We start from the raw sequence: 142,615 nt of genomic DNA, 5'->3' as shown, positions 1-142,615 counted from the left end.
AGCTTGCTATTCTGTCAGAAGTTGTTTTGTGCACATTGTGAAAGCTTCTAGACATCTGATCCCTCAAGAAAACAGTCCCTGTCTATAAGCAAGAAGGTAGGGAGCTTTCTCCATTTCTGAGGCTTCATTTAAAGTTCATTTTTTGAAGGTGAGTGAGAGAATCAAATAATCCTTTGCTCAAAGATGCCTCAAAAGGTACCTTTTTAAAGACACAACTAATAAAGGAGGGTTGAATGCTTTCCACCCAAAGGCCACACAAACACATGTGTTTAACGTTCTGTGGCCATTCACATCCCTGAGCACCCCAGGCTGCGATCACCGGGCAGTGCTGCACTGCAGAACAAACCCACAATGCTAAAAGGCTGCACAGCTTTTCTGCCCCAGTCCTTCTAGATCCTCAGCTGTCCAAATTCCCACCAGCTGCAAGGAAGAATGGGAAAGCCAGCCGAGTCTAGCAGTTCTAAGACAGCTGATGATCTGTGGCAGTAAAAGCCCTTATGATCACTGCCATGCTTTAGAGACTTTCTTGTGTTTATGTCTTTTTGCCCATGGAGTATCTGCTATTTCCTTTTGTCATTTAGGCATGACAGTGGGTCACACCTTCAACAAAAGGCACAGGTTTATGTGACTCTCCAAAAGTTTGGAAATGAATAATCGGAATTCAGCAACTGACTAAAAGCTTACACAACTTGTCTGAACATCTTCATTTTTGCCAGTGTATCTGAGGTTCTTAGAGATTGGCTTACCTCATGAGATTTCTAGGATTCCTCATTTCTGAACTTCCTGGAGATAATCCTGTCTCTTACCATGCTGACACTGCTGAGTCTGCTCCTGGAGAGTGCCCAGACTTTTAGAGGAGCAGCCAACATTGGACATATTTTGCAATAGTTTCTTAAACATTCAGAGGGAAATCAGCAATATTTCTTGCTGTTAAGTGATGAGGGTCTTACTTTTTCTGACACGTATCATCTGGTTCTCCAGTCTGCTCTCTGCAATAAGCAAGTAAGGCAGGAGTCAAACTTCAAACACACACTGCTGTTTTCAGTAGTTTTTACCATTTCTCATTTCCCACTGACACTCTCTGCAGATCACATACGGTGTTCACACCTCTTCAATACCTTAGGAAAACCGAGGGAGCGAGATCAAGTTGAAAAGCTGGTACATAAATTTTTCTACAGAGGGAAAAATCACAGACAAAAATTTCCCGCTTGAGGGTATAAGGTAGCCTCTACATGCCTGAGGTTAGGACAGATGGGCCCTTTTGAGCATATAATAATTCCAGGATTGTCTGCTGTAGGGCTTCCTTGCAACCTTTTCATGTGGGACTGGCCACAGCCAGAGGTAAGCTATGGACTAGAGGGCCACAGCCATGACAATATAATGGTACAATTCTTGTCTTAGCATTATAAACAATTGTTAGTTTTATCTGATATGCTGTCCCCTCACATTATGATAAACTTCCAACTTTTAGCCGCTACAAGAGAAGTTTGTCTCTTCAGTCAGCAACACTGTTTGTCCAGTAAATAAAGTTGGGCATCATTTAACATCAGTTTCTCTACTACCACGGAATACAATTACAAAATGGCTGAGTCATAGCTGGGGTTTGAAGACTGAATTTCTGCTTAAATTCTTCAGAACTAGGGAACCTGAAGCAATAGTTTTGCAGATTTCTGGAAAAGTACTATGAATGTTCCAGCCTGAAATTCTAGCTACATAAAGGAATCCTGCTTTACTTTTAGTGCATCTTTCAGAGTGTTCAGACTGAAGATGCAGAGGAAGCAAGTTGAGGAGGAATGGTTCTCACAAGAAAGGACAATTGTATCACTGCAAAATTGCGTGTGACCCAGTTCAGAGCACAAAGCACCAGGAAAGGCAAAGACAGCTGAGACAGCAAATTCTCAGTCTGAACACTGCAGAGATTTTCCTGTAGGTAAAAGAAAGAATAAGACACAATGAAGGAGAAAAAGACAAAGAATAAAATTACATAAATTGTTTGTTTGAATCCTAATAATGAAGGACTGAGACGGATGTTCACTTAAACAAGGAACTCATGCTGGAGAATCCCATGTTAACTGTTCACAGAAGCTGAGTACCCCAAACTGTAAGTACAACTAAGTTTATGTAATAACATTTATCTCACATTATTTAGTCAGTCAGATATCCCAGTCTCATTCTGGGATGATACAGAATAGTACAAATCACATTTCATTACAAACACAGCTAGAATGTGGAAATCCAGTTACAACTATGTAAGTATAAATAAATATTGTGAATGGAACAATTAGAAGAGCAACAATCCCTGAGCTTCTTCTCCACATCAAAAATATAGTCAGCATCTGTTTGTATTTGAACACACACTGAAAGCAGCTCCTTAAATCCACAGATTTCACAAGTATCTGCATTACTAGCTCTATAAACTTTCAGACTGTGATGTTTGCTGTGTTTAAACCTGGTACTGATACACCTAGAAACAATAATGAGAAATCTGGGGCCCATACTGACTGCTCACCTCCTTCTGACCTCAGGGGGAGCTCGGCTGGAGGAAGGTGAAGCATTTCAAGGTATGAGCCAGTTTGAGTCTGAAGGTGCCTTCATGTCACATAGACACTCAGATAAGGTCCTTAAAGATTGTTACAGAATTTTAAAAGGCTTTGTGGAGTGAATCCATTGCCTACCTGATAGATATGACAGATGATTGCACACCATCTTAACATTTACTGCCTTTGAAGTGATGTGCAGAGCCTAAGATAATAAAGTGATCTCCAATAATGCTCCAGAATCAGAGCACAAAAGAGTCTGCCAGAGGCTCAATTCCCCTGCAATGCAGGGAGACACAGTCCAAGCAACATCAAACAGGAGAACAAGAGAGAAACTATTCCTTGCTTCCTTTGGTTTCTTAATAACCAAATCAGCCTAAGCAGAAGTAAATGGTGTTTGCTGAAAAGCATCAGTAGAAAACATATAGGAATGATAAGTTTTAGTTAGAGTTGTACTAATTCTTCAATGAATATGTTAAAAGAATGATCACGACTTAATCTGCCTTTAAAAAAACTTCAGCCAATCATTGCAGTTATACATCCCTCATAGCTGGAAAAACACTGGAATGCAAAACATATATTGATCAGTAACATTTTAGTTTTCAGAAACATTAACAGTAGTTTCAGCTTTAGAAGGGCTGTAGCCCACAGTGAATGTAAAATATTCTAGTATACATGAACTAGCAATGGCAAAGACGTGCCATGTTAACCATTAGATGAATTTTTCTTCTCATCCCTATGTCCCATTAACCTGCTCTCCCATTCCCTGTGGAATGCTGTGGGCTTACACCACAAAGGAGATCTTCCCCCATAAGGCCAGAGCTGTGTTTGTTTCTCCAAACTGCCCTGTGAAAATATGAAGTATCTCTTAGGCAAGAGTACAAACTCATCAGAATTTTGTGTTCAGACAGTTGACAGCTCTTGTTTCAGACACGGGTAGGTAGCACCTCACTGCTAGAATTCACATTCTGATTTCTGATAAAACCCTTCCGTAGTTGCTTTGCTGCTTCCAGCACTGTCAGCTTTTTCTTCTTTTGTTTTGTCTCTCAAATGTGCTGTCCTTTGCCACAGTCATCATTGTTTCATAATTTTAAGATTAATTCATGAAACTTAAAGTGATTCATAAGATCCCCTCAAGGTCAGAGCTAAAAGGAATCATGAACAGAGTATGATCCTTCAGGACAGACATGGCAGTGAGTGTCTCAGTGCTGTGAGAGGCAGGGAGTAATGGGAATTTTTATACTTCACAACAATACTGAAGGTTACTTCACAAGCTCCAAATTCAGATTTTCCAGCAAAAAGACTGCCAAGCATAAAAAAAAAAAATTTCTGCTTAGGCCTGGTATCTGGTGTGGTAAGTCAGTGTGAATGGTCCATTAGCCCCCGAGAAGTCCAGTGGAACGTGGTGGAACAAATCCCGAGGGCAGCGCACAGATGAGTAATGGTGTTACACTGATCAGGGTTACGTGAGGAGAGGTGAACAATGGCAACTGTATTTCCAAAGCCTGGAATCTCCCTCCATGATTTTTTCTCTTCTAGCAACAGGACTTTCTCAGTTTCCACTTTTCTTTGGAAAAAACACCATATTTATCATCCCAGAGACCAGACTGATCACAACCCAGATAACGACATTAAATCAGTACAGATTTTACCATGACAAAGATGTATCCAAATTACCTTGTGCATGTTTATCTATTTTGAATAAAGCAAAAACAAGCTAGGTAGCTGAAAATGAGGAAGATGTGATGGTTTCAGTTTGAAAACTGAAAAACCAAACAAAACTGAAAAACCAAACAAAACTGAAGACTGAAAAACCAAACTGAAAAACCATGACATTAAACATTATGATGAACGGATTTTCTGCATCATTTATGTAATGAATAAGTAGTAAATATTATTCTCTACTACTTTGAGAGGAAATGATAGTGGAAAGTAGAGAAGGAAAAAGGAATTTAAAATTCCAAAATAAAAATAAATTCTAATTCAACACACACTACAGCTAAATTTGATCAAGTGCTGAAGACTTCATAACAGAAGCAGCATCTTTATCCTGAAGATTATCCTCCTCTTCTTTCATATAGTTCTCTTCAAGGCACCTTTTTTCCCCCACAAAAATGCCTTGATTGATAATGAAATTCAGTGACAAACCTGTGGGTTCTCCAAAGACAGATTGCAAGTTTTGGAGAATTATTGTGTCTCTTAAAATGTGAACACAGACTGTTTTGCTCAACAATTCCAAGAGATGTCAGGAACATGGTAGGTTATGCATACTGTTTTATTTTGCATAACACAGACTTCTGTAACATACAGGAGATCTCTCATCCTAAAATTCCTTTTTAAATTAATTTTTCCACAATTCAGCACCATGTTCCAAGTAATATTAAAAAAAAAAAAAACCCAAGGCACTGAAATCCCACAAGGAACTCCAATAACATACTATGATACCTTGTAATTTATGAGATTCATATGAGACTCTTTGCACTGTGGAAACAATTTTACCAGGATACCACACAAAGTGTGATCCTTCAGTGTGACAGTGTTCTAGTGTTCTCTGTCAGAAAGCAATGTTTGTTTGGGGATTTTTCCTCAGCACTAAAATAAAATTGACAGAATACAGTGATTCAAAGAATCAAAAATTCATCCTTTTACCTTCAAAGAATCTTCAATCTAACCCCTAAGTCTAAACTTCTGACAAGGAAAGGGAAAAGGTAGAACATATCCTGGTGGTGAGAAAGAAAGGAAATGGATTTTTAATATGAAATAGGTCACCTTTATGACCAGGTGTCAGCTGTGAGTGAGTGATGGATGCCTCAGAGAGATATTTCAACCTACAGATGTATGAGTGACACATGAAAATTTTCAAGCAAAAGCTGCTTGCATAAAAGACAGAGAACATAATAAAGAAGTGTTATCTGACCTTTAGAGGGGAGAAAAATGGAGAGGGATTGTGCAGCTGACTGATACTTCTGCAAAAACAAAAGTTAAAGTTCAAGCTGTACTACAGTCATACTGGGGCTTGTTCTTTCTCTTGTACAAATTACTACTCTCCCCATGACCTGGAAGATAACATTACCTGAAGCGGGACAGAAAGAGGTACAGTATTTCCCTAGGGCTCTGCAAGTATAAACACTTAATTATTCTTCATTTTTTCATGAGTGGGTTCATCACATGCTGTTTCTATAAGCAATAGACAAAGGTAATTGTGGTTCCTTCTTACACATTGGTTATCGTACCTAATTACATCCTGTGCTTTTTCTGACATGGATTTCTCCCTAAATTTCATACACAGTGCATTCACAACAGTTCTCTCCCACAGGGTGCTGAAGGGTGGTGGATAGTGTCTGAAACTGGGAGATGCTCAAGGAAGGAAAGGCAGGGAGCACTTAGGGCAAGTTCCTCTCAACCAGGCTCTTCATTGCTCTCAGATTCAAGGATGGTCCTTTCTCCTCAGAACTCAATTTATACAATTTGTCAAGAACAAAGAATGTACAGATTAGTAGCTCAGTATTAATCAGCTGAAATCAGCCCCTGTCATTCTACTCCCACAAAATTGAAAGCCCTTTCAAAGAATCAGTGCCTTCGAGCTCTGGATAATCATCATTTAATATTTGAAACCACCACTCAGGAGGTACCTATCTATCAATATGTCACTTCACACACTAACAAAACAATTCTTCTTCCATTGTACCTGAGCTTAAGAATCTCAAGGTGTTTTGGAAGCAGTAGGCCTGAAAAGTCTTATGGAAATCTTGTGATTCCCAATGAAAAGGCTGAGTTGGGACACCTCAGTGGTTGTTGGATTTCTGGGAAGAACTCAGTTCAGACCAATGAAAATTAAATCTCTTTAAAACCATGTTTAGCTTAATGCTTAAAACTTGAAACACCAAAATGGCTGTTCACCTTTAATTTAAGCCAGAGTCTGTCAGTAGTTCCTAATGCTGCTGGATCCCCTATTAGATCGGAGCCATCATAGAACACAAAATCTATCACATGCAAACAGGATTTGTAAAATGTTTTATGCCTCTTGATCATAACCTCAGAAAAGTATTGATTAAATTTAAGGTATAAAGAAAAAAATGCTAATGACAGATAGCAAGGCTGCTGACACATCAACATTTAAAAGCACTTGGCTGAGTTATTTCTTTTTATGTATCAAGAATGCCTTTTGCATATTTTTATATTCTAAAAATACAGAATTAACTGCATCTGTTAGATCAATAGCATAAAGTATCAATGCTGTCATCCATAAACACCCAGTCAGTTTTATGAACCAGATTATTAGTAGTTAAATATTTAAAGCTGCTTGCCCTTTGGATCTCACTTTGATGCTTGTAGCCAGAACATACTATCTTCCAACACCACATCCAGGCTCCACTGTGTGGGAGGAAGATTTTGAACCAGACCAAGAGCAAAATTAATTTTCCATCCTTCTAGACATGAAAAGAAAACCAAGAATGGGTTCAAAACAATACTGCACATTTTGGCTCATTAGAGATTGTCTTCAAGGAACGATACAGAATGATCCATATGAGAAAAGGCACAACACATTTCAAGGGGCAGAGTTAGGAATAAAGGTTTGGTTGTTGCTGTGAGTCCTGCCACACACAAAGCAATAGCCCAGCAAAGGGTGAATCATCCAGCCACGCTTGCTTTGTCTCCTTTTGTTTCATGACTTTCTCTTTCCTCTGCAGTGTTTGTAACCCTCAGTCCTCCTCTGTTCAAGTCCATCTCATTCCCCATAATTTGCTCCCTCATCCCTTGCCTTGTTTGGTTTGAAAGCTTAAAAAATAAATATATGCCAGAGACCATCTATTACAAATAACTCATTGAAACAATATTTGAATTAAATCAAAACAACTAGATGTCCAAAAACCGGGAGGGCACAGGCAGCAGCAGAATTGGGGCTGTTTTTATCAAGAGTATTCCAGGAGCTGATTCAACAATGCCTGGCATGTCTATGGGGGAGAGGCAGTGAGGGGTGGGCAGGGAAATGGCAAGGCTGTGACATGGTCCTTTCATCCAAAACAGAGTCAAGGCAGCAGCAACCACAGCACAACACATTTAACCTGGGAACGAGATTGTCTCCCTGGAACTGTGCCCATTTCCCCAGGGTACTCGTCAGGCTGTGCACTGAAATATAACAGTTGGTTTCAAACAAACCCACAGTTATATGACACTGAAATTTTAAGACTGAAATCCTGCTGGTTTCCTTTCATGGTAACCAAGGAACAAACTTAGAGCTACAGAGTAAAAATCAAAGGAATCCAACAAAAAATATAGCATTTTGCTAATTCTTGGTGTCCAGTTGTATCTAAAATGATTCCTGTTTTGTCTTTTTCAGTTCTTCCAATTGCTTATTCTCTTTGTGGGCTGACCAAGATGCTCTGAGCTGTCTGTGGCAGGTGGGACAAAATTCACCTTCTATGGACACAAACAGGGTTAAACCTCAAAGGAGCCCTTCAGCATCCAAGGCAAGGGGAGTAGGCACTGAAGTGTGGAAAGGATGCTCACAGAAATAAGCTTACAGTGAAATTTGGGACACCTCTGCTAGACAACATCTGTGTACAAGCAACAAGAAAGTGTAATGTGTGATTAGCCCAGATATGCTGAATTGTCTCTTGACTCTGTAGGAGATGCTCGGCTGGGACCTGACAGAGATGGGACTGATGGAATTCAGAGAGTGAGAAAAGCACAAACATTAATTACAACCAGATCAAGGCTGACTCCCAGAGTCACCAAGCACAGACCTGAATTCCAAAAACCAGGGATATCTTTATCTAGCACACTGTCCCCACACGATTCCTACTTAGCTGCATCACACAGGAAGCAATTCAATGTGTTCAGAAATTTGTATGAACTGTACTGGTAAATGAAATAAATGTCTTCCTCATGGATTCCCATTGATTTAGAAAATACCCTGAATTATTTTAAATTAAAAAGTGGATGTTTACAGATTTCATCGTCAAAAAGGTAGTGTGGCACAACCACTTTGCTTGCTGCTGCTAATAAGTCTGTCATCATAACAAATTAGCATATCTGTGTAAAAATATACATGTATTTGCATATATTCATCTGCAGACATTTCCATTCCTGTTTTAAAAGTACTTCACAATGTCATCTCAAACCCTGTAGTCAGTATTAGTATTTATATGAAGTCAGTTAAAGTTAAAATGCCAAAATAGTGCTTTTGTTTCCAGGAGACCTCTCTGTCAATTTATTTCAATTTAAATATAGCATATTAGTTTTCTCTAAAAAAGAGGGAAGAAACAGAACTGAGCTTTTTGTCACTTGGAATCACATTATCTCCTAAGTATAATTCACATAAAACAAATTATGAGACTGATCAAATGCTCTGTTAACATAATTCTTTAATAATAATATCACTTAGATCTTAAACTGCTTAATTAGATTTCAGTCATTGCAATCAACAGCCTCATTGAAACTGTTCATCTATAATTTATACTCTTTGCATTTTACTGTTCATTTTAAAAACAGCATTAACAATAAGAGCCAGTAGTAAGTAGGAAAAAATTGTAAAAATTAAAACCCTCTAGGTTTTGGGGTGAACTTAATTCCTGATTCACTGACAATCAGTGAAGATATTTCAACTGGTTTGAATAGATTCACGATTTGCCTTTAGAAAAAATATATTTGGACTTCAACCACACATCTAGATACAGATTTTGCATCTGACCACAAATCTGAACTGAATAAAATAAGTTGTGCTTTTATTGGAAAGCTGATAAATTAAATAGAACTTTCAGACACTTGAGGCCTAAACACATTCAATTTAACTTCCAGTCATTAAGCAGATTTTTCTAGATAATGAAGGTGTAAAGAACAGGCCTAGACAATGCAACATTTGCTGAAGTCACATTCTTTACTTTAAAGAAAACATGTTTACTGAGAACAATGCAGAAGGGTTCTGTAAGGAAGTATTTGTGCATTTCTGAACATTAGAAAAGAGCCATGTCCAAAATAACTTTTTTTTTTTTTTGAGTGCAGATGGAAATAGGTCATCCAGGAGCAGATGACTTACTGTCTTGGAATAAATTACAATTATACCTTCAATGGTAAAGTACAACCCTTGGGTCTGCCCTGCAGGAAACAGAACTCCCCATCTGATACCAGCCCCCTACGCAACACAGGTGGGATATTACAGCTCCAGGAATTTGGATAAGATTTGAGGATTGTGGTTCCTCTTTGAACAGAGAATATCTTCATGTTAACAAGTAAGGAGTTTTGCTTTTATCCCTATTATTTTAATATCCAGATGTTTCTCTGTTGTTATTGCAAGATGGTATATTTACATACTTCCAGATTTATAAATATACTCCCTTTAAACACACAGTGATTGGTTAACACCTTGGTGTTTCTTCCATAACTATTTTAGCTGCTTAAACTGAACACATTTCAGTAGCTCCTTCCCAGCAGTGCCCACAACAGACCCCAGCAGGATTTTAACACCCATCCCTCTAGAGCATTCTGCTGATATGCTCAAAATATAAGTGTAAACTAGCAGGCATCTGCTAAGCTACTAGGGAAGTATCCAGTAAGTAAATAAATGCATCTGGGTTGCAGCCACTGAGATTTATAGCACTTTTCCCCGATTTCCTTTTTCACACTACAGTAAATACAGTAATGGTGCTGGCTAATAAACAGCCATAAATCTGCCTTCCTGTGTTTATGATGTTTGCTGATTGAAAAGTAATGCTGTGAAACTGATGAAGTCAGGGACTATGAATGCAGGAAGGCTTTGGGTGCTGGGGGGAACATGTTTTTAGTACATTTGAAACAGTCCATTTTGCAAGAGGTCTCCACTCCCACATCAATAAGTTGGGGTTTTCTCATAACCTTCACCCCCTCTATTTTCCACATGTTGTAAACTAGATTTTTATTCCTAATAAATTCAACAGATCCAGTGCAGATGTAGAATAGAAAGGAGGTCTGGAGTTTTGTGAACATGGCTTCTCATCAGCAACTCAATTCAGTTCCCACGAAGTCATTGGAAAAATTCCTGGAGACTTCCATGAGAGCTGAATTGGGCTTCTGTTCCTTCCTTCCTTCCACACTGCTTCTTTTATCCCCCTCTTCCATCCTTGAGGGCAGTTTGGGAACAGTGGTACAGAACACAAAGCTGTTCCTCCAACTCAGTTAATGGAGTTAATGCACCAAACTTCTCAAAGTGCAGCAAAGGTTGGCTGCAGGATCTCTGCAGGCAGAGAGCATCCTCCCAGCAGTATCCATACTGATTCTCTCAGCATCTCACATTCTGCTGACCCTGATGGGGCTTGTCCATAAAAGTCAGACATTTCTTTTCAAGTAATGACACTAATGAGAAAAGTGACAGTGGGGGGGGTTTTCTCAGACATTTGTAGGTGTTAGTTTGAGAACTAAATCAGAAGCAAACAGAAAAGGTGACTTAATTAGATGATTTTATCTTTAGAAACTCTGGAAACAACTTATTTTATCAACTGAAGATTTGGCACTTCTGTATGTTGGAAGTGCTATACACTTGTGAAAGGTAGCTCAAATATTAATTAAATCAGTTTGCAGATGTCAAATCTGTGAGATGTCAAGTGATAGCTACAGGGAATTAACTGTGGTTATATTTTAAAAGAGAGGAAATATTTTCCTTTCTATCAATGAGAAGATAGACACTGTTTGCATTGAGCAACAGAAGTGGTAACTTCTTTGCAATCTATCTCCTCTTGGCCATGTATCCCCTTCCCTCCTGGCAGATGTGCTAATTTCAGGGAAGTTTAAAGTGAATTCCTTCAAAGAAAACAGTTAAGACAGGCCTAGCTATGCTGACCTGTAAAAGGTCTCTCAAGAGGAAGCGTAATTTCATTTTAACAACCTTTATCCCCTCCAGCAGTTACAGCTACCAACGCTGCAGACTGATATAAAATCCCCAGGGCTACAGGAACCTCAATACAAAGGAGGAGGTGAGACTTTATGATTGACTGAACAAGAAATCCCATTATTTTCCTTCCACAAGAGCCCATGCAAGAGTCTTCCTCATCCCCTCACAGTGAGACCTGCACTACTGCCAAAGGGGGAAACTCTCAAATTCTCCCTTGCCACACAGGGAGAATTCCCTCAGGAATTGCAATGGACACTCTCCTTCCCAGCTATTATTGACTCCTCAGAACTGCATAAACCAGGACAGGTGAACTGTCAGGAACTCAAAGTTCACAGATCGGGGGTAACATCCATTTTTACTCCTATTTTTTATACACACAAAATGCACAGAGCAAGCAGATTTAGGATTGACACAGGTGGGGAAAAAACCTTTTTGAACAGTAGAATATTTTACTTTCTGTAACCAAACTATATTTTGCTCAATAACATTTGAAATGGGAGTTAAACTGTACACCAGGACTAGCATCATTTTAATAGATATTTTGCAGTAGAAGAATTGAAAGCTCTAAATTTCAAATGCAAAAGTAAAAAACAAACTCTGTGCAGCTCTAACACTGAAAGGTCACTGCTTATCTTGCTTTATCCCTGCCATGCCCAGTTTATAATTTTTTGCCATATATGAATCTCCGGACCCATTTTTATTAGTGCTAAAATAGACTGTTCTCCCACTGTCACACCATCTGTCTTTTCCTCCTGCCTGCCAGTATACAGAACATCTAGGAGTTGTTCTGAAAGGAGAAAAATGGGAAAGAAAGAAAACTGTATTGTTTTGGTCACACACTCTGCTGGTGACAGCCTGTTTCCAGCAGCGACTGTCTCCACAGAGGGACACATTCAGCCTTCGCCAGCCTGTGACACACACTGAGTTTAAAAAAAACCAACAAAAACGCAAAACAAAACCCTCACTGGTCTGAAATGAGAAGAAATGAGATTTGCTTTCTGCTCTCCCACTGTGCAATTCCAGAGAAGGGCAACTCCTCCCAGTATCAGCACTGCCCTGTTGACATTTCATGTTCTGTCTCGGAAATTTGTCCTGACAAATTTCTGATTCAGACTGAGCCTGAATCAGCACCAACAAGACCTGTTCACAGCACACACCAGGAATGGGATTTTCAGAAAGTGACAGCAAACACAATATGGACTGTTGCTGCCTTTTAAGAATTGACTTTGACTTCAAATGTAAAAACTTTTGGGGGGACTTTTTGATAGAGGTATCAAATTCCTTTTTTCCTCACATAACAGCTCTTTGTGTGACTGGCAATCCAGGAGACTGCAAGCTCCACTTATACTTAAGACAAGCCAGAAATGAAAAAGTACTGAGTGGCACAAGTGGGGCAAGAGGCTGTTATTACAAGGAGTGGCCTCACAGATAATTTTACACCTGCCTGACACAGCAGTCACATCTCATGAAACAAGCTGGATCACTCACGTTGCGCTATGTGTTAGAAATAGCTGCAGACATTTTCCAAGAGGAGCACATGGAATCAATGGTCTGTCAGCAGAAAAAGAAAAAGGTAGAGTGAGAATGCATCATTCAGAACAGATTATCAGGCTGACCATCACACAAGTCCTGTGAGGTTGTACCAGGAGAGTGAGAAGGACTGAGAAGCACAAGATTCCTGTCCATGTTCAGTCTCTGTCTACTGCATTTAATACATTAAACTCGTACCTCAAGAGAACAGTCAGCTCCTGGGTTGGGGAGTGAACAGTCACCTCCCTGTTTTGACCATAGGATATTTCAAAAGCAATAAAAGAGTGGGTCATGACAAAGAATGAGGGATAATATAGATTCAGAAATACAAAAGCCCAGAAAGTTCTGGAAGCCATATTTTCCACTTGCTTGCATGCATGAGCAATTAATTAATAACAAAACTTAGTTTCACAGAAATAAATCCCAGCACTGTATGAGCCTATTCCAGTATGTGACAGCACTTCAGAGCTCAGATTGAGAGGCTGATTAGACAAAATAGAGAGGGACAGCTTTGGAACTGGGGAGCTTCCATTTCCTTTCCATCCACTACCACAGCAACACAGCTTCATAGTCTAACAGTTCTTGCAGCATCCTGGCTTTTTCCTTTGGGCTAAAAATGAATTGGCATTGAAGCCATTTGATTTTTCAAGCTTTTAAGATTTTTCATGGGAAAATAGCACCATCTGTAGGAAAAAATGGACCAAATTTGATTAAAATGTGTGTCTATTTTCAAGCCATGAAGCAAAAGTTAGGACTTTCTAAGAATAAATACATTCTTTAACAAAATTGGACCACATTTTATCTTCAGAGGAAGCCAAATGGACTTTTGCTGGTCTTGTGAAGGAAGGACAATGCCAATGCCATCCCATGATAAGAAAAAAGGTGCTATGACAAAAAATTTTCTACTTTAATCCCCTCTAACACTGTTCAGAAGGACAAACATCAATAGGCAAACATAACAGCCTACAAATCCCAAGTTCTTCCCCAAATACCACCATGACAGCAAACTCAGGCTATTGTTAGAACTGTTTTGTAGTTATTGACAGGGAAAAAAGAATCAGCCTTTTCAGTAAAGTTCCCTGACTGTTGGCCAATTCTCTTTCTAACATATGCATCTTTTATCCTAAAGCACACATATGTACTAGAGAATTTGGCTGCCTGGTGTGAATGAGTAAAACATTCAACAAGAGAAGGAGCTCCATAAAGATATAACAGACTTCTGGTTGCATGTTCTTATTTAATGAGAAGATGAACATTATCTCAATTGACATGACACTAGTAGTGGTAGTAACTATCCTGTGAGCCATTTCCTCTCTAAAGAAAATGAAAAAGCTCCCATTGCTAAATACTCCCTAGAAGCAAAAAATTATTTCTCTGGACTGAGTCCTACTTCTACCCTCACCTTTCTGGGAAACACTGTGAAATAATTTTAAAACTTAGTTTAAAATACAAGGAAAGTCTACTGGCTTTGGAAACATTCACAGTTTATCTCATGGTGCTTGAAATGTTTGTATAGACTGTACCTTATTTCCTAGCATGAATGTCATTGGATTCTTTGAAAGCCTTTAAGATGTATCATGACATTTGTTGCTTTTAAAGGTAGCATTTCAATTAGCCTAACGATGGTTTCCTAGGAGAACTGAAGATCCACTTAAAAACACTGCACAGATCAGAAAAGCAAATGTGTGCAAGTAGACATGCTTATGTCTGTCTTCATCAGATAGTCAGAACAGTGCTGTTACTTGCCTGTGGACCTTTCTCTTCTTAATTTAGCCTTCACATTTCACTCCAGTTTCTATAGTGACCTTTATTTCTTAGTGACAGTTGAACTATGCCTGAATGCAAAATTTAAGAGCCATCCTTGTCCACATTGCCTACGAAAATCCTCAGGGATCTTTCATAATAGCTGCACCACAGCTGCACAAACTGATAATTCAAGAGATATTCCACTTGGCATGGCACTGATAGTTGCATCAGATAACATTACTAATGCCATTTTATTTCCCCAGCCTTGAGGTGAGATGTGGAAGAGCAGAATGTTAACAAAACCCCAGCAGCAGCTTATTCCAGAGCACAGCTGTTGCACAGGATAACAGAAAAGCGTGGCCCTGCTGATCCCAGCCCAGGATGGGCAAGGGGCTCACAGGAACAAAGCCCAGTTCTTTCCAGAACTACATCAACGTCTCCCTGGGAGGTCTCAGGGCATTTAAAATCAATCCCTCACCACTGCTGGTTTTAAAGCTACAGAACAAGAAGTGAGGAGTCAAAGAGAAACCTCTAAGTTCAGCTCCTCCCAAGAGCCAGCTGAGGGCTCATCACACATGAAATGCCATCCTACTCCTTCGGGGAGCATTGCTTTCTGCAGTTCATAAGAAAAGTTTATATGATCAGTTGAGGAGGGGGCACTCAAAAAGCACCAGCAGCTGCAAAATCAAGTCTTGAATGAACTGAAGAAAAGCTTCAAGACAGCACTGATGCCAGGTGGCATTAGCCTGCAGTGAGATCTGGGCATAAAAATAAGATACATGCTGTTCTCATCAATGAAGCACACCGAGCTTGTATTTAGTAAAAATTGCAAATTTGTCTGAACAGCCCAGGAGAGATTAATCAAAGACTGATTTGTTGCAATCTGCCATTCCCTCACTTGTCTTACATATCTGGCTTTGAAGCTGGAGAGTGACTTTGAGTCTCTGAAGTTATTTTCCATTTTCTGACATAACAGCACCAGCTGTTTCTGCCTTCTGGGATGAGCCAGCCCAGGTAAATTCACCCATATGGAGAGAGCTGGCTAAAGGGAGCCTCCCTTGCAGTTACACACTCATTCAAGTGCACACAGACACATTCTGCAGGGTATTCTACTCCAGGCTAAATTTCATTTAAGCTCTTTGTGAATCTCAAAATCTTAAACAAAACAGTGAGATTTTCTTAAGGTCTTCAGTGTATGCAGAAGTCATGATGCTTAACATGCTCAGGTTAAAATGTTTCAATAAAGCAACATTTGTTTATTTTACTCAATATGGTTTTAGGACCTGATTTGAATTTGCAAATTGAATTTGCTCCATCACCACAAAGCAAATTTCATCAAAGTGAGAAGTTTGCTCTTACTGTTTTCTATTCTTCTCATGTTTATTATTTGCAGCACCCTGAGATCTGAACAAATTGTGCTTCATCAGAAAATTTCCACTTTGCAGAGCAGCTTTTCTGCCCCCCTCAGGGAAAACTAATGTGAAAATGTGTTTTCCTCCAACTTTTCCTGTGCAGGAAAGTCAGATTTGAGCCTCCACACCAAAATGTGATGAGTAGGAATGGAATATATGGGTCAGGTTTCAAGAGATGTCTAGCTGCAGTGATATTTGAGGCTCAGGAATGTAACCTGGCAGACAAGCTGTCATGGGAAAAACGTAGAAGATCTCAGCATATTAAGTAAAAGTCTCACCACAACTCTTTCTGCAGCCTTCCCTTGCCTCACCTGCAGCTAACGAAACATAGTGAATTCTAATAACCTCTGCAGTTTCATGAGTGTAATTAAACCTCCAAATTATGTGACAAACCCAGAGTAAAAAGACTTCTAAATTCTGCAGAGCTTTGTGCAGGTATGTGACATAAGCAAATTTCAAGGCCTTAAGGGTTTGTGCTGAGTCTGGAATTCATGCACGCAAGCCTTTCGTGCAGAATCAGATGAACACTTCACTCCTCCCCTTGCACTTCACTCTGAGCCTGCGTCCACTAGAAGCTACAAAAACAAATGATAGCAAAATTTGGGGATGGGAAGTGATACAAAAGGAATGAATTTACATAACACAGGAACTGAAGGCAACATTTGCACGAGCCCCTGCAAAACCCAAATGCCAAACAGTCAGCATGTGCTGAGAAACACAAAATATTAATGACACTATGACAAAGCTCATCCATTACAGCTCAGGAACAGGACTCCTACTGCTCATGTTGTATTTGATTTTTAAAAAGTAAGAGCATGCACCACAGATGTTGGGACTTCTGCAGCTTTGATTTGACTTGGAAATGACACAAACTGATAAGTGAATTCCCCAAGAGTGACTGTCCCACAGAGACTTTTTCATCTTTCAAGACCTATCACACTTCATGGGATTACACTGTGTCATGTAACAACATGATGTGCCTGAATACAAATCACTGTCTTCCTGCTGAACATGTAAAGAAATAAAAACAGACCTTGCCTTCCTTTTTCTTTGGTACATATTCTGAGAGAAAATTTTAAGACACTGTCTGAAGTCAAAGGAGTGACAAAACTTCTCTGCCAGCATCCAAATCACCAAGGATACAAATGTTTCATTTGTCTCTCTGTTCAAACAAGGTGGGCTGTTTTCATTTATTAATGCCAGCAGAGATCTCTTTCCCTGCAACACTCTCACATGGCTCATCAGATGCATGCTCTACTTCAAAAACTCTCTTCTGATGTTTAACACTGATGTCTCTGCAGACAGCTCTCATTGCATCAATTAGGAAAGGAACAACAAAGCATCTCTCAAATTACAGTATAAGGAGTCTTAATGTATATTAAAGGTAGCCTTGTGTAATGAGCCAGTGTAAATGTAAACTGAGTCCCTGGAATAGCAGGAAACAGCAGAGCAAAAGGCGAGTGCACAGAACTGCAGACAATTACAGGAATCAGCAGCATGGTCCCATGCCAGTGGGGAAGCAGAGTTGGGAGGCTGTGCAATCAACGTGCTCTCAGCACTACAACCTCCAGTACTTCCAGCAGCACAAAAAAAGAGCTCAATCATCTCTGAAAATTGAATGCCATCTTACCTCAGATCTGTTACTCTTGAATACTTAATTCGTGGTTTACATCTTGCCCTTGATTACCATCTTCTTGACAGCAGTGGACAACTCCCTGCTCGCCTATTAAAAAAAAAACAAAAACAAAAAACTGAAAACCAACCATGTTTCACTGAATAAACCTTCCTCCAACTTCTATAGCTGCAGATGAGAGGACAAGCTTATTGGAGTCCAGATCATCTTCCAAACTAAAAATATTAACAAAATTTCAATATATCATATTCTTCTTTCAGTCCACAATACCCTTGCAAGCAATCACTTATTCCCTATAGATTACACCAAGCAACTCTACGTGGATATGAAGCCAAACCTCTAATCTCTGCTCTCCTTCCAAGCCTCTCTTTGAAAGGTCATCAGCCCAAAATTTATTATATGGCTTCATCCCAGACTCTTATGAAAGCTTAATCTCTTAACTGAGCTGCTTGGCTTTTTCCCCTCTACTCAGTTTTCCTGTGTCAAACAAGAACAAGAAAATAATTTTATTTATGCCCACAAAAAGTCACCCAAGAGGCTTCTTATTGTCATTATAGGGATAAGCAACCAGTGTGTAGGGTCTAGATGTAACTGGGCTGCAGTTCCTGACTGCTTCACAAGAAAATACAACAAAGACTACCTCTTCAAAAAGCAATGTACAGTCAAACTGACTTTATTTGCTCTGGCCCAGTTTCTAAAGGCCACAACCAGCCTTTAGGAACACCAGTAATTATGCCAGTGATTTATTTTACACAGTGGGAACAGGATTAAAGGCATTCAAACAAAATTGCAAAAACAACTGCCACAGAGAAAGTCTTTAAATTCTGATTTTTTACACGAACCACTGCTTTAAAAAACCACCACTCTTCACCATCTGATACCACATAGAACATTGAGATTCTGTTACTATTACTGCGCTGAAGTATTTTCTTCCAAGGGAAAAGATACTGGTTGCAGAGACAATTTTTGGAAAAACCCCAAATCAGGAGGAGCAGAACATGCCACTTTCATGATCATCTATGATATTTTTCCAGCCCTATAACCTTCATTAAAAAATTTCCTACCCAGCCAAGTGATTAAAGTGATGAAAGGTCATTTAGCACTTTGTAGTCCTTAAAGGCATTCAGTCACACTTTGTGCTGCAGAGTGTTTGTCTCCTCTCAGTGTTTGCCACCACAGAGATGGCAACCAGCAGTGTCATGATGATGTTCATTGCTCTTACATCAGTTCCACTTTAGTACTAAAAGCTTCTATTGGCTGACTCTACATGATCACAGTGAAAGAGAAATCTCAATCAATAACTCAGGAAAGGCTTCAAGGATTGGGGCAGTCTGACACTGATCTTCCTCTTGGCACCATGTCTCAGCTGCCTTCGGGCACTTCCATCACAGTACCTGTGCTTTGATATATTTTTTACAAATATTGATGCAAAACTAATTTTATCTTGCATTGATGTGAATTTATCAACAATAGTTTATTACTATAACTACCATGCTATTTAAAAGAAAACCTCATTTCTTATCACAAAAAAAAAAAAAATCACAAGTGTTTTCCAAATCACCTGGTTCACTCTGCCAAATTGGACAGCAAAACTGTAAATAAATAATCTTAGAACCAGAGTAAGCTGCTGAGCTTACCTGGCTGCTGGAATAGGGAACTGCCAACATTGAGAGGGCTGGAAGGTTTATTTGTTATTGATTATTACTATTTTCCATTAACATCCAAATGTCCCCTCTGTCCCCTCACAATTCCTCAAGTTTTAGATTTTAAAAAACAGAGATCAACACAGAATTCCTCTCCTGAATACCTAAGAAGGTACCAGGAAAATGACAGAAGTAAGGAAATATTGCTATACCCTCTCTCTAGAACAGAAATGAAACCTTAAATGATTTAACCAGAATAACACAGCAATTATTCTAAGCTCCAAGGAGATCTCAGCTTCCCTGAATTTCATCCACAGGATCCAGACCCACAATCTAGGTGCAAGACAACTATTCCACTCAAAACACAAATTAGTCATTATTTCCAGGTAAACTTAGATGGCAAACAGAACACTCTTCTCTCTGGACATGTCCTTCCCAGATTACAAAGAACTGCAGTTTTAGACACTAAATAAAACCTAATTCTATCGTGAATTTGAAACTGGGGGCGGGAAGAAAATTGATCTAGAATGCTTTTTTCCTTGATCCTTCATCTTTTAGGAATTTTACTACTTTTTATATTTTAATTGTTGACTCACAGATTATTTTAAAGCTTATGTAACTATTTTTTTAAAATCCTGTCACTGTAGACTACATGTGGGGCATAAACTTATTCACTTTAAACTTGGCTTGGTCAAGCCATCATTCTAATGGTTTGTGAAAAAAAAATAAATTAGGTTTATAAGATCATGGAAGCTGGTAGTTACATGGACATACTGGTAGTTACATCTTTTTCCACACAAATTGTTCTATTCCTTGGGGGAAAAAAATTAATCAACAGATTACTGGGAAAAAAAAATTCTAAATCCATGCTTGAGTACAAACAGTTTCCTAACAACAACCGCCACCGACATATGCGCACATACTCTGATACAAAATTGCGATCTCCCAAAAGTTTCTTAAAATTGGCAACACTGCTGCCTCTCCTTATCCAGGACACACTTATCAATTCCAAATCAGATAACTTAGGGCTCAGAGGCAGCACCTGTGTTCCAAGCAGTTTTCAATTTCATCTTTCTTAGACCAGACACTAAATTTATATGATTTATACTCAGCTTGCATGATGTGTTCAGTGATTTTATATAAAAACATCCTTCAATAATGGTAAAATTCTTTTGTCTGAAAGATGGAATTCATCTCAGTTACACAGTAAAAAGCTACAGCTGAATGAATCAAGTACCCTACCTATCAGTGTCCAAAATAAAACAAGGAATTAAAAGCTAATAAAAACTCCTGAACTGGCAACAGCCTTGCAATTTGGTATTTGCTGGAGAGGCAAAATGTACCTGGCATTCCAAAGATTCCTAAAATAATCACCCATGACAAGCACACAAGGAAGAAACAAACAGCCAGTAGGACACAAACAGCACCATGTCCATTCATAACAGGGTTCAATGTGTGGAGAGAAGGTTTGGGCTTGAAATGCAGGCTCATGGTGGATGTACTCTCACATACAGCAAAGCATGTACAAAAACCTCTGGAATCATCCAGTTTCTTAACTGGCTTGAATCCTGAAGAATGTAAGCAATTTCCACTGCTGCATTTAAAGGCAATTTCCCTTAACACAGACTTCACCTTATAGTTTTCTAGAAAACTATCTTAAAATTAAATGCAGAATTTTTAAAGAAAAACAGCTACCAGAAAATTTGAAAGGAAGGAAAGAGCTCATACCAAGTAGGGCATTTTCATGTTTTCAGATATTTCCATCCTTTTCTATTTGTTGGCTGATTTGAGCTGCGACATTAAACACTTTGGCAGAAGAGAACAGAGAAAACAGCACCTCTCTCATTATTGCTGCCACCCCATGGACCTCACCTCACAGGCATGAAGAATCTCACCCAGATGAAGTTCTGTCACCATAACCAATGACAAAGAAGCCACATCGCTCTCACAAATTAAAGTTGGCTGGAAGAGTAGCAAAGAAGAAGAGAGTGCCAAGCATATTTTTGTTTTGCTAAATGAAAGGACGTTCTATCATTTCAGCTAGAACCCATATGTCACTCATAGCAAGGGATATCAGTAACACATTTCCTTCTGAAGAAAGAACACAATGAACCAATTAATCAAACCTTAAAATGAGGATGAAAATTATTACAGCCATTTGTTAAAATACAAAAGGGCATTAAGAAAATAAACAGCAATATCTGCTGTGGTTAATGGAGTGATATTTTCAGTATCCCAGGCTTGCAGAAAATTGGCACCTCCTTTCTGGGACTTGAGTGCTTCTGAAAGCAGGGGTTTCTTAGCACTCTTTCTGATTCACTAAAAATCAAGAGATAAATTTTGTCTCTATTTAACGTGAATCAGGGATAAGACTATTGAAATAAATGTGTCTGATCCTGCACTGACTGAAGTCTTTTTCTAGAACTTTGTGAGGGCATTTTGAAACCCTCCTATTTATGTGCTTAGATGACAGGCAGCAGGAGCCCACCTAACTACAACCTGAAGCTATGAATTTATTTGAAGCTGGCAGCCTAAACTCTCATCAGGTGAAAGAGGCACCTCCAAGTCGTTGTGAAACCTATGATGGTTGGTAGCCCAGAGCAGGTGTCTCATTAGACACATAAAACAGGCAATGTAAGCTATACAAAATGGCAGGAAATGGAGAAGCAGTCTGTATTAATAAGTTTACCTAGTGTGTTTCACTAATTTAGTTGTCTCAAAGAGGTCCATGACATCAAGACTGGAGTACTACAGAGATGGAAGGAGATGGAAGAGAGAAGACAACACAGCTGTAGAACCACAGCTCCACCTCCTTCCCCATTTCACCCGGAAGTGCAGGTGGGGCATCTGTGAGGACTTTCAATAGATTTTCCTGAAAACCCCTAATGTGATAACATTGGCCCAGCAAATTCCACAGAGATACATCCCTCATTTGAGCAGTGAGTAAATCCTAGCGTGTGACATATGGACTCAACAATATATACACAAATAAGTGAAGCACATCACTGCAGTCATTTCTGATGTACAGCTCTATCACTAGATCTTTTTCTCCAGCAGAAACTAAAACTGAAACTCTGGAGCACTTAGAAAAGTTTTTCTGCCCTTTTTACTGTCATTTAAATTTTTTTCAATGACAGACTGAAAAGCTATGCTAGTTTCATTAACAATGAAATATGTTTCTCTTGAAATCTTTTTCCTCAGCAGTAGTAAAGTAAAACTGGAGTGAACCACAAAGCATGGTGCTGTTCAAGCAAGTCCTGGACAGTTGACAGCCCGGAGCAGATAATTTCATTTTATCACAACACTTTTGTTGACAAACAGAATGAGAATGAATGACCCTTCCACAAGTAAGAGCACTGATCCCTAGTGTTAGTGCCAGCAGCTGGGCAGCTCACAGGAGTACTGGCCCTTGGACAAGGCTTTCCTCAGAAGGGAACTTTCTCACAGACACCCTTTAGTTCTGTGAACTGGTGAGGCATTTCTGACTCACTGAATGGGTCAGGCTAGAAAGGACCACACTGGGTCATCTGCTCCTGCTTCTGTTGTCCCAGAGTTCAGGACAAATAACCAAGAGACTTCAGGATTTTAGCACAGAAAGGTGTTCCATTGCTTTCAGCAGAAAATCCAGGTGAGTGCTAAGGATTCCAGTCCAAAGAAATTCAATTAAAGCCCGCATTCCAAACAGTTAAGCATCTGTATTGCCTGCTTGAATGAACAGCACAAGTGACTAAATGAGATTGCTAAATCTAAAGTTATACATGAGCAGAACCTTTGCAAGAACTAACCCACATCAAACTAAAATTATCAAATTGGAAAAGCACCACTCAATTTCAATTACTCAGAACAAAGCACTGGTGGCTATTGGTCTCCTTATTTAAATGGTGTTTATTTAAAGCAATTAATTAATAGAAGCCTGAGATCTCACATAATGTTGCCTGGGTAGAATTTCTGTTTCCACACCATATACACATTAAATTCAAAGTGAAAGGCTTAAAAGCTTAATGCAGTAAAGACAGAAAATATGAAACTTTTCAAATCCTCATTTCTGTGGCCTTTTGCTCACCCCAGTCTCCTATCACTTTTTTTTTTTCCCTTAAAAGACATTATGTGTTAGGAGAGCAAAGCAGCCTGGGGAGGTGATATTTTACCATTGTCTGTGCCATTAATGCAGTTAAAAAATCCTCAGACTGGAAAAATCAGACAGATGCATCTTCCAGGTTCACATGTGCCAACTCCATCTGTTAAATCATTAAAACACAGGCTTGGCAGATTCTGGAGAAAAACACATTTGTTTTCACTATAAAGAGGAAGAGTAAACTTTCTTTCTGTTCTTATCACTCCCCCCTCCCCCATAATTACTTTAATGTGAAAGTCTGCATGAGTGGGTACTATTTAAGATGCCACTGAAAGAGGTTTTGATTGAATTGGGATGTGTATGTGTCAAATTATATGTCATAATCCAGGTTAGTCAAAGCACTATTAAACCAAGGTCTATAGATACATTAAGGTGCTTAATCATTTACCATTTATTGCATATATCATGTTACACCACCTATTTAAACACTGATTTTCCTTACAGCAATGAACCTGTTCAGGTTAGTTTTAAAGGTGCAGTTTACATAAGGAGCAGCAAATCTGATCAAAGAAAGCTACCAAGCCTTGAATGAAGAAATTAATAACAATAAACCTTTTCTCCAAATCTATGATGAAAAAAATATTTTCTACCTTCAGTAAAAAGAAAAGCAACAAGATCCTGAACTAAATTTAGTACTAACAGCCTATATTTTTCCAATATCAATACTACTGATACTGGGAAAAGAGATTTATGCTGTTTCCTACTACAGCACTGTACAACCATTTTCACTATGGCAACATTACCTATAGTGCATACATCACAAAACTGAGCATTTTGAGTGCAACTAAGTATAAAATAGGATGAACCTAGACACAAGTATGACAGTGTGAATAATTTAAACCCCAAGACTTCCCATAGCTGCTATTAAAACAACAGATTGCTGCTGAATGCATTTCTTCCTCTTTGTATTCTACAACAGAATGGAATTTCATTCTCCATGCTTGTTACTTTAAGTAAAAGGTATCCCATTTAAAGCAAATGCTTGGAATTTTTGTCTTTTTTGTATTTGCTTACAGTTTTGCAGCTATTTTCAACCATCATCTAAACAGAGATTCTCCCTGTGCTGTTCTTAATAACAGAGCACAGAAATTAGAAGCTATCAGAGCTACCTTTGTGAAATAAATACATTTTCATAAAGGATATTCCATTGCAGTACCCTGAAGTTTCACTGAGTCATCATCCCTGCCATTCTGTGCTGTAGGACTCATAAAATAGCCTGGAAACTGAGATCCCACTTTGTGTTATGTAACTGCAACCTTCCCTTCTGCCAAAGTACCCGCCAAGGGGCTCCAGGAGCTGCTTCTTTCCCAAGAAGAGGTTGAAGCATTTCTTTGACTGGAAATTTGTTGTGATCTTATTGCAAAGCTCCCATACCTTCTCAGTGATTTCTCATGGGCACCTCCTTGCAGCACTGACTTCTTTTTCTGCACAGCCAACAAACTCCATCTGTCCTCACAGCACAACCAGCTAACCCACTCCTTTGTAGCACTCGCCTTCTAATTGGACACAGCTGTGGCCCATTAAGGGCAGGCCTGTTCCTGATCTTTGGTGATTGGTGCAGCTGCAACTCCTCCGGTGTGAGACCACCTTCTGCACTACCTTTATTGTCTTACATTCAGTCCCCCCACAGAAATTCTCCTGCTTTTGGTCCTCACATTTCACCCTCCTCCTCTTCCAAACAACTTCTGAAAGACCTGATGGGACTTATCCCAGCCAGCTCCCTCTGCACAGAACTGATGGTGCCCTCTGTACTCCACTCTCAACTATTATGCAGTCCTGGAAGCGTTGTCAGAACCTGGGAGAATTGCAGAACCATTGCTTTGAGTCATCCAACACTTCCCCAAATGTCCTCTTTCACATTACCTACGCAGCACTCCCATATGGCTGGGGTGTCTCCAGGGACCTGGCTACAGCTTCTCCATGGGAGATCAACTTCACTTCAGATTTAGCGGAACAGAAAATTTTTCCTCCAATACTGAACAACATAATATTTACAATCTTATCATTTTTGTAGTGCCAGCATAATTTCAGAGCTGTTCTCAGGCAAGACCAAGCAAGCAGAGTACAACATGAGAGCACCAAAGAGAAGAAAGAAAACACAGGGATATCACAGAACACAAAACAGAAAGGGTGCTTAAAGTGCTTTCCAACAAAAAACTGTTATTACAAGTATCACTTTCTTTCTAGCAAGTATTTTAATTTATATGCTCAGAGAATGAAGAGGAAAATGTATCCAAAAGAGACAATAACTTCATCATGTGATGGGTACAAATGGAGAAATTTAAACTTGTAACAAATACACTCTTAAATTAGAACACAATTAGATGCTGATATCCCTCCACTGCCTGCAATCACCCTCAAGGGAAGCAAAACTGCATGAGACTAACAGAACACTCACTTGTTTTAAAATTTGCAGGCAGCTCAAGAAAGTTTCACATGCATTTTACCTCAGAAACAATGTGCTACTTATTCTTCCTAGCAATGATTTTTTACATAGCATTCTGGGATCAAAATGTAATTTTCAACAATAACATATTTTCTGACATTCTCTAAGGAAAAATTACTGGTTTCTTCCCTCTAAAAGGATTTTGAAGGAATAACATCTGTGTTGAGATTATTGTGAATATGTTAAACTGACAGCAAGTCTCTAAGGGGCACTGCTCATTAATGTTCTGTGCATAAAATTAAAACTTGAAATATATTTTCCAATCTTTTTTGAATCATTTAAGCAATTCTCATGCAAAGAAACTATTGTGCAGCAATCATATATTTGCAGAGTAGGCTATGAAAGCTATTAAAATGTCCCAGACCCCCTGCCTTTCAGGCAAAAGGAAAAAAGGAGACGCTTTCTGATTTCAAACATGAGCTGTATTGAAACAAAAAATACTTTCAAAGACCATGAAGAGTTTGATTTCAGTTTACACAATGCAACAAAATTTAAAATTGTGTCTTTCTCCTTCATCTTTAATTCATATGGTGCCTAGGTAGCTCTCATACCAGCAGGAGAGTTTTGTTGAGTGTTGCCCATTGGCATTTACAAGAAATTTCTCCAGTGGCTACAAGTGGTGGCTGTATTATTTAAAACTGCAGCAGGGCAGCATTCTGCAAACTCCCTGCAACCACAAGTGGGGAGCTGGGCTCTGAGACAATGCCTGGGACTCGGGGATTTCAATGCAAACTCCTTCTCCAGTTTGAAGGTGACAAAGGTCTCCATGTCCATAGAACAAATAATTTTGTTTGGAGGGCATGTACACTTCTTCCATCCAGTACTACAGAAATATAAGTGTATCCATCAAGTTTACTGTAAAGCAGTCTCTCATGCAAATCTTTAGTTTGAATAAAAAAGGAATGTCTCTGCTCAAAATCAAATAAAAGTCAAGGAATTATTTAAATTTTCAAGCACAGAAATTTGCATAAAGCTGTAGCTGTAAGTGCCATTTTATGGATAAAAAAAAGGAACATATTATCATTGGAAAAACAAACATGCCCTCACTGTTTCAGAAGCCACTGGATAATTACAGCCACAATAAGATGAGAGTTCTAAATTTTGCCACAATATATAATGATTCTAACCAGGCTGTTGGATTACGTTCATAAATGGAAATTCAGGAACTCCAATTAACATGTTCTTGATGTGATAGACTTTAGCAGGGCTTTTTTAAATGAAACCAGTCTGTGTCAATGGGACTTCATTACTTAAATGACAGTAATCATAACAAGGCAGTCTCAGGCTGCCTACATCTGAAATATTATGTAAAAACATTACAAAAAGACACTGAACTTATGCTCAAATACTCCTTTTTTAGACTTCCTCACCTCACATTGCAAACTGTGCATCAGCAAACACAACACTGCCAGTACTACCTAATATTTTTTGGTAAACATTTTCAATGGAAAAACCTAAGCACAGCTACACATGGATCCATAAATGAAAACATAAACACCTCAGCAGAGAGCGTCACTTTCAGAGGTTCTGACACCTGATTAGAGCAGCTGAAAGAAAATAACGAAGCTGCTCCTCAAATTTTAGATGTGAAGATGGCACCTTGTGGAACACAGGGAACACAGACTGGTGCACCCCACTGCAGGTTTCCTTAGGGACACCTTCATTCCCCCTTCTTCACTGCTATGTCCCATCAATGGAGGGCTTTTATTGCCCTTTTCCACCCCAAAAGCCCAGGCAGAGCCCTGCCAGATGCCTATAAAGAGCTGCCAGACAGAAACAGGTGGATCTACCCAGCCAAAGCACCCCAGCAATGTTTGGGACTCTGCTCACACACCGCACTGGAACATCATCACAAAGTTCTGTTTCCACAGTGTCAATATAAGAAGTTTCACCTCTCGTTTCTTCTTGACAAATGCTGGCGCACTTTAAGCCCTGACACAGTAAACTACAGATTTGATTGTTTCATTAACAAATTATCTTTCTCAAGGAAAGCATCAAAGCAATAAGAAAACTCCTGAGATAAATGTGACAAAGCAGCAGGAGTTAATTAAGTAGGACAATGAGTAAGCATTTATGGGTGTGATAGGAGACCCAGCTGATTTAATTGCGAGCCTAATTATCAATTAGGGAATCAAGAAATGGAGTGTAAGTGAAATATTCCATTTGTTGATACTTTAATGATTTTCAGAGACCCAGAAGAGCAGTAATAATTGCTATTTTAGAACTACAGAAGGCATTTTTATTCTCCTCTTACTCAGACATTCTTAGTACTTCTAAAATAACTAAGAAATGTATATAGCCTTGTACTCAAATATTTAAGTACTTTAGGTACCTTGGGTTTTTTAAAAGAAGTCTAGTAATTAAACATTAAAACACACTGCCTCTAAACCACTCAGCTGAAGACAAAACCTTTCTGCATTAATTTTCTTATAAGGATAATAAGTGCCCAGTAGTGTCAAGAGTCCCATTAAGTATTTCCAGGGTGTTTACACAAGTCAATTTCCAGACAACACGAAAGAGATCGGGGAGCCATTTAAACCTATGAGGGCAAAGAGCGACCTGGCTCCACTCATCATAGGAATGTTTTATCCAGCAAATGCAAGAAAATAAAATTACAAAAAAATTAATATATTGGAACACAATGAACCCTTTGCAAGCTGTAAATATATTCTGGGTTCTCACATACAAGCCATAAAGTATGTTAAGATCTTTCTCAGAACCTCTGACATGTAGCTTGTAAAGGAAATTTACGAGAAAAAGAGATCCAATAGACACCGTGTAACAGGACTGGTGTTGTTTCCCAATGAAATTATCAAAAAACAATTTTGGTGTGTAGCAAGAGGAACCCAGAACAGGACAGCAGATTAAAAAGAAGCTTTCAACCACCTTCACCCAAATGTGTTTTCCCTTCATTTAAAGACGCACAAAAAAAATTACCGAGCACTCGCCCTGGCCTCCTGAGGGGCCTCAAGAAAGCAGGGAGTGGGAATTTTTTACTTGTTTTTCCCCTGAGAAATGGCTGTGGTGCCACTAAGAGCTTCCAAAAGACAAAAGAAGATAATTCATCCCCTCAATGACTATATATGCACTTCCCGACATTAATTTATTACGCGTTATGACACGCCCCCTCATTACCTTATGCCCGCCCCTCCGCCATCTTGTGCCGCCCACACGAGTCCCCGCCCCTTCCGCCCACCGCTGCTCCCCCGCCGCCATCTTGTGCCCGCCTGAGGGGCTCGAGAAAGCAGCGAGCGAGAATTATTTCGCTTTTTTTCCCTGCGACATGGCTGCGGTGCCATCGAAGAAATCCCAAAAGACGATAGAAAGGGATCCTTTCCCTCGGTGGGTGTGTGGGCGCTTCCCCACATTCCATGGAGCACATTCCCGCCCCTCCCGCCATCTTGTGCCCGCCCACACGAGTTGCCGCCGTTGCCCCGCAACGCCCGGGCGGCCGCGGCGGAGCTGGGGGCGGCCCCGGCTCCGGCCCCGGTCCCATGGAGGCCGCTGACCACAGAGCCGAGAACAAAGAGTACATCAACTACGTAGCCCAGGACAAGAGCTGGTAACAGCCCGCCCCGGCAGTACCGCTGCTCTGCTGCCGCTGCCGTCCAGCTTCCCCTCCCGGCCCGCAGCTCCACGCTGGAAGAGTTCTCTTGTGTATTTAAAGAGCGTGTGCGCTGGGTGAAGCGTGCCTGTGTAAAGTCATTTAGATGTAGAGGTGGCTCCAGTGCACCCCTCATGCCCCGGCGGCTGTGGGGTGAGGGCACCTCATCAGCCAACACAGTAAATGAAAGTATATTTCAGAGCATCATTGGTGCTTACTTTCCAGCCTCCTCCGCTTCTTAACATAATCTAAAAGCAGTGCAGTGTTCCCGTGCAGTGTTCGCTGTTTGACATGCAGTGTTCGCTGTTTGACATGCAATGTTCGCTTGTTTGACATGCAGTGTTCACTGTTTCACATGCAGTGTTCACTGTTTGACATACAGCGTTTCAAACCTCTGGGAAGTATTTTCCCATTAGCTCCGAGTCAGATAATGGTATTCGTACATAAACGCGCTGTTTTGAGATGTAAGTTTAAAGATTCCAGCTGAAGTGCTGCGCTTTGTGACGTCGGTAGCTGGGGTTGGCGTGTTGGGGTTTTTTAATGAAAGTTTTCAAAGTAATTTTAAATGTTTTTTGTTGGTTTCAGGAAAATCCGTATTGAAACTGAAAGAGATGCTGCAAAAAGATGGGCTGAGAAATGGGGATTTTTGAAGACACCTCTTGAAGAGGTAAAGTTGAATGTCATGTAATATGGCTTATAAGCAACACATGAGCACACATTTATCTGGACACAAAATTATGAGAGCACAGAAGTGCTCATGTGCAGATCAGAAGTGTACTGAGTATGCTTTATTACACTGACCTCCAAGGTAGCAATTGCACTACTTTTGAAATGGTTCAAATATTCCATTTTCTTCTGAATAAAACACGTCAAGTGGTAATTTATATGCTGTGCATATTCTGATATATTTCTCCTGAGAAGCATGACTCCTAATAGTGCTAACAAGTACTAGATGCACACTGACAGGAAAATATTTCTCCTTTGTCTCTCCATATGGTATTTTAAAAATCTAGGGGAAAAGGTTCCAGCTAATTAAATTGTCAGTGGGGGAATCTACAACAAATGAAAATATTTGGAGTGATGTCTCTTCTCAGTGATGTTTAGATATTAGAATACAGTAGCACATGATGTTACATTTGCAATCACAGTATTTCATTGCTAAAGAACAGGATTGATGTAGCCCCTGTATAGTTACAAATGAAGTTTGCATGTCTTCTGAAACAAAAAAAAAGTCCAATAATTTCCAAAGCACAGAAATAAATAATCCTGCTTGAGGTGGAAAGAACAGGAAGTTCATCTGCAACAATGAGGGGAATGGTGTAGATTTCACATATTATAGTATATTTCCAAAGATAAAGAATTCCATTTTTAAATATGTTTTGGTTTTAGTTGCTTGGACCTGAAAAGAAAGAAGCTGCAAAGCCCAAGCTACAGCTTCCAGATCACCTGCAGGTTCGACCTGTGACACCTGTGGAAAAATACATTAAGGTTAGAAAATTAGATTTGAAAATTGCAATACAGCAACATCTGTTTTAAGAAACCACACAAGCTCTGAAAACCAGTTGTCTTAATAGAGGGGGGTCTTTAACTAAAGGTCAAAGTAAACTGCATTTGCAAGCCAAACTATGCTTTAAAAGCATTTGTTTAAGACAAGGAATTGCCCTTTGGTTATGGTTGTAATTTTTCTGTCTTTATTTAAGAGTCTGCTTTTTGTCAGAGACAATACCACTGTCCTCTTCAGCACCACAAATTAATAAGAAACCAGTTCTAATAAGCCAAGTCATAATTATTTTGTTTTGTATGATTTATATGTGTATTCAGGGTCTTAAAGCTGTCAAATAGCTGGAGAGTGGAATGTGAGTGATGGTTTAATTTATAAATACAGTATGTCAGGATCACCAGTGAATAGGGGGAGTCCACAGGCAGCTAAAGCAGTGACATTGGGAGAGGAACTTACAAAAGGGGAAGAAGAATATGCTAATGAAAAGGAAGGTTAGTCCACTTAGAGAAGATTAGGGAAATAAAGGAGATTGGAAGTTTTTACTTGCTGAACTAGCTGTCTTTCAAAGGATTCCAAGGGTGGGGAGATAAGGTATGGAAGTAGTGAAAGCTTTTATTGAGATTAAATTAAAATAAGAATTAAGAGCTAGTGCTGAGTGTGGTAAAGCAATGAAATGGCTTCATTTGTGCCAGTCCTGCTCCTCGTTCCTCAGCTTTGTGCCACAGCTCCAGTGTCAGTCCAGCTGCAGTTCCAGTGGAGTCCCAGCCCCGTGGGGGTTTGGTGCATTAACAAACCCTGCAGGTCTCAGCTGCTCCCCAAGCCTGCAGAGCCTGGTGGAACTGAGTTTCCATTTCACCTCAGAACTGGGAGGAAGAGAAGGGCTGGCTGTGATTTAGGTCACCTTTTACATATTCAGAGTGAAGTTTCATACATCCTTTTCAGAAGTGTCTTTCTGCACATTTACCTTGTGGTAACAGTCAAATCTGTTCTCTCTAGGTTAGACTAATAAAAGCTCTGCAGTCCCCTCCCCCAGACCAAAAGTGGGACATGATTTCCTTCATTATCCTGCTCAGTGGGTGGCACTTTTGGCCATAAAAATTATCTTTTCTGAGGAACTGCTCCACCTAAATATCATAAACATTTTCTAATCTTGGCCAAAGAACAAAGTGAAGCAACTCTGGCAAGAGAACTGAAACATTGTTCTCTTGCTGTGTATTTCTCTGCTAAGTCCCCAGATGCTGAAATGATAGAACGTGCCCAATTGAGATGATTCAGCCAAAGTAAGCACAGCAGTCACTGAACAGAGTCTGTTGGCTTTTGTTTTGTTTCCTTTTTAGCTAGATTAGTTGCAGATTAACTTGCTGCTCACCCATCTTTTGGAGTAGAAGGAAGGTAGAATGAATAAGTAGTTCTTGATGTACAATCCAGCTTGGTCAGTAATATCTTCGGCATTTGGATTTAAAATTATTATTCCATAGCTGCATTGTTACCAAATATATTATAGCAAGGAGAAAACACTATTTCTCTGTTTACTGAAGTTAATTTTTAGTTTCAAAGATGATGATGATGATGATGACGATCTTCTGCTTGAGCTTTTTCCATACATAATAATAATAATACAAAAATTCTAATAATGTTAAGCAATTAAAGCACTTAGTATTGAACCAAACTTGGAAAAAAACAATTACTTGATTGTTGATTTTAGAACACTACAGTACAAAAAGCAATGTTGCAGAAACTTCAACCAAAAACCTTTTCATCATTCAGTTTTGCATGTTACTTTGATTTTAGGTGCTTCCATCTCCTCCAGTACCTAAAACAACCCAGGGATTAATTGGCTGGAGATCAAGTGTTCCAGCACTGGCTCTTGAGCACGATTATCAAGTCCAAAGCTCCAAAGGATCTATCATTAGAATGAAGTGACCATGTGAGTCTTCTAAGTGACATTATGAAATAAAGAGGCACAAAGATTCATTCCTAAGGAAATATCCTGGAGTGGGCTGTTGGACTGTTGTGCATTTCTTGTCTTTGTAAAAATCCACAATCATTTTGGTAAAGTGTGAACATTTTCATTTTACTTCATTGAATCTATGGCATCCAGGCTAACTCTGCTTCAGAGCTCCTGCTTGTAACTTAGAAATAACAATGGATAGACTCAGGTAAAGATCACAGAGCACATACTATTTTTATTATCACTAATAAGACTATAATTTAAAAATATTCATTGGAAATTGGTGTGACAGTGCAAATTTTTACAATTGCTTCTCCATGAGAACCTCTACTCAGAAAATGCTCATAAAATACACTGGGTTTGTATTGGGTGTGCTTTGCAGGTATTTTGTGCAGTTACACACATAAGTGAGTGAGTAGTTCCTAGTACAGAAATAAAGTATACAAGGGCCACAGTGACCAAGAGTCACTTTGAAAGATCAGTTTTGGTATCAAATCAGGGCTTTTCTATTAGCTGATCAGTATGCAAATGGGTTACAAAGGATTTTTATGGCTTCAGTTGTGTGTACAGCAATATTTGCTCCAGCCAGGGAAGGATGCTCAGAGGCAGCAGGTGATTGCTCTGGAGTCATGGGGCAGCTCCCTCAGTGCCCTGGGTTCACTCCTGCTCTTCACTGTGCACCTGAAGGTTTGCCAGGATTTCTGGAGACCCAGGAGGACTCACTGAGCTGCAGCAAATGTTTGCACAATGCAATTCTAACTGGCCAAGGTGTTCACACAGAAGGTTGTTTAAGCAAAAAGAGCCTCCAGGAAATCAACCCAGGCAGCTCCCTCTAACTCCTTATCACTTAGAGGGGAAAGGTTTCCTCTTTAACCCTGCTGCAGGATCTCCTTTGTGTTCTGCAGCCATCAATAGCTACTGCTTGAGTCAGCACTAAGTCCTTGGCTTTCACAGCAGTAAGGCAGCAGCCAGTGTTTGTTCTTCCCTTCTTCCCAAGAAATGACTCACAATGATCAACATCCCACCTTTTTTTTTTTTTTTTTACATCCATTTCCAAATGCCCACAAAATAATAATATTTTACTTTTTTCCATACTCTTTACAAATAATGGAGAAGTGAGTCATATCCTTTGGAAAGATTACCCAAGAAGGAGAACTCATAGCAGAAGTAACTTCAGACACTTTATTTAAAAACCAGAATAAAGAATAACTTGGAATCAGACTCTGGAAATTGAAGTTAAATTGTAGCTTAGCTACTAACCATAACCTGTGTACACTGATCTTTGGACAACCAAGATAATTGTAAGAACAATATTTAAATTCAGTGTGCTTTCTTGTCATTGCCAGGTTTGTATCTCTTGCTTATTTTAATCATGTGGTATGTGGTTCTTCAGTTTATTCTAAGGCCAAAAGATCTCATTCTTGTCTGATTTATGTAAACAGGTATAATAATGATTGATATGGCATTTAGCAGCAATTAAATTACATTAATTCAGGCCAAATAAAAGGGGAATTCCACTGGCTTTTAAAGAGTTATATTAATAAATCAAAGCACCACATACCCATTGGATGTTTGCATGAAGTGAAATCCAAATCCAGATGAGCATGGTTTGATTTTGAAAACCAAAATAAATTCTTTGTCCAGCATCTGCAGTTGGACATTCCTGACTCTTATTCCAATGTCTGAATATTAACTCTGGCCTGACATTAAGGGTTTTGTGTTGTACATTCTATCACTTAAGAACTTCAGGAGGTACTTTGATAGACACTAATTTGGGATGTGCAAAGAATATAATCTAAAATTTGAAGTAATTTCTTTATCATAAATCTGTCAGTTGTTATTTGTCCCATGTATTCAGGGTTTTGGTGTTACGTGAAAATACAAATCTGACTATTTTTTTCCTGACACTTCTAACATTTACATGAAAAAAATTTGTAGAAGTTGCAGCTGATAAAGTATTGCCCAGTCATCTGGCCCAGGTGTGAATCCTAAAGATCATTACAGAATTATTGTATCACATTGTTATGTTTGAAACCTGGCCTTTAATTTGTGGAAATTAACCTATTTATTGGAGCCAGGCTGGGTACATAAATGCCACTGCACACTGTAAAATATCACAGCTCTCCAAGGTCAGGACAGTGTCAGTAAACTCTGCATGCAGAAAATGCTTCAAAACAAAATTAAATCACTTCAAAAGTGCAACAAAAGTCTAAATAATTTTAATTCTGTATAAAAGTGTTAAACCTGTGTTTCTGTGCACGTCAGAGCAGAACCAAAATATGGGAACAAGATGGAAGTGTATTTAGATGTCTTTGATACTCCAACCAAAATTTGATTTGGGCTTTGCAAAGCTTCTGGGGAGCACAGGGAGCTGCTGAGCAACTCCTTGCTTGACAAAACTCTCAGAAAGCTGAAGCCATCTGGCCTTTAATGTTGTTTTCAGGTAAACTTTGCTAACAGACTCATTTTACAGAGCTGTGGATGGCTCTTCAGAACTGCACACACAGAAATGTTACTGGATCTGCTACCCAGGCACCAGAGCCAGAAACAGGTCAGCCCCACATGTGCCACCAAGGATGTGTCCCTGCAGGTGCTCTCCTGGGTGTGTGATGAAATAACAGCAAAGGCTTCAATGGCAGCTGTTTTTAAGTTGAAGAACAATGAAATCAAAATTATCTTTTTCACAAGCACTCACTTAACAAACAACAAAATTGGGGGACAAAAACCTGTTGTTTTGCTTCACAATGTGTTCTTTTCCATGCTGTTAGAACTGGCACAGAACTGGCACTTGCTATTTATAATTCATTAATATAAGATACTTTACCAGGAGCTCAGAGTCAAAAGATTGCTATTTATTTAAAATGCATTTTACAGAGAAAAAGGGTTTTTATTAGATCATAGTTGCTGGTGATTCTGAGTAAGTAGCACTGCTTTGGTTGCAATCACCATACAAGGGTTGCTGTACATTTGGAAAGAGCCAAAGTGAAAAGCAGCCACAGCCTGTGCACAGACAAGTGATCCAGTGCCTAAAAGGGTGCTTTAAGAATAAACCTCAGTGCTGTGTACGAGACATCTCTGCAGTGACATCTGTGACACCCCAATGACACTCAGTGCAGCCCTAAAGCTGAACAACAAACTCCTGTTTCCAGCCCATCCCACTGGCTGCTCTCTCTGCCTGAGGTAACCTCAGTGCTGAGATTGTTTCCTTCCAAATCAGAGGATGTAGATTACATTTTTACAATTTTCAGAGACATAAAGCTCCCCATTGACACACATCATTCTCCTCCTTTAGTGAAGGATTATTTTTGGTTCCTTCCAGCCTGTACAAGGTAGCAAAGTGACAAACATTGATCTAACAGAGTCACTGGCAACCAGACCAGAAACCTCTGCTTCCCTGTGAAACCCAGCCCAGCCTCTCCTGCTTTAGGTTCCTCAGTGCTGTGTTTTGTTCCCCTTGAAGCCAAGCCCTTGTAGCAAGACAGATAAGGGCTGCTCACAGACTATTACCTTCTTCCTGACTCCTGTGGTTTTCACATCCCATCAAATTGTCATTTAGCTGAAAGCATGTCAGACCATTTCACAGGACCACACTGGAATAAATTTAACTGTACTGGAAATTGATGCTGTTGTGCTGTGAAACTGATTGGGTTGGAAGTGAACAAAACATTGTTCCTCAGTCATACGTGGAAAAGACTAATGGCATTGAGAAATAATTTTAAAACATAGTAACTCTGTTAACCTTATGTGTCCTGTTTTAGGTGAGCCACACTCTGCAGTTCCAGATAAGATCTAGCTAAAATTTGAAAGTGATGGGTCAATATAATGTGCTTTTATTAATGGAAATTATACCTTGTGGTCACAGGTTGTGTATGTGGCCCAAGTGACTCTGAATTTAGCCCCTTTCCTCATATTATCCTCCTCACTGCTTTATCTGCCTCACTAAAGTGAAATAAACTAAAAATTCACTAAGTGTTGAAATAAACCTGCGGACTTCAAAGCACAAAAACAGATGCAAGCATGAAGAAATAAACAGAACAAAGAAGCTTCACTCCCCACCAGCACCCCACTTTCAGTTTGGTGGCTCCATTGACAGCAGCTTCCCTGGGTGCAAAATCAGATTTGCCGGTACCAGATTGGAATTAAATGTGGACACAATTCTTGTTAATCTAAGCTTTTAACCTCTCTAATAACAGCATCATTTAGAGTTCCAATACAGGACTGAAGAAGTGGCCATTTTCTCTGCTTCCTTGATAAAAGAAGGGCTCCCTGATAAAGGAAGGGCTCTTTATTCAGTCCATTTTGCTTTGCTTTCCCCAAAGATCACAAACGTAGAGAGCAGCCCCGCACCCAAACGAGCCATGGCAGCCTCGCCCCCAGCCCTGCACGCACATCTCTGATTTCTGTCTGCGACTTTCCCAGCGATGCCTGCAGGCTGCCGAGTGGCACCCGGCTAATCCGCGATGCTCCAGCCCGACCCGAGCCTGACAAAGCCTTCGCACCTCCCGCAGCCCCTCCTCCTCCTCCCGAAGTGAGAGACGGGCGACGCTTTTATTCCTCACCGGGGAGCAAGACGAGCCCAGCTCTGCTCTGAATCTCCTCTGCTCGCTGACACGCGTCAGACACAACATTCTCATCCTTAAGAGCTGGAGCAAAACAAAAACAAAGCAAGAGCCCAAAAACACCCAGTGAGCTCCAGTCCCTGTCTGGAAAAAATAATCAGCCATTATGCTCCTCTCGCCAGAGCCCAGCCACATCCTTTGTTTGATGGAAGCTGGGTGATTTCTCTGCTCCATCTTGGCACTGCACAGGTTAATGAACAAACCCCACATATTTACAGTCTCTCAGGAGAAATGAGATCCGACTGACTGCCACGTGAGGAAGCACGAAGGGACAAGGTTTATGGACGTGGAGATCTTCTCCCCCAGCTCATTCCCTCCCTGGCTGCGGTCACAGGCCAAGCTGGGAGCTCTCTGTGCCAACAAACCGGCCCTTGCTGCTTAAGGCCAAGGCCTGAGAAGTCAGGCTGGCTCTGCTGCTTCTGCACAGGACAATGGAGTGCAGGGGCAGTGGTGCTGCTGGGCCAGAGAACTCTGCTCAGGAGATGGGGCCTGAATATTTAAAGTAGGAAAATTCACTTTAATCTACAACTTTTGGGGGTCTTGAGCCAGGTGCCAGGTAAAGGGAACACACTGCAGTGCAAACTGGACAACAGCCTGGTTCCCAAAGAGCACTGGTGATGCTTTTGTTCTCCCAGAAGCTGTGTCCACAATAATTCTAGTTACTAATGTGCAAATGAGAAAAGCTCTTGCCATAGATTTACCCAAACCAGGTTTCTCACAATGTTTGTTTGCCCTTCTGTTTGTTTAAAGCAGGAGTTCTGAGCAAATCTGTATTTTACTGGGATAGCCACAAGCAATGGACAGCTTGAGCCTTACTCCTTCACCTTGGGCCAGAGCTGTTTAACTTGAGAGGGAACCACCTTCCTCATACTCAACAAATCTCAATTAAAATATCCTGCAGACACAGACACAGAATTCTACACTTAAAGGACTCACAGAGGAGAAAGAATTGCCTAAATCTGCTTTCCATTTTCCTTTATTTGCACTGTTGGAGTCACTGCTAGTCCATGCTCACCTGGCAGCAGTGACAGGCAGGACCTGGCTGGTTGTGCTGGGCAGCCAGACCCTGGCACTCCCTGGTTCTCACTGCTCCTGCTGGGGTTAACCAGCTGTTGAGAGTTTCAGGAACACACAAGACACCAAATTACATAAATACTGTGATTATTTGGAATGTGTTTTACATTCATCTCATGTGTGTGTTTGGCAGTGTTGGGGGACTTGTTTTGAAGCTGAATAAAGCACATGCAGAGTGGTCATGGATGTGTAAAAGCATCCAAATATGAGAATGGCTCTTCAAACCTAGTGAGCCAAATCTTTCTCTTTTGGAGAAGGGCTCTATAATGATGATTTATACATTTTTACTGTGGAAAAGTAGATAAATACACAGCATTGCCTTGTAAGCCTCCTGAACAGTCCCCATAAGGGCAGATGGCAAAGTTTATCCTATAGCTCAGGTTCCAAAATGTTGATTTGTTCACCTGGTCTTGCCCAAACCCCGTGAGACATGAAAATACAAATTCTTACAAGACTCTAGTCCCAGTTCAGGTCTCTCACAAGACTTACAAAACAAACAAGCTTCACTTTCTCTCCTGATGACTACAGCCTTCCCTGAAAAATTACAGCTTTATTATGCATAATTCAATTTCATCAATTGCTTTTCTTTATTGTCCCTCCTAATTATGCACACATATACTTGCTATTTATTGCAATACATAAATTATGCCCCAAGCATAGCACAGAAGTACACACACATTTCTTATGCAAGAATAGAAAAATCAGCTAGGCCTATCAGGGATTTATTTACTCCCCTGTCCCATTCTGGATTTGTAGGTGTTTGTACAGATTCAGAAACCACATCTGAATTCTGTCTGAATTCTCCCCTTAGTTGAGGGGGGAGAATTCCCTACATTATGGAATTACCTGCAATTACCACACCAACTTTAAATGCTTTTTTATTTCTGAAGAACAAGGCCAGATGCACAGAAGTTTTTATGCTTCTGACAGCCCTATGATGACAACACAGTAACCCAATTTGTTGCCTGATTTTGGCTGAGAGGGGCTCAGGTCAGTGGTGTGTGATGTGCCACATGCAATACTTTTAAACTCTGGTCATGATTCAGGACTGCAGTCCAAATTCAGACTTTAAATGATGCACCACAGGATCCCTGTTCTCCACAAAGCTACAGAGGGAGCTTGGGCAATGAGATCTGAACTTTAGACTTCAAAGGTATTGTCTGAAATGAGTCCCTGTGGATAAACCCCTTCAGGGCAGAGCTTGCTCCTCCTGAGCCCACTTTGGCTGTGCTGACCACTCACCTTCCCTGCAAGAACATCTGCATACAGCAAACTAAGCCCAAAATGTCAGGTTTTTACCAGCACATATTGAACACCTATGGCACATAATTAATCTCAAGGGTACATTCCCTCTGCAGGGTGTCAGGAGAGCACAGAGTGCAGAGGCATCTGTGGCAATGAAGAATGTAATGCCTGCAGGTCTCCTTCTCCCCCAGAGGAGATTTGAGAGCCCCCTGTAATGGATGTTTATTTGTCTGTGGTATTGATTTATTAATTTGTTACACACTAATCATTAATCAGCATCTGGTGCCCAGACAGTACAAGGGGTCACACAATGCAGCATCACCCACTGCCCTGCCAGGCCTCTCCAGAACCCTCAGATGCTAAAACACCAAACTTTCATTTCATAAAGGAAATGCCAACACTGCTCTGCAGTGCCTGGCTGAGCCCAGCCGTGGGAGCTCTCCCCTCATGTCCCTGAGGTCACAGTTTGGCCAAACACGTGCAGAACATGCTTGGCTCATTACACATGTGCATATCAAATCCACACTCAGCAGCAAGGGAACACAAGACAATATATGGTAAAATACTGGGACTGCACTTCAAAGATCAGGATGCAATTCCAGGGACTCCCAGGGTGACTTTGGCCACAACAGTCCCTCCCCTGCTTCAGCTCCCATCTGTAAAAAGCAAAATAACCATCCCTCATCTTTACTTCATCCATCTTTGCAATTTAAACTCCGAGTTCTTTGTAGTGGTGTCTCTTTCTCAAAATACATCCAGCTCCCAGTACACAATGTCCTCCTCAGAACAGCCTTATGAAAATGCATCCAAAAAATAAAATAAAAAGAACCATATAAAACATCCACTGATGAGATAAGACCACCAGCATAACAATGCAGTGAACAGCTGTAATCTGTGGGAGGATTATTTCTCTTTGCCACAAATGCCATCTATTTTTCAAGACAAGCTCTTCTCTTTCATAGATCTGGGAACTCAGTATCTGCAGACAACTTCCCTTCCCACCAATATGGTTTTTAAAGGCTCACAGTAATTTGTGACATTAATTAGAAGATGTCACATTTTAATGACAAATATTAGTACTAGTCTGCTTGATTAACATAATTTATTTTTTCATTGGACATTTTATTCCAGATGAGCTGCTTTTCATCCATCCATATTTGCTGGGGGAAAAATGCATCCTGACATGCAGTGTTAATGTGCCCTCTGAGCTGACCTCTTATCTCTTAACTTTTCATTCTCACCCCCATTGTGTGCAGTGCCTGAAATGAGGTTTAGCAGCAGCTCCTGGTCAAGACTCTCATACACTGGAGCCCTGCCAAGGCTTTTGGGGTGTTTAGCACTGACTAAAGGTCTATTCCTATGACATACACATTTAAATTTAGCACTAAACTGGTGGGGAAGAAAAGAGAAAAATATGTAAAATGCCACTTTCTGACAAGCAGAAAATTAGAATTCATTCCCCTGAGAATTAAATGGACTTTTCTGCTTCCAGTCACTAACTATGACAAGGTTAACATTTTTCAGTCTAATGACTAAGGACATTAAGTGTGCATGTGAATAAGAAATAAAATTCCTGGAGGGTATTAGCTAAGTTGTGACAACAGCCCAAGCTGACAACAGAACTCTGAGGCTGCAGATTGCAGCCAACACTGATCCTCTGCTGAGAACCAATGGATACCACAACATGGAGGGCATCCTTCTGTCCTTATTCCTGCAACAACACCAAAATCACAGCAAGATCCATGCCTGGCTGGGGGCAGAGCTCATCTCAAAGGGCATCCAGAACATTCCCAGTACCCCAGGAAGGGGAACCATGTCAATCAGAGGCCACAAACCTCTGAAAATACTCCAAAAATAAAAAATCCCAAGTGCATCTCTTACTTCCCCAAGGATTCTTTCCCCACTCCTGATTTAATTCTGATATGACACGAGGATTAGGGTAGGAGATGAAGTTATTATTTGTGACTTGCCTTAGCTTCTGTCCTTCCCAGGTGTGTTTTCCCTGTAGCTCCTCACTGTCTGACTCAGCTGTGGCTTCCAGACAATAAAGGATTTCATGGGATGCAGCATGGAGAGCTCAGAGGAAGAGAGAAGTCTCTGTGTTATTGATATGCCCTTGATGATAGCATTAGGATACTGGAAATTATGGACTATTGGGAATCTGTCAGGGCATATGTAAAACTGGGGCACTAAAAGGTAAGATAGGAAATTCTATTTTCAAATATCTCATTTCTTCAGTGAAAAATAAGTGTAAGTGCAAAAATTACATTTAGAGATACAGGTCAAGTTAGAGAAAGCCCTTTTAAACAGGGACAATTAATATGGATTCTATCAGAACAAATAAAAGCTGTGAGAACATCAATAGAATTCAACACAGAGCTCTCATTTTATTGTTTCTGCCTTTGATTTGGTTTCAAAAGCTGCTTGGCCACAACTACGAAAAATCCAAACCTTACAATTTAGAGGAGAAATGAAATGTTTTAAAAAATTAAAATAGACATTAGGACTAAAAAGAAGGAAAGAAAACCAGAAGAAAACAAGTACTTTCAAAACCACAAAATCCACCTCTAGATTAGCCAACTGGAAGGATTCACCAAATTCTCTTTGCTTTCCTGTGGCTGTCAGGGCACTCATCAGTCCAAAGCAATCATTTTTTAATTTTTCTAGTCTGAAATCAGCGTGATGAACTATTAGGCAGCTCTGTAACAAACCATGTGTGCTGTAACATCAAGAGCTGGATTCTCCTCTCTCCATGTGCAAAGCAGCAGGCACATCTCAGCCTGTGGAAGGTTTGTGCTTTGCCAGAGCAGTGCGAGGATTCCTGCAGGTTTGGCACCAGTGGTGAGTGCTGCACCTGCCCTCCCCCAGCTCAGATCACACCCCACACCACTCTCATTACTTTTGGTCCCTGCTCTCATTACCTCACACTTCCCTACAATAAACTGCATGAGCCACTCACCTGCCTGTAATCCTGATAAATCCAAATCATTTAAAATGAGTTTGTTATGTTCCTCTGCCCCTCCAAATTCCCCACCTTATTTTATGTCATCAGCATATTTCAGGCACTTTTGAAATTACATCCTGCTTGAGGTCACTGCACTCATTTTAATTCCACCCCCCAGCACATCAGTGCTTTAACTCCCTCCTGATTTATTTATACTGTTTATTATCAGAGCCCAATTCAATCAATAAAAGCTGGGATCCAAACACATGCACACGTTTGAATTATGCATACAAACACTCATCAGGGGACAGAAGACAACTGCTATGGTCTAGATCATTCCTCTAACATCTGGCAGCTCATAGGTAAGGGGGCTCAGAGCCATGAATTTTTATACCTTGACTTCTGCTTGACCTCAGTGGTTGTTTGGCTACTGGAAACCAAATGAATTGAAATAGCATCAGAAACTCCATGGAAGAGGCTTGGCCAGGGGATCTCTGCATTTCTATCCCAAGCCACTATAACTGTATTTATGGCTTTCTGAGCTGACAGTTCCTTTATTAGCTCCTGTGCACACAGGAATTCCAGAAAAACACCAGCAACCCACAGCAGACAGTCATGTCCAGCAAATGCTGCAAACAGAACAGTGTACAGAGAACTGGAACCTAAAGGGAAACCAAAGCACAAACCTCAATTGCAGCCTGGCTTAGGCATCAAACCAACCCAAACAGGCTGCTGGAAGCAGAGTAGGAAATTAATAACTTCTGGCTCCCCTCTGCAAACCACCACCCTCCCCAAACCTTACTGGTCAGCAGATCCTCAGGCACAGCTCACTGCTGGCCTCTGCTTGCCTTTGAACACAGTTGGTGGTTACAACCCAACAGCACTGCAAATTCAGAAAATGAAGGCAGAGAATGTGTGGACATGCTACAGCCAGACTGCCCTTGGAATTGTGTGCCCCAGTTCATCTGCAGTTCCATTTCTCTCATTCCTTTGCCACCTCCTCACTGCTCTTCCCTCCCTACCATGGATCCTTAGCAGCCATCCCTCATAAGCAATCATCCTCCCTGCTAATCACTCTTCTGAAAAGCTGTTTCTATTTCTCACTGCTCCAAGCTCTTGTGCCACAGCAGAGCAGCACAGGGAGGCATGGCCTGAGCCCCTCCTCATCAATTTGACACTGACAAAATTCCCTCCTGAACCTTCTCTGGCCTAGAGTTACATGAATTCCTGGAGTCTCTCTGAAATCCTGTTTTAATATTTCACAATTTATGCACAGAGTATTTCAGCTTTTCTATCAATACATTTCTGCTTGGTAACTCCCAGTTTGAATGCTGACTGTGTTTTGCATAAATTAACTAAATTGCAGCCCTTCTGTTTCATTGGTACTTTTTGTCTGCTTCCATCAGGAACAATGTCAGGGAGATTGCAAGCTGACTACAATTCTCTTTCCTAAGCAAGAGGAAAACATGTAAGAGCCCAATCAGCACCAGTTTCCTGGTGCCTGTTGGGCTTTATTGTACTCTGGCATTTAACAATTTCTGTTCATTTGGTTCACTTTAAGAAGGGAATGTAACAATTGCCACAGTGTTCTGAACCTCTAGTGTGTATTGATAAATATGAAACAGGTGTAACAACAGCTTCATTTTCTTTCTCCTTAGAAACTCCCTGAGCTAAAAAGTTGTTTGTGCAATGCCAAAGCAAGAACAGAACTCTGCTGCCAAGCTCCACCACTCAGCTTCCAACGGAGATGTGCAACAGGCTGGAGTTCACAGGTGAGACAAGACCAAGCTTGGTGTGAAGCTGCCAAGAACACAAAACTCTGCTCAGGTGCTGCCTGAGGCTTCCCTACAAGTTCCATATCCCTACAGGTAGAGAAAGTTCCAGCAATTGATGGCAGATTTTAAAGATTCTTTTACTACACAGCACAAGGAATTCCACATTCAGCCCTGGTTTGGCAGACCACAGTGCTTCCACCCAGGAGAGCTTTCATTAACCAAGAAATGCACTCACATCTCACCCACAGCAAAAATCAGTTACCACAAGTTGGTTTATAAAACAGTCACAGGATTTATTGAGATAAATACAAATAGAAAGTTACATAGATTCTTTATTCTGACAAATGGGTGACACTTCCAGAGTGTCCCCACTTAACTGGGCTCTGAACACCACGGTGCAGTGACACAGCTGCCACATGCCCATCCCACCAGGGCCACAAGGAGGCTCAGACCTGAACAACATGACCAACATGCTTTGGATCACAAGTGCTGGCTCATTCCCTACAGCATCCCAGCAATATTGCACCAACTACTGTTATTGTCATGTTCCTTAGCTGGAAATGCTGAAAAGTGATATCCTTACTGCTGCTGTGCAAGTGGATGGACTACCTAACTTTGCTCCACCTGGCTTTTTAAATACATATTTTTGCATAATTTAAACAACCCAAAGAACTGCACGTGAACACACTCATTGCATACATTTGTCTAGACAAGACATAAAGTGCAGCCTTTAGTCATGCTGAAATCATTTCTAGTTTAAAACTAAACCAAAAGGACAAACTTGCAGAGGGTAAATCTGGGTCACAGACCTGCACATTGTCTACAAAAATCCCATCCCAGAGCTATGCTGGCCCCCATTAGGACATGCAACTGTGGAGTGTAACAGGAGGTTTCAAAACACCTGACTGAAATCAACTCGTTCAAAACCAACCTGAATTTGGGAGCCAGAGAGGTACCAAAATATTGTTAAAAAACAAAGAACTTTGTTCAGCCTTTTAGTGAACTTTTATAGCTGGTGGCTTACCCTTGACACACATCCTAGTTAAAAACTCCTACTGAACACCTACTGAACCAAACATGCTAAACCCTATGGAAGCTTGTGTTTCCCAGTGGATTATTGCAAGTCAAGGAATTATTGAAGGTGATCTGACAAACAGCAACCTGGCTTGGGTTAATGTTCAGGGTATTTCATTTATATACAGTTATTTCAAACATACTTACATATACACACACTTAAAAAAATCTGTTCAGTGCTGAGAAATTTAATGAACTGATAATAAAAAACAGAAGTGAAACCTTGTCAGAAAGGCTTTAGAAAATCTGAACTGTTAGAAAATATCAGTATAATGCCAGCATTAGGAAAAGATATTAGAACTAGAAAAAATTAATTTGAGGGGTCTTTTTGTTAAGAAATTGTAATCATAAAAAGTCTGTACTGAAGAAGCATTTGTTTTAAATTATAAAAAAACTGTAAAAAATTAAATGTAGAATATTGCAGAGTTTACACTGTTTGCTGCAATAGCAGTGGTGTATTTCTGCCTGCAACTTCCAAACAGCATTTTGTGATCTTTCAAGAAAACAATTTGCTACAAATACTGTACATATTATAATACATGACTGGTTAACTCACACAAAAGTGAGCCCTCCCAAAATACAGAACCCAGCTGAGGAACCTACTCACTGTATTGCCACATTCAAACAAAACCAGAACAGGTATTTCTGAAAACCTTCCCCCATGTGAACTACTTACTATGGAACATGAAATAAGGGTGAATATTTACAGGTCTGCTGAGGAGAAAGGACTCTGCTCTCAGAAAGAAAGTAACTGTTATCACATGAAAGCATTTCTTTAGTGTTTAAGCATTAGTTTTTGAGCTGGACAAAGTTTCAATCCACAATAAAAAAAACTCTTTTTTTTCCAGGACCCACATTATTGCAGATTTGGGATCCAAAAGAAGACAGGGTCCAGCAGAAGTATAGGCTTTACAATTTTTCTGAGGCCAATTTGACTAACACAATTCTGCTCTTTCTTCCAAGCCCCTGTTCCAACAGACAGGAGCCATCCCACTTCACCTCACATGTCTGACTTGGTGTTTGCCCCAGAGCTTGCCCTACAACCCACAGAGGCTGCAGAGCCAACTGTGGCACCACCTTTCCCCTGAACATTTCCCCACTGGGGTTTTGCAGAATTTAGAGCTCCTTTGTTTCTTAGGAAAAGCTGTTTGGGGTTTAAGCAGTGGGCAGGTTAAAAGGTGTTTGTTAAATGAGGTGTGCATGTAGAACACACAGACCCAGGCCTGCATCTCTCTGTGATTCCCTTGTACAGCTCCTGATGCAGAACTGAATCTCTCCGCTCAAGTGACCTTTGCTGGGGCAGAGGAGGAATTTTCCACTTAGGAGCTCTCCATTCTGCCTGCTCCTGGGAGAGGCAGCAGCAACAAAACCTGACCTGTAACACCTGCAAGGGCACTCAGAAACGTTGCTGTTATGATCTGTTAGCACTGTAAGGGTATAGCTCAGAAGGAACAAATTAATGGAAACCTCACAATATACAAAGAATCTTGAGCTCTCTGTACTTTGAAAAGTATCACACACAAAAATGACCAACCAATGCTTAATTCTAGCAGTGAACCTACTTTAAAAAATGAAATGATTTTTGAGCTATTCCCACTGATACAGAATTAAGTTCTTCATAATTTTTTGTTACAATTCAAAACTATTCACATATATACACTTTTTTTTCAAATAAATGCAGTAGGTGGAACAGTACAAAGATTATAATAAAAGTGAGGAAAGAACAGCTTCAGGAAAGTTTGCTACAATCAGGTTTTAAGATTTAGCAATCTTTTTAAGCTTATAGCAAACTTGTACTAACAGAAATATTTTGTTAAAAAATGAAATGTAAATTCCAATTATGCTTAAACACAGAGTGTGGTGTAAGACTTTACAGACAGTACTGAGGTGCAGGTGAGGTCAGAGTTATCACCTCCATTTATAAAGGGAAAACCAAAAGGAAGGAATTACTCACAGGAATCAAACACACCGCTGCAGATGAAGGTCATGAAATGGAGACTGCAACATTTCTCAACACCTCCTTTCCTGCTCAAATAGGTAACAAAACCCACCTTGTCTGTCCTCATTACTCACACTAACAGCAACTAGGTGAAAAACCATCCTGCTGTTCAGCCTTCACTGCACAACAACTCCTTATTGTTTTTCAATGGTGATATTGTCCATGTTATCCTGTTTCAGTTTTATGGTGGCAAAGAAAGACACATCTTGATCTCTGTCAGACTGCAGGGCTAGAATGGTTTCTTCTGCAGCTTCTAAATGAGGATTGCCAACACTTTTAAAATAAGCTGGAATAAGGGGAGAAAAAAGACAATTTTAATCAAATCCAAAGGAATAAACCCTAGAGCATAAGTAGTGCAGAAATACAGAGAATGCCAAAACCATCTGGGGCAGTTTATCCAGCTTACAGTCTCCTTACAGAAACCACAGGAAACTAAGGAAGCTGACAGAGAAAGAGAAATATGCTGCTTCTGATTCATCTTATTAGCTACTTAAATACTTCTAAGATAAACTTTTTTGCCAAGCCCTAAATAGAAATGTATCGATGAGCAACAGGAAACTGCTACTGTACAACACATTCCAAACATTTTCCAATCTTTATTCTGACAAAAAGATAGGAGATTTCTGTGCTTCTTCCTCTGAATAATCAGAGGGCAGGACAGAAATTAGACCTGAGATTCACCAGAAGAGCCCAGAGGGGCGTTCAGGAGGCTGGACCCGCAGGCAGAGCCGCCTCGGGCGGCTCGCGGGGCCGCAGTGCCCCCGTGTGGGGCCGCTCGGCACCTGCAGCACGGCCGAGGCCGCTCCGGCCCCCTCGGGATGAGCATCCCATCCCATCCCATCCCATCCCACCTTCCGGGGCTGCAGAGCCACTCCAGCACTCTCAAATCTGAATCTAAATCCTAGATTTCAGTGCGTGGCTCTGTTTTACAGCCTTGCACCGACTGAGCTGCAAGAGCTGTGCTCCAGAGGAGAGCCCGAGGTGCTGGATCTTTCCAAGGGAAGGGAGGACCACACCTTTCTCCAGCAGTGTCTGCCTGAGAGCCTTGGCCAGCAGCACCCTGACGTTGGGCACAGGATCTGATGCAAGGCTTAGAAGGCTGGGGAGTAAGTGTTCAACAAACTGGTCCACAGGCATGCACTCCTCTTCTACTACAGCCTGAGAGACAAACACACAACAGAAAAAGCAAGATTTATGTTAAAAATACACTATTTGCCATTCCTTCAGTTCCTTTCCACCTTGTCCTTAATTTGGCCTGTTAAAAAAGCTCTGAATGAGAACACCTCACCCTGTGTCTCACCATTTTGAATTTCAGCCAAAGATAGGCCAGAAAGAGCAGATTAATTTCTTTCAAGAATGTTTTAAGAAATGCTGCTCTCTTGCCTGTCATCACCCTTTTCCCTTTGAATGCCCAACCCTTGCTCCTCACTGCTACCCAAGTAAGCATTTTTGGTTTGGAGGGGGTGAGTGGTGGCAGTCAAGAGGGAAATGGCTCCTGGCATCCAGCACCCGTTGGTGGTGTGAGGAGCTCTTGTGATGATCCTTTAGCCTAGCATTTGTTTAATCCTTGGCCATGCATCTCTGTTTGCCTCTGGGATAGCAGATATTCCAAGGACTAGCTGTGGCAGCTGGAAGCACAGACCCAGACAGGGATCCAGCCTGGGCTGGGACAGCCAGATGCCAGCACTGAGACCACACTGACTCTGACCAAACCAAAAATAACCAAAAAAAACTGTGAGTTAAATTCTAGCTTTGCCCACATGCTGCAAAGCCCCAAATTTAATGTACACATAGAAACACAGAGAGACAACATTCCAACCTGACAAATGAAGGCAAAGGCTTGTCTCCCAACCCACTTGGAGCAGTGGCGAAACCGCACCACGAGCTCATTGATGAAATTCAGTCCCAGGGCATTGGCACTGTTGGCATAGAACTTCTGCAGTATTGCTACAACCTGTGAGCCAGAAGAATGGGAAAAGGAGGGGAACAAAAAGAACAAATGAAACTTCAGCCCTTAGACTTAAAAAGGCATAATTTCATTTGAATTCTACAAGGAACACCGTATTCAATGTAGTCAGCTCTGCTTGTAGGCTTCATAACAAATTAAATTAACTCTGAGGAAAGATCAGTAGTTGGTTGTTCTGTATTTTGTTGTGGTTTTTTTTTCCACAGAATGGAGGAAGGTTTTCCAATTCACATATACTGGCTTTCATTCACTTCAAAGGATTTCTCATTCACATACAACCACAGAGAAAAATTTCAGTATCTGTGGCAGTCAGACAACTCAAAATATTTTATAAACTTTCCACTTCACTTTTTTCCACATTGATTCCTGTGTTTATCAAAACATCCCTATTCACCCTACTGTCTGAAAACACAATGATTTCAGGTACCCTCTGCAGGACCATTTTGCTGCTCTCCTGCCAGGAAGTGAACTACATCCCCTACCAGTTTGAAGGAGATCCACCGAACTTCTGACACTTTATCGGAGCACAGAGTCAGTGCAATGTGCCTTAAGTAGTCATAGACATCATTGGGGTTGTAGAGCTCCAGGATCAGGATCAGCTGCCTGGAACACAAAGGAAACCATCACTGTACCTGGTGCAGCACCAGCCTGCTGCCATTCACCAGCTCTCACAGGTGGGGAAGGAGCACCAAAGCACCAGGGTTACTACAGAGCCCTTGGGCAGTTTGTTCTTCTCTTCACTTGTTACAGGTACAGGCTTTAATCCATCAGGGAGGCCCAGAGAAACTGTGATCCAAACTACATGTACCAGCGTATCAACATTAGCCAAAAGAATAAGGAAAAGCTACAAACAGAAGCATGAGAAGCCTTTTCCAGCTTCAAGCCAATACCCTGGACATTCTTGCAAAGCAGACACTGAATATTTACCTCAGTGCAGAAATCTACATTTCAGAAAACAATTCCTATCACAGAACCACCCAGAACTCAGTCCAGCCACAGAAGCAGCAGCCACACAGAGCCCAGGCAGTGGCAGCTCCCCACCAGGGCTCAGGGAGCTGCTGTGTAACTTCTGTGCCACAGAGTTTGTTGTGCCAAACTACAAAGGGAGAGCAAGTCCTCAACAGGCCAAACACAGCAACACAATAAACATAAAGATCAGACTTCATCTGCAAACTATGGCTACAATGGTGCTGCAAATATCTACAGGGCTTGTAGAAAAACAACTGCAGGATGTTAATCTACTTCTGTTTATATACCCAGTCTTATAGAAGTACCAAAAAAAAACGAACCTATTTTTTAAGAACTGATTTTTCTTTCCTACACATTAAAAACATTTTTACATGCATGTCACTAATTTTTGCAGGAGTCTTGAACTAATAAATTCTCACTGAATACTATCACATTGTCATATTTCATCAGCTGCAAGTGAATCAGATCTCCATTTTAGTAAATCACAGGCATTTTAGTCATACATTACAACACAACTCATGAAGAAAAAAAAAAAAAAATCAAAAATCCCAAACACCCTCAACTCCCCCCAGATAACCCTAACAGCCAGTGGCTTTTTCCTTCCTAAAGAAAGGTTGTGAACTTTTAGCTTCTAATCTAGATGTGCTAACTTCTGAATGTAATTACTTATTTCCAAGTTAGTAATACAGATTAAAAATCAGAAGTTAACAAAATTACATACTCTGCCAGCTCGTAACGAAACCTCCAGTTCCTGCTGTTATCAGTCACCACAAATTCTTGCAGCTGGTAAAGATACTCCCTCCTTTTGTCTGCATGAAGTAGCTAAAGGAAAAACATTACTGGTATCAAACTGATAAAACTTCAGACTTGCAGTTCTCTGTTGTGTCACTATTCACACCAATGTGCATTTTCCTACTTGAAAGCCAGTGACCAATCACAACGTGCTCCCTAAAAGCTGTGCACAGTCAGCTGAGTGCCTGGACACACACAAGTGACATCCAAACTACAAGAAGTCATCCCTTTAGCAACACCCAAAGCACCATCTCTGGATATGAGAGTGAGGAACCAAAAGCTGAGGATCTGTGTGCATTCCACAGCAGCCCACCAGGATCTGCTCTCTTCTCTCCCAGCCCCAAACACAAATTGCTACTGGGCCAATTCTCCCAGTTTACAACAGGCAGCAGCATTTACAACCACATTTACAAAGGGTTTTCAGCTTGGTATTTTGTTGGGATATGGAGAAAAGAGAAGCAAGGCACATTAAAAGAAGGAATAGAGGCACACACACAAAATGGTAGCGTGGTGAAAAACTAAACATTGATTAGATACTGAGACATGCACAGGTCATTCAAAAACTCTTCATAAAATGGAGTCAGAAAAAATTTCATGTTGAGAAATTTATTACATTTTCCTACCTTCAGAAAGTCATAGAGGTGTTTGAGGACACCGATTCGCACTTCATCCAGGTCTTTCAGGAAGCCATTGAAAATTGGCACCAGGTCAGCAGCTGTGAGCTGATCCCCCAGGATCACAGCCAGCTCGTGGATGGAGAAGGCCAGAGTGCGCCGCACCTTCCACTGCAAACGGGCAGCAAGGAACCGTGAGGCACCAGGACCACAACAAACAAGCTTGTCAACTACCCCTGGGTGAGGGCTGAGAGCAGGACAAACAGGGCTAGGAGAAATGTTAATCATATTTATCAAGTCTGCTTTAAATCTGGAATTTTGTATTTTTAGTGCACATTTATTCCTCTATATGAAATTATGTGATCTTATAAATACAGTACAGACTGAAGAAAAAAATCTCCTCAAAATTCTGATTTTTGTTACAAACTTTTTTTTCTTACCTGTACATCTGAAGCCAGTGTCTCATAGGTGTCCTTGAGGCAGTGCCAGTTCTGCCTGCCCAGTGTCAGGGCCACCCCAGGCAGGCTGTAGGCACAGTGCTTGGCAATCTCAGTGTCAACAGTCTGGGCCCGAGCAGGGTCAGTCATGGACAGGTACTGGTCCAGTAAAGGCTGGGGGATGATGTCCTACAGACAGACACACTTCCATTTAAGAGCAGAAAGAAAATACAGCTGCTGTGCTACAGTAGTACCCATCAGCCAGCACCAAAACACAAGAGACACAGCACCCCCTGTGTGTTACCCTCACCAAGGGTACATGCTCCAGTGGTTATTTATCCTCTCATCAGGACAGAGCAGTCAGGAAGGAACAGTCATTACAGCTTTATCAGCACCTTGCACCCACCAAGCTCAAAGTTCCTTCTATGGTGATGCCAAACAGAGAATCAGTGACAGAGCAGACAGTGCCTACCTTGCTTGCACAGGTTGCCTCTAAGGCACCAAAAAGGCAGCAGAATGTTGCTAATTTTCCCATCTAAACCAGGGCTCTCCTTGAATTCTGGAGCATTCCTTCACATTCTGCAGCTGATCCATTGCACAAGGTATCACTGCATTAAGGGTAAGATGAATTACTCCAGCACTCCACTAAATCCATTAGATGCCATTTTAATCACCTGTAATTTTGACTTGTCATCTTCAAATGGTGGATTTTCTTGCTCTTTCCTCAAAAAGACACTGGTTCCTCTGTGTTGTTCCTCTGAGTCCTGTAAAAGAAGGTACCAGGTAGTGAAATGAAGGAGATTTGGTGGTGTTTGGGCTATTTCAAAGCATCACAGTGCAGAACAACAGAGCTCAGATTCAGAACAGCCCTGCACAGGCAGAGCCTTGTTCAGTGTGTTTATGCAAGTACAAAAAGACAACAGTTGCACACTGAGGCAAACAGACTGTAGCAGCAACAAGGGCAGCAGTAGTTAAGATTTACTTCTAAAGAAAGCAATCTAACATCTCAAACCTAACATTCATACACATTTTGGATGGTTACTTTTAAATAGTTTTTATTCTTGAAATTAACTTAAATTATATTCAACAGAATTTAATCAGAAAAAAAACTTGCACAAGACTACTGCAAATCTTTACCTCCTGGGTCATTTGTGTGCAAACAGAAATGATAACCCTTAATGGCTTTTCTTTTGTTAATTAGAGTAAGTAGAATATAATAGCTTGGTCTAGTAATGTTCAAAGGCTTTGGATCAAAAGTGTATCAGTTATGCCAGGACTACATAACCCCACACAGCTCAGACATGGAGCACAATGTGTACTTACTGTGCTTTTCAGCACACTGGTGCTTGACTGGTCATTGATGTCACCCTGGGAGGCAGGGGATGAAAGAGTGTCCCCCTGCACCTGCTTGCAGGCAGCATCTGAAACCACTGTTTCATCCAAAATCATTTTGTTCTGAAGATTGTCACCACTTTCTTCCATTTTTTTGGTGTCACAGTCACCAACAGAATCAAACTGAGCAGCTCTGAGAGCAGCAGACAGCACTTGGACCTGAGCTGTAGAAAGCAAAAGCTGGTTATTTAGTCTCCTTTCTGCATTTAAAGGCATTAAACTTGTAATTAACTCATCTGAAAAGAGAAAAGGTAGCCCAGTAGGAGCTGCACACAAATGCTGTATTAGCAAACATTTGCTCTTGGAAAGAAAAGGCATTTTACTGCAGAGCACTCCAGAGACTTGGTGAAAACAAGAAACTGAGCTGGCTATGGATGACAAGAAGGATTTGGTCCATGAAGCACAGATCCCACTATCAGGCCAAAGGGCCTGTTTCAGGTGGGTAAGGAGGAAGAACTTGAAATGAGGGCCATTCTCAGTCAGCCAATATTAGATGAATTCAGCTTGTAACAGGTAGCACTGTCACTAAACCCACAGTATCTACAATACTCAACACCTGTTAAAACTGTCTTTAACAAGCTGTTTTCCCTTTTGTCTTTAAATCAATTTATTTTTATGCAAACAGAAGCCAGGAACAATTCCCCAGTTACTCTAGAAATAATTTAGGTCTTATGAAAAAAGCTGTTACATAACCTTCTACTATAATTTGCTATTCAAGGTAGGTTCATCACCCTATGAAGATCAAGCTAATTAAAATGCAGTCAAGTGTTTTGTAAAGGCCAGAAAACCTGCTCAGAGAAAACACAGTTTTACTGTCAGAGTCCCACCTTGAACATCTGGATCATCTATGTGCTCCTGTAAGCTTTCTAGAACCTTTTTTATTTCATTGCTAGCAACACAGTTATTGCACGGCCCAGAGCAGCCATCGCTGTGCTTGTCAGCCTTGAACTGCAGCAGCTCCAGGTCCTGACTGATGTCGGGCAGAGGAGGGCGCCAGTACAGGAATGTGTTAAACACGTCCTCGGCAGGCGGCAGCCCCGAGCCCAGCCCCGGAACGCTGCTCTCCTTCGTGCCTTCAGAGCCACCAGCAGCAGCTTTGTCACCCTGACACAAGCCAGACACATCTTCTCCTGGGCTGGCACAACAATCTGAACTTTGTTCCAATGAATTTTTATTTAGGTCCTCAGAGAGCTTTGTATGAACTTCTGCTGAAGTCCCCTCAGTCGATGATTCTGGTTTGATTTCCATTGGTTGTTCTGAGCTAGAAACAAAGTTATTGAAAGTAAATTTTAAGTACTCTGTAACAAGAAGTTTTCAGTTAAATACTTCATAAAAGACAGCAGCAACAACAGAAGCTTTTCTCTAAAGAAAGACAGAATTTGTTACCACTATGCTTCACTTCACTAGTTATCCCTTTGCCCTCCTGTGAAGCCAAAGTGAATTTTTCAATAATCTGGTTTACACTCCAGTGGGTGATCTCACTCTTCAGACCTTTTCTGGAACTGCATTCTCAAATTGAATTTTTAGCTTTGCCAAACAACAAAACCCCCTTTTTTAACTCCTTCCACTACATCCCACTTTTCCCAGGATTTACCTGGACAGTGCAGCATTGGCACTGGAAGACATCACAGTGATATTGTTGCTTGGCTGACAGGGATTGGAATTCACATCTTGTGCTGGTGGTCGGATACTCAGTGTCCCATCCTCTCGAATGTACAGACCAGCACTTGAAGGGTTTGCAAAGGTAGAAATAAATGGGCCAAGAGACTGAAAAGCAGCCTGACGAACCTGTGGTGGTGTGAGAGCAACAGTCAGGCTTCGTGCAAGTCTCACAGAGTTGAAAAATCTAAATTTGGTGCTATTTTCAGTAAGAACCAATTGGTTCTTAATATAACAGCTTCATTTAATACCAACTATAACCAATTACCAAGTAAGTGCCACTTAAGCAAAGGGTGATACACTATGCATGTATCTACAATCACTATACAGAAATCTTTTGGGAGTTATAAATTTGAAGGACATCTGTTTACTTCAACTCATCTATTTAACACAAGCAACCTTTTCTCAGAAGAGTATTTAAATTTATAAACTGTTGAGAGAGAGAAAACAAACTATCTCATTAGAGATTAGTTTTTAGCACATGAAGCTCTGATCTCAGCAAATGCACTTCAGAGCACTACTAAAGGTGTCCATTATTTGTTTAGGATGTGCCTGGGAGGAGGCATCCAGTCCAGAGGGAGTTACTCACCCATCTGCAGGTGTCACTGATCAGGCTGATGAACAGTGGGGACAGTTTGCTCCTGCGAACCTCTGGGGACGTGGTGTAAGACACTGCCATAAAGCATTCAGCACAAGCCTTCCTCATTCCCCACACACTATCAGAACACAGCTCAAAGAACTTGGGAATCTGCCAAAAAACACCAATCCAAAACCAATTAAAGACTAAACAAAGACTGCAGTAATATCAAAGTATGTTTGAAAACTGGAGACAATAAGTAAAGAACAGAAGAAACAGGGACAGGTTAAATGCATACACTAATTAAAGGAATTGGAAAAAACCCATCTGTCTGTCACTTACTCCATTAGGAATATGTACACAACTATTTGCAGAAAGGAAGAATAGAAAGAATTATTAATGGCAAATTTTCCCTGAAATCATAATTGAATTGATCATCACCTAGTTCAGGAAAAAATAAAAGTGGTAATTCTACAACATGTGTGCATACATAAATATGTGTGTTTATATATATATATATATCTGCTGTCAATTACATTGTTAAACATGTTTTGCAAAGGAAGAACTTTGCATTTCTCTTAATTCCCAGTTTTGCTGTGTAATTGCAACCAAGGCCTTAGCCAAATCAATTAAAAAATGCATGCACACTGATTAATTTATAGAGAAGACAATAAAGGAACTCATTATTAAACTTTCTGAACTGAGAAATACAGATCTTGCAAATTGATTTGGTTTTTACATACCAGCAGTCTTTCAGTGGCTTCTTGCCCAACTGCATTACAGATGTCACCAAAATTAGCTGCACAAATCTAAGAAATAACAAGTCATCAATAACACTGTGTCTCTTTCAAGGGCATTAGTTTGATTATCAACTCCACCATGCATTATTTATCCCATCAAACAACTGCACATGTTTTGACTCTTCCAATTTCAGGTCTGTAACTGCATCATGTAATATTAACTCATCCAAACAAAGAGTCACTGGAGCAAGTGTCCATACACCACATGCCTCTGGGATCAATAGCAATAAAGGTTTCTGCATGAGGAGCATCATCTGCTCCAGTAACCACCAGAAGGGACAATAAGCCCCCATGAAAGTTTAAATCACTTTGAGCAACAGCTGTCAAAGCCAAAGCAGGCCAGAACATGATACCAGGGTCAGGACTTAGGTGTACTGACAGCACTACCCTGGCTCAAGGTGGCTTAAGTGCTTTGCTGAAGCAAGGTTTAATCAAGGTCTCAAGTTCGTGCCATTTACAGGCCACTACAGAGCTCTCATTAAGGCAAAAGGGACATCCCCTCAGAAAAAGATGTTGGCAAAATCTGGAATCATTTAAGATAGAGCTGTGTTCAAACACATTTTAGTCACTCCCTGTGCTTATTTAGAAGGCACTAAAAGCAGCTCAAATTCCAGCAAGTGCAGCTTATATTGCAAACCAAGCTGCAGCTTGGTGTGACCCTTAAGTCTACACAAGTATTTTAATACTACTTATGCTACAAGTTTCCTTTTGTACTCAAACATGAGTTAAAGTAAGTCTTACACTTTGGGGATTTCTCCTTTCAATAATAACAAATTTCTTTTTAAAGGAAGGATTTCTCAAATGTCCATTACTTCTGAATTTTGAAATAAGATGCTAGAAATTATAAAAGTTGCTACTATCCTATAATCAAGCACAGCAGCTTACAAAAAAAACATTGTGCAAAGCTATTAAATGTGCAAGACCAGTTATCAGTTTAACTACTGGACCCGACCTACTGGCCAAAGTCTGTTCCTTACTGAGGCACAGAAACTAGAACCATGTCAATAAATCAAAACTTCTCTTCCAGGTGCTTTGAAAGTCCATCAGGTAGAGTTATAACTAAACTATGCAGGAAAGCATTTGAGCAGCAGCACAAACTCATTGTCAGGTGGTTTAGGGCTTGACACACACCAACCTTTCGGACTTGGAACAACTTCCCATCACTGCATAGCTCACAGAAACGAGGGAGCAGCATGTGCTCAACTGTTGTTCTGCTCAACATTGAAGCCATTTTACAGATTATCTGAAAATCAGGAAAGGAATATAAGTAAGGAAAAGAAAATTATTAAGCTTTTAAGCACAGCCAAATATTCCTCCTAAAAATTACCTCAGAGAGCAAGACAGTGATTACAATCAAACAGATGAAACTGCTACACATTATTTGTATTTCCATACACCTGTTTTATGTAAAGCACAAACACAGCTTTACTTTCAATCATTATATGCCAGAACATAACATTTCTGCATTTAACTCCTTGTCTTTTTTATCTGATTTAAATAGACTTTTTATTAATAGATTTGTTTTCAAGGTGTTTGCAATGTGCAAACACTGGCATTTTGTATGAAGAAAAAAGCTCCATTGCACTAAGGATCTTATAAAAACCACATTCTTGAAGCATATTAGAAACATCCCAAGCTTCAGCATGCAATAAGAGATTGGTCTTGAACAGCTCAGATACTTAAAGTGCACAGTCCCAGCTCTATAGGCTCAGATACCACAACAAAATAGAAGTTTGCCATACAGCAGGAGACAAAAAAGGGAGTGCAAGAAAAAGGAGTTATTTATGTGAGCCACTGCACACTCTGCAGGAATGATGAACGGAATTTTAGGAGTTAAGAGTGTAAAGGAAGTTAGCAACATGCTCCTTAATTCAGCTTTCTCTGAGGAACCATCAGTTTCCTCTACCAACACAGACCATGTTTCTGCTGTGAAAATCATGTGCTTTGGGTTGGGTGTTTCCTTTCAGCTGTAATTCTTGTGTTTGCAAAAGGAGAAAGTGAGGGGCTCTGATGCACCAGGGGTTTAATGCTTACACAAACATCATCAGATTACAGTCCCCATCTTTCTGGTTTTATTTTTAAAAAAATATTGAAGCTTTCTACCTTCACAAAAAAGAAGCTTTATTCCTTTCTAGAAATGCTTGTCCTTGTAATAGAATGCTCAACAACTAAGGAAGAGACCATTCAAGGACTTTCCTACAAATTTTCAAACTCCTAAAAGGCATCTGGTGCTCAGATGTCATCCTGGAAAATTGCCTAAGCAATTCCCAACTCCCAAACAAGGAAGAGGAAAATCTAGCTGGTAAAATATTTTACAGGTCAAGTGTCAGATATCCATGCTGAAATGTAATTACACACCAGCACTTTTCTGTGGAGTCAACTGGTTTCTTGAAAGTCACCAGGCAATGTTTTTTTCAGAACACTTCAGAACAGAGATCAGGTCACATTTCCACAACATTACTGTGAAACCTGGTAAAGCAAATGTAAAGAACACTCTGGGGAATGTAACAATCCTAACAAGAATTTTAAAAAAGGCTGCCAAGGACCAATTGTATTTTAAAGCTATTCAGCTACTATTTTGACATCATTTGGCATAAAGATGGTCTCTTTAAATCTGATATTTTCAAAAATGCAGAATAAAAATTAAAGACTTGCTTTGTTAAAGTAAAAATCCAAACATCTTACTGAATAAACACAGAGTTTGATGGCTTACTTTTTTAATGTCAGCACTATTCCTGGACCTCATCTTAATCACCACTATAAATTAATGTTATCAACTTACATTGACAGCTTCCACCTTGTACTCATCATCACTGTCAGGAGCAGAGAGGTCCAGCAGAATTGGACACACCTTATTTTCAATGTCACTCTGAGCCACAAGATCTTGTTCCAGCAGAATCAGCAGTGCTTCCTGGCCTGCCTTTCTGACCTATAAACAAACACACAAAACCAGTCTGTCACTATAAAAACAACATTTACAGATACAAGAACCACAAAAGCCTCTATGCTTTGAATGGACACAAAAAAAAAAAAAACCCAGAAAAAAAGTCTTAGTTTTATTATCATAAGGAATTAGTAACAAATACTAAAGTTTAATACAATCATTAGATGGCATTTCATCACATTCTGAAAATAAGATAAAAGATGAAGTAGAAGACAGAGTTTCCAAGTCATGACTCCAGTAACAGATTCTCTCTGTGTGCTGTCAGACAAATCCTGAAGTCTCCCATTATCTATCTGCTAAGGGAAGTACTAAAAACAAAAACCAAAAATACAAAAAAAAAAAAAAAAATCAGACCTCCCTAGCAGAATGTACTGAAACCAATAAATGCAGAGCACTACATAACAGCCAGATATCAACCGACATGGAATTTTCTCTTATCCTTTCTCATGCCTTAAATTCACTGAACCACACAATTTTCCAAGGATTCAACTCCTGTTGTTTGTTTTTCCTACCTGATTGTTAACATCTGTGAGGTACCTCACTACTATGGGCATAAGGTATTCAAAAAATGCTGTTGGGAATTTTGGTCGACTTTCCTGTAGAAAGATGGCAATAGGAGGAATCTGCTCCATCAGCTCTGTGCGAACAGTGGGCTCTGGAAATACAAGTCAGGTTACATTGGTAAACATGAAATGAAGATCAGGTATCTTAAAAAAAAGGTAGCATTGTTCTTTATGTTTTCACAACAGAGGAAAATTAAAATAACTGAAACATAGAAATAGCATCACTGAGATTGCCTGCTCTTGAAAGCTGAATAAAACAGAGTAGCCTTACATACATCATCACAGTTCAGAGACTTGGGAGCAGTTCCCAAATCAATCCAATAAAATGAGACAACAAGCTAGAAAATCAGTCACCATGAATGTATGCATAAGAACTATTAAAACACAAAACTGCTCTGTGCCACTTAAACCAAATTTAACAAATTTCTTGAAAAATGCTGCTTGAGGCCCTATACTAAGAATAGGCCTTTTATTTAACATTTAACATACAAAATATTTCAAAACCAAGAGATAAAAATGAATCTGTTTCCACTGACAGATCTTCCTGCTGGATGATTCAACTTCCTTAGTTCATTCATTGTCTTCTCAAAATCGGAAGTCAGCATTTCCTATGTTGCAATTTACATAAAATAACTTACACAAATTAAAAAACAAATAAAAGCAAACTTTCAAACCTGCATCTTCAGAGAGCCTGACCACTATTTCCATCACAGTCAGAAAGTCCTCCTCATTGTTACTGAAATCTCGAAAGACATCCAGAAGACCCCTGGCAATAATTTGCCTGTGGAGTGAACACAACAATTGCCTTAAAATCCAGCCAGTGCCACTTAGATAGGATGCAAGGGGAACTTATCACATGTAAATGGCACCATAACACAGATCAAGCTGTTCTCTGAACATTGCAATACCAACAAAATAAAGATGGAATCAAGAGATCTTATTTGATAATCAAGGCTGAAAACCTCTTTTCATGGAAGTGTTTTACAAGTTATTCAAATAGAAATAACATCAGGCATGTATTTGGGAGAATAATGAAAGACAGTAACATCTTAACATGCACAGTGCACTCAGACTCAGGCACCACCAGGTGTGCCAGCTGTGCCCTTACCTGTTAAATACATTATCACTGAAGGCATATTTCTCCAGACGAGCCAGTGGAGTTAAGTTATCCTGGCCAGGAATATCCAAGAATGCTGTTATCCTCATGCTATCACAGTCTGGTCCATAATCTTCAAAGCCAACTTGAAAGACATGAAAAGTAACCCAAAAAAAAAAAAAAAATCCAAGAGTCAGCAAGAGATGTTACAATGTAAAATACAAGAAACCAGTAACTATTTCTTTAAAAGAAAAGTAATTGCACATTACTGCAAACAGCTTACAAAATCATCTTAAACTGTATCTAATGAAGTTGAGTATAACACTTGCACACAGACTTGTAAATCCAAGCTTTAAAATTTAACTTCCAAAATCCTTGGCTTTAAACACTTTACTTTGCCCTTTCAGTGGAGGATCCACACGCATTGAGTTAAGAGGTCTCAGCTGACACAATTGCAGATCACAAACTTTGGGAAAAAACTTCAGCTTCACAGAACTTGTGAAGGTGCTGGGAGCTCCCTGCTGCACCTATCAACTATGGGCTTTTTTTTTTGTGTAAACCCACTCTTCTCACACTTTATATGTTAAAAATCCTTCTGTTCCAAGCCTGTTTGTTCCCAAATTTCCTATGTAAAACCCTGCTTTCCAATTATTCAGCAAAAGTCAAAACACTCTCAGAAATAGAACTCAGTAAAAAAGGAAGTCATCTGAACATACTTGGAGAAAAATGCTATATCTGGGTCTTCAGGGGGAAAAAAAAAGCAGATTGGTTTAAGGTCTCCAAGGAACCCAGGTGAGTTAAAATACTACAGAAGCTCCAAAAACTGCTTTTCTCGCAGACAACGTGCTCAACAAATCCAATAGATTTCAAACAAACAGAACTGTGGGGTTAGATTAAACATTGACATTTCAAATGTGCACACAGATACAAGTGAACCCACAGCCACACAATAGGAAACAGATGCTAGTGATTCCCAGCTTTTTAAAATGATGACATATTGCACCGGCACCCTTATTTCCCCTGCACTGGTCATTATTCTTTCTCATGCCTGCTCCTTACAGCAGGGTCTGTCTGGTTCAAAACATTTTTCTGCACAAGTTTAAACAATTTACAGAGCCCAGGTCTGTCTGGGATAAATCTGCTCCAGGACTTGTCCCCAGTCAGAGCAGCTGGAGAGGGAAGATGCAGATTTGCTGTGTCCCTGACAGCTCAGGGGAGTTACACAGCGTCTGCAGCATTGCAGATTTCCCTTCGGAGGTTGCAACAAACTCTGGCCATCCTTATGTCTGTGCAATTATTGTGTATATATTTGAAATTCACACAGACCAGACACTCAGTAGCTGATTTTTGAGCTTAGTCACCTGTTACACAAAGAAAGACTGATTAGAATCAATATACTTGTCATTAGCTTTGCCTAGTTCCCACCTGTCCCTAATTACAAACACTTTAACAATTAAAGCTATTAGTTCACTTCAAATAGTGCAGAATTCCTACCAATTCAAACAACAATGAAATAAATCCCAGTTCTAACTTTGACTACAATACCACACCTGGGACTAATCTTGTAAACATGATGTACATGTTTAATTTTACTGCATGGAGCAGCTCCATTATTCATTTAAAGTTCTTAAGCACACCCCAGTGTTTCCAAGAGCAGAGAGAAAACAGAGCACCACTACTTATGCTCAGGATTGAGAGTTAAATACCTGACATTTTTTCCATACACTCTCACTACACATAAGTAAGAAATAATCATGGCAGAATCCATTTTGTCTTCTCTCAAGAATTTTAGTTTTCTTTTTCCATAAAATAGGACACCATGGATACTCACAGGTTTCAGAATACATCAAGTCCTACAAAGTAAATCCCAAATACTGAACTAGTATTTCTTATTCTAATGTTCCTTCACAGGTACATCTATTATTCAGTATTTTCTCCTCTAACTAGATCAAAAAAGTGAGCTTGAAATCTGTTCACCCATAAACAGAAATAAATGTGACAGTATTCACAGCTGAAGTTGAGTTCACTGTGCTTAAAAGCTGCTCAGAGGTGTGAGAAACTCAGGGTCACAGGACCTAGTGGAGCAATTCAATGTCATCCCCCAGTGTCACCATTCAGATTTCACAGCACAAACCAGTAAATACCAGCACCCAGCACCATGCTTTAATCAGCTCAAGAAGGTAATTTTCCCTCCTGGTGTTTGTAGAAGGAAAAACAAATTATTTAAATACTTTCTTATTAATTACACAAAGGGCATAAATAAGCTAATTCTTTCTTCCAGATGACCCATTACCTTATGAAAAACAAGTTTTAAGCTGCACTTGATTTTAGCTAGATTTTACTACAGCTTTTTCTCATATTCAGAATAAGTCCCTAGACTTCCTGTTTCAACACAATTGATCTTCACTGTGCATGACACTATAGCACCTATTTACTCAAGGAAGTAAGAATCCAGTTCCAGTGATTTATTTCACTGAGGCTTTCCTGAAACACACCCTGAACTCTCTGATAGCCTGGTCTCTGGACAACGTCACCTTAATCATGGGACACCTGAACTCTGCTACAACAGAGCTCTTAATTCCATAATTCTAAAGGTAATGTCAAATTAATTAACATAATCAAAGGATATTTTTAAATAGTTCAATTTTCATAAATCTCTAAAAGGTACATTTATTTCCATGCTCATCCTGGAATGGGTAACTTCTTTAATGAATTACCACTTATGGCAAAACCGTCTTTATCTGGACATTTTTATTCACTCAAGTTTTGCCTTACAAGCATCAAGCCTCTTAATCAACTTAGCAGACAAATCTGTTACAGTCTAAACAGAACAGCCAAGGAGTGAACACTAATGGACAACAAACACTCCCAGGGATGGTCCAAGGCCAAAACCCATAAGGAAACAACCTTGAAGTTTGCCTTTATTTTTGCTTCTCACACTTTACACAGCGCTACCTACTAGGGAAAAGCAGAAACCTCAAAGGCTGAGAGCAACAACCAACAGAATTCCACAGAAGCAGCTCCTCCCACAGAGGCAACATCCCTGCACATCTTCCAAACGAAAGACTTTAGATCCCAGTTGTATTCCAATATTTCCCCACCTTTCTCCTAAATCAGCTTTCTCACGCTCAGCTGGGAAGGTGGGTGGGATGGGTCAACCTGTTTCACATTTCCAAGCGGTATCAAGCAATAAAAGTCTTGTGAGAAACAAAGTTTCACACAAGAAATGAATGCAACATCTTTCTTTTTAAATAGAAAAGTCAATCGAAAGCGTCCAGGAAGCCACCCCACAGAGAGAGCTGCTTTTTAAGGCATCGGGAGTTCGTATCACTGTCAGTCAAAGCTTTATCTCCTGAAGTCACAGCGCTGACCAGGCTGGCTCAGGTCTGACAGGTGTGCAGCTCCTCTGGAACACAGCCCGGGACTACCGGGTGTGTGACGGAGCCGTTCCCTGCTCTGGGACCGGGGCTCGGTACCCAACCCAGACCCGAATTTGTGCGATCCAACCGGAGCACGCACGGAGATCTTCCCTTCACCCCGAGGTGCGCTCGCAGCACATCCCCGGGATGCAGGAGCAGCGGAAAACGCGTCCTCACAGCCCCTGCAGCTTTGGAAAGTCTCCTTGCTGAGCTGAGCAATCCCTGGGCTAAGTATCCTAATTCCCACTGACAACAGGAGCGGGGCTGATCCCCTCGTCCCTCCGTGCGCCTTTCCCAGGCTGCCGGAGCTGCTGTTTACACCGAGCCCACCGGGCACTGGAAGCAGCGGGGATAGTCCCAACACCCCGGGAGCCTTCACCTGCCAGAACTGCCACAAATCCTCCCCTCGCCCTCACCGGGGTGCAAATGCGGAGGGGGAAAGAGGGCGACAGGAGGACCCCGGGGTGGGAGCGCGGGCCTGAACAGGGAGCAGAAAAATAAAAAACAGTTACTCACAATCATCTAAGTCATCCTGCAAATCCACAAAATACAAAGGGATCCCTACAAACAAAAAACAGAAGAGAGATACCAGGGGGTTGGTTTCGGAGGGACGGCGGCAGCCCCGGCTGAGCCGCCCGCCCGCCGGCCCCACTTACCGGCCATCTTGGAATGGACATGGGCGAGGAGGAGGAGCGGGAGGGCACAGGGAGGAGCCGCGGGTGCTTCCTGTCGCCGGGTCAGCCCCGAAACGCCACCGGGTGAAGGAGCAGCGGCTACCGGGGGTCGAGTGATCCCTCAGCGCCCAAGGGGGACAACAGCGAGCGGGGGGCACGGGCGGAGACTCCGGCGGCCGCCCAAGATGGCGGCGCGTCCGCGCAGCCTGAGGAGGAGCGCGGTGTGCGGGTAACCGGGGCGGGCGGGGGGCGGCCGCCGCGGGGACGGCGATGATCGTGCTGGGCCGCGTCTCAGGCGCTCGCTGAAGGCGCTGCCTGCCCGGCCATGGCTCTGAGGGAGCTGAAAGTTTGCCTTCTGGGGGTAAGTGCTGGGCGGCGGGAGAGAGGGTGGGAGGGAAATGAGGGGCTGGCTGGAGAAGCTCTGTGGTGGCGGGGAGCCTCTTGTCAGAGCTCGGGAAGCCTCTGGTGATGGCGGAGAGCCTCTGTCAGGGGCTGGAGAGGCTCTGTGGCGATGGCGGAAAGCTTCTCTCAGAGCCTGGAGAGTCTCTGCCAGAGCCCGGAGGGGTGCCGAGTGTGCTGAGCGCTCCCCGGGCGCTCTCGGGCCCTCGCCCCATCCCTCTGAGGGAACCGGGCGGACGCGCCTTCCTCTCCACGAGGGAGGTGTCTGCCAGGGGTCAATATCGCTTCTTTTCTGCCCTGTTCTCCTTTCTAAAAAATAAGAGAGGAAGCACGATTATCCAATGCGCCCTTCGCTCTTCCTCCCAGGCCTTTTCGGGCTTGGAGTGCACAAAATAAATAGAAGCACCTGAAATCTAACTGGTGGGAGAGAGGGAGGGGCCTGAACTTATATTGTAGGAACATTTGCAGGAAAGTCTTGCAGGTGGTGGAAGGAGGAGACGTGGAGTACAGCGAAGCAGAAGTTTAAAAATTTAAGAATATGAAGCTGCTTGTTGTCTTGGTTTGGTTGGAGGGCCCCACGGTGAACAGGTGGAGGTGTCACTACCAGCATTGAAACTCTCTGTTCAGAGTTGTCTTCTGCTTTAAATGGCCACCCTGCCCTTCAGAGGGGAAGATTATGTGTTTGTGTGCCCTTCGTGTTGTGCAGGTACTTGGGATAAGTACTGTTTGTGTTTGCCTGGCCTGAGAAACCTTTTAGTACAAAAGAAAAGGAGAATAAGCACCCAGGAAAACTTGTCCTTGAATTCCCTGAGCCAGGAGCCACATCTGCGTTTGTCTTTTTAAGATTTGCTCTGATTAATGAGACTGCAAACAGTGAAAAATACAGAGCTGTGATGTGCTTTTTTTCAAAAGGAAAATAGCTTGGCAAGATGAACACAATTGTACATAGTGTACCCAAATTACTGCAATATTCAGGAGGTTTGAAAAAAGCATGAATGATGTAAAACTTCATTTTCAGTTGAGCAATTCCTCAGGGGTTTATTTCTTAAAGTTTTAATGACTCGGGAAATGTAAAGCAAAAAGTTTGTCTTCACACATCTTAAATAAAATACAATTTCAAATGTCCAGCTTCTACTGAGAAGTGTTTTACCGCTAAAAGTTTAATTTCACTTCTAAATGTGACTTCTCTATATCTTTTGCTTTTTAACCATGGAGTTGATGGTGCAAAGATATACACAATCCAGAATCTTCATGGTTTGTTTCCTCTTTCACCATTTTTAGCACGTAGAGTTGCATTAGTAATGTGTTTCAGGTGTGTCACAGAAGAAATTTCAAGTCTTTCATTAAGCAGGGTGGGACAGCATTAGTCAGAGGTTGAATGCATGTGTCACACTTGTATAATTTCATGTACTCCACTGGTCCTCTATCCTGGTAAGCTGTACTCAGTTGCTGTATGTTTTACCAAAAGTGGTCTTTTCCCATTGCTATTCTATTGGAAGGTGTGCATAGCTTTGTAAAAAAGCTTAAAGTTTGAGTAATAATATGTGAATGCAGATTTTAACAATTTTGTTTAGAAAGCTGTAACTTGTTACAGACCTTTCATTTTCTACTAAATTAATGTAATACCTGAAGGATTTCACAACTTCTCTGAGATTCTCTGCAGGAATGTGTTATTCACTGCAGTTTACTGCAGGATTTGAGGACAAAAGAATCATCGGTCTGTAGTAATTAATAATGCTTTCAACTGTTTCTGTTCTTTCCTTAGGACACTGGTGTGGGCAAATCAAGTATTGTGTGGAGATTTGTTGAAGATAGCTTTGATCCCAACATCAACCCAACAATAGGGTAAGAAACTAAATGAAGTAAATGTGATTTATGCAAGAATAAAATGAAATTACCTGAATGGATCACTTGGGAGTTCTTCGTGTGTGGCAGCTGAATGTGGTAATAAACATAACTGCAGCCTTAATTAAGCTGGTGAGCTACCTCAGGACATGTGGGAGTGTTCTCAGCACTCCTGCAGCTTCCATTTTCAGGTGTAAGGTCTGGACCCATTTTTGTATTGTTAATCTAAGCTAACAATGAATAAATTACACTACAGATGCTTCTTCTAAAGGGACAGCATGCTTTTCTCATGGACAGCTCTTAAATTTCAAATTCTAATTATTATGCAACTCCATGGTTTCTAATTCATGTATTTTAAGACTCAAGTACTGTAAGTCTCAGTCTCCTAGGTTTTTGAGGATGGTTAACATACTAATTCAGGTAGGTCTCACCATTAATTAGTTAAAATGTTATACATCTGTAGGCAATGCACACACAAATCTAACTGATGAAACTGTTTTTGCAGTAAGTCTCATGGGTAAGGGGAATATTTGAAATTTGAGCCTCAGAGTAGCAACATTATTGATCTCAAATCTTTGAATGGATAGAAGGAAGAGCAAGCATCAGGAATTCTTGGAGTGGTTGGATCTTTTTCTTTCTTTTGCTGTCTTTTTTTTTGGGCTGCTTTGATCAGAATCAATTTTTGGCTTAGGGAACTTTGCTTGATGCCAAGAGGTGTGTGGGAGTGTCAGCACAACTTCCTGTCTCAGGTGTGGTGTCCCACAGGCTCTGCTGTAGCTTCTACCAAAAAAGATCCTGCTGATAAAGATCAGCTGTGTCTCATCCTGTCCTTCTGAAAAATTGGGGTCTCTGTGGTCTCTCTCTTTTCCCTTACACCCTCCTCTTTTTTTGAGCATAAATACTGATGTTGAACTGCAAAATGTTCTGTAGAAGCGTGCTTTTGTTTGAATTTCTCTGTTAACAGAGGTTTATTGGCAGTACTGAGATCATTATAGCTGCTTGAAGTGATAGACTGAAAATCTATCTTTTACCAGCCTTAGCAAAATCATTCCCTGCTCTTAGGACTGGTTATTTGCTATATTAAAGAATCAAAACTTGCCCAAATGTAGGGATTATGTAAAGCTCCAACAAGATACGCAGTCCAAAAACTTAAAGTAAATTATTTTTGCCTTTTTTTTTATGCCTTGCTTTTAATTCCCAATTGGGAATAGTAGGTGGAAAAGACAAAGTAAGGATTAGAAGAGTGTCTTGCAAAACTAAAGCTGAGAATGTTTCAACTTTATTCTCTGGGTCTTTGAGTTCATGAGATACAATCTTGTTTCCTGTCCTGTTTTCATTCCTCTTAGAATCAGCTGAGCAATCACACTTTGTTGTTGTCAATGTTCATTGCTCAATTCCTGACACGGGCAGCTGCAGAAGCCTTGTCAGAATTCTGCAGCTTTTCTCCCCTCAGGATGCAGAGGGCAGATTTAACCAGCAAATACTTTGGGTACTGCAGAATATTATTTATAGCATCAAAAAGGAATATCAAACAAGTTATAGTGCCTACTTGGCTGGGAGAAGCAGCTGGGAAATTTAATAACAAAGCAGACATCATTCCTACTAAAAGTCATCAAGGATAGCTCCTGTTTGGAGGGGTTTGTCCACTCAATTTTCAAAGGACTTTGAGAAGCCTCTTGTCAGGTACCACTGGGGATGGTTTAGTTGGGATGTGAATTACAGAAACACAACTTTACAGTTCAAATTGACTGTACAGGGATGTTCTGGTTTGTAGAACCAAGTAAGATAAATTCAGTGAGAATCTGTGATTCAGGAAACTGTTTCCCTATTGACCAGAGAATTCAGATTTGATGCATAATTTGCAGCAGTCTTGAAGGAAGTGAAAGTCTCTGCTGTGCTTTACAAGAGATATCCTCTCACTTTGGTGTTCTTCCCTCATTGCAGAAATACATCAGCTAATTAATGGTGTTGAAATGCAACTAGGCTCACTTTTATTGGAATGTGAACCTTCTTGAAAGCTCATGGTGGTAATGAATGTTCTGAAGATATATTTATATTCTCAATTATATATATATAATGTTCTGAGGATATATTTACATTCTCAAAAAGCATGAACTGTGTCTTTTTTTTTCAGAGCCTCATTTATGACCAAGACTGTACAGTATCAAAATGAGCTGCATAAATTCCTGATTTGGGATACAGCTGGACAGGAGAGGGTAAGTATAACCAATATTTGTGGAGAAAGTTTGGGCCAGTTTGGGTTGTTTTCTACTCTGCCCCTGGAAGTCACAAGTGATCTGGCATGTATTAGAACACTTTTTTTCTGTGCAGATTCCTATCAAGATGTGGGTGCTGTAGATATGTTTTTATTTTTCATTGTCATGATTTAAGTGTAAAGGTAAGGAAGATTACCTAGGAGGAGTTTATGAAACAATAGTCTGAGTTTAGATTCACTGAAAGAGAATGGTCTTTCCACAGAGAACAAGGCTGCTGTGGGGGGAAGCCAGCAGCTCTCTCCAGTACCATTTCTGAGCTGAGTTTTAAACCTCCAACTGCAATATTTGCTGTCAGTGCAGCAACACAAGAATCAAAGTGAGATGAATTACCATGTTTCATAGTACAAGTAAGGCCTTGATTCTGGAAAAATATACAACTGCTGACATATTCTGTTAGCTTCACTGTTGGGGTTGTAAATGTGAGTAGGATGTAGAGTTAGGTTTTCCAGAGCAGTTTCAAGCAGTGTTACAGGTGATAACTACTCTTTTATTCTTTTGTAAACTTTTACTAATCAAATCTGATGGTGTTAGAAGCTGTGTCCAATCTCTTTTGAAATTTAAATTTTAATTTGGTAGTTTGGGGTTTTGATCTCTGCAGCATGCATAGTTCTGAGGGAAGCAACAAAAGCTTTGAAGGAAATGACTAATCAGATGAAATCCCAGCTAATTAATTTGCATGATTTTCACTTGGAATTAAAAGGAAGACTTTTTCTAGGGAGCTTGATTGCTTATGGATTACTAGTAAGAGTGGTAGAAATTACAGTAGCTGCATTAACAGTGCTTATTCTTGCTCTGACTGCAAGTGAACTGCTGGCAGCTGCCAATTACTGGAGATGAGTTTATTTAGGATGTGAGGTAACTGTGATAAAGGTTGGCTTAGAACTTTAGGATAAGAATTGGCAAATACAGCTGTACTGCTTTTCAGGATTGGCTTGAGAAACAACCCAAACAAACAAACCAACAAAATAATCCTCCCAATAATAACAAACAAAACAAACACTTTGTAAAGCCTCAGTCATCCCTGTCCACAGGGACCTGACCTTTAGGGTTCCTGGTGGAGCTGAGCTGCCAGCTTTTTGGCTTGATAACAGCCTAGGAAATAACTCAAGTGTATTTGTATTGTGATTTAGTGCTGTCAGTTTTGAATGACAATTTGTTTCCTTCCAGCAGCACCATATAAAGCAAACTGAAGTTGTCAGGGATGTTTCCCAGGAATATGTCCAATAGTATCTGTGTTATCAAAAATATCCTGAGCCCTTCCATTCCCAGCAGTCAGTCAGCATTTGCTGTAAATAGTTTGTCTTGAGTGAACATCATAGCCCATTCTGGAATGTTATTGCTGCAAAGTGATATTCTGAGAGGTAGAGTATGAATTTTTAGAGGTTGGTACTCTTAAATGAAAAGCATTATAAACATGCCTGCCACTATTTGGCAGGAAGCATCCATTATGTTTTAACATTCCATCCTGTTCACTTTAACTGTGCAGGCAATGGGAGGACCCTGGAATTTGGCTTCAGCACATCTAATCTGAGGAAGCATCTCTGTACATGACCAGTATGTTCCTGGTCTATTTTTGGACTCTTAGTGACACCTCTTTACTTTTCTTCCATACAAGTTGCTTGATATCTTTATTGAATCAAAAAAGGAAAGGTGTCTTTACAGGACTCTGAGCCAGGAGCTGTGATACCTGTGCAGTTTATATTCCATATCTGAGAGAAGTCACTTGAGACTCCAATATAATCAAGGGAATCAGTGAAATGTGAGCAGGCATGCTTGCTCTGAAATGATTCAGTGTCTTCACAAAGGTTCCTTTTCCAGAGCAGGGCAGCACTGTCACTGCTGTCACAAATGGGCTGTACACCTGCCCGGCCTGAAATCTGTAGCAGTTTTCTGGTCATGCAACATATCTGCCAATGAATTATGGAAGGGATTCCCTCTGTGGAATAGATCTGGAATACTAAAAATGTCCACACCATTCTTGGAACTGAAATGTCTCTGCTGAGCTATGGTGTGGAATGCATGGAATTCACAGTCCTGGCTTCTTGAGGAGTGTTTGCTGTTTCCCATTTCAAAAGCCCAGCTGCAAAGAGTGCTGCACTGCACTGGGCACCCCCTTGCTCTCAGTGGCTTTGGGGGGGCTGGATAGCCTTGTTCTAGAGCTGGAAATGTGCACCAAGTCATTCACACGCCTCATTTACACACATACCTTATTTCTTCTCTCATTTCTTCTACACTGAGTTCAACTGATAGGAGGTCACTTACAGTAATTAGGATTTTTGCCTTCTTACCTAACAGTTTTGAGTTTCCCTGCATAGTTACATTATGCATAATTGCATTAATAATTCTCTCAAAACACAAATTGGAGGCTGGGGGGCAAGCTGAAGTCTTTGGAAAAATTGCAAAAGGAAAATCCAGTGTTCCTGGTAACATCTGTTTTGTTAATATATTTTATCTGCTGACTGCTCTTAGGTGGAAAAAAGTATCTAAATGTTAGCAGACAGGAAATGAGAGTAATACAAAATCAGCAAGTGAAAGTTGGTTTATTCCCAATGTAAATAGTGAATAATCAAAAAGCCAGGTTGCAACCAGTCCAAGTGGTGGTTTACCAAATATGTTTCCCTTTATATTTCAGTACTTAGAAGGAAGAGAGAGATTATGTCCCAATGTGAACTGAATGCCTGCCCATGTTTCCCTTTCCCACTATTAAATATTTTTATATTCTGAACTTTGCATTCAAAATCCTATTTTCAAAACAGAATTTGAGAACCAAATGTAAGTGGTCTGGAATTCTGCTTTATAGCAAGATTTTTATGATTTATTATATTGCTCTCAGTTGAACTGTACTAAGCAAAAGGAAATTGGTATTTTATTAGAAATGAATAAGCCTTTATGAAAAACTGTATCCAATTCATTATTTTTACCCTGAGTAATAAGATGCACAAAAGCTCTAAATCATAATGCTTACATGAAACCAATACATGCAGTTTATTCTGCACTTTGAAGGAGAGTTCTGGTTGCTAGATTGGTTGTCTTGGCTTTTTTAAAGTTGGCAGAATATCCCACTGTTCTTAAGAATTCTTCATTGAGATTTTTGATGCAACTTGATTGTCTACTTTATTACTTTTTTTAGCACTGGATTCATAAGGTTCTGTCTACTCAAAAGTACAGCCCTGCAAAGCAAACAGACCTGCTGTAGATTTCATTCTGAAAATCACAAGAAAGCAGCCTTTTATCTAGCATGTTCCTTAAAGCTCTATTTGCGACAGGGCAGATAGGTGTGGGCTTTTGCAATTTTTTGGTTTAAACATACTTCTAAATTTGAGGGAAAAACTGAAGCAAAATCATTAAAGCCATAAGTTAGATTCTGAAGAAATCAACATTTCTAGCATTGAAGACTGCTGATTGATCCATGGGGCTAGGAGTTGACAGCAGCTTCTGAGCATTTCAGATCAAAATTAATAAATGCTAGTTTTCTTAACTAGCATTTTTGTCTTAGTCAAAGTTGACCTTGCTTCTCCCTGCATTTTTGCCCTTGTTTGGTGTTTGAGGTTGAGCACATGCATGTTTGTGTAGACAGTGTGTTCAGGGAGAGGTTCTAATCTGGGCAAAATAAGATCAAGTTTGCTTTGCTGCTGTTTGCAGTAGGTGCTGCTGAGCCCCACAGGATTTATTGCTGTCCTTAGGAGAGCAATGCCTTCCTGGGAGATTATGTGCTCTACTGCACAGGCTAATTGTCACTGTAAAGGAAAGTTTCTCACTGCTGTGATCTTGGTTTTCCCTTTTTTCAGTAGTACCACTAATGCTAGTGAGGTTCTGGAGGCAGTGGAAGATGAGGTTTGTGTTTGCTCTCTTTTCCAGTTCCGAGCTTTAGCCCCGATGTATTACCGAGGGTCAGCAGCAGCCATTATAGTGTATGACATCACAAAAGAGGTAAGAAACCTGATCTTGACCCAGCATTACAACTTCTGGGGTTTTTTATTTGTGTCATGGGCCAGTTCTGACTTTTAATTTCTTAATTCTTTCCATCCTCTTCTTTTTTTCCCACATTAGGAAACTTTCTCAACATTAAAGAACTGGGTTAAAGAGCTTCGCCAGCATGGACCTCCCAACATTGTTGTAGCTATTGCAGGAAATAAGTGTGATCTTAATGATGTCAGGTAAATAACTGCTGTTATTATATATTTTATGTTTTGTATATTTTTATATTTTTTATATATTATATATTTTGAGGGTTTTCCTTAAGCCCCTAGCATTAAATATTTTAATATTTTAGAGCAGCTGAAAGGTATAGAACAATTTAAGCTGTTCTGCTGTAGTATTGTAGTTCACAAGGGATTTGAGCTGTTTCTGCTGTCAGAGGACATGGGGTTTGAGCTGCTTGTGCTGTCACAAGATGTGGTTAGTCTGCCCTTGGATGGTCTCACCCACTTCCTCTCCTGTGCTGGTGTGAGTACACGTGTGATTGGGCAGTAAATTGGGCTGTAAAATAGATCCAGATTAAAACTAACCCTTTAAAAAAAAAAAAACCAAAAAACCTGATCCAAGTATATTTATCTTTCTCACACCATGAACACTTGCTGGCATAGCGGTGTGGGGATAGCAGAGTTAGGAATGAGCAGTTTACAGGGAGACAGGATTACCTTTTCTGGTGGCAGTGCCAAGTTACACAAACCTAAACTGCCTGTGAAACTATAGTGTAATAGAAGCTGTTTACCTCACTTTACAAGAAGTGCCCCTGTCAGTCTGTAGCACCTCATTTTGTTAGGAAAAACACCAAGCCTGTTGGAAAGCATTGTGTAGGTTTTTCTAACTTGCTTGTTCAGGTGCCCTCCTTCCCTGCTGAATTATTGGGCTGGAATTGGCTGTGGCCAAAATAGTTGCAGGGAGCGGGAAAAGCTCTTGAGAAACTTTATGAACAGCCAAACTTTCAGGAAGGCATGTACTAAAAACAAAAGAAGGCCTTTTTTATTGATGTCCTGGTTAAATAAGCCAAAATTCAGAAAGAAGGTGTGTGTAAACTTCTTGGATTTAGGTTTTGCTGGAAAAGGCACCACAGCTGGTGTCTCAAAGGAGACAGCTGGTTATATGTTTAAAGAACCACTGCAAAGGTTGCTCTGAGTATGGTTTTACAAATTGTTAATACCTAGAAGTTATCTAGTGAGCTCTAATAACTTTCATTAGAAGTAGCATGCCTTTTGAAGGAAATAGGGTGTAAAATTCTTTGAAACAGAATTCACATCTCACATGCTCAGCTGGCATCAGAAGTGTAAACATTGCTCTTCAAGCTAATGAGGAAGATTCCTTGTACTTTAGTCAGAGGCAATATTTGAGTGACTGCTCAAAGTCCATGTTCTTGATATCCTAAAGTCCCTCATTACTGAAAGTAGCCTGTGTGTGGTAGAAATTGTACATGAAGTGATACAATGTAAAGTCCAGAGTTCCTTACAGCTACTGGGGTTTGTATTTTTCATTTTGTTTCAGGAAATATACAAAATCATCAACTTGCCTACTTTGGGGTGCAGAATAACTTGTACACCTTTGTGCTCAGTATAAAAATATTCCATTTTTTTAGCTACACATTCATGCAAAGTAAATGCTGTGCTGATGATTTGTGCAGTGTTGGGAGATACTTTGGTTTGGTAAACAGTCATAAGAAATGCACAACATGATTGGAAATAATGCTTTAGGATCTTAGGACATATAAAGGTAGGGGGGTGAATAGCACACCAGAAGGATTGATTGCAGGCCTAGGCTTAGAGCTCTGCAGACAAATTCACTGCAGTGTTGTCAGGTGGATGAAGGCCTTGGGTAGTTCATGACTGTGCTCATTCCTCAAGGCAGGGAGACAGCACAGGGTAAAGAATGAGCTTCAGCATGAGGGAGCACTGTGATGCTAAACAGCTAAAATATTCATAATAGGAGACACTTAAAAACTTTATCTGTCCCTTAAGGTTTTGAGTAATGGTTTCTTGTGCATTCATGAATTTTATTTTTTTTTTTTCCCAGAGAAGTCATGGAAAAAGATGCTAAAGACTATGCAGATTCCATTCATGCAATATTTGTAGAGACAAGTGCGAAAAATGCAATAAACATTAATGAACTCTTTATAGAAATTAGTAAGTATTTAAACAGTTTAATTAGTAAGTATTTAAACTACGTTCTTCTGCAAAAAGCTTGAGTAGAAATTTGATTTCTATATTACTTTTTTTTGCTGTTTGGGTGAAAATTTACGGACTTTAGTATAAAGTCATTACAATCTGACATGACTACAAACTGCAAAATGGGCTGCATGAATTTCTGGTCACCTAATGACCTCTAAATATTCCTTCTAGAGGTTTTCAGCATACTGTGATGCTGCTGGATAAACAGCAGGCCTGGTACTCCTGTCAGAAGTTAGTGTCATCTTACCATGTCTGTTATTGACTGTTCCAATTAGTGCTTCCAAGGTTATGGAGGAGGAAGGAAATGGCATGAGGACAATCCAGACTTTATACATCTGAGAAAATGAATTAAGTTCTCACTCTTAGTGTTTGTACTTAGGCTAAAAAAAATGTATTTTTAAAAATATAAAAATTCATAAATGCCAAATTACTACATGGGGAATAGCAACTACTGCATGTAAATTTTTCTCAAGTATGTTTGTAGTACCTTGGGGGTTTTTTATATTAAATTGCAAATCTTTTCTGTCCCATTTGTGGTGAGGACAACAATGATACTTTTTATATGTATGAATAAAAAGACAGTATTCCAAAGTGAATTCTATGCAATACTATTTGGAGGATATGTGTCAAGTAGCAGCACCAATGTGCAGGTGTGTCAGCCTGTTTGTGAAAAGAGGACTAACTACAGAAACATCAGACTTAAGGAAAAAAGGTCTATAGGAGCAGCTGAATATATTGAAGCTGATGTAAAAACTATGTGCTGTAGATTAGCTTCCTGATTTATTGACTTAATAGTTGCTCTCTGAAATTGATGTTGAATAAATTATGGGAGGAAAAAATCATAAATCCTCCTCAGAAGAGAATGCTCAAGCAGGAACAGTCCATTGTAAAGACTGATGAGATGAGTAAAGCTGCTCTCTCTACAAGCACTCCTTTGTTAAGCCCAGTGCAGGTAATCTGTGGAAATCCAGGTCAACATGGTTGTTCTCAAGCTATTCCAGATGGTATTTCATCCTGCAAAGTATTCTCCAAGTGCTTTTACAGCTTAGCTGTCCAGGTCTAGATGAATCTGAAGTGGAACTGCTGCTAAATTGACTTCAGACTGCCTGTGCTGTCCTTTTGTGCAGCCGTCCCTCTTACAGACATAACACAGACTGTTGCTGCCATCCTGCTGGGCAGGAATGGCATCCCTAGTGACCTACAGCTAATTGAAGGCACATTTTTGTATACAGAGCATACACCAGATGCTTAGAATCAGTTTCAAATCTAACATTTCCTATATATTTCTTTTTCCTGCCTCCTTGTAGGTCGCAGAATTCCATCCACTGACACCAACCCCGCCTCCAGTGGGAAGGGCTTCAAGCTTCGACGACAGCCATCGGTGACAAAGCGCAGCTGCTGTTGACTGACCCCTTAGAAAGTCAAACTTTATATACAGTAGGTGGTCTTGGAAGTTAATAGTTCACGTTGGGTTTATCTATCAGTCTTAGATCTTTATCTGCTGGTGTTCAAAGACGCGAGGTCCCCGAGAAGGGCCCGGCTCGTCGGACACCTGCGCGCAGCAAGGACTGCAGAGGGCAGGGCAGCCTGCTGGCCTCCACAGCGTGCAGTGTCCCTGCCTTCAAAGGGAATCCATCATCACTTCTTTGGCCTTGCTCGATTGGAAGGTGACTACATGGATGGTAGAACTGAAATGTTTTCGTAGCTTTGTAAACAAGGTTTTGGGAGGGTTTTTGTAAAAAGGGAAATGAGCACTTTTGTGGGAGATTGGGTTAGGAGGAGTCTGGAAGTTAGATGGCATTTCTTCCTTTTCTTCAGTGAGCCTATTTTAAATTTTGGTGTAGCTGCTCCAAAGTATGATGGGACAGTTGATGTGAGATGGCTACAGAATAAGCAGCTGAAGACAAATAGTAGGCAAATCAGTCCATCCAGTCCCCAAATCCCATTTGCACTTTTTATTTAAGGATGATCTGCACTGGGGGTGGGGACACAAGCAACAGATCTTAAACCACAGACAATCTTCTTTTTCATGCTGACTGTAATCACTTTAAGGCAAACTGGTATGCTGATAGGCATCTTTTTGTTGTTACGAGTTTTTTTAATATTAAGATATTGGTTAAAGAACATTACTCGTAGATCTGACTAAATGAAGTGGTTACTGACTAAAAAGAGATGCTGTAAACAGATGCTGCCAGTGGTTCTGATAAGACCTACAAGGTTTTGGGGAAGCTTTTAATTGCTTGGCATGTGTAAAGTGTTCATATTATATTTATGAGACCAGTGTTTAAAGTGTTATAAATTATGTAAAAACAGTAAAAAATAATAAAGTCTTCTACACTCCTTCCATTCCACACCTAGAGATAAACTCTTGGGGAATCTCCATCAGGGTTTTTTCCTGCATTTTAGATATTGTCACTGTGAGTTCATCCAGAGGCAGATGAAGTTCTTTCTCTTTCAATGACATTTGAAAGGGCCAATAGAACATCCTGTTGGGGCAGCACAAGGCCTGTCTGTTGAACAAGCTTTCATCTAGGGTGCACCAGTCTTTCCTATTTTAGGCACAAAAATACACATAGGAAGTAACCTTAAGACATGTGGTAATGTAGATCATTACCTCTTGGTTCCTGGGGTTTTTCATCTGTGAGGGTTTTTAGCAAATCAGTGTTTAGCTTATTCTGTATGGATTTTAGTAGGCTTTCAATTAAACTATAGGTTGACCATACCTGTTTGTGCTATTTTATTTATTTTTACTTTTTGTTTCTTACCAGCACTAGTGAGAAACTTTTATACTTTTGAAGAAAAAGAGCTTAATAGACTTGAGTATATACTAAAATATGCTGGTTAGCTTTAGTATCCAACTGAGCTCATGATGATGCTTATTCTTTTTTTTTTATCTGGTTTTCTATCATCTCAAGTATTTTCTCTGAAGGAAATGTAGAAAAAATTGTAAGAAATGAAAGGACTTGTACTTCAGATTCATTTGTGTTACTGAAAATTGTTGGAGACTGGAGCAGAACAGGCAAACTGGTCCATGGCGGTTTTTGGACAGATCAGTGAGTTTAATGATATTTGGTGACTACATTTTGGTCATGCATTTTGCTTCCCCTGCTGCATTGCCAATTCTGCCTTCTTTGCCATAGTCCCACAGGCTCCATGCTTCTTGAGAGCCCAAGAAATCCAACTTCAAGGGTATACACCCTGCTCTTTCTGCAGTTCTGATCTTGGATTGCTGCAGGTAAAGTGTAACAGCCAGTGTTCCAGATTGCCCAAACTGCCAGCCCTGGAGTGAGGCTGCTTCTTAATATTTGCCTGTTTAAAAATCAGACAGTTGATGTAAGTTCTTCTGAGTCCAGATAAGTGTTAATTGATCACTGGCCCTGCTGAATGCTGGAATGCAATCTTCCCTGCATGAGATGCACATGCTCATTGTTTCATTTTTGGTAGAGAAAAGTGGTTTCTTTTGTATTAATAATTTGTTAGGTCAGCTGCTTTGATCTTGCACTAGGCTTGCTGGAATTGATTATATTTTGTCCTAACATAGCTTCTCTATTTGGAGATACGTTGGTTTGGAGTGTTTGGAGTGCAGATTATCAACCATTCCAGCTAAATTTTTAATAACTTTTTTCCTGGTAAGAAGTTGTTAAAAAAAGCTCAGGATTAAAGTTTTATTCCACCATGTCTTTCTGTCTAATGAGTGGAGCTCACCAGAGAGACTCAACTTTCAGATGTGTCAGAGGGGATTACACAATCTCAGAATGGTTCAGGTTGAAAGGGACCAAAGTGAGTAATCTGCTTCAACCTCCCTGCTCAAGCAGGGTCATTCCAGAGCACATTGCACAGATTAATTTCTGCAGAACATGTTTGGAAGGGCAAAGTGTCGTGTATGTAAAAATGTAACAAGGTGTATGTTATATCATTGATCCAGAGCATTTTTAGCTGAAAAAATGACTAATGCAACTTCTGAACACCACCAGTTCTTTCTCATGAAAGTTATAGAATTGAATTAAATTTGATAAATATTTCATTCTTAAGCTTTGGAGCAACCTGAATGTGCTCTCCAGTTTTGGAGGGTGTCTTCATCTGACCCTCTCTTGAAACAGTCACTTAGCTGACTTGCCAGGTTCTTAATCTGTGCTGCAGGTAGTTTTGTGGAATATTTTATATACATGCTGAAAACTGGTATGTCAAGTGTCCAAGCAGGTGAAATTTGGAAGCTGACATTTAGTAATCATACTACTGAAAATTGGTATAGGTGCTTTGAAAAGTTCTAAGACAATTCTAACAACTTTTGCTATTACTGTGAAGGTAAAGACTTTATTTTAGGTCCAACAAATCACTGCACTCCAGATCCCTGCTGCCATCAGTGAGACCCTTCCTTTAAGTGCTGCAGGATCAGACAGTTGATGGTTTAGAGGGTGTTTTATGCAGACTGGAGTCTTTGATGTGTTGCTTTACATTTAATGCTACCAGCCTGCTCAAGAAGGATTATTTACTTGCTTGGGAAGAGGGTAAGAGGAGAGGAGACAGGACCTACTTTATTGATTTGGGAGTCTAATCCTTCAACCTGGTTGAGGGAGAGCTACAATCTTGGTTAAAGCTTCATTTTAATTATCAAAAAGTAATTCACGGTGAAAATCTTGAATGGTTTAAAAGTTGGCCTCAGCAAGATTTTTTTCTTACACTGTTAAGGTTAAATTCTTCCTTCACATTAGTGTTTAGTTCCAGCAGAACACATTAGTAGTTGGAAAAGGAAGCTTTAGCAGTGATGTTTGAATACTTGCTTGTGAAACGGTCTTTAGTGTGTGTTAAGGATGGTGTAGGCTATTTGTGGTGAGCTGTGTCAGCAATCTGCACAGGAGTGGATGATTGACAGGACAGAAGCTGTCAGAACAGTGGAGCTGCTCACCCTGGAGTGAACCTCACTCAGCAGCAATAGCCACAGACAAGCAGGGCAAAATCATCTCCAAAACAAGGAGAACCTGCATAATTCACTGGCTTCAACTGCTACACTGCCTGCTCATTTTGTAAACAGGCTTCATGTATCTCTCCTGAATACTTACAGCCTCTAGAAATGGCTTTTGGCTCATAGTTGAGAAAAAAGGACAAACTTTTAGCTTTTCTAGCAGGGAGTCATTGTACAGCCACCTGAGATGGTTTGCACATCACAAGTCAGTCACTCAAAGCGGAGGAATTGTTTACTTGGAATTCAGTCTCTAAAACTCTGCAAAAAATTCCTATAGAAAAGTGTTGGTGTTTCATGTTCAGATCCCATCTCTGGTAATAGATCACAGCCTAGTGATGGTAGGTGACAGCAGATTTACAGAACTATGATGATGGTGTGAATTACAATGTAAGATGGAAATAAAGGTTCTAGTGTTAAAATAGTCAGGTTAGCTTTCCTTTGAGTCATATGGCTCCAGCTTGTCGAAAGGAATATGCTTGAAAATACATATTTGTGTATCATACAAAAATTCAGATGCCAAAATATAATTCCCTAAAATTATTTTAGGCCTTCTGACACTAATGTTTGTTTCTGAAAAATCCCTTCTGATATTCTGGAGGTCTCAAAAATCTGAATGCAAACCACTGCTTGCTCAGCTACCATCGGAAATGCACAACTTGGAAAAGTTTGAACAAGCATGACCAGTCTTTATCCCTAAAGTGTCATGGATACAAATCTTTCAAGGATATAAGACTATCCTGAAATCCAAGAATACTGATGAGCTTAGCCTCTGACATGTCAAAATGTGCTTAGGGTCAGCTTTTTCCTCCTTCCCCCCTCCATTTCCTCCCACCACACCCAATCCTGAATTTTTAACATAGTGTTGTCAGAGTGTACATGCTATAAAGATCTATTCAGAAATACTTAGAGAAGTTCTAATGGCTGAGAGTTACTTGGTGCTCCCTATTTTACATGAGGAATTGAGGCAGTAGGATGAGTTTTCTCAGTGTAGAATTAAGACTTCTTGAAAGAAACAATTTTCCTGTTCCTGTTACATCAACCTGCAAATTGATGTTCCTAAGTTTTTGCTTAAACACTAAGTATAAATTTTAAGGAGCTAATTACCTTTGTAAAGATTTTCTTTTAAGAAGTTTGGGGTTTGCTTTGCTTGGCTTTTGTTGATGTTTTCACATAAGTATTGTTGAACAAACCAACTTTTTCAAATGTTGAAGGACACAGACCACCCTTCTGTCATGCTCTTCATCACTGTGGGTGTGATACTCCATCCAGTTGTTGCACTTGAATATTCTGTAACTCTGACACCTTGATAGATTCACTGCTACTATCTTGCCTCACTTTTACTCATGTTACAGTATGTATTTCCTATTAAATCCATTATGTTTTCTTGGCAATTTGTTCTTTGTTTCCTTATGGGATTTAGACAAGGATAGGTGGTGAGTGTCTCTTTTGCCACAAAGTTCTAGAAGTATCTGTCACAGCAGCAAATATTTGTAAGCAAAAGGGTAATTCATTAGCACAGCCTTATGAAACTGTCCCAGCAGCTGAGACCTGTGCCATGACTGTATTTTACCACATAGTGAAGGCCAAATTCACCTGGAGGAACAAGTTATTGTAAGCCTCTAGTCCACTCTTCTGTATTTTAACTTCCTTTCTTGTACTTCCTCTTTCTGAAATTGTGTATCCAACACTGACACTGTGAGGGTGAGTTAATTGATTTAAAGCACAGGAATGGATTGCATTTCTGTAGCTAAGATGCTTAAGACCTCCTGGCAATCTTCCCACTTGTACCCTCCACACTGAGGACAATGAAGAAAAAAAGGTTTTTTTCTGAATGAGAAACTGCATTTGTGTGTTCAGGACACAAAAATAACATGATATGCATAGAGCTCTTGCAGTGTAGTAAATGTTTGCCTGTAAAATGTGTAAAGGTTAACCTTTGTGTCAGCAATTCTTGTCACTCGTAACAACATTCTGCCTTTTCATTCTAGGATGGGCTAACCTGTTCCAAGGGTTGAAAGGTCTGTGCCTTCTTACTCTGTTATCTCTTACTAAAACTGAAGCCGCTCCAAGTTACAGAGCATTTGCAGCACTGTAAACTGCACAAATTCCCACCCATTGCTTCACTGCATGAAGTGTAGTCAGATTACTAGTGATGAAATATTGTAGTGATGAATTCCCAAGCTTATGAATGTTTTAAGACTTTTTTTTAGTCTTCTCTTGGGCTGGTCCTGAGAGAGTGTACAGGTTTGTCTGTATTGTTGGTTTGTAGATGCTAATGAGGAAAACCAGGCTTTTGTTCTCTCCTTTTTGTTTGAGTCCTTACACTCCCATATAGTGCATAGAATGCAAATAAAGAAATGTTGATTTGACATAATATAAACAGCCTTTTCAGCCTAAGCATTCATAATAAACTTTTATAGTGTAATAACATGCTAAATCACTACCAGTCTGATGTATTGTGCAAAAAAAAAAAAAGGTGTAAACATTTTATTAATAAAATGCTTTGTTTATAAATATGCTGGCTTGTTTATAAATGCTTCCAAAATTCTCCACATCTTAAAAAACAGTCTCTATAGCAATATAATTACGGAAGAGGAATGTAAGCAATAGCTTACATGTACAAATGACTGGAATAGCTGTTTTCCAGAAGTCCTGACTACTGGTGTGCAGAAACTGGAGCTTTTCTCTGGTCTATGTACACACAGACAAAGGCAGAAGATCCTGTGCAAAGAAGGGATGGGGGCAAACAGCAGAGAGAATGAAGCTTTTGTGTAACTCTTCCTTTCTTTGCAGCACCATGCCTGAGAAACTGCAGGCCACACACAGGCTTGTCTAGCAGGGCAAGGCCTGACAAATTCTATCAGGACCAAGTTATTTAATACATTATTTTTACCTTGGACTGCATGAAATGCACAGTTCTCAACTGCTTAGGCCAGGTTTCTGTCAGTCAAAACTGTAAAGTGCTTTTAATATCTGCAGAGTGTTGTGGGCCTGTTGTGCTGGGAAGGGATCTTCTCCTGTTTGTTAATACAGCCAGCTGGTTGGTAGCTTGCTTTTTTCAAACCACTACTCTGGTGCTTATGTAGTTCTCAAAAATATGGATTTGGCTGCAGTTAACTCACTTGTCTTACATGATGCTTAAAAGATGTGGTTTGGTTGCTTTAATCTGGGATGCATATCTAACCTGTTGACTTAAAGGCAGCCTTCAAAAGCTAAATAAACAAAGTCCTGTTTCTGAACTGCTCTTTCACATGAAAAGGTTGGGTACAAGTTTTTATTAAGCAAGTGGCTGCAGTTCCTATGCAGGAAACACATACCATGTCATCTTTTGTTTAACAGACACCTGGAATGATTTAAATTTGTTTTTACCTGCAATTTTGCAGTTATGCTCTTAGATGTGAACAAACTGCTTTTGAGTAGTGTCAGATGGGTTTGTCTAAGATGGCATGAATGTGCATCAGGGAGAGCATAAGAAATGTAGACACAAGGAATATGCTGGAATAGAGAGAAAAAACCATTTGCATGTGTTTGCATAGGGAATCTGAGAACTAAATGCAAACCACCTGGTTTGCACACACACAATGAGAATGTTTCACTTTCACAGCTTCCTAGGTAGAAGTTTTGCAACCAATGAACTTGTTCTTTAAAATTGTTCCAGTACAAAGCTTTCAGGTGCTGTCCAGCATTTCCCTGCAGTGTTCATCCCAATTTTCTCCTGTAAATCAAAAATTCTTGTGGGCACAATGTTGCCTTTTAGTCTTGTGGCTGAATTGTCCCCAGTGAGAGCTGTCTGTGGGACAGGGATGGGGTACTGCAGGTGGCCTCCATGCACACCCGGTACAAAATTAAATGTACACACATTATTTACATGCAACAAAAACCTGACAACCTACATTCATTATACTTCATAAATTTTCAACTTAAACAATGCTGTGCTTTATAAAACCTTCAGCCTGGATGAAAACGTGGGCGAGTCCTTCAAATACAAACAGGTAAGTTCAGAGCTGCCAATTAGGGCAAGGTGATACATCTTGGCAACTCCTTTGAGAAGTGGATCATAACGCTTCAGGGGCTCCTTTGTACTTCTTTCAGGAAAAGTAGAACTCGGAAAGGTCTGGGCAGCAACACTTAATGATTGTTTACTTTAGGGCTTTTATTATGCATGACTATATGCTGTGGAAAGCTTTCTCTCTTACTCCCCGCCGTTAGTTTGTAAATAACTTACTGATATGTATAAAGCTTGTCTTTTCTACTAATTACTGCTCCAAGCCTGTCTGGTTTACAGAGAGAATCTGTAACCTTCCCACAGTACCAGCCAAGAAAGCTGCAAAGTATGAACTGAATTCTCTCCTGACTTGAGATCTAAAATGTTATGACAACCTGTAGCTTAGGCTAAAAATTATGCCCCATCCCCTCAAGGAGTAAAAATACCATCCAAATCTAGTTTTCTGGAAAAGAAAATGCACCCCTTTATGATGTTATGTGACCATCCTTTCCCCAAAAGAGAAGGAATTTAAAGAACAAGAGCAGTATTTGAGTGTATTGCCCTGCAGTGCTGAAGCTTTAAAAAATCAGTCCCATCATCCTGCCTGGAAGGAGTTGGCAGGTTTCACTTGTATCATGCAAAACTATAAGTTTTGTACTAAACACAGGTGTGGGTTTGGTTTGTTTTGGCATGGAATGAAAGATGACAGAGAACAAAAAAGATGAAATAGGATGGGAGGTGGTAAAGCACATGAGCAGAACAGGGATTGTGGTGGACAGGAGCAGCTGAAGGTGAGGTATAAACACTGCAGATGTGCTCAGAGCAGAGAATGCCACTGTTCTGCTCTGGGGTGTTAATTTTAACATACACATCACTCATTTGACATTGCTCTTAGTGCCAGGAAGAGAACAATACTCTTGTTATAATTCTAGATCTTTTTAACTACCTTACACATTTTTGGAATTTATTAAGTCAAATAACATGATACAAAGAATTTGTGTGAGGGAAAGGTGCCCTGCATGTAGATTATACTGGTGTGAGAAATTAATTTTCTTTGGAATCTTTTTTATTTCATCTTTTCCTGAAGTCATGTATGTATAAAGTCCAGTATGTTTAAAGTCCAATGAATACTTTTTAGTGTACATAAATTACCAGTTTTTAAGACCAGCATATTTCTCCTCTTAAGAGGGGCATCCCAAACTCATGCCTCTGACAGGTTATAGCAATGCTTTATAAATTCTTAGGAACTTTTCAAATGTTTAAAACAACTGAGGAGAGAGGGGAGCAAAAAGTGTAATGTTGCTGTAATTACACTGGCCTAGGGCTATCAATAAAGCTGCACTCTATATTAAACCATGCTGTAAATTTCAAAGAAATGTTTTAAAACATTGGAGTAAAAACCAACCAACCAAAGCTAAACACAAACAAAAATTCCCAAAACACAACCACCACAAACCACCTCAAAACAAACATAAAACCCCCAACGAGTTACCCAAAACTTTAAAAAAGGGGAGGAGGGATGTCTTAAAATCTGAGGTGACCTGAAGTTCTGGTTTGATTCATTAAAAAGCGAGGATTGCCTGCAGCTCGGTGCCGGTTCCCAGGGCTGCCCCGAGAGCTCCTCCTGTTCCCGGGAGCGCTTCCCTGCCCTCCCCCGAGCCCGGCCGGAGCTCCGCTGGGAGCCGGGCAGGGCGGCGAGGGGCCTGGGGGCTTCCCCCTGCAGCCCTGAGGGCACAGGGAATAGAGGCCTAAAAAACCACGCTGCTTCTGGATAAAAGGCGTTTATTACAAACCACGCTTTCCAGTGACGATTAAACGTTGTTTATTAGCCCTCTTTGTTCCCGAAACGCTCCGGGGAGGCACCTCCGGCCACGGGAGCGCCCGAGGAGCGGCGGCGCGGAGCCTCCCCCCGCGGCCCCTCACGGCGGGGCCGGGCTCACGTCAGCCGCCGCCGCAGCCTCTCCGCGGGGCCCTCCGTGCTGCATCATCCCGCCTCCCGCCCGCCCTGCCCGGCAGCGTGTGCGCCGCCAGCCGCCGCCCGACCGCCGCCCGCGCCTGTTCCCGCTCCGGGGCCGCCGGGACAGTGTGAACAAACACCCAGGGGAGGGTGAAACAGCGCCCGAGCGAAGAGCGAACGAGCAGCCGTGAGAGGGTGAACCGGCACCCGGGCGAGGAGTGAACCCGGCACCGGGCGCGCCCCCCGCCCGCCTTCCCTCCTCCCTCCCTTCCTCCCTCCCTCCCCTCTTCCTTCCCCTCCCTCCCCGTCCCTTCCTCTCTCCGCCTGGTGCCGCCACCGCCGAGGAGGAGGAGGAGGAACATGGCGAAAGCGGAGCAGGTCCTGAGCCTCGAACCGCAGCACGAGCTCAAATTCAAAGGTACGAGGCGGCCGCCGCCATCCCTCGCCGCCGCTCCCCGCGCCGGGCGGGCGGCGCGGCCGTGCTCGGGGCCCGCTCCCGGCAGCCATTTTCCGGGGGCCGGGCACCGCCGGCAGCTAAAATGTCCTTCAGCGCCGCGCCCGCCGCCCCGCCGGGGCCCCCCGCCCGCCTTGGAGCCGCCCCCGGCCCGCGGGGGTCTCCCCGCGCCTCCCTCAGCGCTGCCGCAGCCGCGGCGCGGGTGGGGGCGGCCCGCGGGGCCGGCGCGGGGGGGTCCCGGCCGCGCCTTGCCCGGGCGGCAGCGGGAACACCGGGCTGTGCCCGCCTGACCTTCCCGGGGGCGGCGGCCGCGGACAGGGGGGACCCCGCGGGGCAGCGGCGGAGCTGGGCTGCGTCCCCAGGCCCCGCCGGGGGTGTGTGCGCGGCCCCGGCCGAAAGATCTGGTGCTGTAATGTAGGACAGCGATGTCCGTGAGGTGGGACTGGGAACTCAGGTGCCACAAACCCTAGGAACGGATAAAGGGCTTAATCAAAAGACAAAATCGGGAAATTGCTAGCGATGGAGCCGTTTAAGTGTTCTGCGTGGGTCTTCTGTATAGAATCTAGACCCAGGAAGGATGTTGGGAATAAGATAACGAATAAGGGTTTCTTCTGTAATGTGTCCCAGGCAGTGTGGGGTTGCAATCATGTCTCTGGCCAAAAACGCGAGGCCTCTGGCCAGGTGCTGGGCAGCACTTCCTGGCTTTTCCTGCTTATTTTTATAATTTAGCAAGCTGTTTGGCTAAATAAGTCACGAATAGGCTGCCTGTGCAAAAATCCATCGTTTAAATAAAAGTCTTGAATGGGTTTGGGCTCCCACTGGCACTGAAATTCCTGCCTTGCAGCCTGACAGCACAGCTGTAATACAATATTCTGGGATTACAAATAAGCAATCAGCAAGTTTATTTATGCCACCAGAGTCAGAGGTGTTTTATAGCTTCACTTGATTATCTGGCAAATAAGCTTCTTTTTTAAAAAATGGGAGTCTGTTTGTTGGCCTTTGGCAAAAATAATACTCCTTTAAAAAAAGCTTTCATGTACATTTTTAAATATAGAGGAGGTCTTTACCAGTTTTTATTAGTAAATATATTTGAACTATTAATACAAAGTGGGTTTTCTCAAACAGCCTGTTAATAAACACTGGGGGGAATGAATATATCTTTGTTGTAAGCTGAAGTTGTTATGGCAGCAGTATCAAACATGCTTAAGAAGGAAACTATTGTTGTTTTGACGTTCTTTGTGTTAAGTATGATTAGATTAAAATCACCTTTTGTTCTGGATAAAATTGCTTTCAGCAAACAAGCAAATCCAAGCTCAGGTGGGCAAAAAGTGGGCCCTTAATTGGCGCTGGCTTGCTAATGAGACATAATTGTGGTTCAGGGTTTGTTTTTCATTCTTTGCTTCATCACAGGTAGATATAAACCTTGCCAGACTCTGCTTTTTCTTGAAGTAATGATAATTTGTCAGGCTGTCTTTCTTTCAGATGAGGTTCTGGGCTAAAGAACCAGTAGCCATTGAAGTTAAATCAACTAACCATAGCGCTTTTGGTTGCCAGATCTTTAGCCAGCAGCGCTCACTCCTTATGGCATAAAATGCTGCTTGACTAACTGCAGCTATTAAATGGCTTAGTTTCAAAGTACACTTAAATATTAATGTTCAAACAGACTTAGTGCTGTGGGCAGCGTTCATATGCTTTGGCAATACCTGTGCCTTACAGTCCTTTCTAGCAAGCAGTGCTGACCGCTGCCCTTCATTCAGGAAACACCAGGTTGAAGTATTCATGAAGTAAATTGTGCTCTAAGCGTTTCTTGCCCTACTAATCTTGTGATGACATACTGCCTGGTGATAGGGCTGAAATGATATTGTTACCTTTGTAAATAGTTGCATTTATTTCCAGAGTGTTCCTTGGCCCCGTACAAGTAGATCCAGGCTGACAGAGGTCATGGAGCTGCTGACTGGTACAGGCATCCTTGTGGTGTGTGCTGAAAGACATGGTACTCAATGTAGGAAACTGAGATTGGGCTCTAAACCTAATACTGAAAATGGGGAAGGGCTGAATCCAAATGCAGAAAGGTAGAAAAAGCAGAAAATTGTTCGCTCTGATGCTGTTGAAAGGCTCTGTGTAGCTCTTCAGTATAAAATTTAGAGGGAGGTAGCATGTCAGGAATAATATGGTGAATAAGGATGTCTTCTATAATGTGTCCCAGTCACTTTGGGGTTGCAACCATGGCCTGCACTTTCACTTCTTAAGGGTTGAAAACCATTTTATAGAAGCTTTTGTAGCCCCTTGGTTTTGCAGTGAATCTCATAAATTCATTTGGTGCTCTGTTTCAAAATACTGTGCTTGTGTCTCGTTTGAAAAAAATATCAAAGGAGTTTTTCATGCTGGAATTTTTTTTTCACAGCATGTGAACATGAGCAGGGGTTGTCTTTCCTCCCGCCTCGCATCTCCTACAGCAGAGCACACATGCTCCAAAATAGCATCAGCGTGTGCTGTGCTGAAATGCAGCTGTGAGTCGTGGGAGGCAGAACACCATTAGGTGGCTGAAGGTGCCCACTTCTTGCCCTGCTCTCTGGTGCCGTGTGAAATACGAGCTGCACTGGCTTGCCAGTGACTTCCTCCACTTCTTGGTCATTGTAGGGTTGCAAAAAAATTATCCAGCTAAAGGTTTACAGCTCGGCATTCACTGGTAACAAATGGTGAAAAAGAGCGTTGTTGGTATACGTGACATTTACATTTATGTTTCCCTTTCTTCTTTTTTTTTCAATCTAAGAGATGACATTAATCTGCCAAGAATTTGTTACAACATTCGGGGCTCTGACTTTAAGAATTGCTAGATTTAAAGCTGAACAAGGATGTGGAATTGTGCTGCAGGAGCCTCCTGCCCCTCACAGGATGGCTGCCCACCGAGGCTGATCTGTCTTTTCACCATATGTGCCCACCAGGACTAGAGATCGGCTGTTTAATGCCAGCAAGTAAAATTTTGTTAAAATATAGGTATTTTAGGACTGCCCTGGGTTTGTAGTGTTTGAGATGCTGCTGGGGCAGTGTTGCTCAGGAGGGGTGGCACAGATGGGCGGTGGCGGAGGCTGAGGGACATTTTGGTGGCGTTTCTGGAGGTTTGCTCCAGGTTAGGCTGGACTTATGACTCAGCACTCTGTCCGTGCTCCCCAAGTGGCTCCCGGCAGTACTGCCAAGCAGGGATTAGTGCCTGCTAAACTCTGCAGGTCGTGCCAGTTGGAAATGCAGGTTCCTGTCCCCAGTATGTGATCCTGGACCTATGCAATATGTCACTGTGTAGCTTTGCTTTCTGCTAGGGGCACAACAATGAACCAGAGCAATGAACCGATCCTCTCTGCTGCTAACAGAGCCCCTGACCTGGGGCTGTCACCTGTCACTGGCTCAGGGACAAGCCCTGGCTACCTCAGAGCTGCAGCCCAAAGGTGTGGCCCCGGCCTGTGTCGGTGTACTGAGTCAAGGAGTGCATCTGCCGCATTGAAACGTTCAGAATTTAGTGTTTATCCCAGTCCTGTGCAGTTTGTGTTTACATGGTGGGGTGGCCACTCCCTGCTGAGACACTCGGAGCTCCTCCAGGTCAGCCCGAGTGAACTCCAGCCAGATCTGCTCATTGCAGTGAGGGTGTGCAGAGCCTCCTGTGTGTGACAGGAATATCCCCTTCTACCAGATAGCAGGCTAAGGCTCTTCAGTGCAACAGGCCAGTAACATTTGGGATGTGAGATTAGTGTTTGCTGAAGCTGCTGCTGCCAAGTCTCAGAAGAGAGGTTCAGGGCATGTGCACTGTTCACTTACATCTCTGTCCCTGTCCTGATCCACTGGGAATGGTTGAATCACTCCTGCACTGAAGGTATTGGGAGGAATTTGACTTCGTGCTCATTGTCTCCTGTATTGGATAAATAGGAATTTCTAGTCACAGGCCATGTTTAAGAATGTAAAATAGTGACATTATTGTGAGTAGTTGGCTGTTTAGGATAATTAATATGCATCTTTGAAGTTGAATGTTTATATGCTGTTTTCTTTAAACTCTTAAAGGCCTCCTGGTATTCAGAGCAGAATGGCAGCCAGTTCTAGGATTTCTTTACTCTTTGAAGGCTGCTGTGCCAATGGCTGTCTGCTTTCCTGCTGAAAAATGTACCAGCCCTTGCTTCCCTTTGTCTGGCCTGATTCCAAGTCAAGTCATTGTTACCGCATTAAATACGAGTAAACCTTTGCATCTCTCTACATATTTGAATTTAATTATCAAATCATAGTCTTGAAAAGGGGACATAGTATTTAAATAACAGGCAGGCTTCCTAAATCTACACAAATTTATCCTAAAATATATCCCAGTTATCAAAGAAAATCAGTCTTTTTCTGGTGCAGTTAATGATGCACTCACTTTTCTTGCAGCTTAGCTAAAATCAATAACTTATTCTATTAAACATTTGTTTAGTTGCACAGACCTGCTGCATCTCACTGAATTACTCTGATTTCACGTGCTCCATTGGTTTTAGAATTAATTCATCACTTTGCATAGTCTCTTCACTTCAGAAGAGAGGTGTTAAGAGGGGAAAAAACTGGAGGTAAGAGAGGGTAGTGATGCATTGTGCATTTCTTACAACACATCTCTTTTTTGAAAGGTGGAATAAGTTGAAGATTGTGCTTCTCTTGTGCTTTCTTAATCTGCTGATGTCCTGTACAGTAGAGACACAGCACTCAACAGCTCCACTGGGAAATGAGAAGGGAGTTGTACATGTGGGACTAACAGAAATTTGGAACTTTGAATAGGATGGTTGGAGCACCAAAGAACAATTGAGATGTGTGAAGCAGTCAAGGAGGTTTAACTGCATTTTCTGTTAAATTTAATTAATGTATTTAGGTCTCCCAAGACTATTTCCAAAAATACCACAATCTCCTTGAAGGCTTTGGTCAATGTGATTTACGGGTTAAGGACTTTTGAATAATTTTGTACTGCACAGATTTTAAGAATTCCAGTTGAAGTTATGAGCATTAATGGGATCAAAGTATTACTATTTCAGGGAAAGACCTAATGCAGTGACAAAAATTGTTACTTGGCCATTGCTTTTCTTAGTTTTTTGGGATTTTGTGTTTTAAATGTGGTCAACTCATTGCCTTTACTGTACAGAATGGGCCACATACATTCACAACTTCCTGTTCCTTGGGAATCCTGTGTTTGTCCATGGATTTTCAGCTCACTTTGAGCTATGGAGCTATTGTAATGATACATGAAAAAGTTTTTCAAGTTTGTTATTTAAAGCTCATCAGGATGGCAGCCTGCCAGTCTGATTTGGTTGCTGCGCTGTGACCTCTATTCATCATTTCAGAAGATAGATCTGATAACAGATTATATTGAAAATACAGATGGAAGGGGTGGCTCTCTCAAGTCCTGGGAGCATGGCTATCATGGCAAAATGAAGACACACTTAATGTGTCAGAGTGGATGCAGGTTCACACTGGTACTTAGCAGTAAATTGTATTTACCAGCTGCTGCCCTGCATGCCATGTGCACTGTCCTGTCACCCGTGAAAGGAATATAGAGTAGAAATTTATACAGCAGCTCCTGATAGTGCCTCCTCATTGGAAAATAAATTATTACCTATTTTTCCTCACAGTGCAAGATTCATAAATTAAAAACTTACCAGTACCTGTGTAATGCCTTATTTCTTTTAAAATAGGTTAGCTGCCATTAAATACAAGAGTGAATTCTGTTTAATTGCTCTCTAATTCAGAATTAGGATTGTAAAAATTCAAGTACAAACCTTTAAATAGATTGTCAGATCTGTTTTGAAACTTAGCTGGAAAAAAGGCATCATCACCATAGCAAATGATCCAACTTCATGAGCTCAGGTCAGCTTACATCTATGAACAAATACCCAATTTTAAAAGCAGCTTAATTTGTTCTATGCAGCCAGCTCTGGAAGGTATTGATTGCATCAAATGAGTTTTGGATCAAATGAGCAACTTCTACATATGTTATAACGCAATTTTTGTAGGAAACAGGGCGAGGGAGGGTTTGTCCTGTTGCTGAGTGCCCCTGAGCACAGCTTTCTGCCCAGCTGAGGCCGTGCAGGCATCAAATGACCCTTGCTAATTCTGCCCACATCTTGCAGTCACACTCATTTTCTACTATCTTGTTACCATATTGGTCTTATGTTTGCTGCCTGCTGGGTACAGCTAATAACTACTGAATGCATTTCATAGTTGGTACAATAACAGCCTCTTTACTTTGCCTGTCAGTGTGACTGCTTGGCTTTGAAAGCCTTATTGATGGTGTTTGCAACACTTCTGTTTGTGGTGACAGCTGTTGTTTCAGACTTAAATTCCATCTTTGTGTTTGTAAGAAACGTGATCTTTAACATTATCATCTTGCTGCCGCAGTAGTTGTTTTGTTGGGTTTTTTCTGCAAGTAAATCCTCACTGATGAGGTCAGGAACTCTTCCCAGTCAGAGCCCTCTCCCCTCTAGGTGAGGGACTGGCACTGCTGTGACAGTTCCTGCCACAGCACTGGAGGTCCTTTGTCTTCCTTGTGATGACCAGAGGCAGAAAGGAAGCTTATTTTATATTCATATATGAATATTTAACTACCAGTTTGTCCGAGCTAGGGGTTAGATTCATGCTAAGTCTTTTCCTCTGGCATTTGACCCAGTATTTTTTCAATATATAAACTCTTTCAGTGCTCTGCTGACCAGGATGTAGAGCCATGTAAGTTATTTTCTGAGATGCCTGGGATGTTGTTGAGTTTAAAATTTGGCCTGCTCGGCAGCCTTTTGTAAGGAGGGATTTGTGCCATGGGTCTGGAGCAGCTGTCCCAGTCCTTGGTGTCCCTGGCAGTGTGTGCACAGCAAATCCCCATTGCCCTGTGGGATTCAGGGCTGCACACCTGCCCTGAGTGTGGCTCTGTGTTCACACCAGCAGCACCCACCAGCCTGAGGATGCTCTGTTCTTTCTCTGTTAGAGCTGTTCTGAAAATTGCTCAGTTCAGCTGGAATTCTCGTGGCCTCAAACACATTTGTACAGATTGGGTACTGCTGCTGCCTGCAGTACTTACCCCACGTTTTCATAAATACTTTATGAAAATAATCTCTTTGCTAAACTACTTTAGTGTCTAGTTCTCTGAGTCCCTCATACCATGGTGCATGGATTAAAGATTTTATCATTCTAAATTTAATCCTGTTTTCTTGGTTGGTTTCCACGAGGGGTGGAAAAATGGAGAAGGAGGAGGTTTGCCTGGTGATCCAGTTATTTAGGATGCAGATTATAAAATCATGTAGGTGTGGGGATCACTATGGAGCCAAATCTTATGTTTTTGCAAGCAATTGAAAAGACAAATTAGTTGTGCTTGTAGAAGGCATGTCAAATGACTATGTAATTCTTTTAAGAAAAAAAAATGCACTTTCTTGTTTTTCCCAAGACTGCTACGTTTTTCATCACACTGGTTACCTTCATCCTTGCTGGTGCTTCTGATGTTTCTCCCAGCTGTTCACCCTCCCCCTTGTGCAGTTTCATGTTTGTTGTCTGTTGATATTTGCAGTTAGTGCTTCTTGTGATATGTGAATTAACAATATATTTTGTGTTTTCTCAAAACATTTGCATTTCCTCTGAATTGTGATTTCTTTTCTTCTGGGCTTTCTGTATTTTTACCAGACTAGGAGCAGAGATATAAAGGCAGTAATATTTTTTCCCCCTTAATTTTTGTATAGCTGGTTTTACACTGTGCTTAGTGATGTCATACAGTGGTGCAGATGATCACAGAATCATGGAATTGTTTAGGTTGGAAAAGGCAGAAGTTTAGGCTTGAAGAACACAACTTGACATTTGTTTCTTGTTCTATGCCACACATATAAACTGTCAGATTTTTTTTTTCTGATTATGTTTTCTCTCTGCTGCTGGCTAAATTTCTGATTTTGTTTTGGTTTTTCTTTTTCCTTTTTTTTTCATTTTTTTCTTTTCCTGAGTAGCTCCCTGGAATATATCTTGCTAAGCTCAGGATTCCTTCCTTTTTTGTAGCCATAAATAGTATCCCACTGCCTGTTTTATGTGGCTTGGGTTTTTTAACTTATTAGCAAAGCAGCTATTCTTTGTGCATCCCCTGAATATCTAATTGTGTTTGTTTCTTCTGGTATTTTCGACTTATGCACAGTTTTGCACTTTAAAATATTTGCTCATTTGCTATTTAAGCTGCACATCAAATTTCTCTATTTGAGGAATATATGTGAGAGTAAAATTAGAGCAGTTAAGTTGCTCCTTCCATAACATTTTGATGTGCATTTGAAATGGAGATTAGTGATGAAATTAGACCAGGAAAAAATCACTTTAGAAGAAAAAGTTTAGCTTGGATTGGTGATTAAAATCAGGATGGTTCTTCCAGGGAAACATTTTACATTGATTTCAGTCTTTGGCAGTGTTTTTGTCAGGGAGGTTTGCACATCAAGGCTTCATTGCTGTGTTGCTGCATCCCCACTTCTCCTGGGAGCCAGGGCTTTGTTTTTGTCCTTCCCATAGCCCGTGGATGGAGCTGCAGGCTATGTGCAAAAAGGAGATGTCTTACCTGAGTGAGTCTGGCTACATCATGGTTATTGAAAGAGCTGCAGCTGCTGTCCCAGTGTTTCCTGAGCTGTTTTCATATCTGGACAAAGTTGGCTCCTGTGATATTTGTGTGCAGAATGAGCAAGGTAATACAATCTGTCTGGCACTCGCTCCTGGAAGGATCTGAAAGCACAGCTGAAACAGAGATCCACCTCTGAGAGCTCACCAGGGCTGCTCTCAGTCTCTTGTTCATGCCACTGTGTGCAGAAATCTGGTTTGACTCCATGATGCACAGAAGATATTTCATGTTCTGTGATTTTGTTGCTGAAGTTTGCTATAGGTAATGTTTGGTCATAAAAAAACTCTGAATAGATCAACTGGGGAAAAAACAAATGACATTGGTACCAAAATTATATGAAGGACATATTCTTCTATTTCTCTTGGCAAGCTTATGTGTGGCCTCTCAGTTCTTACAGCTGTGAAGTCAGACTGTTAATGATCCTCTGAGGGATAAAAGGTGACAGAAATTACATACTAACAAATACCCTGAAAATAGTCTTCAGTCTCATGTTTGTTTGGGGTTTGGGCTTTTTTCCCAATTAAGAATGAGGCGTGCTCTGAGAAAAATAGTTTATGCTAGAATAGGCCAGGGAAGGACACTGATTAATCCATCTAAATGGAGTAACTTGCTGCCAACCTTGCTCCAACTTTGGCATCTGAATCATGTAATTTTGTTGGGTTTCTGCACCCTTTTTTTTTCCCCTCTTAGGTCACTTTATTGATTGCATACTTCTTAAAAAATTGCTCCACTGCATCAGCTATTGCATAGGCAGTGATGTAGATGTTGCTTCTATTTTTGTAATATTTTTTCATGCAGGCATCCACTGTTGGATACAGCAGAAGTGGAAGGGACCACTCCCCTCCTGTCACTTTGTTTCAAGGGCTCTTTTGGATGAGGATGTGGGTGCTGGGAGTGAAGATATTGATTCCACAGGGCTGGGGGGTTGTAGCTAGTTCCTTTTAAAATCTGAGCTGAGGTCAAAAGGTTGGCATGTGGTTTACACAAGGATTTTTTAAAAAATAATTACCAAATTTGGGGGATTTGGGCTGTCTCAGTGAGTTACTTGTGAAATCAGATATTTATGCAACACAGGCTTTTCTTGCTTCTGATTTTTTGGCTTCTTTGATTTCAAAAGTTGCGGATGCTCACTTAATTATGAGAGTCTCCAGAGCCAGATGATGATGATGATTAAACCTTGGCACACAGTACTTTTTAAAACACTAATCTTCACAAGATTCTGTGTAATTAGGTAAGTATTCTCCTTACTTGACTGAGAGGGAAACTATAAGGGTCCAAACCTGCTTCTGTTTTGGAGCTGCTGTCAACTCTTAAGGCTCTTAATAGCAGAAGATCAAGCCCTTAAGTGATTTGTCTAAAGACAAGTAAGGTGGTGGGAGAGTTTGATTGGATCTTGGGTGTTGTTGATTTTCAGGCACCTGGCTGATAGCTCAAGATGTCTTGCTTGACATTTCAGCTCTTTTCATTTCAGTGTTTATCTTCAAAGGTCATCGGCTTTATATATGACTTTAAAAGAAGCCTGCAGTAAGTCAGGGTCCTCACCTGTAATTGAGCCCTCTTGCACATCACTGCTGGTTTTATTTTGCCTGTCTCTCTTATTCTGATAGACATCCACAGAAATAAAATGGGAGAGCCCATGGAAATAAAATGAAATCACTTGGTGTTGTCAGGGGCAGTAAAGGAATTGAGAAACCACTCGGATGTGAAGATGAGAAAAGTTGCAGGTGGAAAGACTGAAGTGATCAGATGGAGACAGGGGTATGGTGGCTGTTTGATGGTGCTGACACCTCCTTCTAGAGCAGGGCAAGGGGCATCCCAGTTTGAGGGGCTGGCAGAGCTGGGGGAGGCATTAATGCCATGGGAGAGGGGCCAGTGTAGGTGTAGGGTGGGGAAGGGATGAGTGTCATGTTCAGGCCCCATCCTGTCCCCTCACACAGGGCCAGGGTGACTCTTTCACTGGATTAATTACTGCTGCATGTGGACATCTACCAGTCACATGGAGGATTTGGGCTCTTGAGAATAGTCACAAAACAATTTAAGTTCCCCCTCTATTGCTTTCTACCATCTCCCTTATTAAAGATTCTTCAGTTACCTTTGTATGGCTGATTAATGTGTCAGGTGATTAATGACTTTCATCTGACACATCAGTGGGATTAAACCATGGTGAAATACATCCTTCCCCTCCTATTATTGCATTCCACTGCTTTCCTCAAAGGAAGTACAAGGAGAGGTTATCTCATGAGAGGCTCTGCCTGTATTGCTGGCTATTTCCAATTACCTTGCTGTTGGATACATGTCTGTGGTGAGCTGGAGTTGCAGAAGTTGTTTAGGGCAAGATGCTGAAAGTGCATCTAAAACACCCTGGGAATGGGCAACTGGATAAGAATTTATTCCTAGTCTTGTGGATCAATGGTTGCCAGTTGTATCAAGTATTCCTGCAGTGCTCTTCTTTGGAAAGTTCACTACATTTTTTAGAAATGCCTAGCTTTTAGCAGATGAGAATTTGCATTAAATTTAAGTACAGACAAAATGATGAATGTGCCTTAATTACTTTCAGCAGCTATGCCAGCACTACAAGTGTGACTGCAGCACGTATGCCCAGATGTGCTTGCAAGCTTTAACCTGCAACTGTGAGACCTTAAATTGGCAGAATGCTGTGCAGGAAGATGCAGTTTTCCTGATGCCAGCTCTGAGTGCTGCTGGTTCTGGCTGAAAACTGATTCTCCTTTTTCTCTCCCCACTGCCCCCTCCCTCTCTCTGGTGAGGGATTAATTTCCAGCCCCAGCAGCTCCTGGCTCTGCTCTTGGCCAAGCAGAGGAGCACAGTGCAGCTTGCACAGGCAGCTGGTGGAGTTGGGGGGCCAGACCACCTCCCCTCTCAGCAGTGAGATGGGCTCATGCAGGAATGAAGCAACCCTGTGGGCCAGCTGATGTGTGTAGTTAGTGATAATTGCAGGTACAGATCTGCAGAGACTGTCCCTGCTGGGTTTGAACGTTCCTGCCCAAGCCTGTGCCATCAAAGCTTTCCCTCTGCTGGCACTGATGCTGAATTCCTTCATGTGCCAAACAGCATGAGGTCTGATTATTTGCCATACCAAAGCATGGAATTTTGGTTAAGGTGAGGATGGTTGTGTTCAGATGTAGTACAAATGATGGGGCTGTGTTAACGTGGTTTCTCTGAGGAGTGAGTGGCAAGGAACTCACGGTGAGTACTGTGCTCATCAAAAAGTTATCAGCCTGAATTTGCTGAAACAATTATGGGCAATTTCTATTGCAGTGAGGGTTATTTAAAATTTAAATAGAGTTGACATCATGGTCTTTTGACCTAATTCCCAGACTTTTTTATCATTACTAAGATGGTGTGGGATATTACAGTACCATACACTGCAGCACGGCTCTCTAAAGAAAGGTTGATACAGCACTCGTGTTTGAATAGGAAATGGACTGTAAAATTCTGAGGTAACATTGTGATCTTCAAATGTGAAGGGTTGGATTTGTGGGTGAAAAGCCACAGTTCAGTAACAACCCTGCTGAAAAGTAGTCCTATGAAAAACCAGGATACCTCTTCCTATTTGTTGTTTTATGAGTATAGAAGGTGATATTTCTTTTTCTTTCAGTAGTACTGCTAGTTTGTGTATCACTAGATGCCCACTTTGCATTAACATGAGTTGACTTTATTTTGGCAGGAGAAAGTCACCAAGCCCTTGTGGAGTATTTCAGACTTTCAGCACCAAATTCAATTTACTACATTCTTCCATGCTCCCATGACACCCCCATGTCAGATGATGCATGTACAGACCCTGTTTCCCATAACTTTGTCCTTGGGATGACACCAGTGGCATTCTTCTCATGATCTTTAAAAAACATGTGAGAAAAACAGTTGGGATGATTTTAAAGAGCAAATTGTCATTTGGAAAGCACCCTGCCTTAGTATCAGTTCCACTTACCTAGAAATATTATTATAAGCAATCAAAAAAAAACATTCAAAACAAAATAATGTGATTAAGTTAGGATTGTGGGTTTTAAGAGTCAATCTTCACTTGTTGCATTCACCCAAGGACCATCCAGATGCACCAGTCTGGCTTCACTGCTCTCAGCCCACCTTGGGAGTACAAGCATTGTCCAGATGTTGCATAAATTTGTATCAATAGTTCATCCACTCGTAATGAGGACAAAGTTACCAGAAAGATTGTAGTGTTTTCTCTTCCTGTATTTGGGTAGGATTCCCAAAGTCCCAATGCCTTGCATTGAAAAATGAAGCTGCAGGGTTGATGTGCATCTCACATGACTGTCAAAACCCACACCAGCTTTATCTGCAGTGCTCAAATCCAGATGCTGGAAAGCAAAGGTGTATTTCCAGTGCAGAATTACCTTGTGTCTCTCCTGGAATAAGTTCTCCCACATACACCAACCTCCCCAAAAACCTGTAACCTTGGCTGTAGTAATCCAACTACAGGCAACCAAGATTTCATTTCAGCCCGAGCTGGCAGTCCATGGGCCTTGCTCTTAAAAGGCAGGCCAACCAAGTGATAATATTTCACTGCCATGCCCCAGTTACCCCTGAGTAATACCCTGTGGTCTGTTTATTTTTTTCTTCAGGAGACCTTAATTGGCACGTTAATCCTGCATTTGTCTGCTGTGTTTTGCTTTGCTGCAGAGTTTGAGCAGCAGGGCCATAAGAATGAGTGTGCTTGCCCACAGGTTTGCTGGAAGCAGATGTCAACCTTCTAGTACAGTTGTGGTGGCTGTAAAATCTGTAATTTGGGGGAAATGTAGCTAAAGAAAATGTTTAGGGTTTAGTGGACAGAACAGAAGAGGAAACACCAAGCAGACAAGAAGAAATGAGTTCCGTCTGCTGAAAGGTTTTGCTGCCAAATATTTTGGTGTGATCTATGTTAGCAATAAGTAATTCCATTTGGAAATTATTTTCCACACAGAATTGTTGTCATATTACAGTTTCAAACAGCAGCTCTGTGCTGGGGCACACAAATCCCGCACACATTCGTGGATCAGCCAAGTCAAAACATGGTATTTCCCCCAGGAAATCTATCCCAGCATGCAGACCAGTAAAGCACTGCTGAGGATGCAGCTGCAGATGAAGGGCTTTGTACAGCCAACCCTCCCCCTGTGCTGGAACAACTCAAGCTGTAATTTTTTTAGTAAAGACACATCCTTATTGCATAGGCATCCTATAATTTCTTCTGAAACGTTTGATTTCTCCCCGTTAGGTCTGTTTTGAAGATCTGCTACTGTCGTTACACACCTAAATGTTTGCTGGATTTTTCTGACGATTTGGCTTATTTTAACTTCTTTAACAACTCATGGCTGCTTCTGGCCAGTTATTTTCCATTAGCTTAAAGTCTCTCCCTGCATGCAGAACACAGAGAAAACTTTACAGCTGTGTTTCATTCTCTTTCACGTCTCAGTGTTTCACCAGGCACAGGTCTAGTGAAACCTTTGCCATGGGATCTGAAAATTTTATTACTTCAGATTTTTTAGCTCCCATTGCATGGCCAAGCTGGTCTGCTCAGGGTGCAGACAGAAGTGGTGCTGCCTTGTTGCCTGGTTGGGGTTATTATGTGTGTGATTCTTTTGAGGTTTTCCCCCTTCTAATTACTTTAAACAAATTGGATCAAGGATAGAAGTTGCAGGACTGTAGTACTGTTACAGCTGCATTAAATATTGTTTTAGGAGACAAATTTGTGTAGAATAAGAAGCAAACTTAAATTACATCAAGGCATCCATGCTGGCAGAGGAGGGTGGTGGAATGCTGCCTGCCAGTATTTTTATTATCATCATCATTCACCCTTTTTCAATTTGAGGGTTGCCATTTCTGCAAGGAAAAGTTTGATGCTTTTTTTGGACTAATTTACTTTTACTCCTGAGGACAAATGAAGATATTTTATTCAGGCCTCAAATTAATCACTTCTATGGAGAAGACAGTTTATCAAAGTGTGGTTATATTTCTTTTAATTTTACTTCTTTACCATCTGTGAAGCACTGTAGTTGTGTGCTACCTGTCTGATTTATCAGTGTCTTGTAGGAAATCAGCCTGAGGGATTTGGGAGTTTCAATTAGGTGGTGAGCCTGAGAGAAAAGGATTTGCCTGCACTTGGTTTTGCAGAACTTGACAATGGTTTGATTTTGGCTTTGCTAATATGGAAATTTTCACCAGTGCTCTCAATGTCTAAAAATTTTCCTATTTCCACATGGTTATTTCCTGTCCTGGGCGAGGCAGGCTACTTTATTTCATTTGCTTTAAAATTTCTAGTTGCCAAGACAGTTTATAAAAAAATAAAAGAACTTGGTAGGCAAAAGGAGATGCACTCTGTGTGCTTGTCTTGCTGGTTTTGAAATGGCATTCCTGAAAACCTGGAGGAATCCTGGCTCTGTGGAGGTCCAGCTTCATGTGCAGATGGATCTGGGGTAGTCCTTGGTTAACAAACTGTGCTGTACTCACTGCTTACACCTACAGCATGGCTGTATGTGGTGTCTCTGCTAGCCTGGGCTTCTGGGACTGGAATGGAGCAACTGTGACACAGCAGGGAATTTGGCATCCTTTGAATGCCATGTTGTGGTGTTGGTACCATGTGTGGATGATTTCCCCCTTTTGTTTTGCTGTTAATGATGAGCTCTTGGGCTGGGGCCTGGCTGCAGCCTCAGCTTTGCGTGCACGATTATCTGGACGTGCTGCAGATGGAAATTGAACATCTAATTACTTTATAAGATTTGTGAACAGAGATTTAGAGCCTGCTTAGCCTCTGCTTGAAAAGTGCTTTCTGTGTGATTTCAAGTCTGCTTTTGCTCTCCTCCCCAGGTCCTTTCACAGATGTGGTCACTACAAACCTGAAGCTCGGCAACCCCACGGACAGAAATGTGTGCTTCAAAGTTAAGACCACAGCACCACGTAGATACTGTGTAAGGCCCAACAGTGGAATTATCGATGCAGGAACATCAATTAATGTTTCTGGTAAGCCATTCAAGCAGTTCTTTGCTGATTGAAAATAGCTTCTTATGATCAATTATTTCTTGGAATGCCTTCCAGCCTGAAAGTATTTTGGTGAATCCAAGAGGTTGTTTTCATGAAGAAGCAGCCATTTCATCTATCCTTACTTCCCTTTCTCCTGGTCTAGCAGGAACAAGTTTGGTCTTCTTGTTTCAGAGAGGAAAAAGGCAGAAATACACAAATGATTAATATGGTTCATTAACAGCCTCAGCCAGCGTATCCAGACCAGTCCTGCTGCAGCCCTGCCCTCCCTGTGGGATTATTTTTGTACTGTTAGTTTTTTGCCAGCTTATCTTCCTGAACCAGCTCACCACGGGGTCAAACAAGTGCTTGGTTGAGCACATTGAGGGAGGAATAAAACTGGGTGGATGGTAGCCACTGGTTTGGGCTGGTGTGGGCTGATGCCAAACTGCCTTTGATTTAACCAACAGTGAAAACATTTACTTTCAAACCATGCTTGTTTTGTGTGCCTTGAAGATTCAGTATCCTTTGGTGTTAAAAATGTCAAATGACTAAATCTTTGCTGTTGCATGGGAAAAGTTAATGATTTTCTCTAATGAGTCAGTAGCTCTTCACTTGCCTAAGTTTGGTAATGGAAAGACAAAGGAGTGGCTTACTTTGAAAGCATAAAGAGCTGAGTATTCTTACAAACAGTATCTGTGTGTTATTAACTTACTGATAATATATTCTCTCAATAACTTCTCTGATGCATGTTCTTAATAAAGAATTCTGTCAAAGGATGTAGTTGTGGCATATTGGATGAATGAGGTCAGACTTGAGTTAAGAAAATTATTCCTGTAAACCTGAAGATTCAGATTTGCTTTGCTATTCCTAAAAAAATTAATATTGGCATGATAAGAAATATTATTGATAGGTTATACAGTTTGCTCCTACCAGCCTCTTTTAGCCTGGGATAAAATTTTGGGATGCCAAAACCAATGCTTTTTACTTGAAAAAAATTAACATGTAAAAATTGACTTCAGTTTCTTACTTAATAAAATTCAAAATATTTAAACACCTCACCCTTAGAGAGAGCTTGCTTCAACAAAATAAAAATTGATCCTAAAACCACTTTGCACTGTAAAATTAAGCAACTCTCATCCTATGAGTCTTCTTATACATGCCCGTATTTGCACACTCATTGATCTGTTGTCTTTGGGATTTCTGTGGTGTCAAATTGAGTGTGCAAAGGGCTGCAGGATTGTGCCTCCCTTGCAGTTAATCCCCGGGGAATGGCAGTGGGGAGGTAACCAGGGAGTGGTGGCAGCTCCAGGTGGGGCAGCCAAAGCACTTGTGCTTCAGGAGAGGGCCAGCACTACCCAGTGAGCTCTGGAATGACTAATATGTAAATGGAAAAGCTCTCTGGAGAGAAATGGAGATTTTTAAAAGTCGGAACAATTCCCAAGTAAAGCTGTCTGTCATCTATACTAGCTGCAGGCAAGCATATCAAATGCACTAAAATCAATGAAATGATAATGAAAATTAGCATGGTTTCTAGCTACAAATTATCTTCGTGCTATAAAGATGTGGATGCTTTTCATCTTGCAGATGAACTTTGAAAATTAAAAGCCTACTTCCTTTGCAGGCTCTTACCAGGCTTTTTGAAATGTTGTCTTGATCTCAGTGTTGAGTTCTGCTCACAAGTGCCCCTTAGCTCCACCCTGAGCAAATACAGTGCAGGCAACATCTCTTGTTGTGCTGCCAGCATCTTTATTTCCAGCCTGGCCCTTCCCTGTGGCACACCAGCTACAGTGTGGATCTTATGAGTAAAGTATCCCCTTATGAGACTGCTGTGCTAACCCTGAGCTGTGCTCTGCTCTTGCTTACACAGCTTTAAGAATTTCCCTTTTCTGATAACCTTATTTGTAGTGATTTATGATTTGGTTAGTGTGGAAAATGGCTGTGGTATATTTAATCACAAGCTCACATGTGTGTTCTAATATTTCCATGCTGATATTAAGAGTAGTAATAAATAACAATCTTAAATTGTCAGTCCTTATATTAACATTGTATTTTAAAATGTAAGTAGCACACTTTCATTGTTCCTTAGGTAATAGATAAGCTCCTTCAAACCATGTGTGGGACCTGATTTTGGTCTTGGGGATGGCAGTGTCTTTGGTTTTGATCAGCAGATGGGATCCTTTGGATGGGAGGCATCAAAGAGGGGACTGTTATTAACTTGCAAAATAAAATTGTTTTCAGATTCACAGAAAGGGAGGAAGATGTGTTTAACCTTTACTTTGGAGTAATATTGCTCGAGAACAAAAGACTGACTTTGGAGTTAATGAAGTGAAAAATAAATAGAATTTGTTTCTTTGCCTCTAAATCAGTTATCTTTTCAGTCATTTAATTCAAGTCTTGCACAGGGGCATAAAAATAGGACTTGAATAAATAGGACTTGAATTCCTTCAAACCTAGTGAAAATACTACTGATGGGAAATTATTTAAAATATAGTTAATACAGTAACTTCTGGACACTTAAGCTAATTGGGTTGTGTTTACTAAATGCAATCTGTTCCCTTCACAGCCACTGATAGCCCTGCACTGGTGCTGCACCTTGTCTCCAAAAAATCAGTGCCTCAGCATTTGTTAGTCTAGAATAGAGAATATTATTGCCTGGAGCTGGATTTGGGGCAGCCTCTTCCTTCTTGCTCTGTAGTAACCAGATGCCTTTGTTATATTCCTGTGAAACTGTGCCTGTACTGTTTTGCTGTGAGTGTATGAGAAGATATTTTGCTCTAAGAAGCAGCAGTTCCACTTTATTTCACATTAATATGATGGCTCATTTAAAGACTTAACAAAATGCTAGGAAAATAAAGCTCACTTTAATCTAGTGGAGTCTCAAATGCTGCCTTCTTATGCCATATCACAGCTTTTGCTAAATACCAGCATTTGAGGTCCTGTCAGCATGTGCTGCCTGCTGGGAAGTCAGGTTTGGAGCCCGTGTTTTCACCTGTTATATAATGGCATGTAATTTTAACAGCTGAGTTTATGTAACTGTCGGGGAGCTGTGTGAGCTCTGTCATCTGATTCCATTGCACTGGGGCTGCAGTGCTGGGAAAGCACCACTTGCACACATTGCTGCTCAGCACCTCTGACTCCAGCACAGAGAGCTGATTTTGTGCCTTTGAAACCTAAATAAAAGCCGTGAATGGATTACAAAGGAGAAGTGAAGGAATGCCAGCAGATGCTGGTGAGCCTGCAGTGGATGGATCAGGAGGAGAGAGGAATTGCAGATGGCACCATCTGTGCTCAGTGTCCCACTGAAGAGAGCAGTCTGAACACGCCTCCTGGGAGGGAGGAGCAGCTGAGTTTGAGCTTTCCTGACTTTGGAAAGGCAGGAATGGAGCTGCAGCCCTGTGCTCTGCAGTCACAGTGGGTCTGCCCCATTCCCTCAGGCACTGACTGTGTCCCATCCACTGCTGCATTCCCAAGCTTTCCTTGGCAGGAAACTCCTGTGCCCTGCTCTGGGTTGTCTGCTTTAAAATTCTATCTTGATCTTCACTAATTCAACACTTCTTAGTGACATTGAAATATTTACAGAAATTTTATGTTTATTAATGAGAACATGGAACAAGGTGGGATGGTGCAATGGATTCTGCTCGTTTCTGCAGATGTGAGTGTCCTTTGCTCACCTCTGCCAGAGCTGATGGAATTCCACAAGGATCTTGAGGCTTGCCCCTGTTTCTGGTTGGGGTATTTTATGTGATATAAGTGTGGTAGATTTGATCCGTCCAGACCATGAAGAATTCCATGCAGTGCCATTTGGGGAAATGATTTATAAAGGTAGCAAAGAACAAATAAATTGACAGTCTGTTCATTGAGCTGCTTAAGAATGAACAGTGATGTGGATGGAAATGTGAAAGCAGGGAGCTACTAGTGATGTTTCTTGAGAGTGATTTTTGGTTCCAGTCTTGTTTGATGCTTTTACAAGCAATTCTGGAACAAAGAGTACACTAAAAACTCTGATGATGTTGTAGAGTTGAGAGATTGAAGATAAACAGCAGAATTAGGTGTCCTTGAAGGCTACAGTAAGAGAAGTGGGATGAGTTTCATTAGAAAAACTGCAGAATCACATATTTGGAGAATAAAATGCTCTGGCTACAGTTGCAGGCTTGTTGAATGAAGGGGCCTGATTGGGGTGAGCAAGATAATAGAAATAATAATAATAATAATAATAATAATAATAATAATAATAATAATAATAATACTACATAATGTGGCTGTGAGGAAGGCAGATGTAGCACCGTACATCTGGATAAGGGAAGAGGTGAGAGGGCATCAATGCTGTGCTTCAAGGCTCTAGTAAAGTTTCCTGCACGTGTAATTAGAGGAGCTCACACCAAAACAGGTGCAGAGGATGAATGGGGAGCCTGGCCTGGAGAGAACCCACCAAGTCTGGCTTAGGTTTACCACTGGGCCAGGAGCTGCTGTGATTGATGGCCTGGAGGGCACCAGAAGTAAATGACTCTTCCCCTTCTCTGCTATTTCAGCATTAGGGCAGTGCTGGTCCAGGACCAAGTAAACAGGCCATTAATAAATTTTGATGGAAACTAGAGGAAGGTTGCTGACTATCTGAGCTGGGAGACTTTTCTGTTCCTTCTGCTCTTGGAAAGGACAGCTAGATCCTAGCAGGTGTTAAAGGGGTTCCCTGCTTCAGATTTCCTCTGTTCTTTGGAAAAGCTGGTCTATTCTAGGAAAACCAGAGGAGTTTAATGCTTCTATCATTGTAACTAACTAATTGTAACTAACTTTGCCAGTGAACTGTTCTATGGAAAAGAAAGAGCACATTGGATGGTCAGTGCCTCTCTACTGAGTATAAAATGTGGGGATGTTGCAGGAATGTGTGAGAAACCCCATGTCCATGGGTCTCTCAGTGACTCTGCAGTTTTTGCTTGTGGTAGAGCAGTGCTGGTGCTCGAGCTGTGGGGTGAGCAGCCTGGGAAGTGGTTGAGGATCTCTGCCTGATGGATGCTGCTGACTGTAAACTTGAAGATCACATTAATAATTTTGTTTTTTAAAACCCTGATTGCTGATGAAAATTGAAACTTCTGACCAGATGGGACCTGTGATGTGATAAGGCATTCTGTAGGAACATACTGCTCACATAATTTTTGCATAAGGTTTGTGATTTCCATTCAGAGCAAAGGAGCCACATTCTCACTGGCAATTTCTCCAGCAATTAGGGCAATTTTATGGAACTAATCTTTCACAGAAACCCCAATAGTGTGTGGATAAATATTAAAATGGTTTGGTTTCCTCTTGAAAAAAGTACATCTTTTTGAGCTTCCCATCTGGCTTACAAGACATTTGCTGAATAATTTGTGTCAGTGTGGCTTTCATGTATTGATCTAAAAATACAAGTGCTAACAACGCCTGTGCTGTCAAGCCCTCTCTGGCTCTTGTGGTTCAGTGAATGGAGCTGGGAGCAGTGATCATTTGGCATTCCAGGATGGATTCAGCACTGTCCCTTGGGAAATGAGGGTTTTCAAATGAGCTGATAGGTGCACTCAGCAAAGCAAGCTGAAAAAGCCACAACTGTGGAAGTTCCATAAATGCTGAGTAGTTCTGGCTATCCAGTTGCATCTTACAATTGAAATTATTTAAGTGTCTGCTCCAGAGGAGAAAAAACAATGCTGCTGCTTCTCAGTGATGTGTCAGGCAGTGTTGAAATACTGTGCTTTCACAGTGCAGTCACTCCTGTTTGGGAAATAGTTTTAAAGGTAGCCAGTTAATTTGCAAACTTTTATTTTAATAATATCCAACTACTGCAAGGTGAGTTTAAAATGTATAATAATTTTTAAAGCACCTCATCTGAGAGAATTTATTGCCTGCCTTCTCCCTGGGCTTTAACAGGCATGTGGTTGTTGATGGCCACAGACTGTGTGCACAGTAAAGATGGCACAGCCATAACATACCCTGCTCATTAAGGGAGGCAGATTGGTTTGACTTGCCTTCATTTGCAATAAATGGGATTTTGGATATTGCTTTTATACAACAAACCCCTACAATTAGTGCACATGAATTTGGGCACATAATGGTAATAGCACCAGTACTTGAAAATGCTCCTAATTCTTGACCTGCTTCTCTTCTTAGTGATTGAATTGAGGGGCTGAAGTAAGAGAGGTCATGAAATGTGAATTTTTAAAGCTTACACCATTTTTTTCTGTTAGCAGTAATAGCAGTATTTGCAAGCTTTGTTTTCAGTTTGAGGGGGTGGAGGCTTTTTGCAGTGTCTAATAACATGTTTGTGTAAACTGTGCTGCTTATTTCCACATGTTCTGTCTCATGGTGAAGCCAAGCTCATGATTTTTAATGGCCCAGTAGCTGAACATCCAGGTGTTATTTGCAAATGTGGGAGTTCCAAGTGACCACTGTGATTAAAGATTATTCTGTGTAAATGAAATTCCCATCTGTCCCTCTTCAGGTTGCTTTAACCCAAAAGCAAAGTCATGGAAATTCCCAACATTGCTTAAAACAATAAATTAAAGCACACACACTCCCTAAACCGGCTGTTCCTTCCTCGCTTTCTCCAAAGAGAGTAATTTTCTGCATAAGTAAATTTTGGAATGCTTTTTATTTTTTGAGTGAAGAGAAATACATTCCTTGCATACCTTTCATAGGCAAAGTTTGCATCCCATTTAACTATAAACTTCAAGCTATAAATTGGTAACAAACTTTCAGCAACTTATTTGTGGAAGCAAAATACTTGTACTTGATAAATCAAATGCCATGAGACTCTTAAACTTTTCAGAGGAAATTTCCATCCTGAGACTTGAACCTCAAGGTTTACAATGTTTGACTTTGCCTCTGTAGCTTTTCTCGGGCACCATCAGCAATATTGTGTGTACAGCTCATCAGAATGCTCCTTACTCCTGCCCCAAGGATGGAGCAAGACAAAAAGATGCTGTCTTGGAAAATGTTTCCCTCTGTCTCAGAAGATATGTAAATGATCCTATTTCCTATAAATGACTATTGTTATCTTCTATAGCTGTGTACAGAATTATGTGGAGTGATCAGCATTTCCAGAATTCTCAGACCAAAGTCTAGACAGACTGAGGAAATCTGTTTCTCTTGCCTCCTTTCAAAATTCTGGTTTAAAGTAGGTTCCTGATCTCAGCTGCTGCTTTGGTCTTAACAACAGACAACTTGAAACCATTTTAATGTTTGTTTTTCTGGAATCTGGTGACTGTGTCATCAGTGCACGACTGCAGCAGAGCAATGTTAATGCAATGTGTTCTGGGTTTTTTTCTTCCAGTGATGCTACAGCCTTTTGACTATGACCCTAATGAGAAAAGTAAACACAAGTTTATGGTTCAGTCTATGTTTGCTCCAGCTGATACTTCAGATATGGAAGCAGTAGTAAGTATTGAAATTATTTTAAATGGATTTCTTTCTAATTGTAGAATGTTGTAAGTCCTTTGACTGCATTGTTTAAGGGGTGTTGTCAAACCACACTGGAATAGTCATTAAAAGCTTTTCCAGATTTCCATCTCTGCATGGCAAGGAGTTTTCTGTTATTTTGGGCCCCAGGAATCTTGCACTGAGTTGTTGTCTGTGGTTGCTGCTTTAGGAAGCTGCTGTCAGTAATGGGATGCCACACCATGAAACAAGTAGCTGTAGTTTTTGCATTATATCCTTCTTTAGAAAGGGCAGCTTGAACATACATTCTAAGGATATACAGAATATATTCTAAGTCTGTGGCATCATTTTGATGTATCTACTCTCAGTCTTGAGTCTTCTCTTGAGCAGCTCCTTCTGCAAGATGCAAGAGGATGATTTACAAATATTGTGTTTTATTTTATCCCTACCTGTGTCTGCTGTGGCTTTGTAAATGAAGGGCCCTCACAGATTCTGTCCTGTGGATTACAAATGAGAGCAGTAGAATTATGTAGGAGCTGGAGCAGAGAAGGACAAAAGACATAAAAATAAGATGCCAGGCTACAGTAAGACAACCTGCAGAGAAGTAAACCACTATGTCAACTGCTGGCTTTCCTTTTTCAGCAAGATTTGCCCCCAGAAAAAGGCACAAGGAAGCTCTCTGGAGCCTGGCTTTTGTTAGCTTGAGAGAACATCCAGTGGCTATTGAGGACACAGTGTAAAAAGGAAAAAGATCCTTTTTCTAAAAGTGTGTGGCTTTTGTGTGATACTTAAAAACAAAAAAGCCAACCCAGAAATACTCTACAGTAGTCTTCACAATATGTGTCTTCTTCTGAATAGCTTCTTAAAGCTGTGGCACTATGCAGGTTAATAATTTCCCTTCTGAAACTGATTTATGGAACTATATTTGTTTAATGGGCTCAAAATAAGATCCAGTGGGAGAAACAGCAATAGTAATAAAATGTCTGCATCACTAGAAAGATGTCAGTCTGCCTTTCTTTTGAGCTCTTTAATTTTTATGAGTTACTTTATACCATGACAAATGTTATTCTGCTGGCAAAGAATGTTTTTTAGTACCTAGATGGGCCTTGCAATTTTCCAAAGCTCTGCAGACCGATAGGATTCCTTTTCCTGTAACACTTTGATCAGTTCTCAGTTTTGTTACCACTCTCCAGATCTCTTCCTATTCTGGATGAACAGGTGAGACCAGTTATGGGAGTACTATAAAGCTTTCAACACTTCCCAGGCAGCCAAGGAGCTCGAAATAGATCTGACTTCAGCCCCAGCAGAGCTGAACTTGGATTCAGCTGTTTAGGATGAGTTAAATACTACTCCAGCTTGCATGGGCTTAGCCATAATTTGTCACCTACTTGAGATATGCTGAGGAATACCAAGCTACCAGGAGGATGGTCAGAGTGAAGAGGAGCACGTGAGAACTCCGGGACAGGAGAGTGGACACTTCTTGCTGTTTGTTATCGCTGAGAATAAATCTCTTCACTTGAGGGTTACAGCTGATACTGAGCAATGGTTTATTACTGCTGATCCCTGTTAAAAAGGTTGCAAGGAATCTTGTTTATGGCAGAGTCCCCAGGGGAAGGGGAGAGGAGGAGTGAGGGGAAGTTATCCCTCTGTGTGCAGCACATCTGGTGCTGTTCAGACATTGATGCTGGAAAACAAGGAGGGGGAAGAACACTCCTGTATTCATTCCAGTCAGGAAGAAAAGCTCATGTTGGAAATTGGAAAAGTTTGAATAGGAACTCCACTGGCCAGAAAGTTGAGATATCACTCTGTGATTTTTTTGGGGGGCTTGTTATCTTTCCCTTCCCTTGAATTCATCCCTCCTTTTAATTTTTTTCCTTCTTTTTTTTTTAGCAGACTCATTACTCCCCCCAGTCTCTGCTAATTACTCTGATACAGCTCCCAGTTCTCATAAATTACCTGTGGAAGTTTCAGACTATTTAGAATGATTTGCTTCATAGTATCTGGTCTGTCTTTATGATACCACTCAGTTTTGGTTTTGATCTCATTTTTCATCCTGAGTGTGGTTAATGGTGGTGTGATAAACACCTGTGGGTTCTTTCTGAGTGAAATGATGTGATTTGTTTACATAATGCACTGCATTTCCAATCTGCCTGATTGTACTAATATGTTTAATATGAAATTAATATTAACTTATTCCAGTGGAAAGAAGCAAAACCAGAAGAACTCATGGATTCGAAACTTAGGTGTGTGTTTGAGCTACCAGCAGAGAATGATAAGCCTGTGAGTATTTTCAGATGCATACTGAGTGATTTGACTTAATACCACAGTAAATCCTGTAAAATGGCATGTTTGTACAGACAGCTGTATAAGCACAAGACAGAACCCTCTGTTCACTGCCTGGATGGCATCACCCTTTAAAAACACAATGTAAACTATTTAAAATCTTGGTAATCCTTGGTGTAACTAACAGCCAGTTTAAACTTCATAAATGCAACAGTGGCACAAAGCAATTTTTGAGTTGATCTGTTGTCATTTAGTGAAAGGTCACAGAATAAAGAATACTTAAAAAAATTAGAGGTGCTGATTGCTGGTTGTGAAGCTCAGAGTTTATAGTGAAGCAGTTATAATCATCAGCAATATAAATTTCACTGCCTGTCCAACATTCCTTAGAACAATTCTGATTTTGTCAGGTGAATTGATAGAAAACTGATGAGGAAGACACAAATGCAGTTAGGAATTATATTGAAATTATTATCTGTAATATTGTAGGATCCTTTCTTGTTATGGTAATAGACACGATAATTTGTAATGCAAATATGTATTGTCCAGTGTAAAACTGGTAATGGATTGAATAAACTGAAAAATGCTTCCTAGTGTGCGGGTACTAAAGGCACAGTTGTTCTACCTTGCACTGAACATCTGTAATTAGGATTATGTAATTGGCTGGGGAGAGGTTTGATTTTATGGGAGACCCTTTCCAAAGTGCAGAGCATGGAGGAGATCCAAAGGCAGGAGAGGGAGCAGGGTTGGGTTGGGAGATCTGAACTTTGTTTCCAGCTTGGGTTGCAAATTCCTGCATCCCCACAGAAACTCAGAAATAGGGAGAGGGGACAGCCAGGAGTGCAGGGGAGGGAGCTGCAGCCTGTGCTGGTGCTGCAGTGGCTGCTTGTGCTGTGCCTGGGGAGGGACCCTTGGTTGTGCACCTGGTTTAGGGACATTTCTGTACATGCAGGGTCTGAAAAGTCAAGGTTATTCTCTCTTCACTTACTGCTGCTGATCTGATGTTTTCTGGGATAGCAGTAAAGTTACAGAAAGCAAAATGTTGTTTATTTCTTTTGATACAGGCACGTGTCAGGTGTGCACAGACAATTTTACCTGATTCTCCTCCTATGTATCAGGTGTGTGGTGTGGTGTTAATAACTAACCAAAAATCACTCTATCCTTTTTTAACAGCATGACATAGAAATAAATAAAATTGCATCCACAACTGCAACAAAGACAGATTCCTCTATAATGTCTAAATCAATAAGTTCTTCTTTGGATGACACTGAAGTTAAGAAAGTAATGGAAGACTATAAGAGGCTTCAAGTAGAAGTTCAGAGGTTACGGGAGGAGAATAAACAGTTTAAGGTAAAGATTGCTGTTGTTTTCTTTTCAGATTTACCCTTTTCCTGAAAAAGAAGCTTCCATCTTAAAGGTTTGGTTACCTGACCTTAGCACAATATTTTACTGCTGTCTATAAAGTAAAAGATAATTCAGGTTTCTCTGTAAACTGCGAGAAGGTGCTGAAATCAATGGTTCCTTTGAAAGGAGGCACAAGTCATGCAGTCACAGAAGGAGATTGGGTAGCAACCCAGAGCCCAGAGGAGTGAATTCCCCCTCTTTTTTCTTTTCCCACCTAATTTCTCAGTCTGAATTAAGCATTCAGTGTTGGACTTGGCCCCTTCTCCCAAACCATGGGAGCTTGAGGGCAGTGTTGTGCAAATACTGAGTGTTTCAGTAATTGCACCTGTAATGTGCTGCTGAAATGGCCAAATTAAGACAGATGAATGGGAAATGGGCTTCCTGTCATATCCAGCACATGGCTGGGAAATCCAGTAATTGAGAAGCCTTTATCACACTGCTGAAAAATTCTTTTTACAGTAGCTTGACTTGCTGTAAGTGTCTACTTCCATGGGTATCAGCACCAAGGAAAGTGTGGATGCTGTGACTCCTGCAGCCCAGTGAAAGGAGCTCTGTTCTCTCAGCTCTGGTGCTGCTTGGCTGGCTGATGCATGAAGGAATTCTTGAAAACAGTTTTGTTTTGCACAGAAATAATATGTGCACCTAACAGACATGGCCCTAACTTCCCCTTGTGTTCTTGTTTTGCCAGTGACTCAGTACTGTTAAATTCTGTATGATTTTATTTAATTTTTTACCAAATTGTTCTTGACTAAACACTGTACAAGAGCTATCTAGAATTGAGCTGATGTCTTACATAAACATCCCAGATAGGTGAGCTCTTTGTCCCTTTGTGGAGTGTTAAAAACACCTGTAAAATACCAGAAAGCAATGCTGAATCACTGCCTGCTGTCAGTGCTGTCAGTGTCAGGCTGGAGTCACTGTCAGAAGGAAATTAAAATATTTTAAATGAAAATTTGTTGTTTCTATATCAAGTGTTTTGTATTTAAACAGCATTTTATTGTTTACAAAAGTCAGTTGTCTCCATTCAGAATTAGAGCAGCAGTGAGGTGTTGGGTAGCCTGTGGCTTTCAATTAGTCAATAAATAAATTATTAATAGAAAAATAAGTTCACCTTCAGATCATGTAGGTGTCCCTTTAAATTCAAAAGTGAGAAACACTGACATACCCCAAGCCCTTTGAACTCCACTTACCTGGCAATTTTGAAGACTGCAGTAACTTTCATTACAATTGGGTTCCTTGAGTATTTAGGTAGAGACTGGAGACTTTTGCTTTGATACCTTATACTTTTGCACTATAATACTGTATCACATTAAGAAGTCTAACACTGTTGCTTCAGCTGGACACAAATTAAGTCACAAAAGACTCATTTCCCCTCTCCTGGAGTGCTCAGAGTGTGTGTGTGATGGAGTGTGCTAACACACAGCTGTGCTGCACAGCAGCTCAGGGAGAGCTGAGGGGAGCATCATTCCCACCTGGAATGAGAATTTCTGCTGGTGTTGCTTTGTTTTATCTGTTGTCTCATCTTTAAATCAGGTGAGCTGCCAAATTCCTATCAAGTAAAATATCCTAATTATTGCCATTAGATTCATGTCAAAATGTCAGCATTAATATGATGGGGAAGCTGATTTCCCTTCAAGGGCTGGGAGATCTGCTTGTGACATCTGACATGGAAAATGAGGAGTGTAATTGCCTTGGCTTGTGAAAAACATGCAACTTCATCTTAGTTATACTAAGAAACGTTTTCCCCAACAGCACCTTTGTTACAGAGCAAGAAAAGCACCTTCATGGCATTTCCTCCATCATTTTTCTGAAGTTCTGGAGCCATCTCCAGATGGCTTTGGGCAGGAGTTCCTGCAGGTTCCTCAGTGCTTCCCCCCTCCCTTGGCTTTCCCCTCCTGCCTCACTGCCCTTCCTTCTCAGGATCATTCAGGACACAGAGCTCTAACTTAGCTGTCAATTTGCTTTCACCTATTCTGTAACACCCACCCAAATAAATACAAGAATATCATTTAAATATGAATATTTAAAGCTTTTTTTTTGTAGAGATAACCAATCTCTCCTCCTTTAGGAAGAAGATGGACTGCGGATGAGGAAGGTACCCCAGACAAACAACCCAATCTCTCCTTCTGCAGCTGCTGTCAAGGACGAAGGGCTCAGCTCCAGACTACTTGCTTTGGTGGTTTTGTTCTTTGTCTTTGGTGTAATTATAGGAAAAATAGCCTTGTAGAGGCAGCATGCTGGAAATTGTAAATTGGTTTGATGGTTCTGCCATATCATTGGATTAAATTTATTCATAACAATGTTTAAAAAAAAAATTAATGTATGACATCTCACAGGTCTTGCCTTTAAATTACCCCTGCACAAATACTATGTAACATAATCTAGAAAGTTCAAAATGTACGGTGAGGGAATGAATGAAAGAGAATATGCTTCAATGATGAAGGGGGGAGAAAATCCTGATTTAACACTACAATGGAATATTGTATATGTCATTTTAAACATTCTTAGGCCCTGGTACATGTTGCTGGATTACCTCTTTTTAAAAAAAAAAAATTTAAAAAAAAGGAAAACTAGAAAAATCTCTTCCTCCACTGCTGGAGCTGGCCCTAGGGATGTTTGGAGCTGGGTTAGGCAGGAGGTGTTGATAACTTCTGTAAAATACGTTAATCCACCATTCTGCTCATGAATTTAACAGTTTCTGTCAGTGTCTTCAACTCTGTGCAAGTTACCAATTTCTTGGCACTTCAGTGAGTAGTGAGAAGCTGCAAAGCCTTGGGTGTGGCAGCACTGAGGGAGCTGGGCAGCACCGAGGGGCTCGTTCAGAATAAAGGTCAATGCCTTGTTCTCACCAAGGGACCAAGCTACATTGCTGTTGGTTCATTTAGTTGAATTAAAATGTTATTCAGAGATGTTTAATGCATATTTGACTTATTTAATGTATTTCATCTCATGTTTCCTTATTATCACGAAATTGACTGATTCTTTGTGGTATGAGAAGGCGCCTGTTCAAAGCCAGTGACGAGAACTAAAAATTTGCTGCTGTAGTGGTGCAAGATTCTTCTGCCTCCTGATGTTTTGGGCACTACACCATTGTTGGGAGTTTTGATCATCTGAGCATTGGGAAAAACAGTGGTCAGGAAACTGTTCTTGTATGTAAATAAGTCTATTTAGGGGAGAAACAAAGATATCAGTAGTAAATTAGTCCTATGCCGTAAAAAGACCAATCTTGTTTGACTATGTAGCATCTTAAAAAAAAAAAGAAAAAAAGAAAGAAAAGAAAAATTAAATAAAGCCCCCAAATTAATGTTTCCTTTGTTACTTTTGTCCTGTTCTCACAGTTTTAGAGGTGGGGAGGAAGCAGTGTTCTCTTGTCAGCTTTGTTCATAGCATAAGGAAGCTTGCAGTCTGATTTCAGGGTGAATTTCTCTTTTTTTCCAGACTAATTTTAATATCAAAGCAAACCATCCCATGGTGAGCCTGACGCACAAAAGTTGTTCAGAGTCTCCATGCTGAGGTACAAGGTAACATCCCACCTTCCAGGTTAGTTGGGTTCAGCAGTTCAGACACTTGACAGCGCCTTTAGAATCAGGAGATTTTGTTTCTAAGCTTCCTTTTACCACAAGGTGTGTAAGCAAACTCAGTGTGTTTTAACATGATGGATTCAATAGATTAAACAGTTTTTGAGCAGGTAAATTCACATCTATTCTCAAATGGGAGACCCAAAACCATTCAGTGGCAAAATTTGTTGTAGCATGTTACAAGATGAGGCTGAGTCTTTTACAGATGACTTCTGTCATTCCTTGCCTGTTCTGGGGTTCTGTGAGAGCTGTGGGGCTGCAGCCTCTCTGCTGCACCCTTGACCTTGTGTTTGTCCCACTTGTGTCTGCAAGTGCAAATAAGTGAAATTTAATGTAAGGCTTAATAAGAAAAATAGGTGGGAAAAAAAACCTTGTGATTGGTGTGTTCAGCTTCTGAACATGAGTCTGGAAGTATTTCTAGGAGATTCAATAGAAAGGAGAGGTGTATTTTTGGCATTTTGAAGTGCTGGTGCCTTGTCTGCTCAGAGGGAAGGGACAGAGCCACTGCAGCCTGGCTGCAAAGGGCAGGGCAGGAGGGAGAGGAGCTGGAAAGGACAAAGCAGGGAGTTCATGGGACAAATTGGGCAGAATTGATAAAGAAGATACTGCCTGGGCAGTAGAAGCTGAAGAAAACTTTCTAATGAAGCATTCTTTACAGAAAGGCAAGGTTGTGAGTGACACTGCAAAATTAATTTTCATGGCTTTGAAGAATATATTTGAGAAAACCTTTGCTGAAGGAAGACTGAGATATGAAGTAGATTTTTTTTTAAGTGGCTGTAAATATCTTGTTTTCTTATCAGAATTTCTGATTCACTTTGAAAAAATAAGGTTTTTTTGAGTCCTTTGTTCAGCTTAAAAACAGCCTAAAAGTGGTTGGTTTAAGAAAAAAAAAATTGCTATCTTTGCAGGATAAAGGGGGAGGATTTTAGATTTAAACTGGTCTCCTGTGAGGGTATCTGAAGCAATGTTCAGGCAGGTTTCACACCCAGTGTAAGCTGCCTTTGCTGGCCCAGGGCAGAGCCAGGAGCAGCTCTGTCCTCCCCAGTGCTCAGCAGGGACCTCTTGGTGATCTGAGCCAGCCTGGAGCTGTTCATGAGCAGAGCTGTGCCTGTGTTTGCACTCTGGGATCATAAAGAGGTCCCAGAAAACCTTCTCATGCTTTTCCACTGAGCAAGGAGACCAGGAGAGGATTTCAGTGTTGGTGACATCTGTAACCTGCAGCTGGGCTGACCCGCACCATCAGTCCTAAACAAGACTCTTAAATTAACTGCTTGTATTTTGGAATTTAGCAAAATCCTGAGGTTTTCGCTCACCATTTTTCACAAGAGCCTGAACACAGTAGCCCTGAATTGTCTGGGTAATGCTTTGCTTTGCTGAGCTTGAAATAAAGTCACTGATCAGGGGAATTCTCAGCCCCTGTTTGACCAAACCCTTCCTTCATAGGCAGTAGAGAGAAATCTTAAGGATTTTTTTTCTTCCAAGGTTCCTAAAAGGCCAGTTTGTAGATAGAGTGCAAATATAGATTGGATGGATATTCCTAAGCCACCTGGCTCTTTTTGTAAGTTGTTCCTTTCATGGCAACACAAGAGCAAATGTTGTCATGAAGTATTCCCAGAAAGTGAATTATTCTGAAGGACACTGTGTATCTTAGGAAGTTGTGCACAAAATGTAGAGTTTCTAAATAAGATAATTGTCTGGGGTCCTCACACAACATCAGATGTTAGAAACCTGTGATTGATTCATGGTAGTAGAAATCAAGTTATTACTAATCTAATTCTTGTCCTTGCTGTTACTTTAAGATGACCACTTGCACATTCATTGTTGATTTTTGTAACACCTAGCAGAGGCTGCTTGGTGCACTCTGGGCGAATTTGGGATAAACAGAAACCTGAAATATCTCAAAGCCTAGAGCTGGGAAACAAATGGAAAATGATTTCTTCTATTTTGAGATGTAGTTCTCCACATCTTAAAGCAAATACTCCGTGCATGGATGATCATAACTATTGCTGTGCATGGCAGTTGTCAGCTGGGAGTGCACAGCTGGAACAGCTGCACTGCAAGCCAGGAGCAGCTCAGGTTACTGGGGAGTGGCCTGGGGGCTGAAGAGCAAGATCATGTCATATTGTTATGTTGAGGGGGATTGATGTACCATAATGTCATTTTCTAAAAATACAGGATTGTAAAGCTCAGTGGTGGTGTTACTTTTTCCTCCTGAAATGCTGTTAGTGGGATAAAGTTGGAGCTTCACTTTGCAATTCACTAGAATTTCTTTTCATCAATAAACTATGAAGGGTTTGTATCTGCTGCACATGTGAACTTGCAATTCTTGTCAGCAATTTTACATCGTGGTGTGCACAAGGAATGGATCATTTGTGTCTTGGCTTACTTGATGTTTCATTGCCAGTGGAAGAAAACTGTCATCCCTTTTCTTCAGAAGATGGCACTTCTGCCTCTTCAGTGGAATGTCCCTCATTTTCAGGCACAATAGTGGCTTCACTGTAGTGCTCCTAATTTGAAATTATATTTCTCTTGCCCTATGTGATACCCTGAAATTCCACATCCTGAGTTCTGTTTTCTATAAAAAGTAAGTGAGGAAAAAAGCACCACCAAAAATCCCTCATTTGAAATTAAAGCCCCTGTAAAACAACACTCTGAGGCTCCTGTTTGTTGTGGCTGGGTCACAGCTGCACTGGTGCTGCACTGGTGCTGCACAGAGCCTGGAGAGCCACTGTGCCAGGTTTGGGAATGGGGAAGCATCCCTGGCCCAAGTCCTGGAGTGAGCAAGTTGAGAAGTGACAGGTGGTGGGTGAAATTCAGTTTATGTGTTTGGGATTTGGAGAAGATCAGCTTCACAGAACAAAGTAATTGTGTTTCCACTGCTCAAATCTGCTTAACTATAAAAGTTGGTTGATTAATGGGTTGGGGGTTTTTACTGGATAAATGAAGATTATTTTTAAAATAACACAAGTGAGAGCCAGCTAGGAATCTTGCACGTGGTACTCCAGTGAGCACACACCTGCACACTTGCTGGTGACTGTGTCCTGTCACTCACTCTGCCATTTCCTGTGGCTTCAGTTCCTGTTCAAGAACTAATTTCACATTTGTACTTGAAGAGTAAAACTTTAAAACCTTTCCTAAACTTCCACATAGCTCTCTTTGCTACAGTCCAGGCCTGGATTTGTCCTGAAGCCTCCACAGAGTGAAAAGCACAAAAGGGACACGGGGTCTGTGAGCACAGAAATGAGGCTGCTTTTCCTTGGAGTAAACTTGAACTTTGGATCTTTCCTCCTGTGATCTGTCATTAGAAAATGGCCTTTTCCAGAGAGCAAAACAAAAGAAGTTAAGAAAACAAATGAATTAAGAAGAAATAATTGAAGCTGTGTATTACAAGTTGACATTATACATCTGGCATTTCTGTTTATGTTTCTGCATTGGTACATTTCATTCTGATTTAATAAGTTCCTAATTTTGTGGGTTTTTTTTCAAGATTCTGAAGTGCCTATGAAGAACAGCCTGTAGTAAAGTATTGTTCCCAGTTTAGCTGTACTTCATTTTTTTAATCAAATCTTTTTCTTTAGTGGATAAACTCACAAGATTAGAAAAGCCTCTTGAACTCCCTCATGTTTAGTTTGGCAAATGTCCTACACACAATTACCCACAGAGAGCTACTTTTGAAAGACCCTTATTAAGGCTGTACAAAGTCAAGCACTCAGGAGGTAGGAAATGGCAGAACCAGGTTTGTGCTCTGTGAGTTTGGGAAGCACATTGCAGTGTCTGATCATTTCAGTGATCAAAAACTGAGCTGACACTGCTCAGAAATTGTCCAAAACTGCCCAGCTTTGTGTGCCTGGACTTGGAGAACCCTAAATTCTCTGAAGTTATGTATAAATAGATTTTTTAAAGTTGATTTCCAATGTGGCACTGTGGTGTTGGGTGTAACCCCCCATGTGTGTGCTGGGGGAGTTCTTTGTGTTTGTGTGTGGATCCCCATTCTTGACCTGAGCTCCTGCTGGGGAGGAACCCGGAGCTGAAGCAGCAATTTCTGTTTCCACATTTCACTGGGAGGCCACACACAAGTGTGATTGCAGCCAGGAGTCTCTGCCTCAGTGCTGAGCCCAGAGGAGCATTTCTGTGGGGGCTGGAGGCTCTGCTGCCCAATCTGCCTCCTGCTCTGCTCTGCCTGAGCTGTCAGATCTCGCTCCATCCCCTCCCTCAGCGCTGTGCTCCAGGCCAAGTCATCCTCGTTCCTTCCCTGCTCCTTGGCAAAGAACCTTGTTCAGCCAAGCACTTTAATGGCTTTTCTTCCCTGCTGCCTCTTTTCCATCTGGGTCTCTCTTCCCATCACCCTTCCAGGCTTGCCCTGCCCTGCCTGGGCTCTCCCTGGCACAGACCTGGCTGCTCCTGGTGCCTTCCCCATCCCCACAGCCACTCACTCACCTCCTGCTTCCTCTTTGTTTTCTCTTCCTCCTCACTCTCTGGGGAGTTTGGAGCAACAAGCCTTGTCACCCATCTCCTTTCTGTCTCCAGCTTCCCCCTGCTGTTCCAGTGCAGTGGATTTATTTATAGTGTGGGACAGACTTTGATATTCCATGTGGATTGTTTCTCAAACAAAGCAGTAGCACAATGCTGTTAATGTATCCAAAAGTGCTTCAGATTTTTTTTGTTTCATTTTATCTGGGAAATCTAGAATGCAAAAATGCATTCTGAGGTATTTTAAACAGGGAGGCATGAAGGTGATTAATTGGAAAAATAAGTTACTGTTAATTGAGCTTTGTGTCAGACCCAGGACTGTTTGTCTGGCAGACTTGGCTCCCACTTTAAACTTCTGCACCTGCTAAAGAAGCAGAAAATTGGAAAGGCAGCTTGTCTGAGGAGATTGTGATATTAAAGAAGGTACTGAAGGCTCAGTCTCAGTGCAGGAAGCCAGAAAATTGTTTGAGACTTGGGAAATTATTTTATTTTTTATTTTTGGGGTGGTTAAAAAATAATTAATCTTTTAAAAAATTATTCTAAGAGAAGTGAATGTGGAAGAGTTTACTAAGATACATGTGCCTGTTACCATCAACTTCCAGCACACACTGGCTTGGGTTTTCACAGGGACAGTAAAAATGTATTTATTTGTTTTGTGGTGGAAAGGAATCCAGTAGTCAGGATTAAAGCTCCTGGTCTGTGTCCTAGACCTGTTTTTCTGGAGCAGTGCTAGACATGAAGGATGAAATTAATTTGGTCTTGTTTATGCCAGATAAAGATAAATGAATGTCAGAAATGAGGTTGGAATCCTGATTGCAGTGGAGCTCAGCAAACAGCCATGTGAGTTGCTAATAAATTTAATTGGTGCTTCAAAAGGGCATATCTGAGCAAATTTCATACCAGATCTGGAAGTGGGGAGGAAATTAGATGAAAAACTGAAGTAGAATTGACAGTTTTCTAAGTGAAAGGTATTAAATGGCCAAAAAACAATAATTTTGCAATTGAGAAAGGGGACAACTTTGGCTAACTGCCCATCCTACTTCAGTGATGAAATGAGAGGGAAAATTAGATGGAAAGTAATATAAAACAAATAAGAAAAAGGGAAGCAGACAGCAATCCATTCAAAATGGGAGTTAGGAAATGCAGAAAATAAGGAAAGCACAACCCAAAGGAAAATAAAAATCTGGGTTGGAGTGCTTGGAGAGGGTGATGAGGAGCTGAAGTTCAGAGGAAATCTGCAATAGGATAAGAACTGTTAAGAAATAGATGCAGGAGATAAAACCTAGGGATGTAAGAGAACTGGAAAGGTGATGTCATTCCTTAGCAATGGTCAGGATTTAAAATTAACAGTTTTTAATTCAGGAGGCCCAAAAACCTCGATGAGCGTTTGGAAGGGAGGAGCCTGGGGCAGTGTGGAGCTGCTGCTGGGGGTGGGCAGTGGGACAGCCTGGAAGGAGATGGCAAAGGAGATGGATGTTCCTGATGGAGCCTGGTGTGAGTCCTCTCATTCTGTCTTTTGGGTTCCTTTGGGATCAGAGTGAGCTGGGTGTGTCAGGGCCCTGCAGAGCCGTGTGCTCCCTCAGTCACACACTGCTGCAGCTCAGACACAGCCACCATGAAATGGGGATGCCCAGAGCAGGGTTCTGCAGGGACCTGGCACATTCTGTGGTTCCAGATCACTGAGGAACACAGCACAAAATCACTACTGATAAAACATTACAGAAATATCCATGGCCAGGACCAGAATGAGAACAGCTCCATGCACATTCCCAGTGCAGTCCCAGGGTAAAAGCCTGATGAATACCAATGTGTTCTTGTTTTTAATTACTGTTAGCTGTAAGTGATTATCCTTCTGTATGTCTCAGCTGGGAGAGTTGGGAATTTTGGATGCAATTTGGATATTTACATTCTACAAGAGAAGCTGAGTAATTGGAATGGATGCAAAAAATATGATTCAGAAATTACTGGTGGAGTGTGAAAATGCCTTAGAGAGGGTGAGAGAAAACTCAGTTGGCTGAGATTTTCTACTAGAATTGAGACTGTCTTGATTACAGTGCACTAGTACCTTCACAGGCAGAAAATACTGCACACTGCAGCTCTCTGATCTTAAAAAGCAACACAAGAATCACCAACTGGCAGTCAAAGCCAGGCAAATTCAAATTGGAAAAAGGCACAAATTCTTAAGAGAGAATAACTGTGTAATTTAGGAATGTGTCTTCAAAAACTGTGAACAGAACAATAAAAGTTATGATATTTATGCAAATAGCTCTTCTGTGGGTTTTTTTCCTCTCAGAGGTGTCCTTAGAGGGGGGAAGGAGCTCCTGATGAGGTTTCACAGGGCAGTGCTGCCAGCAGAGCAGTGGGGCGCTGGTGCTGCTGGAGCCAGTGGTGCCTGAGCTGCTGCAGGGCAGAGCCTCCCAAGGGCTTGTGCTGACATTGCATAAGTGTGGGATGGTGTTTCACACCACTTTAATCTCATCCCCACCTGGAGAGGATCTGTGGCCTTGTAAGAGCTTTTACACCGTGCAGGGCCTGGACTCTTGTTAAGTTTAATCCATTTTGGTGGCATGTAAATGAAAAAAGTATCTGCACACAACTCTGATTCATGGGGGTAAATGTACAGCAGGAATTGCCTTGTCCCTCTCCCAGCCAAGCTCCAAAGGCAGCACAAGGCTGTTCCTGTGCCTGCCATGGGATGTGTCCTGCAGAACAGGTACCTGTGCTGATGGGAGCCACAGGAGCCTCTCCCTGGGCTGTGCTGAGCACAGTGATGGGAAACTCCTGAAGGAAAAGTTCTGCCAGTGTGTGGCTCTCAGGAGGTGCAGCTGAGCTGCCCAGGACTTGCCCAGTTCTCAGCATCCTGAAGGGAACATCCCCAAGGAGACACCACCTGCTCTGAGATCCCTTCAGTGGCCCGTGGGTCTCCGTGCAGCAGCAGGGAACAGAGCACAGCCTACAAGATTGGAAATAAGATTTGTCTGCTGAAGTCTCCAGGGATTAGGGAGGGAACCCAGGGCAAGGCAGCCAAGCCTGGCCCTTTTGTGTATCACCTTCAAGTAGAACTGTTCATGTGCATGACTAATATTGGGTCATGCCTGGAACATGTGAACATGCTGACAACATTTATGTCACAACTGTAATGCATTTAATAAGCTTCTCATTTGAATTATTAATGTACAGATCCCCCCAAAGTATTTTTGTGTTATAAACCCCATAATTTATCTAAGTACAAGCTGCAAGTTCGTAAATACAGCATTAAGAAGGTGGCTATTGCATAGCTGCTTTAACAAAATATCTTTTGTGGGTAAGATATATAGGCTTATTTGGAGAGGATTTAGCTGCTGGAGAAGGGCTTCTCAAGGAAGTTATATGATGCTTAGCTGCAGCAGACAGGGAATATAATTTCATAGTTTGTCCTGCATGTCAGTAGGAATCAGTTTGACCTGACTGTGCTGTCTGATCTGAGCATCTCTTCAGCTCATTGTTCACCAGAGGCAGATTTATAAAACATCTGTACAGGAACGAGGCTGGAAGTGACACTTTGAGAGGAGAGCTGGATTAACAACTGCTGTGCCAGAACTGCAGAGGAGGCAGTGGGAATGCATGGCCTGAGAGGGATGAGGGATCTTTCCCTTCCCAGGGCTCACAGTGACAGTGCCTGTGCTGGGCAGGGCAGCAGTGACACGGGGACACTGCTGGTGGCTCACAGCCAGGCCAGCTCTGCCCTGGGTAACACAGCAGGGATGCACTGCTGCAGCCAGGGAATGCTGAGGCTCTGAGCTGTGCACAGAAGTGTTTTCCATCCACTGTAATCTATGCCCGGGGTCAGGTGGAAAAGTCGAGCCCTCAGTGAGAGCTGTTTGGGGCATCTCCAAGTGCAAAGATTGTTTGTGGGTCCCTGTGTGTGACATACACAGGCAAAGTGCAGAAAATATCTGTAAACTGCAAGAGGCATGTGAACCGTGCCCTTCTCAAGAACACTTGCTGACTGTTTATTGCTGACTGACTCTGCAGATTAAATTTGCATGAACAGCAAAAAGGAGTGTGATGGGAGGGAACTTAACCTCACAGAAACTCAGCAGCCAACACTTGGGATGTTTGAATTACATCTGAATCAAGCTCTTGATTAAATCTTAGCAATGTCAAAAGCTCAAAGCAGCAATTTGAATTGATGTCACTATTTTCCCCCCTCATGTTGCTAAATTATCTGTTGCAATGTGCAGTGCATCCGTGTCAGTACATTAAATTTGCACGCAAAGAGGGGAGATTAGGCAATAAAGCCACAGGACAAACAGTGTGGAGTCAGGCATATCTCCTTGGCTTCGTTCACTATTGGGTGTTTTTAAAAAGTGTTTCCAAATCTGAGTAAAACTGATTCCAGATGTGCTCATCTGAAGGATATAAAAATCACGCTAGCACCAAGATTTATCTGAATTCTGCATTGTACCTGAAGAGATAACTAGTCCCATCTTAAATACAGAAGTGCTATAAACAATAAAAAGGCCACAGGCAAAGGTTTTAGTGCTTCAATCCCGTTAGCATCCTTTCTTCCCACGTATTTCAGACTGATGTAGTTGGAGAATTCCTCTGAGGCTGCAGCACACTGGATCAGAGGGGCCTGGTAGGAGGTGGGTCGCTTGTCGGGGCTGTCGGGGCTGGAGCCGTCCGTGGGCCGCTCCCCGATGTAGAGGAGGCTGCGCTCCTGCGTGTCCTGCTCCGTTTTGAACAGCTCGTACTCGGTGTGGGGCAGCTTGATGCCCAGAGCCAAGCAGCCGTTCGTGGCTGTGATATCCTGCTCCACGCCGGCGCTCCAGGAGCCCTGCAGCCCGCAGCTCCCGGCTTCCGAGGAGTTGAGCATCAGCACCGTCACCTGGTCCATGGGCGTCACCCGGGCCCGGGTGACCTTAAAAGCCAGCTCGGTGCCGCCGCGCACCTTGGAGGAGGGGATGCCCTGGCTGTAGTGCCCGGAGGCGTAGATGGTGAACGTGGGCTGCCTGCAGAGCGGGTCGGAGTAGTGGTAGTAGTGCCCTTCCCAGGTGTGGTTGTTGCCGTGGAATGTGAAGTACCTGGTGAGGAAGAGCACGGCCGGGCGCACCTCGCAGTGGGTGCTGACCCAGCTGCCGCTGAGCTGCATGGGCAGCGCGGCTCGGGCGGGCAGGATCGGGGGGTGATGCTCATCGGCCCTGGAGATGATCCCGCACGCCGGGCAGGGGTGCACGTGGTGCTGCAGGAGACAGAAAATAACCGTTCTGCAACTGGGAAGCATAAAAATAAAAAACCCTTCCAGAATATTTCAAAAGCTGCGACTCCCCTCGGCCGCAGCAGGGTGCGAGCTGCGGGGAGCTTGGCAGGGCCGCCGAGCAGATTAAGGGATAAAGCGCTGCCCTGCTCTTTGCTATTCTGGTAGCCGAAGGACACCGCGCTGTGCCCTGCTGAGGACAGCCCGGGAGGAGCCCGGGGCAAGGGCAGAGCCGCTGCCAGGACGGGGAGCGCTCCCTGGGGACATCGGGGTGCTCCCATCAGGTTTCCATGGAGAGCCGGGTGAGGATGAGGGCGCCGGGCGGTGCCAGAACAGAACCACGCCGCAGCTTTTGGCAATGAAGCCGAGGTGACACCTGGCCGGGGAGAGCTCTGCGGCTGCAGCACCTCCAGCACAGCCCAAGGTGTTCTGCCTCCCCTGGCCCCGTTCCTGCCCCTGGTCCCACATCCAGGGGTGCGGGGCAGGACCGGGATAAGCCGGGAAGGAGGCAGGGTTTCCCAGCAGCCAGAACAGGGGAAGGAAACTCAGGCACCCTGTGCAGAAGGAGGCCCTGACCTTCCCTTCCCCGCCGGGGCAGAGCTCTGAGTCAAACCAGCCCTGCCCTGATCCGCTGCCAGCAGGGGTTTTGTGTAGCTTGGAAATTTTTCTTGTACTTCATATATCACAACTGATTTATTTTTAAATAAGCAGGGTTGGAACATTATATAATTTTCTAGAACACGAGCTAATCTTTACTGAACTGTCATAGGCAAGAAGGTTAAATAACTCAGTAGTTAACTGTAGGGTGGGTAATTTACATGCAAGTTGATTGGAGTCTACTGTAATTTAGTCATTTTCAGCTTGCTTTACTGCTACTGTCACAGTAATGAGTGCTGACAGTACACAGTACATTATGGCTAAATAATCCCAGAAGTTGGCAAATATATATGCTCTCCTTAGGCAGGAAATTCTTTGATAATGAAAGGTAATTTGGGGAGAATAGGTTTCTTTAAAACAGATATAAATTTAAGGGGGAAAGAGTGATATTTTCAAAAAGAGAGTTAAAAAATAATTTCTGCCATACCTGTGTAACTCGCTAGCACTGGCAAATGGATGTCAGTTCACAGAAAATAAAAAAAAAAATTAAAAAAGAAAAATCCTGTGCCCAATAAAATTATCACTGTGGACATAGAGCCAAAACCCTTACTTGCTTAAACCAGTCGTGTGAAGTTATTTCTAATGTATGGCAGCTTCTAATTATGGCCAAGTGGTGACATCATGTGCGGGTCCATTGGAGAGCTGTTGGCTGATTAATTACAGGGCTGCATTCAGAGAGTGAATTTCAGTATCTTTAGGTTTGGTTTTAAATTAACTTTTAAAAGTGTTTATGTTTACCATCTGGTTTTGCTCATATATATGGTTTTGGCCCAAGATAATACAAGTTTAACCAATTTGAGAATGTTACTTTTGAGAGGGAGAGGAGTGTTGCTCTGTGTTTTTCGAAGTTCAGTTGGTGTGGTTCAAGGTGTGGGGAAATGCTGCCCCAAAATAATTTTTTTTTCTTTTATTTTCTTTCTATCTGAAAAAGTTCAGAGAGATTTTTTCACCATCATATTTCTGATTTGATCAGCTTCAATTCGGATGGAAAGCTGCTTTCGTGGGAATAAACTAAGTTGCTATAAACCAAAATAGAATAGAAGGCAACCAAAGTCTGCTGTTCAGTTTTATGTACATCAAAATGGAAGTCCTATGTAATAACATTATTGTATTGGGGACAAGTTCCTGTGCTACTGGCATTGCAGCAAGGGCTGAAGAGCTAAAGGCAGATCCCTTGTTCCCCTCAGCCGGGAGCACACCCCAAGGAGCAAGGAGAGGGCAGAGCAAATGAAGGGCAGAGCAGACGGGCTCTAACAATGTGCAGCCTGAAGCCTTCACTGACTTTGGTGCTGGAGACAAGGAAAATGCATTTCCTCGGAAAACACGGCCAAACAAAAGCTGGTAGCTCCAGGCCCATGTCAGGGCAGCCTTGTTTCCCGTGTTGCTTTGCTGAGGCAGAGGGTGAGCCCCACGTGCCCCAGGTTCCCACCCCACCTCACCCGCGTGTCCTTAGGACTGCGGGGGCCCAGTGCCGCAAGGAGCGGCTGGAACAGGCAGGGAACTGCTGGCCAAGCCCTGACACAGCGAGGAGGGGACTGTGCAAAGGCCTCATCCTTACCAGGGCGCTCTGCAAGGGGCGCTGGTAGCCGGTGGGGCGGTAGTGCAGCCTCTCGGCCCAGTCCGTGTGGATGTCCCCCAGGTAGAGCTCCTCCACCACGCGGCTCCCGCTGTGCTGCGGCTGCAGCAGCGGCTGCAAGTGCCCCTCCACCCGCACCAGGCTCAGCTCGTGCATGGCGAAGCCCAGCGCCGCGGTGCAGTCGCGCTCGGTCTTGGCGCTCAGCACCTCGTACAGGGCTCCGGGAGCCCAGGAGCGCCCCGGGGGTAGGAACCCGCGGCAGCCCTCGCCTGAGGTCTGGTTGATCCGGGAGGCCACCTCCCGCATGGCCCTCGGGCTGTGGAACACGATGCCCACTTTGTGCAGGTGGTAGTCGGCCTCGGTGGCGCCGCGGGTGATCCAGGAGGCCTGGCGCAGCCGGAGCTTGCCCTTGATCACCAGCGAGTAGGAAGGGTCGCGGCAGGACGGGTCCCAGTAGTAGAACTGCAGGGCCTTGAAGAGCCGGTTGGTGTAGAAGAGGTAGGATCGGGTCAGGAACTCGGGCCCCGGCCGCACCTCACACCTGTGGGGAAGGCAGCGAGGTCTGGGGATGCGCTCCCAGTGGATGGCGGTGCCTTCCCAGGAGAAGGACGTGGCTTACCCAGGTATTAAGGGCGAGTTCCCAGGGATCTGGGGTGCCTTGAGATGGATGTTCCTTCCCAGGTTTGGGGTGCCTTCCCCGTGGTTTTAAGGGCGCATTGTCAGGGGAGAGGGGCAGGTTCCCAGGGTCTGGGAGTGCCTTCCCGGGGTTTGGGGCGCGTTCCCGGGCTCTGGGGGTGCCTCACCCGGGCTCTGGGGGTGTCTTACCCGGACTCTAGGGGCGCGTTCCCGAGCTCTAGGGGTGCCTTACCTGGGGTGTAGGGTGCCTTACCCGGGCCCTGGGGGTGCCTTACCCGGGCCCTGGGGGTGCCTTACCCGGGCCCTGGGGGTGCCTTACCCGGGGTGTAGGGTGCCTTACCCGGGGTGTGGGGATGCCTTACCCGGGGTGTGGGGATGCCTTACCCGGGCCCTGGGGGTGCCTTACCCGGGCTCTGGGGGTGCCTTACCCGGACTCTAGGGGCGCGTTCCCGAGCTCTAGGGGTGCCTTACCCGGGCTCTGGGGGTGCCTTACCCGGGGTGTGGGGGTGCCTTACCCGGGCCCTGGGGGTGCCTTACCCGGGTGTAGGGTGCCTTACCCGGGCCCTAGGGGTGCCTTACCCGGGCCCTGGGGGTGCCTTACCCGGGCCCTGGGGGTGCCTTACCCGGGCTCCGGGGGTGCCTTACCCGGTGGAGACCCAGCGCCCCTCCAGGCGGGGCGGCAGCCGCGCGGCGATCCCGGCGCTGTCCTGCAGGTGGCGCAGCTGCTGGCGGCAGGGCGGCTCCGCGGCCGCGCAGGCTGCGGGACACGGAGGGGCCGCGGGGTCAGCGCGGCCGGGGCAGCGCCGAGCGGAGCCCCCCGACCGCCGAGCCCCCGACAGTGCACGGACCCCGCTCAGCACCAAACCCTGAGCTAAGGACGCACGGGGTTTTAGTTCACTCAAGTTTTCCGATTTGAGTTTCATCTGAATCCAACTGGTTTTTAGATGAAATCTTCAAATAACAAGGAGCGCTCTTTGTTCGTGTTCTTCCCCTCTGATGCTATTGTTGAGGCAGTGGCTGGAACGGGGAATTACAGCATGGGAACGCTGGCCTCGCCTGTCGCCCGCCATAAGGACAGTAATTCTGTCACTTACCTCATTTCCCATAACAACGGATGTTATTGGCTTAGGGAATGTGTGAACACTCAGCTAAATCCTGAAGACCTTTGCATGCACGCACACATATGTACATATATTCCTATGCATTATTCACTCTCTGCTTAAGCTCTCCGTGGCACTCATTGCGGGCCTGCTTCTCTGAGAAACTCAGGATTTCCCTCTTCATGGCACCACGGAATGAGCTGTTGGTGAAGCTCCTCCCGAACCCCCACTGATTCTCTGTGGTATGACTGACCCTGGTTCCAGTGGAGCTCAGCCCAGCCAGGGCTTTACGAGCCCAGATGGGGTTTGTTTGCTCCAGCTGTACTTTGCATTTTACCCAGGAGTGCGCTGGACATTTTGAAGCCAACTTTTATTCACTCCATACCAGTGTTAGGACACAGGTTGCTTTCTAGCCCACTTATCAGCTGGAACAAAAGATCCAACATCTCTGTGTTGCCTTCCCACTGAATGAGGATGTGAAAGGTTTGCACATCCCGTGCTTCAGTCAAGGAAATGAACACACAGAGTCACAATATACAAGCTCTGGACCAAGTCAGGTAGGAGGAATTCAGTAATTAAATGTCTGCTGTGCAAGTCAGAGTCTCCTGGAGAAGGAGCCCCGCTAAAACCCTTCTAAAAGGAGAGGGAATCCCACTCAATAACTTCAGACTTTTATCTGATGGACAAATTCAGCCACTTCACTATGGTGCTGCCATTTGTGAAGGTTTTTCAGGGCACTTGAAATGTATTTGTGTAGACTTGAGCACACAAAGCCTGAACTACCACAAAAGGAATAAATACTTGGAAAGGGAAGCCCCCAGTGAAGCAGGAGAGCAGTACCCAAAGGCCAGGGAAACCAGCCTTGCATTTTCTGGTGCCTCACCCTGCACTGGAGTGTATGAAACAGCTGGAAAGTCACATTATTAGAGTTCAGGGCTCTTTTGGGAGCAGGCTCACAACTGCACTGCTCTCACCATCCTTAAGGGCTGGACAAGGTCAGCAGGCACAGCCAACTCCTTCACAATTGCTTGCGCTCGTGCTTCCTAAAATGCAGTTCCTGTGATTCATCTGAAAATGGAAAAATATGGGATGACAAAACCCACTGCTATTAGTTAAACCTCTAATTTGGCAGCTGCAGTGTGTGTGAGGCTGCCCCATGGGTGCCTATTTAGGAGAGCCATGAGGAGCTGGGGATCTGTATCCTCTCCCCAGCTCTGCCATGACTTTACTCTGTGGTCCTGTGTGCTCCCTACTCCCAGGGCTTTTTTTTAAACTCACACTCACAATATGCCAAGATTCATTTGACTGCCCTAAGAGGCCTAAACACTGGAGAGTCATCAGAACAAGGGCAGTCCAAACTGAACCACACTTCAAACAAACACAAAATTATTATCCTAGAGAATACAGTAAACTAAGAAATAACTGTATTTGTATTAGAGGTAATAATGGACATTAGGGTCAAATTTGCTCTTGCCCATAACCACAGAAAGACTCCAGAGGTATCAGTGCAGTCTATAGATACATAGAATGCAGCTATAAAATACACACAATATAACCCAGTGAAGTCACAAACTGAGCTCTGCGTGTGTTTATTGCAGCAGAAGCTTCAATATCTCGCTGAACCCTTCGTGCTACTCTTGGCAGAAGCACTAATAGTCTGCATTGTTTGGGAGCAGAGACACTTTGGCAATGCAAGCACTGCATTTTGACACATTCAATACAAAAGGGAATTTTTATAATCGGGACCAAACTTCATGGGGAAAAAAAAAAAAGCCTCCAGAATGTAAATATTTGACATGATGGGAATTCCTAGGGATTTTGTCTTACTTATTTGTGCACAAGACTCCAAGCTGGATGCATCCTCAAACCAAAAGCTATTGGCTTGTGTCCAAAATTTGTCGCTGCTTTTTTCTCTCTCAAATACTCCAGCCCCACCAGATCCAAACATCCTTTCAAGCTGGAAAAGTTTAGTCCCAGACCTAAAATCTGTAGTTAGAGCACCTCTCTATTCCAAGAGCAGCATAAAGTGGCTGTCACTCATATGTCACTCTGTTACTCAGCCCCTGGTAAAGCACATCAGAGCAGCTCCTCTTTCTTAAGAGAGACACAAATTAACTGCTCTATAGAGTTCTCAGGCAGGAGGAAGGAATTATTCACAATTCATCTTCAAGACAAAAATCCTCATTCATGGGAAACTCTAAAAAAATGCCCAACTGTGATCTCTCCCCTCTCTCGCTTTGCCATCCGTCTGTATCGATTAACCACAAGTGTTTCCAGAGAGCTCCCAGCACAGCCCTTAGACAAAACAGGGGCTTTTCCCAGCTTTCCATGTGTGCTGCATCCCAAAGAGCAGCCCAAAGCCTCGGAGCAGCACAAGCACCCAGGCAGGGAGTGGCAGAGCTGGGAACTGCTCGTCACCACCATCAGCACAAACCCAAGCAAGCCTGGAGCAAACAGCACCAGCAGCAGCTGCTGACCAACCATTCCAACCCTCACTTGTGTAAACCACTTCCAGGAAAATCAGATCCATGGCATCAAATTATCAAAAGGGCAGAACTGGAAATTCTCAAATTCTCCTCACTGTAAATTGTTGGTAAAATTAAGGTGGAAGATTTTGAGGCAACAGCCAAGCCTGGAAATGAGAGCCTTGTGCTACACAAGAGCTGTGTGCTCCAGATGCAGAGCCACTTCTCACTTCTAAAGGAAAAAACCATCAACCAAGAGAGAAATGCTGTCGTATTCCTCCTTGGAAACAAATCTTGTTTGTGCTCCCCCAAGCAGATTGACTCTGGAAAAAAGCAAAGTTGAGTCACACATCTGTTTCTTCATAAATGGAGGAGAAAATGCATATATTAGTTTGCAACAAATTAGTTACTGTGGATCAGCTCTTCTCCAGAGCTAGATTGTTTAATCTGTTACATGTTATTGCCTCCTATGGCCAGAATTTATCATTCCCATTTATAATTCTAATGTTTCAGTTAGTCACCCATTCGCAGGGATAAGATCAGGGCCTGAAGTCACGGAGCATTACACATTTCTTCATCTAGAGATGACATAAAACCTTTGATATTTTCTGAGAAATGTTCAGACTGGAAAGAAATAGGCGATAAGAAATGTATCAATGTATTTTGCATAAGTGAATTATACTTTTCCACACAGACTTCATTAACACAGCAAAACAGTGTTTCTTTAGCATTTTTCTCTCCTGAGAGCACACAGAATGGATGTGGGGTTAGCCACTGAAGGAATAAGCATTCTTTTAGGAGCAAACAAAATGGTTGTATTTAGCAAATCAATTTTTCTTGCATTTGTGTGGAGATTAAGTTAGTGGTGCCTTTAATTCACTCGGAAAAAGGCATTCTCAAGAGAACAGCTCTGTGGGAAGAGATAAATTTTATATTATAATATTATAAAGTTATAAAATTTAAATATAACCCACTGGGGATGGAAAAGTGTATCACAGCAGAACCTTGCATTTTGCCTATATGCAAACTGAACACAGTTCAGGACAGGACCTAAGCACACGCTTAAGTCTAATTGGTTGCAGTGAAACTTAAGCATGTGCTTGAAATTAAGCCAGTGCATGAGCATTTTTCCTGATTAGTAATGCCTCCCTGAACTGAAGCCAAAATGTGGTCAAGTGGTTGAGGGAGATGCCAGTGCTTTCACTGGAGCACTGTTTGGTTTCTGGAAAAGTATTTCTATTATTCATCCATTCTCTTATTTGTCTGTAAAATGGGTATATTCACATTTAGCTATTTCACCATTCTGGTGCTCAGTTCATGATATTCATAAAATGCTTTGAATTCTAAATTCTAACTGAGAACTAAATGTTTCTCAGTTATGCCCTCAGGGCTGGCACAGTAACTGTACTACCCATGAGCTATCATTGCAGAGCATCACCCTCAGTTTCCTCTGCACAGCTGAGCATAATCACACGTGAAATCCTGCAGACACTAAGAGGAAACTCAGCCGACTCCAAAATCCCAAGTAGTTTGGGATTTTAGAGAAGTTTCCAAAACATACTTTCACTACATACATTTAGCACAATGGCACATGAGCTCAGACATCCCATTCTATGGTTTTAGCCTGGCTTTGTTCTAAGGCTGTGAGCACTGCCTGATCTGTCTCATATCCAAAATTAAAATAGTGAAGGGCTTGTGGTGAGTTGCCTGGGGGTTTTAAAGGCACTAGAGAAGTAAATATTTTGCTCTTGGAATAATGGAATCATGTCTTTTTCTCGTTAAGTGTCAGGTCCAGCAACAGATGACAAGACAGATGGGATTTGTGGTAGGGAAGGGGAGGAAGGAGAAGTACCCCAAAGATCTTCTTCAGTATAAGCTACATTTAAATAAAATGGCTTCTTCAAACTGCCTCTCTGGCTGTTTACCCCAAAGACAACCAAGCATAACACTGCAAAGGGGATTCAAGGGCTTGATCCCAGTTTTACTGAAGTCTGTAAATGGCAAATATTTCATCTATATTCTTTAATGCAGATGAGTCAGAAACTCAACAGAAAAAACAGCCCATGGATGTGAAATTAATGCCACAGTGTTGTTATGGATGTATAGAGCACCCATGCAGGTTTTGGCAGCACCCTGAACCCCTGCACAGACATTTTATTAGTGGCTATCATGGCCATTTGTAATAGTGATGGCTAAGCATATTTTTTCCTGGAGTGCTTTGAAGAGCAGAACCAGTAATCAGCCATGGCTTGGCTATAAAATGTCAACCTCATTTCAAACGTCTAAATCACTCACATGGACCAAGAGTGCAGAGAGGACCACCCACCACATAATATTAACATAAATACAGCATTTACCCAAAGCAAAATGAGCAACTGGAACTGGCGGGAGTTGAGAGTAGAACAACAAAAATGATGAGGGGGTGGGAGGGATTGAGTTACAAAGGAAGATTAAAAGAGCAGAGTACATATAGCCTTTCTGAGCAAGATGGATATGATAACAGCCTATAAATATTCACAAAGCACAAACACCAAGGAAAGGAAGGAATTCCTTGCAGTGAATAAAAGGATTCTGTTGGGAGTGAATGAAGAGAGGAAAAACATGTGGCTTGTGTGGCAGAGTGAACTTCTCGAGGCACAATGTAGTAGGCAACCTAAGTCCACTTGCTTGGCAGGATTTGAGGGATTGAGCAAAGCATTAGTTCAGCAGGGAACAGCCCGCTCTTGGCAGGGAGCTGGCAGGATAATCTGAGTGGCCTTTCAGTCTCCCACTGCTATGGAGCTGTCCCAGTTCCCTGCTCCCACGGGGGACAGCTGCTCTCCTGTGTAAGCACATTGTTCACTGTCCTGCTCTGCAGAATCCCTGCCTGGCCTCCACGGGACTAGAAATGAAGGCTGGATGCACAAAGGCATTTAGGGATGTACAGACCTAAGCAACTGCAATAGATACTAAACTGCTGGACGCAGCTGGGAATCCCAGCAGGTCCCTGCCATGTCAAGTACTCACTGCTGAAAATCTAAGTCCAGGAAATTAGGTTATAAACCCACTAAAGCAAGAACAATCCTTTTGTTCTCTCTTTATTTAGCACCTAACACAACAGGACTCTTGGCACTGCTGCAAGGATACTGTTTATAGTAATAAAAATAGGATCTAATAGGATCTAATATTCTGAGGCTACTTGGCTCCTGCAAAGCCAAGGATGAGAAGGGCATTCAAAAGCAGTCATAGCAGAAGGCATCCTCAGGAAAAAAGCTCTGCAGAAAGGAGGGAAACTGATCCAGAGCCCACAGCAGCAATACACACACGTTTAACTTAGAGCCACCAGTGACCACAGAAAAAGGTTACTTGTTCAGCTGGAGCACAGAATTAAAGTTACTTCTAACATGTGTTTTGGGGTCTGGGTGTGGTTTCTAGATAGCCTGAAATTTCAGTCTACTGTTTTGCCTGTCCACATCAGCCAAGTTTTGATGTGTTCCAGTTCTCCTAAACTCTGCCGACAGATGCTAAAATCAGAGCTGACATTCAACCTACGTGCTGCATAATCTAATAGCAGGACTTGTGCTACTCAAAACTAACAAACTCTGGGAGCTTTTCTGCAGCAAAACCTTGCTGTCATTTATATTCTCATCTGTCTTTTCCAGGCTGCCTAACTGGGAAATATGTGGGTTTTTTTTTCTCTGAAAAGCTTTAAAAATAACATGTCATTGTGTTTTTGTATCAACAGGGGAGAGCCAAGCCATAACTTGCTTGTCCAGCACTTGTGGATTTAGTGAGGGTGTGAACAAGGTGAATCCAATTGTCTCAGTGGGGAGCTTGGTGTATACATTGATCCCAGAGTGCCAGGAGAAAGCTGCTTCCAAAGACCACAGTCTTGGAGTTAGACAAGGCCAAAATGTCACACATTTGTCAATGTTTCTTATTAACCCAGGAGAAACCATGGGGGACTTTTCCAGTGCTTGACATACGCTCAAGTTTAAAGCATTATTTTAAAATCTAAACTCAAGCAAATCTCTTCAAGCACTCTGTGGTGAGACTTCTCCTGTTGATTTATGTCCCCTCACACCAGCTCTAAGTAGAAGTTGCACCAATCCAAATATCTATTTAACAGTGCCACGGGAGCTGAGCTTCTTTGCAGCATTCAGTTTCAGCTGAATTCAAACCGTGATGATTCAATAAGCTATTCACTGAAAATGAGAAAACACCACTATGAAAGTCACAATTATCACACCATCACCCTGCTAAAACTCAAAAATAATGATGGATTTCAGCCCTCTTATCACTTAACACCCTGAAGCTCTGGAATTTCAAATAGATATCAGAGCTTCTTTTCTAAGACACAGAAACAGAACTTCTCTAATTTTGCATTTTAAACCATGAGATTTTTTAACTCCTTAAAGCAAAAAACCCCACAGATTGCAGCTTACTAACCCCTCAGATCTTACACAAATTAAAATGGGAAGATAAGGAGCTGTTCTATGAATCATATTTTCAGTTTCTGGCAGCACTCTTAGCCTACAGAAGAAGGGTTACACATTGAAATTCTCACGTTTTCACTGTCAGTTTCTTGGGATTATTATATCTGAGACACACCAACTTAAAATCAGGAAGTTTCTCTTTCATACCCTTATCTTCCTCAGCAAATGAGTAAGAAAACCAAAGCACTTGTGTAAGAGCATTGTATAGGTGCTTCCTAATTTTGAGGTTGATTTTAGCAGTGATTGTGTCTCACCCATGAAAGCTTTGTCTTTAGAGATGACATATGCTCTGTTGTGGGGAAACACAGGATCCCACTGAAAGCAAAACCTCCTTCCAAACTTTGTTCTGCCAGATGCAGCCTCCCCTAGCATTGGATTCCAGCTTTGGTTTTCTTCACAGCAATTTCTGGCTTTTGAAAATCTCCTTACTCAACAATTTGTGCTTGTGGGGAAAATATAGAAACCACACAATATTTTTTTCACTTGTGCTTTTTTTACCTCTGAGCTCTGTTTTTATCTATATCCATATACTCTGAAACGTGGCTAACCCTATAATTATTGAACAAATAGAGTCATATCACACAATCCAGCATAGCACATTAGTTGTTGATTTTTTTTTGGCCTGAGAAATGAAGAATAATAACCACCAACTGGGTAAAAAAAATTAGCTAAGTAAACATTAACCAAATAAATATTTGAACCAAAGACAATGATGTTGGTTTGGTAGTAAGAACAGATATATTATTGTGTAAATAGACACACATCTCTATGCTGAGTGTTGTACTATCACTTATGGGATTCTCTTGCAAATCTCTTAACTGAATGCAACTGGTGATCTTATTTTATCTCAACATTGTCACTTTCAAACTTAAAAATAAACATTGAAAGCAAGAATAGATCTTTTGTGTTAAAACCATGTAGGAGAAGCTACACATGAAAAATATCAGTGCAGTGTTATTGGAATGTACAGATTTTCATGAAAGCTTAGGTAAAACTCAGCAGGTCTCTGGGGACATTTCCAGGAATGAGTGATTCTTTTCTGGAGGAGACTCCAAAGTCAGATCCAGTTTCCTAACTGAAGTGGTTTTTCAACTAATTATGCACTGCTGTCATGCTCATGCTAATGTTCAGCCTTATGCAAAATGCAGAATGCCAGTCTTGCTCACAGTCAGCAAAGCTGGCTTTGATTTTAACGAGTTCTGGATCTGCCTTAGGTATTTAAACAGTTACTTTGAGGTTCAGTTTCTGTTCTTACTGAAATCAATGGAAATTCTTTCACTGACATCAGATGCAAGAAGCAGAGAGTTTAGGTTAGAGCAGACTAAGAGAAACTGCATAAGGATTTAAGAAAGAATTATTCTAATTAGACTTCAGTGAGTAAACTTACATAATGCAGTATAACAGATCCCTGAGCAGAGCAACTTGAGCTAGTTAGATACTTAGAGGATTCATATTTCTCAGCTTTATTTTGCAAACACATGACAAAGATCCCACATAAGGAGAGCAGGAAAGCAACTCTACAGAAGTGCCCTGCTCAGAGATTTCTTTCTATAGTCTGGTCCTTTACACTTAACGCAAGTAATGTCCAATAGCTCTCACTACACAGTTCTTTTGCCTTGATCACTAAACCCTGAGCTGGAGAGGCGAGCCAGTGTGGTATTTGCTGCCCAAAACCTCAGATGAGTGAACTAAGTGGTAGAAAGAGCAGTAGAAGCCAGGTGCCTGGATTTTCAGTGTCCAGACTGCACAGGGCCCTCAGGGACATCCTCCCATCCTTCCTTTCACCTGTCCCTTCTGTTCAGGAGTCTCAACCAAGGGTCTTCTCTGCACTTCCTAGGAAAATACTGTCTGAGGATGGAGGAGTCTCCCTCAGACTTTGCTCTTTGTCATAAACAGAAATAATTTTGTGTATTTTTCACAGCACAGTTGCCTTTGTTTTCCCATATGGTCTCTTAAGCCAGATCCTTTTCTTCTGAAACTGCTCCAAGAACCGTGGGGTTGAAAGATGCCTTTCTGAAAGAGAGCTGCAAAGATGCAGCTTGTGCTGCTCCGCGAGTCTGTCTGCACAGCTGGGGCTCACAATCACGTCCCTGGAGCAGGAGGCTACTTGTGAGGCTGTCCCTTGCCAGAGCAGGTGCTGCAGCCTCCCAAGGAGAATCCCCAGCTCCAGTGAAAATCACCGCTAAGCCTTTCCTGCCGCCAAACTCTGCTCGATGCTCTCCGTGCACCAAACGCGGGACAGGAGCGAGCTGCGGTGACAAAGGGCAGCTCAGCACCGGACCGCCAGCTCTTCTGGCACCCCTGCACGGCGCTCACTCCCTCGGAAAAGGCTCCAGGAGTTCTGTCCCCGCTCCCAATCGCGCAGCTCGGGGACAGCAACCCTGGGCTCCGCGGCGCTCCCTCCCGTCCCTGCCCCGGCGAGCGGCGCTGGGGCTGCGGAGCCCCCGGCAGCCCGCGGGCGCACGGCGCGGAAACCCTGCCCGGGCCGGTGGGCACCGAGGCTGAGGGAAACCCTGCCCGGGCCGGCGGGCACCGAGGCTGAGGGAAACCCTGCCCGGGCCGGCGGGCACCGAGGCTGAGGGAAACCCTGCCCGGGCCGGCGGGCACCGAGAGTGACCTGGGCAGGGAGCTCCGGGCGCCAGGTGCCTCTGCCCGGGCGGGGGCACCCCGGTATCCCCGTCCCGGCGCCGGCCACACCGCGACCCGCCGTGCGACTTCCTCTGGTCCCCTCGCCCCCTCCTCGCCGCTTCTTTGCACCCTCTTCGCACTCCCCTTGCATTTTCCTGCATCCTCCTGCCCAGTCCGCTGCGCTCTCCTCGCACACTTCTTGCACACTCCTTGCTGTCCCTCCGCACTCCCCATAAAGTCAGTCCCCTCGCATTCCAACCCCTGCACCCTCCTGCCCGCTCCTGCCCCTTCACCGTGCCCGGATGGGTGAGGGAGGTGACAGGGAACCTCATGAGAGACCTCGGATCCGCCACCCGCTCGCCCTCCCGTCCTCTCGCCGCGGGACGGTACCGGCCGACAGTGGCACCTACCTACGAGCAGCCCTGCGAGCCACCAGCACCGGACCATGGTGCCCGCTGTGTGTCCCGGCCAGAGGCGCGATCGCCGCCGGTGCCCGCGGATCTCAGCGGGGCGCGGCGCCCGGCGGTGCAGCCATGGGCCGCCTCCGGCGCTCCGGTGCCCGCGGCGGCGGCACCCCGGCTTCAGCCCGCAGGCGTCCTGCTCAGCCCGAGCCTTGCGAAGGGATAAAGGGGGGGCGAAAAAAGAAAAGTATATATTTTAAAATAAAGCACCGCAGCCCACCCCGCCTTCGCCGGGGAGCGCGTCCCCCCGGCTGCTGATGGCTTTAATGGAGCTTGGCAGCCACAGGTTCCCGCTGCCAGAAGAGGTGGAGACTCCGCCGCCTGCGCCCCACATGCGGCCGCGCACCGCACACGCGGGGGAGGAGGAGGAGGAGGAGAAGGAGGAGGAGAAGGAGAAGGGCAGTCCCGGCCCGGCACCACGGATCGAGGTGGGCGCCCGCCTCGGGACTGGCGCTTCTCCCTCAGGGAGCGGCCCCACCTCACCCGCCCTGCGGCCCTGGGGCTGCCCTGGCACCCGAGCTCTTGGAGGCCGTTGGGGAACGCGGGCCAGGTCTGCGCTGTGGGACGCCATGAGGGAATAGTCCCTCTGTCCCCACGCCATGAGGGGATCGTCTCGTCATCCCCACGCCATGAAGTGATCATTCCTCCATCCCCAAGCCATGAGAGGATCATCTCGTCAGCCCGGGGCCATGAGGGGATCGTCCCTCTATCCCCAAGCTATGAGGGGATCATCCCCATGCCCCACACCACGAGGGGATCATCCATGAGGGGATTGTCCCCACATCCCCACAGCCTGGTCCTCTTGCACACTGTGTCCCTGGCACCCTCAGACCCTTCATTATCACCAGGGTCATCAAAAGAATGGGGTAAATCCCTTAAAAATCCTCTCAACACTCTACACAAAAAAATATGGGACCCTTTGAGGGCAAGTCAGAATGCCCACCTCAGGTGGTGCTTGCCCATGCCAGCCATTCCCTCTC

General features: G+C 42.1%; 5 protein-coding genes across 9 annotated transcripts; 3 read left to right on the top strand and 2 right to left on the bottom strand.

Annotated features, from left to right (window-relative positions):
* Positions 1 to 29,137: 29,137 nt before the first annotated feature.
* Positions 29,138 to 33,039, top strand: CIMIP1 (ciliary microtubule inner protein 1). 2 transcript variants are annotated; one of them, XM_063172592.1, is made up of 4 exons: positions 29,138 to 29,290; positions 30,138 to 30,219; positions 30,942 to 31,040; positions 32,845 to 33,039. In XM_063172592.1, exons 1-4 carry the CDS (start codon positions 29,232 to 29,234, stop codon positions 32,974 to 32,976), a joined length of 372 nt encoding a protein of 123 aa, XP_063028662.1. In that variant the 5' UTR covers positions 29,138 to 29,231; the 3' UTR covers positions 32,977 to 33,039. The 2 variants fall into 2 exon arrangements, with proteins under 2 accessions (XP_063028662.1, XP_063028661.1); XM_063172591.1 differs by lacking the exon at positions 29,138 to 29,290 and adding an exon at positions 29,381 to 29,510.
* Positions 33,040 to 44,929: 11,890 nt separating this feature from the next.
* LOC134427073 (serine/threonine-protein phosphatase 4 regulatory subunit 1-like) lies at positions 44,930 to 65,774 on the bottom strand. Of its 2 annotated transcripts, XM_063172588.1 has the most exons (20): positions 65,619 to 65,732; positions 65,479 to 65,523; positions 61,556 to 61,688; positions 61,122 to 61,228; positions 60,397 to 60,539; positions 59,723 to 59,869; positions 58,076 to 58,183; positions 56,884 to 56,949; positions 56,153 to 56,311; positions 55,499 to 55,692; positions 54,732 to 55,165; positions 53,836 to 54,068; positions 53,187 to 53,276; positions 52,516 to 52,701; positions 52,085 to 52,246; positions 51,391 to 51,491; positions 50,183 to 50,303; positions 49,554 to 49,688; positions 48,751 to 48,892; positions 44,930 to 48,020 (listed from the first exon to the last, which is right to left on the bottom strand). In XM_063172588.1, the coding sequence occupies exons 1-20, from the start codon at positions 65,623 to 65,625 to the stop codon at positions 47,869 to 47,871; spliced, it is 2,865 nt and encodes a 954-aa protein (XP_063028658.1). In that variant the 5' UTR covers positions 65,626 to 65,732; the 3' UTR covers positions 44,930 to 47,868. The 2 variants fall into 2 exon arrangements, with proteins under 2 accessions (XP_063028658.1, XP_063028659.1); XM_063172589.1 differs by lacking the exon at positions 65,479 to 65,523 and having other exon boundaries at positions 65,619 to 65,774.
* A 90-nt stretch (positions 65,775 to 65,864) lies between these two features.
* Positions 65,865 to 82,671, top strand: RAB22A (RAB22A, member RAS oncogene family). Its single transcript, XM_063172590.1, has 7 exons — positions 65,865 to 65,997; positions 67,801 to 67,880; positions 70,015 to 70,096; positions 74,015 to 74,086; positions 74,207 to 74,313; positions 76,163 to 76,272; positions 77,625 to 82,671. The coding sequence occupies exons 1-7, from the start codon at positions 65,962 to 65,964 to the stop codon at positions 77,720 to 77,722; spliced, it is 585 nt and encodes a 194-aa protein (XP_063028660.1). The 5' UTR covers positions 65,865 to 65,961; the 3' UTR covers positions 77,723 to 82,671.
* A 4,651-nt stretch (positions 82,672 to 87,322) lies between these two features.
* On the top strand, positions 87,323 to 124,661 carry VAPB (VAMP associated protein B and C). 3 transcript variants are annotated; one of them, XM_063172586.1, is made up of 7 exons: positions 87,323 to 87,640; positions 103,116 to 103,268; positions 110,563 to 110,666; positions 112,866 to 112,946; positions 114,011 to 114,064; positions 114,325 to 114,363; positions 116,419 to 124,661. In XM_063172586.1, the coding sequence occupies exons 1-7, from the start codon at positions 87,583 to 87,585 to the stop codon at positions 116,575 to 116,577; spliced, it is 648 nt and encodes a 215-aa protein (XP_063028656.1). In that variant the 5' UTR covers positions 87,323 to 87,582; the 3' UTR covers positions 116,578 to 124,661. The 3 variants fall into 3 exon arrangements, with proteins under 3 accessions (XP_063028656.1, XP_063028657.1, XP_063028655.1); XM_063172587.1 differs by lacking the exon at positions 114,011 to 114,064 and having other exon boundaries at positions 87,326 to 87,640; XM_063172585.1 differs by lacking the exons at positions 114,011 to 114,064; positions 114,325 to 114,363 and adding an exon at positions 114,120 to 114,296 and having other exon boundaries at positions 87,485 to 87,640.
* An 859-nt stretch (positions 124,662 to 125,520) lies between these two features.
* APCDD1L (APC down-regulated 1 like) lies at positions 125,521 to 141,977 on the bottom strand. The gene is made up of 4 exons (XM_063172584.1): positions 141,585 to 141,977; positions 131,152 to 131,263; positions 129,853 to 130,411; positions 125,521 to 127,622 (listed from the first exon to the last, which is right to left on the bottom strand). The coding sequence occupies exons 1-4, from the start codon at positions 141,619 to 141,621 to the stop codon at positions 126,858 to 126,860; spliced, it is 1,473 nt and encodes a 490-aa protein (XP_063028654.1). The 5' UTR covers positions 141,622 to 141,977; the 3' UTR covers positions 125,521 to 126,857.
* Positions 141,978 to 142,615: the final 638 nt, after the last annotated feature.

The sequence above is a fragment of the Melospiza melodia genome, chromosome 19, assembly GCF_035770615.1.
Source record: "Melospiza melodia melodia isolate bMelMel2 chromosome 19, bMelMel2.pri, whole genome shotgun sequence".
In the NCBI taxonomy this organism is placed as follows: Eukaryota; Metazoa; Chordata; class Aves; order Passeriformes; family Passerellidae; genus Melospiza; species Melospiza melodia.
Note: the sequence above shows the minus strand (reverse complement) of the source record. Positions and strands in the feature narration are given on the sequence as shown.

What these genes read in the sequence shown, in the direction of transcription:
- CIMIP1 (XM_063172591.1), top strand. Translation starts at nt 29,443, where the DNA reads ATGGAGGCCGCTGACCACAGAGCCGAGAACAAAGAGTACATCAACTAC. An exon ending in TGAAGACACCTCTTGAAGAG is followed by an intron (nt 30,220 to 30,941) that starts GTAAAGTTGAAT and finishes TTTTGGTTTTAG; the next exon opens with TTGCTTGGACCTGAAAAGAA. An exon ending in CTGTGGAAAAATACATTAAG is followed by an intron (nt 31,041 to 32,844) that starts GTTAGAAAATTA and finishes CTTTGATTTTAG; the next exon opens with GTGCTTCCATCTCCTCCAGT.
- LOC134427073 (XM_063172588.1), bottom strand. An exon ending in TTTCGTTACGAGCTGGCAGA is followed by an intron (nt 50,304 to 51,390) that starts GTATGTAATTTT and finishes TTTGTGTTCCAG; the next exon opens with GCAGCTGATCCTGATCCTGG. An exon ending in GGTGGATCTCCTTCAAACTG is followed by an intron (nt 49,689 to 50,182) that starts GTAGGGGATGTA and finishes TCTGGCTCACAG; the next exon opens with GTTGTAGCAATACTGCAGAA.
- RAB22A (XM_063172590.1), top strand. Translation starts at nt 65,962, where the DNA reads ATGGCTCTGAGGGAGCTGAAAGTTTGCCTTCTGGGG. An exon ending in TGTATGACATCACAAAAGAG is followed by an intron (nt 74,087 to 74,206) that starts GTAAGAAACCTG and finishes TTCCCACATTAG; the next exon opens with GAAACTTTCTCAACATTAAA. An exon ending in TGTGATCTTAATGATGTCAG is followed by an intron (nt 74,314 to 76,162) that starts GTAAATAACTGC and finishes TTTTTTTCCCAG; the next exon opens with AGAAGTCATGGAAAAAGATG.
- VAPB (XM_063172585.1), top strand. Translation starts at nt 87,583, where the DNA reads ATGGCGAAAGCGGAGCAGGTCCTGAGCCTCGAACCGCAGCACGAGCTC. An exon ending in AACATCAATTAATGTTTCTG is followed by an intron (nt 103,269 to 110,562) that starts GTAAGCCATTCA and finishes TTTTTCTTCCAG; the next exon opens with TGATGCTACAGCCTTTTGAC. An exon ending in AGGAGAATAAACAGTTTAAG is followed by an intron (nt 114,297 to 116,418) that starts GTAAAGATTGCT and finishes CTCCTCCTTTAG; the next exon opens with GAAGAAGATGGACTGCGGAT.
- APCDD1L (XM_063172584.1), bottom strand. Translation starts at nt 141,621, where the DNA reads ATGGTCCGGTGCTGGTGGCTCGCAGGGCTGCTCGTAG. An exon ending in GCTCGCAGGGCTGCTCGTAG is followed by an intron (nt 131,264 to 141,584) that starts GTAGGTGCCACT and finishes CGTGTCCCGCAG; the next exon opens with CCTGCGCGGCCGCGGAGCCG. An exon ending in GGGCGCTGGGTCTCCACCGG is followed by an intron (nt 130,412 to 131,151) that starts GTAAGGCACCCC and finishes CCTTCCCCACAG; the next exon opens with GTGTGAGGTGCGGCCGGGGC.